The 144,179-nt window shown below is 38.2% G+C and overlaps 4 protein-coding genes and 1 pseudogene across 6 annotated transcripts; 3 read left to right on the top strand and 2 right to left on the bottom strand.

Moving 5' to 3' along the window:
* Positions 1 to 40,582: 40,582 nt before the first annotated feature.
* Positions 40,583 to 74,107, bottom strand: MMUT (methylmalonyl-CoA mutase). The gene is made up of 13 exons (XM_045843417.1): positions 73,966 to 74,107; positions 70,288 to 70,712; positions 68,927 to 69,294; positions 64,691 to 64,848; positions 62,487 to 62,658; positions 60,903 to 61,151; positions 57,869 to 57,980; positions 56,000 to 56,115; positions 53,896 to 54,011; positions 52,163 to 52,294; positions 50,904 to 51,051; positions 45,891 to 46,058; positions 40,583 to 41,214 (listed from the first exon to the last, which is right to left on the bottom strand). The coding sequence occupies exons 2-13, from the start codon at positions 70,670 to 70,672 to the stop codon at positions 41,086 to 41,088; spliced, it is 2,253 nt and encodes a 750-aa protein (XP_045699373.1). The 5' UTR covers positions 70,673 to 70,712; positions 73,966 to 74,107; the 3' UTR covers positions 40,583 to 41,085.
* Positions 74,108 to 74,162: 55 nt separating this feature from the next.
* CENPQ (centromere protein Q) lies at positions 74,163 to 92,744 on the top strand. Of its 3 annotated transcripts, XM_045844015.1 has the most exons (10): positions 74,163 to 74,292; positions 74,556 to 74,655; positions 78,368 to 78,510; positions 79,459 to 79,513; positions 80,552 to 80,678; positions 81,267 to 81,335; positions 84,356 to 84,485; positions 90,427 to 90,546; positions 90,688 to 90,765; positions 91,809 to 92,744. In XM_045844015.1, exons 3-10 carry the CDS (start codon positions 78,409 to 78,411, stop codon positions 91,938 to 91,940), a joined length of 813 nt encoding a protein of 270 aa, XP_045699971.1. In that variant the 5' UTR covers positions 74,163 to 74,292; positions 74,556 to 74,655; positions 78,368 to 78,408; the 3' UTR covers positions 91,941 to 92,744. The 3 variants fall into 3 exon arrangements, with proteins under 3 accessions (XP_045699971.1, XP_045699973.1, XP_045699972.1); XM_045844017.1 differs by lacking the exon at positions 74,556 to 74,655 and having other exon boundaries at positions 74,231 to 74,292; XM_045844016.1 differs by lacking the exons at positions 74,163 to 74,292; positions 74,556 to 74,655 and adding an exon at positions 74,689 to 74,880.
* A 5,468-nt stretch (positions 92,745 to 98,212) lies between these two features.
* LOC123821451 lies at positions 98,213 to 98,933 on the bottom strand (annotated as a pseudogene).
* Positions 98,934 to 104,127: 5,194 nt separating this feature from the next.
* GLYATL3 (glycine-N-acyltransferase like 3) lies at positions 104,128 to 118,081 on the top strand. Its single transcript, XM_045844018.1, has 5 exons — positions 104,128 to 104,238; positions 108,105 to 108,212; positions 108,971 to 109,097; positions 113,090 to 113,229; positions 116,478 to 118,081. Exons 1-5 carry the CDS (start codon positions 104,161 to 104,163, stop codon positions 116,934 to 116,936), a joined length of 912 nt encoding a protein of 303 aa, XP_045699974.1. The 5' UTR covers positions 104,128 to 104,160; the 3' UTR covers positions 116,937 to 118,081.
* Positions 118,082 to 133,304: 15,223 nt separating this feature from the next.
* CUNH6orf141 (chromosome unknown C6orf141 homolog) lies at positions 133,305 to 139,933 on the top strand. The gene is made up of 2 exons (XM_045843709.1): positions 133,305 to 134,847; positions 138,846 to 139,933. The coding sequence occupies exon 1, from the start codon at positions 133,904 to 133,906 to the stop codon at positions 134,477 to 134,479; it is 576 nt and encodes a 191-aa protein (XP_045699665.1). The 5' UTR covers positions 133,305 to 133,903; the 3' UTR covers positions 134,480 to 134,847; positions 138,846 to 139,933.
* Positions 139,934 to 144,179: the final 4,246 nt, after the last annotated feature.

The following is a 144,179-nucleotide window of genomic DNA, read 5'->3' as shown; positions in this document are numbered from 1 at the left end:
CTAATTATTATCTGCTAATTTTTTAGGTGTCACTCAAATACCATCTTTTAACAATAGAATTCTCTAGCCAACCCAATCATATTCTTTCAGAAAAATCATATTCCATGATATGATTCATTCATCCTATAATTCATTTCCCTGATTATAATTATATTTTCATTTGGAAAATTAAGTATTTTATATCCATACCCTCAAATAAACTGTGAAGTCCATGAGATCAGGGACCATATTTATTTGGCTCACCAATACATGTCTAACACCAAAGATAATGCCAGGTATATGGTAGATACTAAATATATATATATATGTTTTATTTATATATAAAATACAAATAAATCATGAAGAATTTATTGTTTAGCTGCTATCATATGAAAACTTATGATAAATCTGATTTTTTTATCCTCACCAAGGACATGTTTATTGATTTTAGAGAGGAGAAGGAAGGGAGAGAGAGAAAGAGAGGGAGAGAAACATCAATTTGCTGCCTCTCATACACGCCCTCACTGGGAACTGAAACCGAAACCTAGGTATGTGACCTGACTGGAAATTGAACCCATGACTTTTCGGTTTATGAGACAATGCTCCAACCAACTGAGACATACTGGCCAGGGCAGGATAAATCTAATTTTAAAAGACACATGAAACAAATGAGAAGAAAATAAGATTTGGGGGAGGGGGAGAAGGATAGAAAGCCTAAAATTTCAACTACTTTGAAATTTCAACTACTTTGAAATTTCATGGGCTTTGTTAATCTAACCTTTACAGATATTTAAAGTTATCTCTGTGTATAGAGACTTGTCATTAATTTATTCATTCATTTATTCATTAATACTCATTTGTTAAGCTTTCAGTCTTTTCATACAATCATCCAAGCAGTCTTAAAATCATGGAAGTGTTCCCATTTAGTTCATCATCAGCTGCATAAACAGAAAAAAAAATCCTCTTTTTTCTCCTCCACTTTCAAAATTGTGCATTCCAGTTCTTATGAGACTCATTTACATTCTCATCTTATTGGGTTTTCCCACTAATAGCTCTACTCAATCCAAAAGGTGTTTTATTCAGCACATCTCTGATTTTATTTGCCCAGTTTTATCCTTTCTAAAGCTGTTTACTCCAAGAGTTTATTTATCTATTTTCAAACTGACTTTTTATTGCTATTTTCCTGGCCTCGGGCTTATTTGAGGATTAAGAAGTTTCTGTCAATAGATAATAGTTAAATTCTTACCTATTTTCCTGGTCAGTCAGGGGAAATGTGGTACCATTTTATAACTGCTACATCTCATGTCACTCAGGTCAGTGCATGAACTTAGGCAAGATCACTAGATTCTTCTGAGGCAGAATCCCCCCCTATGCCCACCTCCCAAGAAGAGCTCACCCATATGTCTGGAATGTTGAATAGCTCTACTTATTAAAGAGGATGTGGCCCAAGGGTCCTATTTTCAGAAAATCAGTTTGTGCCCAGTGTTCTGAGTTTTCCTGCTCTTTTAATTCTTTAGGAACATGGTAAATGGTAAATTCTCATTTTCTATTACTTTGTTTGTAGATTCTTTGCCAATAGTAATCTTTTGTCTTACAATTGCTGAACTGATTATGTAGGTATCTCATACTTCCAAAGCTCTTTATGATTTGTAAAATCCTTTAACTTCTGACTTGTGTCATAACCTTTCACCTCTGATTTAGTTTGATAGTTCAATTACATAAAGCAATCATGTGATGGAGAACTCCTAGATTTAAGCCCTATACCAACTCTCCAGAGATTTTTACAATAATGAGACACAGTCTCTTCACTTGCAAACTCTTAGAAACTTGAGACTGATCATTTGAAACAAAGAGAAACTGTTATCAAAACACAAGACACTTCAACAGTATAAGGAAGCAAAACTCTGATATTGATATTCAGTGCCAAAGGTGATTAAGAAGGATAGGTTTATATTTGACTGGAATTAATAGTAAATGCTAACCAAATGAATGTGACTATCTTGACTTTTAGCTCTAGCCCCAGCTATTTTTTTTAATTATATTTGTGATTGTTGAACTTAATTCTTGCCCAATATTCTGCTTCCACTTGAATGCACTCACTAGCTTGGGCCATGACATCAATTTTTAATATCTCCCTTTTATATCTAAATCCCAAATTTCTTACTTTGCTCTTAATGCTTGATGTGTGATGTGCAGAATAATACAGCACAAGAATACAGAGCTGGTAACATTTTTCCAGGAAATAATCATTTCTTTATCAACACAAAATATAATACAAAATATGATAGATTAAAAAACAATTTGACCAAATTATCCTAATTGAAATTTATAGAATGCTACAACTAATAAATGTAGAAGATACACATTTTGAAGTACTCATGAAATATTCACCAAGCTATGAAGTGGGCTTTTCTTAAAAAATCAATAAATGTCAAAGAATTAAATTCATTCCATAATATCTCTCTAACCACAATAAATTTAAATTAGATGTTAATAATCAAATGATTAATATAATTTGAAATTATGACTAATGGATCAAATAAAATAGTCACAATGGAAACTTCAAAATAACTCAAAATAAGTGATAATGAAACACACAACATATCAAATTTTGTAGGATGCAGGTAGAGAAGTGCTTAGAAGACAATTGATAGTCTTAAAATGCTTATATTAGAAAAGAAATATAATTACAAAATCATCATATAACCTTTCATCTTATGAATGTGGAAAAAAGAGCAAATTAACACAAAGTTGAAGGAAGAAATTTTTTTTAAATGAATGAAGGAAAACAAATAGAGGGAGCATTCCTCAACATAATAAAGGCCATATATGAGAGACCTACAGCCAACATCATACTCAATTGGCAAAAACTACAATCTTTTCCACTAAGATCAGAAACAAGACAAGGTTGTCCACTTTCACCACTTCTATTCAACATAGTATTGGAAGTTTTAGCTACAGTGATCAGACAAGACAAGGAAATAAAAGGCATCCAAATCATAAAGGAGGAAACAAAACTGTCATTGTTTGCAGATGACATGATAGTGTATGTAGAAAATCCTATAGGCTCTGCCAAAAAACTGCTTGACCTAATAAATGAATTTGGCAAAACAGCAGGATACAAAGTCAATATCCAGAAATCAAAGGCATTTTTGTATACCAACAATGAAAAAGCAGAAGCAGAAATCAAGAAAAAAATCCCATTTGATATAGCAGAAAGAAAAATAAAATACCGAGGAATAAACCTAACCAAGGAAGTAAAAGACCATTATGCAGAAAACTACACAACAATGAAGAAAGAAATCAAGGAAGACACAAACAAATGGAAACATATACTGTGTTCATGGATCAGAAGAATTAACATCATCAAAATGTCCATACTACCCAAAGCAATTTACACATTCAATGCAATACCTACTAAAGTACCAATGGCATATTTCACAGACATAGAACAAACACTTCAAAAATGTATATGGAACCATAAACAACCCTGAATAGCTGCTGCAATTTTGAGAAAGAAGAGTAAAGTAGGAGGGATCACAATACCTGATACCAAACTGTATTACAAGGCCACTGTAATCAAAACAGCCTGGTACTGGCATAAGAACAAACACACAGACCAATGGAACAGAACACAGAGCCCAGAAATAAACCCAAGTCTCTGTGGTCAATTAATATTTGACAAAGGGGACAGCAGCATAAAATGGAGTAAAAATAGCCTCTTCAACAAATGGTGTTGGGAGAAATGGGCAGCTATGTGCAAAAAAATGAAACTAGAGCACCAACTTACACCATACACAAAAATAAATTCAAGATGGATAAAAGATTTAAGTATAAGTCATGATACCATTAAAGTCCTAGAGGAGAACATAGGCAGGAAAATCTCAAATATTTCATGCAGCAACATTTTCACTGATATGTCCCCTAGAGAAAGGGACATAAAGGAAAGAATAAAGAAATGGGATCTCATCAAAATAAAAAGCTTCTGCATGGCTAAAGAAAACAGTATTAAAGTAAAAAGAGAACCAACCATATGAGAAAACATATTCACCAATAATACCTCAGACATGGGTTTAATCTTCAAAATATATAAAGAATTTACACAACTCCATTCTAAGAAGACAAGCAACTCAATTAAAAAATGGGCAAAGGACTTAAACAGACACTTCTCCAAGGAGGACATACAGAGGATCCAGAGACACATGAAAAGATGCTCAGTATCGCTAGCTATCAGAAAGATGCAAATTAAAACCACAATGAGATACCACTTCACACCAGTCAGAATGGCCATCATAAACAAAGCAACAAACAGCAAGTGTTGGAGAGGTTGTGGAGAAAAGGGGAGCCTAGTGCACTGTTGGTGGGATTGCAGACTGGTGCAACCACTATGGAAAACAGTATGGAATTTCCTCAGAAAATTCAAAATGGATCTGCCTTTTGACCTAGCAATTCCACTGCTAAGGTTATATCTTAAGAACTCTGAAACACCAATTCAAAAGAACCTACGCATCCCAATGTTCATAGCAGCACAATTAACAATAGCCAAGTGCTGGAAGCAACCTAGGTGCCCATCAGTAAATGAGTGGGTCAAAAAACTATGGTACATTTACACAATGGAATTCTATGCAGCAGAGAGAAAGAAGGAGCTCCTACCCTTTGCAACAACATGGATGGAACTGGAAAACATTATGTTAAGTGAAAGGGTGGTGAAAGACAAATACCATATCATCTCACCTTTAACAGGAACCTAAACAACAAAACAAACAAACAAGCAAAATATAGCCAAAGACACTGAAATAGAGAACAGGCTGACAGTGACCAGAGGGGAGAGGGGAGGGAATTTCAGGGGAAAAGGGGAAGGGTTTACAGGAACAAGTATAAAGGACACATGGACAAAAACTAGGGAGGGGTGGAAATGGGAAGGAGGTGGGGAGGGCTGGGGGGTGGCCTGGGATGGGAGTAAAAGACAGAAAACTGTACTTGAACAACAATTAAAATAAAATTTTTTTAAAAAAGAAAAGAAAACAAATAATAAAGAAAAAAGTTAATGAAACTAAATTTGGTTCTCTAAAAAGATCATAAAATGTGTGGCCCCTCTGGCTTGAAATAAGAAAAAAGAAAACATGACTTATTATGAATGAAAGAAGAAACACTACACATACATATATATCCTACAAACTTAAAAAATAACAAGAAATTATTATCAAAAGTGTATACCAAATTTAACAAATTACCAATAGAGTTTATTTGTTAAAGGACCCAAGTTAATTAAATTTTACAAGAGAAAAAAGAAGCCCTGTCTGGTGTGGTCCAGTGGATTGAGTGCCGGCCTATGAACCAAAGGGTCACCAGTTCGATTTCCCAGGCAGGGCACATGCCTGGGTTGCAGGACAGGTCTCCAGTAGGAGGTGCACAAGAGGCAACCATACACTCATGTTTTTCTCCCTCTCTTTCTCACTCCCTTCCCCTCTTTCTCAAATTAAATAAATAAATAAATTAAAAGAAAAAGAAAAAAGAGAAAAATTCTAACAATCCTGTATCTGTTAAAGAAATTGAATATGTAAATAAAAACCTTTCCACAGAAATGATTTCAGTCCTGATTCTTCACTAGTAAATTCTGTATCTAATATTTAAGAAAAAATAATTTCAATCCTAAACAAGTGCTTACAAAAAATAGAAATGAAAAATACTTACAAACTCATTTTGTGAAGCCAGAATAATCCTCATGTTAACACTTAAAATGGATATTACAAGAAAAAAAATGAACAGTAACATCCCTCCTAACAAAATATTTGTAGTAAACTCCAGCAATGTTTATTTCAATAATGACTAAATAAGGTTAGGTTAATCCCAAGAAGAGAGAGTTGGTTTAACATTTGAAAATGTGAATCTATGCAAATCACCATATTAGCAGAACAAAGGATAAGAATACTACCTTTGTCTCAATAAATGTAAAAAAAAGTCTTCAAAAAGTTACAAAGGAAAGATTCCTCAATCTGGTAAAAAAAAAAAATCCTCAAATAACTGAGAGTTAATGTCAACTAAATGTAGAAATACTGAAATAATTCTCCCTAGAATCAGAGATAAGACAAGCATGTCTATTTTCATCAATTTATTCAAGATGTTGGAGATTAAATTGACATTTTTTTATGATTCTAGCTTTTGGTGTACTATCTGACAATAACAAATCTTTCCTTAATGTGTGGTCATAGTTTATTTGTGGGCTTTCTCCTACAAGTTTGCTACTTTAGGATATTACATTTAGGTTTATGATCCATTTAGGGTAATTTTTTATGTGGTATATGATATGGATTGAGTTTTGATTTTTGTTTGTTGTGTTTTTGTCTTATTTATTTTGAGGTTCTTTTTAAAGATTTATTTATTTGTTTGTTTGTTTATTGATTGATTGATTTTTAGAGAGAGGGGAAGGGAAGGAGAAAGATAGGGAGAGAAACATAGATTGGTTGCCAGGACTGAACCTGCAACTCAGGCATGTGCCCTGACCAGGAATCAAACTGGCAACCTTTTGCTTTATGGAACAATACCCAACCAACTGAGCCACACTGGTGAGGGCTATTTTGGTGGGTTCATTTTTACACACAATATCCAATGGTTCCAGCATCATTTGTTTAAAAGGTTATTCTTTCTCAATTGAATTGTCTTGACACTTCTGTCAACAATTAATTGGCCCTATATGAATAATTGTATTTCTGGATTCTTTGTCTTGTGTTATTAATGTATGAGCAAGATAGGAGATTTTGGTAAGACCATTGATTTATTAAATTGTTTTTGTTAAAACCACACTCTATTGAATACTGTAACATTATATAAAGCCTTGAAATGAAGAAACATGAGTCTTTCCAGTGTTTTTCACCAAAAAATTTGTTTTCAGTACTTTAGGCCCTATGCTTCTGATAATAAGTGTTATAGTCAGCTTAAAGATTTCTTGTAGCAATCCTTCTGGGATGTTTATTTCCAATTAGTATGTGTTTACTCTCTTTTTTCTTTTATTTCTTTTTTCTTTTTCTTTTTTTTCCTTATTGGATTGACTAAGACCTCCAACACAATATTGAATAAAAGTGGTAAAAGTAGATATCCTTGTCTTGTTCCCAATCCTAAGGAAAATTATTTCAATATTTCTATATAGAATACAACATTAGCTGTACATTTTTTGTAGACTTCTTTTATCAGATTGAGTAATCTCCTTCTTCTTTAGTTGAGGTATCATTAAATTCAAGCACAAGGCTTGACTTTCTGCTTAAAGATAATACTAATGGCACGATTTTACAGATAATACTAATGGCATAATTTTAATTATTCCACAAAACCTGTGGGACTGCATTCGCACTATGGTTTTTGTTGATGAGCTGCAACAGAGGGCCTCTCCAGTGATTCGTCAGTTCTTCCACTGCTGCTGAGTCTCCTCTGACTGCTGTTTTATTCATGCACCACTGTGATGCATTGCTGCCAGATGAAAGAGGGTGTCAAAGGGAAGAAACAAGGCTCTGTCCCTAAAAACTGCCTGGACCTTCATTTAAAAAAATCAGGAAACTGGCCCTAATAAAACATTATAGAAGATCTAAATTGGACAGCCTCTATATCACCTAGAGCACCTCCCCACAACAGAAATCTCTTCTACAACTTATTTAGGAGCTAGTTACCCAGTTCTCACCTGAATATATCAGCAAAGGAGAAAATACTTGCTAAAGATATGCATTATTCTCTCCATATATTTTAAATAATTGCTTATTGTATATTTTATATTTTATTCATTGTTTTATCTGTGTGAGAATCAAAGAGACTTCAGTGACTTTCTTTGTTTGCTATCTGGTCTTCAGTGGCCTTTAGAGTTATATGCTATACAATAGAATATTCTCTTTGACATTGAAAACTTTGGGTTGTCAATCAGCACTTTCAACCAAAATATATTGGACTCCCCTGAGTAAAAGGCACAGTCAAGAGAAACAGAAGAAAAAAAGATCAAAGGATTAGATCCTGGCTTTCAAAGAATCTCCTATTCCAAGCACTGACAGGCTTAGAACAAGACAATGGCATTAACAAGATAAGGACAAGCAAAGAGAATCCCAGGAGAGAAGAAACAGACAGAAACAGACCAGGAAAGACCCTCTTCCATCTCCCACTACTAGGGAGGTGGAAAGAATGGTTGCATTTGCTAATAAAAATAAAAGTGATATGATAATAAGGTTACTTAAGGAAAAAGGGACAATTTGAAGCAAATTTATTGATTACTTGAACAGCTCTGTAAAATAACTAGAAAAAAATTAGAAAATAAGCTATTCAAATTCAGTGTCTGAAGTATCCCTGTTAATCAAAGTCAGGAAAAGGAATTATCTACCTTTATCCTTAAATCCCCCTTTCCCCAAGCTCCTTCTTTCCTTCCTTTTTTCCTTCCTTTTTTCCTTCTCCCTTCCTTCCCTCTTCCCTTCCTTCCTTCCCTCCTTCCTTCCTTCCTTCTTCCTTCCTTTCTGTGATAAGAACCCTTGGTAGAAGATCCACTAACTTAAACACAGTCTTTATTGTTAACCTTAGGCTCCATGTTGTACAGCAGATCTGTAGAATGTATTCATCTTGCACAACTGATAGTTTATATCCATTGAACAACAACCCAGGTCTTATGAATAAACTTAGCACCTCATATCTTGCTAACATGTTTCCTATCTATTACGTCTAGCAGACCTTAAGCTCACCAGCAAGGGGAGAAAAGCCCTAATGGAAAGGACAGCCCTAATCCTTTGTCCCCACTGACTCCATCTGCTCCAAGCTTGAAAGAGAAGCAATCCCTGAAGCATCTAGAAAAGCAGCATTGGGAACACACAGCTCCACAAAGACCTTTACACTTCATACCATCTCTCCAGCTCACTCTGCATGGGAATCAGAGTGACTGTATTGAAAGTAGATACATGAGGTGGGAAACTGGGGTGGCCAAAATATATGTATATAAATGATGTTTGGATACTTAATGTACCCAAAAGATAGGAAAATATTTTCTTTACAAGAATCTAAATTATGTCTCTCAGGATATGTTTACATTATTAATTTTCTCTGTAAAAAACGTTTTGCATAGACTATGAAAAAGAGAACTCCAGGCCTGCTTCTGTCTGAGTTAGTTTAGAATATAAGTCAGTGGAGTCAGTTCAAGGGCAATTTTTAAGTAGTGGCTTAAAGAGGTCACATCTTCTTTTCACTTTGTTCTGTCTTAAGTGCTTTAGTATAAAGGAGAGTAGGGAAGTGGTGAAATAAAGAATAATCTTGTCCAATACTTAGGTTTTTTATGGCAAAGGTCTAACAACACAGCAGAAGTTAAAAGTAACATTTAGAATTCTGGGAACCAAACTGGATGGTATGATGGTGCCATAATGCTCCATAGCCAAACACTGGCGAGAATTACTTCTGTAGAGAGAATAGTGACTTCCCCTGGGGTGTCTCAAAAAGAGAAACAAAAACACTAAAGTTGAGGATGAGAATATCTAAAATTCAGGGTATTAAATACCCAAAACAGAGGTGCTTAAAAACTGTGGCTCTGACCCTGGCTGGTGTGGCTCAGTGGACCAAGTGCAGACCCGGGAACCAAAAGGTCGCCAGTTCAAGTCCAGGTAAGGGCACATGCCTGGGTTGTTGGCCAGGTCCTTGGCTGGGGGAGTGTGAGAGGCAACCAATAGCACATCAATGTTTCTCTCCCTCCTTTCCCCTCTCTCTGAAAATACATAGGTTAAAATCTTTAAAAAAACAAAACTGTGACTCTGGAAAGCAAGTCATGGTCCATTGTTGAAAGTAAGAGTAAGGTTACAAAGTGCATTATTTAATGGGAGCCCTTTTATTTATAAATATATGATATAGAGATAAGGACATAATATATAAATACAGCACACAGGAGAAATATAGCTGAAAATAAATACCATAAGATGTCAACAGTGCTTAGAATAGAGTATGATTTTCTTTTGCCTCTACCTGATAATTAAGGCTAGTCTGCTGAACCTTCCATGTACATAAAGCCTTGCACCGTGTGTACATCTCCCTAACACCCTCAGCATCATACTAGTCAGGGCTGCTCATCTCTTTTCTTGAGTAAACAGAGCAACCTAAAGTCAGAAACAAGGTACTAGACCATCCTGCATGACGTGGGCCCAGCTCCCACTCTGAGATGCACAGGACCCATGCCCACAGATAGGTTCTCCTGTGGGGAATCAGGCCTGCAATGTACCTAGGCCTCTATGAGTCTTGCTTTTTGCTAAAACTCCCTCGCCCTGGATTGAGGACATTTAATGCAAAGCAACTTCCTAAAAACCATGCTAAACCTTCCAAGGATGAGTATAACCAGTCCAACTACTTTTGCCTTTTCATTTGCAAATAGCCCTCTTCTGTGATGTGATTAGTAGCATTGGCTCCTTTGTTTTCTGTAAAAGGTAACCACCTAAAGTGAATCTGTACATAGTAAATGAGGACCATCTTGTAATGGGTGGAGAAACCCAATAAAGGCCTGTCATGGTGGAGGCCGAGACTTTTGCTCCCCTTGAGAGAAAAGCCATGCTGTCCCAAGCCACTGGACTCAGTAGTCTGTGTGAATGTCTCATTTCATCCATAATGACACAGACACTGTGAGCCAGTGTCTGCATCAAACAGGATCTTGTATTTCTGGATACCCAGTTCCAAAAAAAAGAAAAGAGATACAATTAATGTATATGTACTTACCAAACTTAATTATTATAACAAGTCTGTGATCTTTATCATCCCCAGTTTTACAAATGAGAAACTGAAGCTTAGAGATGTTAACATAGCTAATGATCTTCGGTTAAGAAGGGCTAGCACTAAGATTCAGGGGCATTACTGTGTCACACTGCACTAATGTTGGTGTCAAAAATTCAATGTCAAATGGAAGGGAGGAAGGAAGAGGGACAAGCCATGTAGACTTGAGAAAAGTTTAAAGCTATAATGTACATCAAATAAACAGAATATAGAATAAAATATATAACAAGCAATTATTTTTAATATGGACAGAAAATATGCCTGCCACAAGCAAGCATGTTCCCCCTCATTGATACACGCTGGTGAGAGTTGAGTAACTTGCTCTTGAGAAAGTTGCAGAATAGATTTCTGTCCTGGGGAAGATGTTCTTAGGTGATATCAGGGCCTGTCCAACTTTGTTTCCTATCCCATTTTATCAGGGCCAGTCTCCAGATTTCCTCATAAAGGCCATGTAATTTTTAGGGACAGAGCCTCATTTCTTCCCTTTGACACCCTCTTTCATCTGGCAGCAATGCATCACAGTGGTGCATGAATAAAACAGCAGTCAGAGGAGACTCAGCAGTGGTGGAAGAACTGATGAATCACTGGAGAGGCCCTCTGTTGCAGCGCATCAACAAAAACCATGGTGCTAATACAGTCCCACAGGCTTTGTGGAATTTTTTAATAATTAAAAGTCATGCCATTAGTAATACCTATGGGGCATTATGCTTGACATTTATGATATCTTTAATTAAAGAAGGTATACCCATAGGTAAATGCTGGGGCATACTAAGAAAGTAGAACAGGCTCAGGTTATCCAAAATGTGGGTGAAGTAATTGATTTATTCTCTGGGATTTACATTTAGAATAAGTTGGATAAAACCAGTTACCAAGTACCTCAAGAATGTGGGTATGAATTAGAGAGATCTAACAAATATTGCAATTTAGAGCTACTGATTGTCTAAGTACATAGTCATCTTTGCCTTGACTTTGAGTTGTCCTAAGATATGAAGGTTGGAATGAAAAGTGAGAGACTCCAAGATGTTCATTCTTGGAATATTTTTCAGGCATATGGCTAAAGAAAACTGTTCCATTCAAAGAATGAAACTTGTTCTTTTTTCCAACCCTGGAGTCACATGGGCAATAATATTAGAAATGCTACTTATACCTGGCTGGTGTGGCTCAGTGGATTGAGGGCCTGCGAAGGGTTGCTGGTTCAATTCCCAGTCAGGGCACATGCCTGAGTTGCAGGCCAGGTCCCCAGCAGAGGGCATGTGAGAGACAACCACACATTGATGTTTCTCTTCCTCTCTTTCTCCTTCCCTTCCCCTCTCTCTAAAAATAAATAAATAAAATCTTTTTTAAAAAAAGCAGAAATACTACTTATAGTATTTAACAAGGAGATACACCAATATGTGATGACAGTAAGTTTTGGCATTCCAGAGTAAAACAAAGATCTTAGATTGTCATAACATAAATCTATAAAAACTAGCATTACTTTTCACCTGTTTTATTTTTTACCTATTCTCCCACTTCTTACCTAGATTGTTAAAGCCTTTAATCCTACAAGTAGCACAAAACAAATATGTCTGACAAAATTTAACAGTTATCAGGTTCAAAAAGTTCTGCCAACATAAGGCAGAGAGGTGTTTTTCTCCTGAGAAGTCTTTTGGAAAACAGTAAAAAGGATTGATTAAACTGGTATTCCAGGCACTCCATATGAATAAATAGATCTGATCACAGGGAACTTGTCATTGATGGAGAGTGAAGACCCATAAATAGCTAAGTTTTATACCCATAAATAAACTTTGAAGTAGGTATACTGAGGGAAACACACAGGCTGTTATAGGTCCACTGGAAACTCACCCCTAACTCAGGCCACTGGGGATACGGAAGGGCTGCCCAAATACCAACTTGAGCTGAGATCAAGATGTGTAAGTGTTACGCAGGCAGAAGGGCAGGGGCCGAGTGAAGTGGAGTAGGGAAGGACGTGCCAGGCAGAAGTGGTAACATGGAGAAGAGCAAAATGGAGAGAAAGTATGATGGGGAACCATGAATAGCTCTAAGTTCCCAGACTGTAAGTTATAATGCAGAGATTGAAGTGATACAGAGCTATAGAGTTAGTCAAGGAACAGATCATAGGTGAGAATATTTGCACATAAAAGAGTTTTTCCTTGGAGAGTTACTGAAAGATTTAAAGCAATCAAGAGGTATTTTCAAACAAATTTCAAATGGATCCCTTTGGTAGTCACATGGAGAATGTATGTACAAGCTAAGAGTTGCAGGTTGAGTGGGAAACTTTGGGAAGGAGGAATTTGTTTAAAGAAATGCAAAAAGAAGAACCCACAAGGGAGGTAATGGGAATAGGCAGAGAAGTAGCAAGAAAAACTGCAGATAGTTGTTATGACCGTCAAAGAAGTAGAATGTTGTTTTGAAAAGTCAAGAAGATCAATAGTAGCAAAGGAAACATAGCAACCCCAGAAGGCAATCACTGAAAAATGTCCAGTGGAATTCTAATCAGGAAACCAGTAACACCTTTAATAAGAGCAGTTCACTTGAGCAGGAAGGGCAGCAGCAGAGTGTCGTGGGTTAGGGTGCAAATGAAAGGAGAGGAAGAACTGGAGATAGAGGGTGAATAAGATTTGGGGAAGTTTACGTCAGAAGGGAAGGACTGCAGGAGGACAGAGAGTGTGTCTATCAGCAAAGGCATGAATACAGGCCAAGTGAAGCAAGCCAGAAGAGGGAAAAGTTGAAGATACAGAAAAGAGAAGAGATGACATGAAAGGTCATGCCCCAGGGGGAAGTATGAGAAGATGAGATCTTAAAAGACAGAAGAGGTGACACAAATAAAAGGATTGCCCTGATGTCAAAGATCACCTTGGTTTGTCTGTGTTGTTTAACTTTATAAAACAAAATAGAGGCTGGCATGAGAAAATGTTAACAGTTTCAAAGAGCATCAGCCTCTTACCACTAACGTCGCATACCTTTATCTGAAAAGTCTGAATATGCACCTTCTCTAGGGAAATGTACTCACCGAGTTCAGTACAAATACATGCCCTTGGCCACCAGACCTTTGTGAACACTTGAACCCCTGTGCAGTCAGTCATCTCCTGCATGAAGGCTCCACACTGTCAGCAAGGCTGTGACAAAGGGCATGTCAGGCGTTCCCTCCTCAAGGGCACTGTTAGAGAGAACAGTCTGTTCTTGTTGAATTAGCATTCATTTTCTCAAAGCTGTTACTCTCAAGTCATAGTATTTTTTAATTGCTTGAGATGAAAAAACACTTCATTTGGTGAGTTTTGTAAAAGGACCACTCTTTCTAGTATGTTCTGTTAATGGAAGATTTTGCTCCTTGTATATATCTTATTCATTTTGTGTTTAGATATGAATATTTTCTTCATTAACAGAAAACACTGATGAGTAATATCCAATTGATCATAACGGTGAAAGGGTGGTGTCACTATTAAAATCAAGTCTTTCCAACTGGTAGACCCATATATCATGTCACACTCATCCCTCAGCATTTTGAAAAAAGGACTGCATCCTTAGCTCTCTGCACTTCCACCAGACACCTCACACCTTCGCTCAGTTCCAGGATAAGGCTAGCCACAAACACACACCATGGATACACAGAACACAAATGGCTCTAAATTACATATGATGAAATGGGCCATTTCTACATTTAAACATTCTTGCCACAGACGTCCCAACCTCCCACTGCTCTACCTGGAGCAGCGCTGTGGACTCTGACTGCTGATCCTCCTTAGGAAGACAATTAGACACCACCCCACTCTGCAGTGGCCCAGGGTCATCTTCAGAGACACTGGGGAGGCTGAAGATCATTGGATCTTGGATTCTTCCCTCCTAAGAAGTCTAGTAATAAGCAATGTTCACATATCCTTTTCCTGCCCCAATACCACAACTTTGGGGAGATCTATAGGCTCATTTGAGGTCTTTTTTTCTGGGTTACAAGCACTGTACTAAAGGATTTACATTCAGTTCTCACAACAGAACTATGATGTATTTGTCGTTAGTCACATTCTGCAGAGAAATAAAACAAGAAGATTTAAATTTTTACCCAAGCATCTGTAACTAGTTAGAGGCAATGGAGATCCAAGGCATCCAAATGACCAGCCAGTTAAAGGCAGAGCCAGACATAAAACCAGAGTTCCTGACTCACAGAACAGTGCCGCTACCATCAGCTACAACAGGCTCAAGTATCCAATCCCTTGACAGACTTACAAATGTAAAATCTCCAAAGAGCATTCTTGGCATTGATTAAAACCGGTGTTTTTAATACTGACAATGAGCTCTCTTTCTTCTCTGGAGACTGAACGATCAAACACCGAGGGTGTCTGATGGACCTGAGCAATTACGTCCAACACTGCACTCCCCCCCAACTCTCTTGCTGATAAATAAACACCATGCCTACCTGCTGGAAATACGTATCTTTTCCCTTGTTCAGGCTTCACTTCAAAATATTTTCAGTCACCTCAGGAATACTAACACATCTAACCTGGAAAATACAAATGCCTCAGCAGCTTTGAGTGTTTCTTATGGTGACTTCCTTCCCAGACTCCTCAGTGTGTGTTTTCTCATAGGATCAGTGCTGCACCAGTATCAGCTGTTGCTCTTCTGTCTTCTCAGGACCTGCCTGTCTCCACAGCAAGTCTTTTGCTATTAACCCTTGTCCTGAGTCCAGTTCTCTGGTTTCATCTCTCTCTCTCTCTCTCTCTCTCTCTCTCTCTCTCTCTCTCTCTCTCTCTCTCTCTCTCTCTCTTTCTCTCTCTCTCTGTTTCTATTTCTCTATCTTCTGGCATAGGAACCAAATTGGCCTCTTCTTTCCTCCTCCCACAGGCAAGGGGAGGTGATGCACAAAGCACATGAGGTGTCAGAGTTTCAAATACACTCAGCCCGTCTCGACAGCAATGTGTGCCACACACACCAGGCTTTCTTTTCACTTACAGTGACTTCTTTAAATCCTGTCCAGTGAGGTTTATTGATTTCAGAGAGAGAAGAAGGGAGAGAGAGAGAGGAGAGAAATATCGATGTGAGAGATAGACATGGATCAGTTAGTTGCCTTCGGTACACACTATGACCAGGGATCAAACCCTGCAACTTAGATATATGCCCTGACCAGGAATCGAACCCACAGCCTCTTGGCATACCGGCTCAGTTGGTTGGTGCACTCCAAGCATCTGAGCCACACAGCCAGGGCACTTATAGTAACTTCTATAGTGATTTTTTTTTCTCATTTTCCCCATAATTCATCTTTCTGTTATGGCTGAATTTGGAGTCTATAACATTTAGGTATTTTTTAGGTGCAAACAAATAAATTAATGCATACAGCTAAATATATAATTCAGTCTGAGGTCAGTTAAATTCCTATATCCCTAATATCGTCACTACTCTAGACTATTGTTAAATTCTTATGTAAAGTTTGTATCTAATAGTGATGAGACATCTTTCCATTTTATAGCCAATACTTTAAAACTTGTTAAAGGCAGGCATATCTGGCCTAGAAAGAAATGAGATTCAGCAACTCTTTTGTACATGTGTTTCTGGATTGCACTGCCTCATTGGTCAAACTAATACTTCTGGGGAGACGGGACATTGTATCCAGAGCACTTAAATGTTGGCTCATGGTCAGTCTTCCCACTCTCGCTCCTGGCACCATAAAATTCCTCACCCAAAGGAATGAGCAAATCATAAGGTGATTTCCCTCTGAATATTTCAATTGCTTATCAAAATCAAAACATGCTATTTGCTCACCTCAGCCTGTTCACATCTCATCTGAGCTCACCAGCTTCAATTCAGGAAGGAGCTCTCCCTGAGACCAAATCAGTGTGAGGTGCGCCCTCATCACCAGCAGGTGTCTCCAGATAACACATGCATCTGAATCCAGTATTGAAGAAGCACATATTTCCTGCTCAACTTATCAAAGGGCATATGACACAACACCTGTAATTCCATGCAGATAAATCTCAAGTCCAAGAGGCATTGAAGACCCTGCCCAATTACAAGGGAGACAAAATGGTGTGGTAGAAGGGAAGTATGTTTCTACATCAGACAAACGTGAGTCTTCTGAATACTACATCTGCCTTTTGCATGCTGGGCTGGGAAAGTTTTCAACTTCTGTCAGCATCAATGTCATCACCTGTAGAAAGGCGATGACTAAAGCACACCTCTTACAGTGACCGTCAGCATTAAATAAGGTAAAAAGTAAAATGGATCAGCTAGATGCTGACTGCTGATTCCCTTACAGTCCCCTCATTTGGGTACTTGCTGTCCTCAACATCAATGGTGACATCATGCTGTACTTTTGATCTGATATGACGAAAATGACACTTTACTTCTGCAGTGTTCCTCCCAAAAAACATATAACCCCAGGACCATAATGAGAAAAATATCGGACAAGTCCCATTTGAGGGACATTCTTCAGTAGTCCTCCAAAGTGTCAAGCATATCAAAAATAGGGACAGTGAGAAACTGCCACAGTCCCGAGGAGCCAGAGGAGACCTGATGATGATTGTAGTGTGCCACCCCGGTGGGACCCCAGAAAAGAAAAAAGGCATTCAGTAAAAAGTAATGAAATATGAACAAATATAGATTTTAGTTAATAATTCTGTATCCATATGGGTTCATCAGGAGTAACAAATGTACCTTAGAAGGTGATTAATAATAGAAAAACTATGGGAAAACTTTGTTTTATCCTTCCAGACTTTTCTATAAATCTAAAACTACTCTAAAACTAAAAAAAAGTTAGGTGACTCATCAGTCTAGTAGGTTGTGCATACCTCATACAGTTAAAAAATTATTTACTTACAGGAACAAGTATAAAGGACACATGGAAAAAAATTAGGGGCAGGTGGAAATGGAAGGGAGGCAGGAGGGTTGGGTGGGTGGGCTGGGATCGGAGTAAAAGATAGAAAATTGTACTGCAACAACAATTAAAATAAAATTAAAAAAATATTTAAAAGGTAAATATGAAGAAAACACCTGTAATTTTGAAACAGGATGTTAAACAATTTCTCTGAAGTAAGCTCTCTCCTTCTTCCTTTCTCTCTCCTCCTCCAAATTTAATTGCTAAGACTGTTGCCCCTTAGAAGCCATAAGGCTCAGATGAGTGTTTCCTGAGGTCCATTGAGAAGGATCCACAAAGAAAGATCATGCCAAGTTCATGCACAAGAAGAAACATGGTATCCATTAGGGAGAAGCAATTCCCAGCAAAGTTGTAAATAGCTACCATACCATGTGCTGGGTACTGCTCTAGGTACCACATACATTATCTTTGTATATTTGTTCTCATAGTAACAGTATTGCTATAGATACTCATATCACTTTGCAGAGGAGGCTTGGTTGATCGTGCATGATCCCACAGCTCACAGGAACCAGAGTTCGATTCCACACTCCAAATCCCCTGGCCTTAATTGCTGCACACACTGCCCTCCAAGGCCACAGTAACATGATCAGCTTGTCTTTGGGGACCTCCCTCTCCCATTTTGTGTACATCCTTCTCTCCAGGTGTCCAGTAATCTCCCTTGCACACTAAGCCATCCAAGCTATGCCTCTTCCTTTCTCCAGAAAGAAAAATGATAGCAAGATAGTGTGAAAGAGTGTGAGGGAAATGAGAAGGGAGAGAGAGAGCTAAGATTTGTTGAGCAGCTGCTATCCACCAAGACACTTAGTAGGTACTTCACTCACTTTACATACTTAACCCCTCATGATATCCTCGTAAAACATAATTTCCATTTTTAGGCTCATGGTTACTCAGTGCTCTCACCTCAGCTGTCGTAAGGGGGAGAGTTCTTCCTTTTCAACACCTCCACAATATTCCATTACGCACAGCTCACCGCTCACCCCATCTGTGCTTGCCTCCCCTGTAGCCTTCCCATACTTGCTAGCTGCCTACTTCATCTTGTTCTACTCTCCCTGGTTTTTATATCCCACTGGCCAAAGTTCAAGTGCCCATGTGCCAAGGAGGTTTTACTTGCCTCCTTCTGTGTTCTCCTCTCCTCCAGGCTTTAGCAAGCACTGTTCGCTCTGCCCTTCCTGACTTTGTTCAGCTGACTCCTCCTCTCTATCGGAGCTTTGCTTTCTGGTCCATTTGAAGGACAGGCCTTTCCCACCAGCCCAGACTAGATAGAGCCACCTCATCGCCCTATTTAAAGCAGCCTGTTTTCCTTAGCTGGGGTAGACACATGCATTGTAACTATGCATGCAGCAATGGTCTTACTCACTTCATTTCTGTCCCTGATCTGGACTGCAAGCACCATGAAGAAGTAGACTATGATCGTTTTTTTCACATGTGCATAGCACAGTGCCTGGCACATATGGCTCAACAAATACTTATTAAATATAGTTTTTAAGTTAATAAAGAGGTATAATAATAAAAGTTTTTCCTTCCTGAAATATTACTTTACTTTTTTCAAAGAATATGTTACTATGTATGTGCCTTATATGAAAGTTACTTATGCATGTGCATTATTTTCTTAACTAGATATTAAGCTATAAAGTGGAAGAGTTCTGTGATTTTCCAATGTAACCTCTATTTCACACACACACATACCACAAGAAAACCCTATGTGGTAGATGCCAAATGCAGATAAGTGAGGGAAAGTAAGCTTTTTAAGTTAAGTGGAGAAGAGCTGACTGTGGTTTCACATGCCCTCTTCTCCAGCACTGTTTGAACTGTGAAAGAGCATTACTGAAGAGTTATGCCTGAAACCCACAAATGGCTCCAAATGGTGTATTAGAATCACTGATGATAAACTAGTAGGGTTTCACAGAGTTCAGACACCATCTTTCACTTTTTTCAAATCCCATTCCATAAATAGGTTCCTATTGGCCTAAAAGCAAATGTGGCTCTGTTTGCAAAAGGGAGGGAGGAGGGGGGACTGGATGAAAGACCGGGAAGGTATCAGCCAAAGAACATACCCACATGACCCATGGACACGGACAACTGTGGGGGTGGGGGCTACGTGGGGGTGGGCAAAGGGGGCGGGGGAAATGGGGACAAGTGTAGTAGTGTCAACAATAAAAATAAAGTAAAAAAACCTGCAAATGACCTCTAAAGCATTTCACAGTCTCCCACCTCCCTACTCTTCACTGCAGAATGAGACGAAGCCCACAGACCCCTCCACTTGTCCCCAGGGGATGTGTCTTGATCAGCATCTCCCAGCTGCCAAAAGCAGTGTCTGGCTCAGTCACAGCTCCTTTCCCTGTTCCATCTCGATGATGAAACCTTTGTCCGATGCCCCTCCAGCAAGGTTCAGAAGCATTTCCTCTGTCAAATAAACAATTATCCTATCATTTTAAGCTAATTTCCAAGGAAAAAAAAACCATCAGGATTTAATTTAAAATGTAAGAGCATGGTCATCTCGCATTCCTCTGTAATCAGAGAATGAGCTCATTCCCTCTGAATAGCACCCTGGGAGCCGGGCTGGATGTTAAGTAACATCATGCTGTCACCAAAGGATTAATGTGTCCAATTATCAGCGATGTCTTGCCCTCGGTAGAGTTAAACTGAAGGGACAGTGCCAGGGCTGGTGGTTTTGTAACCTCAACTGCAGAGTGAATTCTGCTCAGCACAGTATGAATGTCCTGCTTTTCCCCTAGTGTGCTGGGGATCTTGGAGCTGAAGATAAGCACAGGGCTTAAGATAGTCAATTCACAAGCATTCATTAGGCAGCTCGATGGGTGATTTCTCACTGTGTAGGAAGAGCTCAGGTCTGGTGCTTCCCTCTCTGACTCATCTCCCAGTCCCATGCCAGGGTTGCTGGGTCTCCACACTTGCTTTGCCAGTACCCTTAGGTCTGTGTGTTGAGAGGGGAAGGATGGTGTGAAGGGGAAGAATTAATACAGAAGCATGCAAACTGAGTGGGAATAAAAGAGGACCACTGACATTCCTGAGATGGGATGTTAATCTGTTCACCCAGAAGCTGGCAATGGCTTTGAGAATTAAAGTAGAGAGAAAGACTCTTTAGTACTTGAAATATATTCATTTTACCAAATATCACCTTCCATTCTACTGCTGGCATCTGCAATTTATTATTTTTCTTTTTTTAAATTGTATTGTTCCATTACCATTTATCCCCCTTATACTCCCCTCCACCCAGCAATCACCACAGTGTTGTCCATGTCCATGAGTCCTCTTTCCTTTTTGCTCCATCTCACCACCCCTTAACCCAGCCCCCAGAGTTATCGGCCTCCTCTCTGTCTCCGAGTCTGTCTCTGTTTTGCCTGTCAGTTCGGTTTGTTCGTTAGATTCCACAGATGAGTGAGATCGTATGGCATCTGCACTTTAGACAAGATGCCTCCCCTATGCCTGCATTGTCAGCCCAGCGGCACTGAAGACACTACACATCAAAATGAAAATGTAAAACAGGGCATGATTCATTTACCTCGTGAAATAAAATAGACCTGCCCTTTCACATGTGCTTATAAATATGAACACAAATACATAACACAAAATAATGACTTCCAAAATGTGCATGTTTATATGGAGTGTCATAATGAACGTTGTCGACTTTCGAATATCTAGTGTGTAAACATGTTTCTATTTGAGGGCTCTCTCAAAGTAGACATGGGGTTCCAACTCTTACAACCTAAAAAAAAAGGAGAGAGAGATCATCTTTCCAAGCTTTTTGGCAGCCGGGGTGTGTCTGTCAGATGTAGTATCAGTCAACAGATATCCTGATTGAGAATTTGAGTCTTTGAAACTTGAGAGACTAATGCAAAAAATATTAAAGAGAAAATTAAAACCTCAGTAAAATACTAGCAAACAGAATCTACAAAACAAATAAAAAGAATTATAAACCAAGTATGTTAGCATCTGAAAATCAATGTGATACACCATATCAGTAGAATAAAGACCCCAAACCACATGATCATCTCAATAGATGTAGAAGACATTTCACAAAACTCAATACCCCTTCATGATAAAAACACTCGACAAACTAGAATGAAAAGAAACTTTCTCAAGCCAAAAAGAAATAGCACCAATGGAAAAACGAAACTAATATCATATTCATGGTGAAAGACTTAGTGCTTTTACCCTAAGAGCAGGAAAAAGATGAATATGTCCACTCTTGCCACTTTTTTTCAACAATGTATTGGAGGTTCCAATCAGGGCAATTAGGCAAGCAAATGGAATAAAAATAAACCAGATTGCAAAAGAATAAGTACAACTTTCTCCATTTTCAGATAACATGATCCTACAGATAGCAAATCCTAAGGAATCCACTAAAATATAATAAATGCATTCATCAGATTTGCAAGGTACAAGATTAAATACGAAAACCAACTGCATTTCTAGCAATGAACAGTGACATTAAGAAAACAAAGTATTGATAATAGCATCATAAAAATAAAACATTTAAGAATAAATTTAACGTGAGTGTAAAATGTAGCCTCTAAAAGCGGTAAAACATCGTTGAAAGGAATCAAAGAATTAGTGTTTGCTCAGAGCAGCTGTGGGAAGTTGAGAACTAAGCCATAGCAGAGTGTCTGAGGATGAAAATGCTGGTGGTAATAAGGACCGATGTCCTGGAGCCTGGCTTCCCATAATAATGGAGCGAGAGACATTACCAGCAAACCCTGTGTAGGATAGAATTCTGGCCATGTCACAGCTCCAGATTTTGGTCTACTCACTAAGTCTGTTTCCTCAGCCCTCCCTTAAACTCAGAGATCTATGTAGTGTCCTCTCAGTAAATTCCATTTAGTCAGAATTGGTTTCTATTTTTTGTAAGCAAGAACCCTACCTGGGGCATGTATTACTGCTTAGCTTCCCTTCAATTATAATGATTTTGGTTTAAAAAGGAAAATTTCTTTTAACTCTGATAGTACATTTTTTAGAACTTTCTAAGCACCATTGTTTCCCAATGTTTAATTTATTTCCTCGATAATCTTCTAACTTAATAATGTAGCACTAATTGTATTTTTATATGTGAGAAAACTAGGACAGGGTAGCCTGCTGATGGAAATCCAGATCAGCTGAGCACAGATCCTAGGCAATTTCTACTATACTAAGCTGCTTCCTTGATTTTCTGTCCTCAAAACACAGAAAGCAGGTTAGCTTGACTCTGCCTACTGAGGAAGGGCCTGAGGTCAAGTAGATACCACTCCAAACAATATTAAAAGCTCAACAGTTACTCCTGAATTACTTATACCAAGTTAATAGAATAGGAAGCAGTCATTAACAGTTCTGTTTTCCAAAAGCATTTAATTACAAAGTACATAATATTAGCTGGAAATTTTAGGATAAACAGAAACAAATGTAATCATGTTATGTGTATATCTGTCTTGTATGTGTGTGTATCAGACACACATAAATATTCTGTAAATCGTTAATCATTAACAGCAGAAAGATAAGGAGGGAAAAATCGTATAAATTTCCAGGAGAAATAGGGGTAGTAAGAGACAGGCAGTTATAGAAATAATAAGTAGCTCTCATCTTGGCCACGAAGGAAAAGACAGGGCCCATGGAAATCCTACCGTACATACTCACCAAAAGCCTATTGCATTCTGAAGTGCCTGAGAAAAAAAACATTTTTCCTTTCTGTGTCAGAGATTCCTATCATTTTCTTTTAGTTGAATTAATTGGGGTGACATTGGTTCACAAAACCATGCCAGTTTCAAGTGTACAACTCAACAAAATATGGTCTGTAAATTGCACCGTGCACCCATGGCCCAAAGCAAAGTCCTTCTGCATCCCCGCTTACCCCCTCTTTGCTCACCTGCACCTACCTCCACCCGCCTTTCCCTCTGGTTTTCTTTCCCAAATATCCAAATAGTACTGCCAAATCTTCCTGAGTGCTGTCCTCTCCTGGACATTTCTGGTATTACAACTACTCCAACTCAAGCACACTTAACACTGAGGCAGCTTTTCATTGTTGGAAGATGAACCGAAATGACAGGGGTGCCAGAGAGGCTAACAGTGCTTGGGACCCACTGCCAACAATCTCCCCTTGATGTCAGTCTTGCCATTATCCAAATCCAAGTTCACAATGGGAGGGCATTCTTAAGAGCTCTCTCCCCACCCAACCCCAAGGCACTGGAGATTTCTCAACTGCGGACACGTTTCTGAGTCAGGCAGTTTTGGCAGACTGGGATTCCATCACAAATGTGTATGTTATAACCTGCGTTCCCTGGTTCCACACCCTTCTACTCACACCTATGTCTTCCCTCTGCCTAACTGAACAGTATGACTCACTTTAGTAATTATGGGTCTCCACACCAGACAATAAAACTACTGAATTTGGCAGCAATATTAATTACGAGAGAGGGAAAGCTGGGCCCTTGGACATCTGAAGTTCCATCTGTCACTTAGGGGAGCTTTCAATGTTAGAGGCTCTGTTCTAATATCTGAAAGGAAGCTCTAGAGGTTCCTGCTGTGATTGAAAACAGAGCCTTCATTTGGGGCAGTTCCTGTGGACAATCACAACAATACTAAGCAATTTCAAGGGTCATAAAGCTGTTGTAGCCACTAATGACCAGCTAGGTCCCCTGCCATCAATGCGGCTAGCCCAATACAATCACTTGATAAGGGCATTTGTCAGTCATTGAAGCAATATTTTCTCTTCATGCTGAGAGTTGAGCCCTGGCTAGGATACAATTAGAAAGCAAAACTTTAACAATGAAGACTATTCAACTGGTAAAAGGTCCTTAATGCAATTTATATTATGGTTGTGGCCTGATTTTAAAAATTTTTTACATGAATTATTTTAAGTGACACGGGTATTCAATAATAGCCTTGGGATTTTCTAAGGACAGTTCCCTTAGAAAGCATATAGTCCAAGTATTTCTGAGCATGTGTGCTGTGAGTCTTTCCAATTTTAAATTATTGTGTAGCCCTAAATCTGATACACTAACTACAGGAATGAGAAAGAATGGAAGAAAGAAGCAGAGAAGAACTGAGCAGTCACCACAACAGAGCAAGTGCTGGGACATCTAAGCAAGAGGATGTGAAGCTTAGCGTTTCCAGTCTGTGGAGCCACAGTCGGGAGCACTGTGTTAGATCAGGTTTCGTTTGCACTGAATCTTTGTATCTTGTCAATAGCGTGTCTGCTTTCAATTTAAGTTTAGTTATTTTAGGCCATGGGCCTTGTGGAATCCTGCTAATGACCTGGTCATATAATCTGAACAATCGGTCTATATTTTCCTGGGTTCAGTTTCTTTGCTTTTGCAAGGAGTCTAAGAACATGAGTACCCACTTCACACAAATATGCAATGAAGATAAATATAATTGTAATCAAACAGCAAATATTTAATAACCTAACTTGATCTTGACACTGTGAAAGATACAATAGAATTATGTATAGTGTAGGGCAAAAGTAGGTTTACAGTTGTTCATATGGAAAATAATATGATAATTCATAAATAATAATACAAGCATAAACTCTCTTTCAAGTATTCACAACTGCAAACCTACTTTTGCCCTGCACTGTATTAGAATTCACTGGGTGCAGGGAACATATTCTATGCAGCTAAAACTGGCTTAATTGATAAGACAGTTATTCTCCCCCATAACAAAGTTCTGGAGGCGAGGCCGTTCCAGGGTCTATGTAGTCACTCAACAATAGGATCAGAGACCATGTTCCTTACAGCTTTCTATTCTGCCACTGTTAGGTTCCCAGCTCTCATTTTTGGCTCTTCTCATTTGGGTGGCAAGACAGCCATCATAGCTCCCAGCAAACACAGCAAGGCACAAAGCAGGGAATTTTATTTTCATGCATTTTTTTTAAATCAGGTACTTAAATATTTCCAGAAACCATAGAATCTGCTTCCACTCCAGTCTCAGTGGCTAGAATTGGGCTCACTGTCCAAGTCCTAGCTACCAGAGATGAGGCCAAATGAGTATTTAGGCACTTTTAAGTATATTTTATTGTTATGCTATCACAGTTGTCCCATTTTTTTCTCTCCTTTATTCCTCTCCACCCCACAAGCCCCCCCACCCGCATTCCTCCCTCCTTAGTTCATGTCCATGGTTGTACATATAAGTTCTTTGGCTACTCCATTTCCTATACTACTCTTAACTTCCCCTGTCTATTTTGTGCCTACCAGTTATGCTTCTTATTCCCTGTACCTTTTCCCCCATTCTCCCCCTGTCCTCTCCCTGCTGATAACCCTCCATGTGATCTCCATTTCTGTGATTCTGTTCCTGTTCTAGTTGTTTGCTTAGTTCATTTTTGTTTGTTTTTAGGTTCAGTTGTTGATGTGAGTTTGTTGTCATTTTATTGTTCATAGTTTTGATCTTCCTCTTTTTCTTAGACAAGTCCCTTTAACATTTCTTATAATAAGGGTTTGGTGATGATGAACTCCTTGAACTTGTCCTTATCTGGGAAGCACTTGATCTGCACTTCCACTCTAAATGAGAGCTTTGCTGGATAGAGTAATCTTGGATGTACGTCCTTGCCTTTCATGACTTCAAATATTTCTTTCCAGCCCCTTCTTGCCTGTAAGATTTCTTTTGAGAAATCAGCTGACAGCCTTATGGGAACTCCTTTGTAGGAAACTGTCTCCTTATCTCTTGCTACTTTTAAAATTCTCTCCTTATCTTTAATCTTGGGTAATGTCATTATGATGTGCCTTGGTGTGTGCCTCCTTAGGTCCAACTTCTTTGGGACTCTCCAAGCTTCCTGGACTTCCTGGAAGTCTATTTCCTTCACCAGATTGGGGAAGTTCTCCTTCATTATTTGTTCAAATAAGTTTTCAATTTCTTGCTCTTCCTCTTCTCCTTCTGGCACCCCTATAATTCAGTGTTGGAACATTTAAAGTTGTCCCAAAGTTTCCTAAGCCTCTCCTCATTTTTTTTGAATTCTTGTTTCTTTATTCTGTTCTGGCTGAATGTTTATTTCTTTCTTCTGCTCCAAATCATTGATTAGAGTCCTGATTTCCTTCCCTTCACTGTTGGTTCCCTGTATATTTTTATTTCATTTTTCCCTCTATTTTGTGACCATACTCAACCATTTTCTGTAAGCATCCTGATTACCAGTGTTTTGAACTCTGCAGCTGATAAGTTGGCTATCTCCTCATTGCTTAGTTCTGTTTTTGGAGTTTTGATCTGTTCTTTCATTTGGTCCATATTTCCTTGTCTCAGTGTACCTGTTATGTTTTAAGGGAAAAAGCCTTAGGTATTTGCCAGGGTGGGGCAACCAACATCCCTGTGTTGTGGTGATGTATGTGGGAAGGGGTCATAAAGGGAACAATGCCACTTATTCGGCTCTTGGCAGGCTTTCAGTCACTTTTCCTGCTACTCACAAGCAAATTGGGCTCTTCCGGTGCTGATTCCCAGGCAGGTGGATTTGTTTGCATGCTAGGACCCTACTGGTCTCTCCAATGAACTGTCCTGTGAGGCTGGAAGTTTCTCATGCCACCACAACCCCCACAGGTTTTTATAGTCAGAGGTTTTGAGGCTTTCTTTTCCTGAGCTGGAACAGTGGGTTGCTCAGTCTGTCTCGAACATAAATGTGGGACCATCTGATCCTCTAGCTGCTGCCTTGGCATGCATATTTGCTGCCCCAGCTGCGCGTCTCCACCCCTCCCACCGGTCTGGATGAATGTTTCTTCATTAACTCCTCGGTTGTCGGATTTCCATACAGTTCAATTTTCTGGCAGTTCTGGTTAATTTTGTTTTTAAATTTGTTTTTGTCCTTCTTTTGGTTGTGCAAGGAGGCAAAGCATATCTACCTATGCCTTCATCGTGGCTGAAAGTCCTATTAGGCAAGTTTTAGTCAAGAAAGTATGAGGAACTTGTAGGGTAAAGAGAGCTGGTACTTGAGCAAACAACGCAATCTGTCTCACAGTGTAAGGTACATTTCACACACAAAAAGCTTCCAATTGACTATGAATAACATCACTTTGTATGGCAACTGAGTTCGCAAAGCACTCTCTAATGAATTACTTCACTTAATCTTCACATTACCTTGCAAATAGATTAAATCACTCCATATTTTGAATGAAGAAAGTGAATCTCAGTATGGAAAAAGACTAGTAATGATGTACAAATTAAGCCTTCTTCAACTTCCTAAGTCCAGTAGTATACAAACTTAAAAGTCATGGACATCAGGTAGAACTGAAATGGAGACTTTAAGGCCAGAAGCTGAGTCAGGGAAGCTAGGTACTACACAGCCAGATCACTACCAAAAACTAACTCATGGTCTAGGGAAACAGGAAATGAGTGAACAAGAAAAAAATCACCATATTTTTCCATGTACAATGGGCTCCCATATATTGTGTTCACCCACAGTTTTAGCCCAAGCTTGCAGGAAAAAAAATCTTTTGTTTTAATTTTTAATTTAACTTTTATTTATTTATATTTGGAAATAAAACTGATTATTGTATTCCAGGGTATTATTTTGCATATAAATATCATTATTGGTTTCTAGCGTTACACTTTCAATGCGAAGCATAAATAAAAGAATTAAAGATATTATATAGATATGGAATTATTACTACCCCTGTATAGTGGGCATCCTTATTTTTCCCTCAAAAATTTGAGCAAAAAAGTGCAAATTATACATGGCAAGATACAGTAGCAGCCAATAAATGAGTAAATACTAAGACAAGGGCAGCTGAGGATTTTAATTCCACAGTATTTATTGGGTACCTACTTACTGTGTTTAGACTTTGGAGAAAATCAATGAGAATCAAACTTAGTCTCTACCTTCTAAGAGCAGAGTCATATAATACCAATTACTAAGTGCTCTAGCAGAATACAAAGTTCAATATTCCATGAATACATGGGGAAAGACCAAGCATGTAGACAGACTGTAGGAAGGAGGCAGCATCTTCCCTTCACCTTGAAGAGAGGATGGCGAACAAGAACAATGTGGGGAGGCAAGAAATTAGCAGAGATATAATAATAGAGACCGGAGTGTAAGGAAGAGTAAAACAGGGACGCTAACAGAACAGGTAGAATGCTTGGCTAGGGAGGACTTGACGGATGAGAGAGGACGAAGAATGGCATCTAGTGAGTGTCATCGAAAACATCAGTTAGTAATTTTCTTGAAATTAAGAAACCTTTGGCTGAGGGGAGCGATTGCATGGCACAAAACATGCAAAAGAGGCAGCCAAACAGGAATGGGGCATGTAAACATGCCTGGCTCTGTGGCCCCTGACAGTGGACACCCAGGAGTTGGACTCTGCTGGGCTGCAGGCTACTCTGCACCTCAGGACCTGTCAATCTGCCTAAACCACGTGCCTCTTGCCTTGCATTTACCTTCCGAAAGATGCCTCTGACTATAGAGCTCTGCTGTCCCCTATGAAATAAAAGCTCCAGAACAAGCCCCAAACATCATGAGTAAATCATCTTGGTGTTTTGGGAAATTCTTGACTAAATATCAGGAACACTAGACTCTCTTATTTTTGTCAGTCTTGCTGCTTTATTGATTGTCTCAATACAGCAGAAAATGAAAGTGGCAGAACTCCAAAAGACAAATAGCCAACCAAAGTGTGTTTCCAAAACAATCCCTCTTTTGTTTCCAATTCAAGGTAACATTAAGGAATAATTATGTTTTGCTTGCATTGTTTTTGGCGGGGCCTTCATAAGTGAGGTTTCTCTTGTACTTCAGAGTTCTGGGCAGCGGAAACTCTGTCTTAGGAGAGGTGGACACAGATAAAGCCGTCTGCGGGAATGCTCCAGGGACTTTACCTGGTTACTGCTCACCTGGAGCAAGGCCACCTCACTCGCTCTTTTATGACCAAGATGAATGACCAAGCTGGCATAATATTACAGCTATTCCCTTCAAATCTTGAGCACTGAGAGGAGGCTTCTATTACTTAATAGAGCAATAAGTATTAATGCTAAAAAGTGTTGAACCAATAATCCCAGTTCTGGGAGTCAATTTGAAATAAACATGAAGATAGGTACACGCAGTGAAGCAACCCAAATGTTCATCAGTAAAAAGGTTGTTCTATAACCACAGTTCTGAATGCCATGGAGAATTTAAAAGAATGAGATAGATCTATTTGTACTAACACAACACATATTAAATTTTTATAAAATGCAATTTAAAGAACCATACATGCAGAATTGTGTCAATTATGTAAAATCATATATAAATTATTCAAATATAATGTTTAATAGTGAGTATAGCTGAAGACTGGGGAAAAAATGATTTTTTCACATTTTTGGTAAACATTTCCCTATTGAAACCCTAGAGAAGGGTTTCGTGTCTGTACATAAGCAGTGACATGGCAGGACTGACCCAGAGGGCCATGTCCAGGAGTCGCTTATCTGAAAACGGGTAGGGCAGCCTGAACGGGAACACTAGGGAGAGATGGAAGACAGCTAATGGAGAATTTCCTAGGATAAATAGAAGACACAGGTGAGTTCTGGCCCCAGGGCAGAGCAGAGACTGTCGACAATTTATTCTGTCCTACACTGTCAGCTCAGTACAGGCAGCTGAGGGCTTAATCACTGCTCACCACAACTTGCCTGTGAAACTTTCAGAAAGTTACTTCTAAGTGTCAGTTTTCTCATCAGCTAGAAAAGGAGAGTGGAGAGGATCAACTATGGGAAATGTCACAATCCTTGGGAAAGTTGAACATGAGGGAGCTGTGCTTGTCCATCCATTTCAGGTCCGTGGCTCCATCTGCCGCTGTAGCCCCATCCACAGCAACCTGAGTGAGCAACTAGATTTTTCCTGTATTGTAAGGATACTCAGAGTGTCCCGGGCCTTCTGCACTGTTGTTTCAGTCAATTCCTTGTGTCTTCTGGACTATCCCCCTGTTGGAGGAGGTTGTTAAGAGAACGTGACCACCAGTTAACCCCGGAACCCAGTTTAGGCAATCAGAGGCTCCCCACCTCACCCCCTGTCCTTGGAATGTACTTTCTGCCCACTGTCCCACAGCCGGAGTTGTTTCAAGGGCTCAGCCTTCAGAGAGTGAGATGTTGTTGAGACCACTGAATGGTATATGTGCCTGAACCCAGTTAAGGCCTCTATATAAATGTTTAAGATTCTAGTGGGCAGGTCTGCAGATCTAACTTGTCTCGTGGCTGCCCAAGAAAAGCCTAGTATGTAAGTTCCCTTACCATTACAACTGCCACCTACCAATCAGAACTGGCCTGCCTCTTTCTTTCATCTCTCCCTGCCCTCCATGTACGGGGGCCAATTCCAGATTTCACCTGAAAAGTTTCCAAGATTTCAAACCAACATTTTCTAGCCTTCAGATAAATAAAGCAAACTAGATTTGTGGCCACATAAACTATGCTGTACACATGGCATTTCAGCAGATATTGCAAGGAACAGCCCTCCAGGCATCATCTAGTATCATCTCAGGCAACACTGATTGCCCATCACATGTAAAGGTGAAAATTCCCGAAGTGTGTGCGGCTGATGGAGAATAGAAGCAGCCTCCTCAGCAGCTAATAAAAGACCATCTGGAGACACCCTTCAACACTGACGTTACATTTTGTTTTTTTAATGCACTAGAGATTGCATGGGAAATTAAGTTTTCTGAAAGCTAGCAAAGTGGCATGTCTGTTGCCTTTCCTTGGGACTTTGTCATTTATATTTATGATATTGTTTTTAAACTGACAAGGTGACTCAAATCAAATCCATTTGCAGAACTTATTTTGAATGTGCTGCTATATATTTCTATGTCACAAATCCACACCTTAGAAACAGACTAAATAAATATCATACCTTATGTACTAGTGTCCTCTGATACCTGTAGTAGTCAAGGTAAAATAGACAATCATTTTTTTTACTTTATTTTAACTGAACGAAAAATTTTGTTCACTGTCTGGTTGGGTAACCCACACATTTTTCCCTCTCCCTTGGGGAAGTAAAACTAATATTCTTCAGTGTTTACTGTGACACACAATTCAAATTAAAAAAAAAACCATTCAAGGAGGGAATTAAAGTATAAGAAATCTGAGACTTCGCAGGACAAATAGATAACTTGCCCAGCACCCAACATCTGGTAAAGGGACAAAACAGAACTAGACCCTGGGTCAGTCTCATGTCCAAGTGCTGGCTCTTTCTACAGTTCACTGGGATTGAGATGAGACGCTACGTCCTTCATGCACAACCATGAAAGCCTAGAGTGGAAGCCTGATCAGGTGGACAGAAAGCAGGAAAGGGAAATGTATTTCCGAAGCTTCCACAAGCTTCAGAATCTTAGAAATAGAAAGCCTTATGGGTATAGAAAGCCACTATATAGAAATAGAAAGCCACTATTAGGTTGCTTCTGCATCACGTGCACATCTTCACTACCATTTATAGGACCCACAGCAAAGATATAGATTGAAAATGTCTCCTTTTAGCCCTGCATGCCTGCTTACATGCACACACACACAAATACACAACTATTAAATACTCACATTAATGTATTTAATGGAAACAGAGACTTTGACAGCAGAAATATGTCTCTACAGAGGAGCATATACATGCAGCATTCCTTAGCTTGCTATTTTCTGTCCACTCTTGGTTCCCTATGGAGAGCACAGTTCCCATCGACATTATCTTCAGGAGGTGTCCACAACACATGTGTTGGGCTATTTTTGCTCTTGAACTGAATCTGGGCTCTGTGAAGCCACACTAGGGCAATGAAAGCATAATTGCCCTAATTGCTCCAGCATGAGCTACACACAGATGATTAAAAAAAACCTTTGCTGCTGATTTTACATTGTTCAGAAAAATCCCATTTTTCTGTGCCATAATCTTTCAATCTTTCCTTCTCCTCTGCCCCTTCCCCTACTTCTATTATTTGTCTTCTATTTACCAATTGTTACATATCCTTTTCACACCCTTAGCTCTTTTATAATCTCTCCCAGATTAAAATGCATGTGTGTAAAAAGAGCAGTGAGGATTGTCAATGCCTCTCTGTTATTTGCAGTTTACTCGCAGTTCTAACTGGAATTAAAGATGCTGTCTACTCGCTTCTCCAAGGAGGACATACAGAAGATCCAAAGACACATGAAACAATGTTCAATATCGCTAGCTATCAGAGAGATGCAAATTAAAACCACAATGAGATACCACTTCATACCAGTCAGAATGGCCATCATAAACAAAGCAACAAACAACAAGTGTTGGAGAGGTTGTGGAGAAAAGGGAACCCTAGTGCACTGTTGGTGGGACTGCAGACTGGTACAACCACTATGGAAAGCAGTATGGAACTTCCTCAGAAAACTAAAAATGGATCTGCCTTCTGACCCTGCAATTCCACTGCTGGGACTCTATCCTAAGAACACTGAAACACCAATACAAAAGAACCTTTGCACCCCGATGTTCATAGCAGCACAATTTACAATAGCTAGATGCTGGAAGCAACCTAGGTGCCCATCAGTAAATGAATGGATCAAAAAACTATGGTACATTTACACAATGGAATTCTATGCAGCAGAGAGAAAGGAGCTCCTACCCTTTGCAACAGCATGGATGGAGCTGGAAAGCATTATGCTAAGCGAAACAAACCAGGCAGTGAAAGACAAATACCATATGATCTCACCTTTAACAGGAACCTAAACAACAAAACAAAGAAACAAGCAAAATACAACCAAAGACACTGAAATGGGGGACAGACTGACAGTAACCAGAGAGGAGAGAAGAGGGAATTTCTTCAGGGGAGAATGGGAAGGGTTTACAGGAACAAATTTAAAGGACACATGGACAAAAGCTGGGGGGGGGGTGGTAATGGGAGGGAAGTGGGGAGGGTTGGGTGGGTGGGCTGGAATAGGAGTAAAAGGGAGAAAACTCTACTTGAACAACAATTAAAATAAAATAAATTTAAAAAAAGATGCTGTCTACTGTTAAGAGAATTTCCAGCCCCACCATATATGCAAGAAAGTATATTTGGGACAGAATCTTTGAAATCATATGTGTGGATTATTTTCCTCTTGATCTACAAATCTGTTGTCTACATGAATAGAGACATTGATGAGTCAGAAAATTTGACTGAATAAAATGCCACATCCTCATAAAAATGATGGAGGAAAGACATTTCATAGAACCATTTTTAGTCCACTGAAGAGTGATTCATACCCACCAATTGGCTAACAATTAGATGTTTAAAGAACCTTAGCTGGATTCCTAGCAAATGGAAGTCTAGAATTATCTCAAATGCCTTCTATAATAAGGTCTGGTATTTTGGAGAACAGAAAGGTCACTTTGACTCTTGAAACAAACAAACAAAAAATCCCTTTCTGCTCCTGCTTCTTTGCTTGATGATCGTAATAAATTCTCTAATCCTCTAGCCCCCTAGGTTTGGGGAGAAAAGCCTCTTTGTTTGGGTAAGCCAAAATAGCAAGTGATTGACTTCTCTCACCTGAAAAGGCAGTGAACACAGCTTGTCTTAGATTTTCAGCCTATTTCAGACACCATCTCTGAGCCATTTTATGAATGATTGCTGCCAATTCAAGTACAGCAGGTCCTTAAATAACACTCGTTCACTCAATCTTGTTTCATTATAAGTTGACGAGGGGAAAAAATCAGTTCCTGGCCATGGCCACTGCTCATGTGGAGTTTCCACACTCTCCCTGTGTCTTTTCTCCAGGTAGTCCGATTTCCTCCCACATTCCACAGATGTGCACATTAGGTGAAGTGGCGTGTCCCATTTGTCCCAGCTGATTGAAAGTGAGGCCAGCAGGGTGCGTGAGCGGCCCTGTGGTGGAAGGGCGTCCTGTCCAGGGTGCCCAGCCTTGCACCCTGAGCTGCCGGGATGGGCTCCGCCACCCACGGCTCTGAACTGGAATAGCAGGTTGAAAAATACTTACCTTGTTTTTATTAACCTTTCTTAAATGGGTGTATATCATACATTTATTTCAATGTTTAATATTAGATGTGTTTAGGGTCTTCATTTAGAAGTTTGATGATGTTTTAGTAACCAGAAATACAACACAAGAACTTAACTGTAGTTTATATCAATTAACCTGTGCTAAAATTGGTTTCATTATACACTGTTTTGCTTAAAGGTGCAGTTTCCAAGAATTTTTTAACAATGTTAAATGACATCTTACTGTATATGAAAGGCACATACCTAAAAATTTTGTTTTTCCCCCAAACAATGGAATGATTTTCCACTAATCCATTAACAGATTCCTATGTAACCAATAATATACTTAGTACAATGACCCTGGGTTTGAGTGTGGGGTTTGCAATGGGTTGAAAGGGGTCTATTCTGAGCTACACTGCATTTTTGGTAAGCAATCATAAAGCTGGCCATTGGCCACAATTTGAGGAATCCCTCCCTAATTTCAGAAGTTTAGGCCAAACTTAGGGGAAAAAAAAGGAAATGGCAAAATTTCTCTGTGTCCCTGCCTCATTGGCATTCAAGGAAGCTACTACCTATCACAAAGGCCTTAGTTATGGGAAGCACATGAAGGGGAAAAAAGTCTTATAGCTCAGAGTATTTTTAAAGGTGATAATAGAGAATTATTTTTCTACTTCTATAATAAACAGATATCTCCTAGTTGAAATCAATGAGCTACCTGGAGAAAATCAACTGTAAAAAGAATTCACATGAAGATGTTAATAAATTATAAAATCCATATTCCACATTTCAAGCTTATCATGAATTCCATGCTCAAACTCATCCACTGCTCCCATTTTCCTGATGCTATTGGCTGATGCCTCTGTTACAAATACTCGTACCTCTGCCCACTTACACTCCCTCATCGTATTAGGCCCCAGGTGTTGGCTCCTCTTTGTACCTGTCATGTCTCCCACAGGAGAAAATCAGCAACCCCGTGTGTTCCCACAGCACTATGTGGAGACCTCCTTTACAACACGTCACAGTCTTCTTAGGAATTCATCTTCTGCAAACTGGCTACCAGCTCCTTGAGAAGAACCATGTTGTATGCATGTATTGTTTTTATTTCCATAGCACAAAATATAATAATAATTGTGATAGAAAACATGTACTGGTCTTGTTCTGTATGTTGCACAGTTCAAGGCAGGTTCCATGCATTGTACCAGTTAATCCTTAAAACCAACATTTTATGCAGGCTTTATCTTCTTATGCAGGCTTTATGCAGGCCCTTCTTTGGGATGCAGAACCACAGCACAGAGCAAACAGAGCCGTGACTACAGAGGCAGCCGCTCTCCAGGCTGTGCCATGGACAGCCTGTGCAGTTACCAATGGCCTCTCAGCTACGGCTTTTAAAATAAATTTAAATGTTCCATTTGACATTAGGCTTTTAGCAGACATACTTGCGATTTTAAAGAATATTTTTACAGGTCTTGATGCCTTAAACCAAAAAAACATGTTGGGGCAAAAAAGGCCATCTGCCTAGAATCCTTCAAAACTTACTGTCTTTCTAGACAGTATGCATTTATTCTGACAGAAAATTGTCATTAAAATTGGTCTGATGACCATGCGGTCTAATGAGAATGACAACACTAAAGGAGAAAATAGGACAGATCGAGGTCTTGCTAAAGACAATCTAGAAAACAGCAGAATGTCATCGCTGTTCCTCTACTCTTCTACTCCCCTAACAAAGCCCCAGTCTAAGCGTTCCAGTCACAGGAAGAACTGAAGAACTGAAGAACTGAATAAGAGAAAGTCTTTTTTGTATAGACATATGTAATGCTTATGGGCCATGTGAAGCTTTGCTAAAACAATAAAAATCTTGTATGTTTTTTACAAAAGTAATAGCATATTAGAATTTAACAAATGATATTCAGCCAATAAAAACATAACATCATTTCATGGCATTTATCTAAATTAATATTTTGTCCATGTCCTTAGAATCAAATTATTAGAATCAGCCTAAAAGCAGTTATTAAATTCTGCATGTCTTTTTTATTTTTATTTACTTTTATCCTCACCCAAGGATATTTTCTCATTGCTCTTAAGAAGGGAGGGAAGGGAATTGGAGAGAAACACTGATGTGAGAGAGAAGCATCAATGAGAGAGAGAAGCGTTGACTGGTTGCCTCCTGTATGCGCCAGGATGGGGGATCGAACGTGCAACTTAAGTATGTGCCCTGACTGGGAATCAAACCTGCAAACCTTCAGTCACAGGACAATACTCCAACCAGCTGAGCCATGCAAGCCAGGCTGCATTTCTCTTTTTTTAAAAAGGACTTCAGGGGAATATGTGTATCCTGTTACGTGTAAATTACTTTTATCACGCCTGACTTCATGGTGAATGGAAGAGAAGGTCACTGTAGCAGTAAGAGGTTTGAATGCAGAGGGAGGAAATAGGCCATGAAGAATTACTAAGAAAATGAGTCAATTTGAATTATGGATGAATTTACTGAATAATATTCAATAATAATATCATATCCAAGGTCATATTCTAGCTTCATTGCTAATGAACTAAGCATTTGAACACAAACACAGTTCAGCTCACAGTGATCAACACTGAGCTTCGCTGACTACAGATCATCATCACAAAGGATGACTTTAGGTGCATTTAAGCAGATTCTTAAAGAGATGAGCTTTTTCTGAGAGTGTTTATAGCACCTATGAGTCTCCAGGATGGGCATCTTTTCAAATAGTTTCAAGGGTATGGAATAATCCTGGACTTAGGGAGACACCTACAGGTAAAATAGAAAAAACTAAAAAGAATCTGAGAACCAGAAACACTTAGCATTGTTTAATCAGGAAAATCAAAATGATTTTCCTTCAAAGGTATTTTTAAATGCTCAGAGTATTTTTCACAATGTAAACCCAAATTAGACAGTACCTTAATAATAAACATGTAGATATGATTATATAGATTTTTTAAATTTTATCTATCACCTTTAGCCTACTTATAAAATCAAACTTTGTATAATGGCCTAAAGGATGGTCCACTATTCTTTTAAAAAGAGGCAGAAATGCCCTGGATGGTGTGGTTCAGTGGACTGAGTACCAGCCTGTGAAGCAAGGGGTTGCTTGTTCAATTCCCAGTCAGGGCATATGCCTGGGTTGTGGACCTGAATTGTGGGCCAGGTCCCCAACTGGGGACATGCAAGAGGCAACTGATTGATGTATCTCTGGCACATCAATGTTTCTCTCCCTCTTTCTCCCTCCCTTCCCCTCTCTCTAAAAATAAAATATTTCTTTACAAAGAGGCAGAATTAACCTATTAGTAGAAATATTAGATTTTTTAAGGCTTTCTGAGTAGTGTGAAGTGGGTAGGAATGTAAAGGTGCTAGAGGAGGGTGATGGTAACACAGGGCATGATCAGGTCTGTGGTTAGTTCTTCACCTCCTCATCTCTCCTGTCCATCACATGCATCCCCCTCCCTGAAGTGGGAATCAGAAGGAGACTCATTACTATATCTCTCCTACTTCCGTGTAGTTTTTGCTCAGAAAGGGTGCCTCATTAAACTTCTCCTCCCCTTCCTATACTGCTATTATATTTGCATATCACTTAAATTTCCAATAAGTTTCAGGGAAAGGATATTGATGTCTTCAGAGAACCCTAAAGATATCATTCCAGTGTACTTCCAAAGCCAGAAAAGTTTCCAAAACTCCAGTACTGTCAAAAGATCATTGGAAAACAAATCCCATAACTTTAACTTCTCCTGCTTTTGACTTTATTCCTGTGTATCCAGTCATAAAATCACTGCACACCCAAAAAGGTCCAGAGGCTGCTGCTGCCACCGAGGCCAAGACAGCCAGGAGCCTCGCTGCCCTCCTCAGGATGCCTGGGCCAAGGAGCCAGTGCTGGTCACGTCCTTCACCACTGGGGCCTCGCTCTAGTTCTGCCCCGTTCAGTTCCCACACCAAGCATGCCACCGTGATCAACCAGCTCACACCCTACAACTACCCAGGGCCCGTCTCAGATGATGGGAACATGCCTGACGTGCCCAGCCACCCCCAGAACCCCCAGCGTCCAAGCTTGGAGTGGTTGAGAAAACACCACCTTCACTGACCGGGAGGCGGTCCCCTCCCCAGTGCCCCCAATAAAAATGTGAAAACTGAAAGAAAAAAAGCCCACAAAAGAACCACCAAAATAGGCAAGGGAACATAGCAGGTTCCACACAGCAAATACCTAAAAATCAAGAGCCCTTTTTCTGTTCAAGATTAAATCTGGATTCTGTCAATTCAATCTTCCAAAATAAGATCATATCCTCTCCACCTCAGCCATCTCTCAGCAGCACCTAAGCAGGTAAGTGTAATATTATACTTAGAATTTCTCTATTGCATTACTGTAAGTCTCACAACTCTTGTCTCATCTTGTCCCCATTAAAAGGCATCTTTGACACAGCTACTGTGCTAAAAACACAAATCTTACCGGATTATTTCTGTGGTTAAGACCCTTGTAGGATTCTGTCTTTATCTACAGGTTAAAGTCCAAATCCCTTAACTGTACAAGCCTCTATATGTGATCTGGTCCATCTACCTTCCCAGTGTTATGCCTTGCCATTCATTCATTTTAAATAATAATAGCAATAGTAACAATATTAGCAATTAATACTTACAAAACATGTACCTGGTCAGGACTGTCCTAAATACTTTTTATTGTGGTCAAATATACGTAATACTTACCTTATTAACCATTTTTAAGGGAACAGTTCTGTGCTTTAAGTACATTTACCTTGCTGTACAACCATCACCACCATCCACCTTGGAACTTTTTCTCTTCGCCAACTGAATCTCCACACCCACTGAACACTAATTCCTCCTTCCTTCCTCTCCCCAGGCCATGGCAGCCACCATCCTACTTTCTGTCTCTATAAATATGACTATTCTAGGTACCGTGTGTAACTGAAATCTTATTTGTCCTTTTGTGACTGGCTTATTTCACTTGAATGTCTTCAAGGTTCATCTTTGATGTTGTTGCATGTGCCAAATAAGGAAGAATTTCCTTCTTTAGTAAGACTGAACAGTATTCATATTGTAAGTATATACATTTTATTTATCCATTCATCTGTCAATAGACCCTATGCTGCTGTGGAAATAGATGTATAAATATCTGTTTGAGTTCAATTCTTTTGGATATATACCCCGAAGTAGAACTGCCAGGCCATTTGGTATTTTTTTTTTAATCTTATCATTTTCCACAGCAGCAGCAGCATTGTACATTCTTACCAGCAATGTACAAGGGCTCTGTGGTGGGTCATTTCATGTGTCAACCTGAGTGGTCACAGGGTATCTACATTAAATACCATTTCTGGGTGTGCCCATTAGGGTGTTTCTGGATGCAACTAGCACTTTGAATTAGTGGACTTAGTAAAGCAGATTGCCCATCCCAGTGTGGGCAGGCATGATCCAATCTGCTGAGGACCTGACTAGAACAAAGGCAGAGGAAGGAGGAATTCACCCCCTTTTTTCCAGCCTCACTGGGATTTATACCACAGTCTCCTTTCGTTCTCAGGCCTTCCAACTTAGACTGAACTATATCACTGCCTTTTCCAGGGACATATGCCGTAGCCCTTCTTCACTCCCAGCTTACATTGTCACTCTGGGGGAAGCCATATTCACAACCAAAGCACTTTCAGCTAAGGGGCTATTCAGAAGTGTCCACTCTCCTGGATCTGCAGCCAAGCCCAGCACTAACAAGGTCACACATTCATGCCCATGCAGAAAGTAGAGTTAGACCAGAAAAAGTATCCTGCTGTTTCCCTCCTGTTCCAACCTTTGGGTCCAATTTAATACTCTTACCAAAGTAATCCTGATAGAATTTGGCTGAGAACCATAACCACAACATATTTCTCTACATTAATACCCTCCCTTTATTTTTCCAAGATAGATGTAATTATTTTATTCATATGTGGATGTTACTTTCTGGTGCTCAAGTCAATATAATGCTAAAATGAAAATGGGACTACACAGATTTTTTTAAGGTATAATTTAATTTTTAAAATAAAAAGTAAATACATTTACAAGCAGTATTTCAAAAAAATCATGTTTCTGAAAATAATACCTTTGTCTAGAGTTTCTGGTATTGAGCATGTGTTATTGAGTTTTTGAGGACAATTTTTTTTTTAATTTTAACATGATGACTTTTTATTTCAGTTTTAAAAATACATAAAACAATCTGTCCCTCAAAACATGATGTTGATTTTAGGTTTTCTTATTGATTTTTTAAAATTTTACCATGAAGACTTTTTTTTTAAGATTTTATTTATTTATTTTTAGAGAGGGAAGGGAGGGAGATAGAGAGAGAGAGAGAAACATCAATGTGTGGTTGCTGGGGGTCATGGTCTGCAACCCAGGCATGTACCCTGGCTGGGAATCGAACCTGCGACACTTTGGTTCACAGCCCGCGCTCAATCCACTGAGCTACGCCAGCCAGGGCTCCATGAAGACTTTTTATTCCTGTATTCACTCACTTATAGCATGACAATATCTTGTAAGTCAGGTATTTTAACATAAAGCTTTTATGACAGCATGTAGCAAGTGCTAAATTAAACTGAAAATATCTTCTTTGATCACCACTGAAAGAATATTTAGGAAAAAGCTAAAACAAAAACAGGATGTTACATAGCTTGCTGCTTCTTTTCCAAACACTTCTCAATATCATCAAGTACTTGAACAGCAGCCTTTGGAATTCGAGTCCCAGGACCAAACACATTGGAAACACCAACTTCAAACAGAAATTCATAATCCTGTTGAAAGAATTAGTTTAATTAATAGACACAACACTATTTTTAATTTCAAGAAAATGAAAGAAAAGAACAATACTTGCTTCTCTTTCTTCTTTGCCCCCAGTGCCCCAAACTTTCTCAACTGGTACACTATTGGCATTGGCACTGAAAAATTCTTCCTTGACTGAAATTGCTAAGAGCCACCAGCACCACCCTTACACTCTGAGTCATTAAAAGACAAAACACATTCTGCCCATTTTCCAAACACCCCAGTGTGCTATTCATGGTGAGAGCTATATCCCCCACAGCTTGAGAACATCTGAGCCCTAATCCAAAATTGTCTCTCATCTAAATTCTCCCTATGTATCATTATTTGTGTTAAATTTAGTATCATAGCTTTGAGTTTACAAGGCTATTTACTTTCTCCAAGGTGTTTTATCTACAGCTAGTTAATAGTCGTACTTTGAAGTTGGCTTCATGATGGAGTTAGATTTTTTATAAATGAAGATTAGCTCATTTCTTTTAAATTCCCTGTTGTTGGTGCTGCTGCTTATTAGTTTATTTTAAACATAGTCCAAGTTTGAGTGAAAATATTCCCAGGACACAAATACACGTCCAGGCTTTAGGCTGTTTCAATGTTGGAATATGTATAGCTATGATAGCGAGTTTAGGACATGCTTTAAAGCCCTGATCCTCAATCACTAGGCAGTTACATATGCCAGGACATTCTGGTTTGTGCTTACTGTTGCAGCAGCTTTTTTCTTTTCTCATGAGCTTTTTCTTTTATTGAGGTGTAAGTGACACATAACATTATATCAGTTTCAGGTACATAACATAATGGTATTTGTATATACTGCAAAATGATCACCACAATGTGTCCAGCTAACATCCATCACTACACAGAGTTACAGAATCATGTGTTGAGAACTTTTAAGATTCATTCTCTTCGTAACCTCTTAGTAACAAATATGCAACACAGTATTATTAGCTATAGTTGCCATGCCACACATTATATCTGCATATATAACCACACTTATTCATTTATTTTGACTTATTTATTTTATAACTGGAAGCTTCTTGTACCTTTTGACCCCCTTCACCCATTTCACCCACCGTCCACCTCTGGCAATCACTAGTCTGTTCTTCCACATATAAGTGAGATGACATTGTATTTGTCTTTCTCTGTCTGAGTTACTTCACTTAGCAGAATACCCTCAAGTGTTGTCACAAATAGCAAGATTTCATTCTTTTTATAGCTGAATAATACTCCATTGTATGTACACCATTTTCATGGAGGTGCATGTTTTCATTTTCTTCAGATAAATGCCCAGAAGTGGAATTACTAGATCATATGGTAACCCTATTTTTTTATTATTTTTGAGGAACTTCCATACTGATTCCATAGTGGCTGTACCAATATACATTCCCACCAAAGTGTATAAGAGCTCCCTTTTCTCCACATCCTTGCCGGTGCTTATTATTTCTTGTCTTTTTCACAACAGTCATTCTAACAGGTGTGAGGTGATATCTCATGATTTTGATTTGCATTTAATTGATGATTAGTGATGCTGAGTGTCTTTTCAGGCACCTATTGGCCATTTGCATGTTTTCTTTGGAAATATGTCTATTCAAATACTCTAGCCATTTTTAATCAGACTCTTTGGTTTTTGCAGTGACCTTTTTAATAGCACCCATTTTTATTCTCAAAAGTGATCATATTTGGGTGATAAATTACATCATAATGCTAATTATCCCCCAACTATTTCTTTTCTATTTCTATTATTTCCTTATAATACTCTCGTAATACTATAATTCTGCAATGGCACTTAACGCATCCTATTGAACTTTTCTCCTTCTAGTCTATGAACTTCCAAGGACAGAGATAATGTCCACTCATCTTTACATCCTCAGCATATGGCACATAAGGGAGCTCAAAATATGTCATTGTTCTTGGGCAGGTGCTATAGATTTAAAAGTTCCTAAGAAAAATGGATAAAACATGTAATAACAATTATCTCTAAATTGAGGATGATCAAATTGATATGTTATCTTCTTCTGTTTTTCCTAATAATGCTGCATACCATTTGTTCTGACATCTGAGTTATGGATTTGGGATCGAGGACTCAACTAGGAGAGGCCTGTGAAATGTTGCAACTGGAGAAAGGGTTCTTGGCTTATCTAAGCCTTACATAAGCCTTGTCAAAGGTATTTTCATGAGAGGATAAAATGTTAGAAACAAGGGAATGTGTGTAATGGGTATGCCAGCGTTCTCTGTACTATCTGCATTTTGTACCTCATCCATTAGTTTGAAATTATTTCTAAATAAAAGGTCATTACTGTAAAATGTCCTCCACTGAGCTGGGCCAGGCCTGTCACATAGCCTGCCTAATGATGGAAGTAGGCACCATGGGGCTGCTAACCTTGCCTGAAATACAATACTTGGATGCTGCTGTCATTTAAAGGGTTAGAAGGTCCCGATGGTAGTTACAGATGCTAGTAAGGGCAAACCACATTTATTTAATCAGGCTGCAGAAACTATAAGCTGCACAATGGCAGTGGATGAATCTGTTTGACTATCATATATTAGTGCTATCTAATTTAAAATCTAAGTGTCTTTCAGTCAAATAATATTTTATATATTTACTGCCAACAAATAACAAGAAAAAGGCATGGATGCTGACTACTATAATTATATTATACAGGATATCCATATTAACACTCAAGTGTGTCATCACAGAAAATGGTCCTTAGGTTTCAAACTCATGGGGGAAAAAGCACAGTAAACACCTACAGATGTTCTAAGTGATTCAAATATCCAGAGGGTTAATAAAGTTTGTGTGAAATATATTTCTTGAAAATGGCAGCTTACTCATATAATAGGCCTGTTTTATTCTCAACTCGTATTTCAATTCCATTATTTTGTGCTGCCTAATTATTCTGGTTCTTAAATTTTAATATCATGCCCAAGAGCTTAGATATTATAGTCTCTAAAACTGCAATATAGATAGAAGTATTCCATTGATAGACAGCAATAAAGAATAAAAGCCCTTCATATTCCCAAGTAGTAAACTATATTTATGAAAAAAATAGGCAAGTATGCTAACAAAAGCAATTTTGTTGTTGACTATATCACCTATAAGTACTGTGTTGCCAGAAAGGACAAATAACATGGTTTGTTTACCAGCCCCACATTATTACCAATCTCATAACCTCATACATACGTATTTTCTCATTTCATAAGTATATAAGGTCACGCCCTGGCTGGCGTAGCTCAGTGGATTGAGTGCAGACTGGGAACCAAAGTGTCCCAGGTTTGACTCCCAGCCAGGGTACATGCCTGGGTTGCAGGCCATAACCCCCAGCAACCGCACATTGATGTTTCTCTCTCTCTCTCTGTCTATCTCCCTCCCTTCCCCTCTAAAAATAAACAAATAAAATCTTTAAAAAAAAATAAGTATCATTTTACATTCTGAGTTGTAATGGAGGAAAAAAAAAAAACTGTAAACCTGAACAAAAAAATCACATTTCAATGATAGATTCCTGTTCTAGTGGTGGGGCCTTTGTAGCATTTCTAAGTCACTTACTGCCCTGGCAGGGTAGCTCAGCTGGTTAGAGCACATCCTGATGCGCCAAGGTTGCAGGTTTAATCCTCAGTCAGGGCACATACAGGAATCACCCAATGAATGCAGGGATAGGTGGAACAACAGATCAGTGATTGTCTCTCTCTCTCTCTCTCAAAATCAATAAATAATTTAAAAAATTATAAATCATTTACTTAGAGCAATCTCATAATAGTTCTTCTATCTTAATATTTTTCCCATTCTCAGTAAAAAAAAAAAAAAGAACTTGATAATTAAAAACTGGATTATAAACAGGCCCAATTAATATCTTAACTAATTATTTTACTAATAGGTAAGGTAATATGGAAGGTGTCCCCCACCCCAATAGTAAATTAACTGACATCACTGATTATTACCAAGTATCCAATTCTCCTTTCCTAACCACTCCATATTTTTGTTCAAGAATTCATCTCTTCCCCATTCAGCCAATAATTTTCAGGACAGACTGATTCCATTTATATATGAAATATTATATTTTGGGCTCAAATAAAATTATACCCCAAGCGAATCAGCTTTAGTAAAAACAGGGTTTTATCAGACCATGTTACTGCTACAGCACTGATTTAGGGCTACATTTAGGGATGAGAACATGGAGGAAGTGGACAAGGTAGCTATTCCAAAACAACATAAGCAAACGCTGCTGACTAGCTAACTAAAGGACTCACCTAACTACCAGGACGAAGAGTGCTTACTGTATTTCTGGTTAATATATGCACAGTGTGTTTAGGATTCTTCTCTATTCCAGCTGTGAGATTTTACTACTTTATCCGGTTTACTGAATGTAAAGAAAGTAGATCTCTATTTGGGTTACTAGTTTACAAGGAGATAACTCCTCACAGAAGCTCTCTAAATTGTTAAATTATACATAATGAGTTATACATAGCTGGAATAGAAAACATCATTGCCCACTTTTGGACTTTGTAGAACTTAGTAAAATCACCAGAAAATAATTTAGCTCAAAATCTACAACAAATTTCTCTTCAGGAAAGGTGTACAGTAAATGAAAGAACTACATACAAGCTATTGTTACTCAGGATTCCCATAATAATACTGGGAAAATACAGGAGTTGAAAATACCTGTGGTGGTATCACCCCTCCACACATAACAAGAATATCTGGCCGTCCAAGAGCGGTGAGTTGTTTGATGAGCTCGGGAACAAGGGTTTTGTGACCAGCAGCGAGAGTGCTCACACCCACAGCGTGCACATCTGCGTCCACAGCCTGCTGGGCCACTTCAAGGGGAGTCTAAACAATTAGAAAGTAAAGAGACAAATCATCATTTATTCCAAAAAGTGTTTTAAGTGCTATCTACTTAATCTATATTCCAAGATTTTACCCACTAAAAATGTTGAAATAATATAATTTCATATTTCATCATTCTTAAGTCATAAATACTAACTCAGTCAACTGATGCAACAAATACCAATGCCATAATTACTTCTAGTGCTAGAATTTATCAGATTCAAGTTACACTAAAATATATTATCTCTTCGCTATAACTTTTTAAAAAATATATCTGTTGTCTTCATTATCAATATGCATTGAGTTGCTGTGCAGTACTAAGCAACCTGTTATAGTATCTACAAGGAAGTGAAAAATTAAATATAAAATGCAACGTTAAAAGTGAGTCTTAGATTTTCAAACAGAATGAGAAAGAGTGAAGCTCCAGGACCTGCTTGCCCCATGGAGACACCAAATTAATAGCAAAAATGTGGACCAAAATAATGTGGTAAGAACTCTAGTTTTAACCAGTTTAGGATACAAAATCATAAAGGGTACTTTCAAGTATTCATTTATATACCCACTTTCTGTAATGAGTCTGTGACACTGCTTTCATAATTTACACGTATTTAAACCTTTTCATATAAAAGATAACCTAAGAGTTTCTCACTGCAAATATAATGTAAACTGAGAAATTTGGGAAGGATAAGGCTATCTCAGAAACCACAGCACAATTATTAGTGCAAAACAATTACCAAAACCTGTGAATTTTCTAAGTTTGGCAAGATTTTAAGGCTCATAAGTTTAATGTGGAAACAAAAGATTCTACACCCTCAGTAATGGAGCCACATTCAGAAAGATCTCTAGGTAAGTCACACAGCATATAGATCAAATTTTGAATCTGTGAAAATATGTTAACATACAAAACTAAAACCTTTAAATAAAATGTACATACTACCCTGGCTGGCGTAGCTCAGTGGATTGAGCGCAGGCTGCGAACCTAAGTGTTGCAGATTCGATTCCCAGTCAGGGTACATGCCTGGGTTGCAGACCATGACCCCCAGCAACCACACATTGATGTTTCTCTCTCTCTCTCTTTTTCCCTCCCTACCCTCTCTAAAAATAAATAAATAAAATCTTAAAAAAAAAAAGAAAATGTACATACTATTGCCATTGATCTCTTAAAGATAAGAAATTTATTTAAGTATGATTTGTCATTCATATTATCCATGCCACCAAAATTTATCAGATTAAAAAATTCCATTTAAACAATTCAATTCCATGCTTTATGCTTATATAAATTAAACTATACTCTGCATTATCCAATGTTGAAAATTTTAAAACTTCACACCTAATTTTGATTGATTAAATCATTCATCAAAGAACTGCGGAATAGTACCTTCAACCACAGACCATTTTTTTAAATGACATATTATTCATGTTAATAAAATAGGTGGTACTAAAAGGCCAATTATATTTTTATAGAAGGGATTTAATTGGAAATAAACATATAGTTCTTCGAAAAATTCTTTTAGGTGCCAAAGGCTGAAGAATTTTTAAAAATTACTTTTACTTAATGGAACTAGACACCAACTTAAACCATACACAAAAATAAATTCAAGGTGGATAAAAGATTTAAATATAAGTCATAACACCATAAAAGCCCTAGAGGGGAATGTAGGCAGGAAAATTTCAGATATTTCACGCAGCAATATTTTCATGGATATGTCCCCTGGAGCAAGAGAGATAAAGAATAAACAAATGGGACTACATCAAATTAAAAAGCTTCTGCAAGGCTAAAGAAAACATCAGCAAAATGAAAAGGGAACCAACCATATGGGAAAATATATTTGCCAATGATACCTCAGACAAGGGTGTGATCTCCAAAATATATCAAGAACTTACACGACTCCACTCCAGGAAGACAATCCAATTAAAAAATGGGTAAAGGACCTGAACAGACACTTCTCCAAGGAGGACATACATAGGGCCCAGAGACATATGAAAGGATGCTCAGCATCACTAGCCATCAGAGAGATGCAAATTAAAACCACAATGAGATACCACTTCAAGCTGGTCAGGATAGCCATCATTAACAAATCAACAAACAACAAGTGATGGAGAGGATGTGGAGAAAAGGGAACTCTAGTACATTGTTGGTGCGAATGCAGACAGGTGCAGCATCTGTGGAAAACAGTATGGAACTTCCTCAAAAAACTAAAAATGGAACTGCCTTTCGACCCAGCAATTCCACTGCTGGGATTGTATCCTATGAATCCTGAAATACCAATCCAAAAGGACCTATGCATCCCCATGTTCATGGCAGCGTTATTTACAATAGCCAAATGCTGGAAACAGGACTTGTGCCCATCAGTAAAAGAGTGGGTCAAAAACTTGTGGTACATTTATACAATGGGATACTATGCAGCAGAAAGAAGGAACCCCTACCCTTCGAGACAGCATGGGTGGAACTAGAGAGCATTATGCTAAGTGAGGTAAGCCAGATGGTGAAAGACAAAAACTATATGATCTCACCTATAAATGGAACCTAATCAATGAAACAAACAAGCAAGCAAAACAGAACCACAGTCATGGAAATAAAGAACAAACTAACACTAACCAGAGGGGAGTTGGGAGAGAGATAATAGGGAAAGAAAAGGAAAGGTCAACCCAAGGAACATGTATGAAGGACCCATGGACAAGGACAAAAGGGGGGAGGATTGAATGTGGGGAGGAGGGTAGGCAGGGGAGAGCAATGTAATTGAACATGTGGGGACCACTGTAATTGAACAACAATAAAAAGTTTTTAATAAAAAAATAAAAATAAATGACACTTTTAACATTAAAATAAATAAAATTACTTTTATTTAAAGCAATATTTTGTAAAAACTACTAAAATTGGAAATGCTCTGTATTTGTTCCCTATTTAAAAAAACAAAAAACTAAAGTAAAATGGTAGAACATAATTTTAAAAATAGAAAAGTATTCACCTTAAAGAAAGCAAGCTAAATATATAAAAATATATATAAAATCTAAAATATATTTGAGATTCTTAATAAAACCAACCTTAAAAGTATAAGATTCTAAACACATTTATAATCTTAACTACCAACCACAGTAGAAAGACATTATCTCCAGAAATTTGGGCTCTTTACAGTAACATCTTCTAGACTCTCTAAAGTATCATTTAGAAATTCAAAAGGGGAAAACTCATATAGGAGATTCTACAAAGACTGGGCCCCTTCAAAGGTTTACTTCATTACTGGTAAAAATTCAGTGAGTACTCTTTTAGTCTCATCTAAGTTGTCATATCTGTATTATACAACAGTAGTACTTCCCTCTCCTTGAAAAGCTGCTTCTTCAGCTTTTATCCTACTACTCATCTCATTTCCTTTCACTCCTTTGCTGCTACCTTCTCTTCTTTAATGTTCAAGTTTTCTCATATTGTTTTATATAATCTGTATGGAAAATTACATCCATGTTCACGGTTTTAAATAACATTTATACAGTGATAAATCTTAAAATCTTGTCTATCACTGAGGCCTCTCTGCTATGCTCCAGGCGTGTATATCCAACTTACACAGTCATCTTCATGTGAATGGTCTTCAGCTGGTTCTCTTAAGCCTGTCTGCCTGCCTGTCTGTAAATAGACCCTTCATTAAATTTTCTTCAAAATCCTAGCTGACTTTTTGTTTGTGTGAAGATGCTGATACTGCCTTGGTTAAGGCCTGTACTGTCCCTCACTCAGATTACTGACCATCTCACTGGACTCCTTGAATCTAGTCACAGCTCCTCTCAATCCATGTCAGGAAGTGATTTTACTACAAGTCAGCTTTCTCAAGTATACAGCTGATTGTGACACTCTACCCAAACACATTTGGGATAAAGTTCAAACTACTTAGAATGGCATACAAGGGCATTCATCATCATCTACACACCATCCAAAGCACTGTATTCTACTTTGACTGAACCTCTTGCAGTTACCTGAAGGCATCACACTCTGCACCTCTGCTCAAGCCAACCCTTCTTCTTAGCATGCCCTTCCCTGGTTTGTTCTCCAGGCTTCTGACAGGCACAATTCAAACATAAGGTCCTGAGATTCTTGGACAAGTTCCTTGCCCTAACTTTAGTACAGTAATTATTACTATGCTGTGATTGTTGGTGAGTCTGTTACAAGCCTGTAATCTTCCTGAAGACAAAAAAAAAAATTGTAGCTTATAGAACTCAGAACCTAGCACCTGACAGATGATCGATAAACATGTGGTAGATAAAGCTTTTAATATAAAAGTTATTACAATTTACCCTTCAACCAAAGATTTTTTTTGAGTGCACAATTCATCCTCATCATTCTACAAAGAATTTCAGCTTTGTTTACTTCCAAGAAATTATTTTCCTGCTAGATCTAATATTCTGTGATCAAGTAAAATACTGCTGGAGAGTAAAAAAAGAGAAAATCTAATTATGAATCAATTTCACTCTTATCCTTGATTTCCCTTTCAGAACACTTTCTACCAATCCAATGTGGGCTATCTTTCCCACAAAATATTAGTCACACCTTAATAAGCAGTGCAATGAGATATTTGAAAGTAATCTTCACAGTTTCAGAAGCTTAATAAAAGTTATAGTTTGGAACTGACAATGATTTTTACAAAGTCTGATTAACCAGTACATTAGAATGAGTTATAATTTATTCTTATTTCTGTCCTAATTATTACATTATATGCATTCAAAAAGAAATTAGGAAATTTTCTGAACTCAAATTCTTCTTTTACAACTTTAAAACATCACCATGCTCTATTATGTTTTTGATTTTTTCTAAATGTGATTTATGACACACTTTTTGAAATTCCCCCCAACAATTTTAAGTACCTGAAAAAGAGGACCAATGTCCACATCAAAACCAAGATCAGCAAATCCTGTAGCTATAACTTTTGCTCCTCTGTCATGTCCATCCTGCCCCATTTTTGCCACAAGAAGACGAGGTCTACGACCTTCACGTTCCATGAATTTATGAACCCTAAGCAATATTTTAAAATACAACAGTTATATATTAATTGTCCAAAGATAGGATATAAAAACTATAACTTATTCACGCTAATCTTTCAAGCTTATTTAAAAACACCTAATTTGTTTACTCAGATTTTGTTAATACCTCCATTTTACACTGAAAACTCCATGAAAGCCTGAATGTTTACCATCTCCCCCTTGGAAGAAGGTTAGAAAGATGGCACAGCCTGTGCAGCCGTAACACTGAGAGCATCACAGTGCAGCAAGATGAGAAAATGACTACTTTTCAGTTTTAAGCCAGTCTCCAAAGTACATGGAGATACTTAAATATAAACTAAAAATAGCTTTCAGAGTCATTTATACCTAGATGTGACTCACTAGCTGTTTTGACCTGTCCATATACCTCCCTCTACATGTATGAACTCCTTCAAGTGGACTTCAATGTGGGATCTAATAATGACATTAATCAAAATACTTACTTAAATAAGTAAATTGACAGTCCACATGAAAAAGCACTATATTTATTTCTGACAAAAGAAAAAATACTCCATTTTGATGACTTTCACCTTGGCTGTTTTGGTATTTATCTCATATATAAGTAGTCATATAAACATTTTACGGGGAAGTTTATTACAAAGTTTGAGAAAACCAATCATCAGGAAACTACCTCTTATACTTGTGATGCATGATCAATTTATATTAATGTATTTTTCCAAATCATGTTTGTGTCATTACTGCCAGTTCCATGAAGGCTGGTTTCAATTAATGTATATAGATGGCAACCAAATAATTACTTTCAAATAGGAAAATTATGATTTTACATATTTTGAGCAATTAAGCAATGGAAATAAACTTAATATGAAAATAAAGAATGAAATTTAAGTACCTGGAGGATATAAAGCAATATCAATGTCAGTTAAACATCTGTTTGAAATGAGAAAATACTAAAGAGGACTATAGTGAAAGTTAAAAATATTATTTTAATAAAACTACAGACTAACAGGAAAGCCAAATTAAATATTTTCCAAGGGGTATGTGAAAAAATTAAACCCACAATAGATTCTTGGGGATTGTGTTAACTGAAAAGGTGATATGCTGCTTTAAGAAATCTCACATATTACCTCTTGATAGCAAATGATATCTCTTTACTTTCCCCAAATTCCTGGCGATAGGCTCCGCTCACCATACGATCATTAGCTTTATGTTCACCAAATACTTTCTTCATGGCATCCGTAATTTCTCCAACTGTACATCTAAAACATCATTGGGAAGTAAAAATATTTAGTTACCTCAATATTCAACATAATGAGACATGTTTTATTACCTAAGTAAAAAACAGGGTGTCAAAAATCTAAAGAATTTTTTAAAAAAAGGAAAAAAAATCTAAAGAATTTTTTTGCTGCATCATGAAAGTATCTTTCTTCAGACTACTCATAAAAAAATGATTTTGGATGCCTTTACATATAGTAAATTCTTTTTCAACATTTGTCAACAAAAAATAAAAAATGACTGGACTAAAAACTATAGATAGATAGGCATCTAAAGGTTACTGAGTAACTCACCACAGCAATATAAATGTGCAAAGAGTAAGATATACCTTGATGTTTTTTAATAAAAAGTCTATCTTTTAGCATATACCATCCATTTGTTTATGAATTCATTCTACATGTCCTGAGTACCTAATTCAGGCCAACCACTGCTAAGTGCTAGAAACAGATTGATATGTAAGACTGAAAAAAATAAATGAAAGTACCTCTTCTGTTCTTATAGAGCTTAACATCTAGTCAGAAGATACAGATAGTACACTAGGTAAATGAATAATATAATAATTTCATGTGGTAACAAGTACTACAAAGACACTAAAATAGGCAAAATGGAATGGGTTGGCTGGGAAAGCAATTTTAAGGGTACTGAAAATATGAAGATATGATTTTTGAACTAGGCCCTAAATGATGAGAAAGAGAGAACACAGGGGAAGAGTATTTGAAAAACGAAACACTACATGCCTAGGTTCTAAGAAGCAGAAAAACATGTTTGGTATTCTAAAAATAGAAAGACATTGAAGACACAGCACAGGGAAGGAAGTAGGATAAGACAAGGTCATAGAGGCAGGCAAGAGTCACATCCAGCATGACCTTGCAGGCCATGGGAAGATTAAGTAATAATTTAAAAGTAATGGTAGTCCACTGGAGGGATTTTAAGCAGAGAAATCATCTTCTCTTAAGAAATTAAAACTGAGAAAAACAAAAACCCAACCCACATATTATTTACTCTATCCCTTAAGTACTTAAAACATGTCTTTAAAAAGTTCATTATCTTACACAATAATAATAAAAGCAAGAATAATTTATTTGGTGACATTATCACATATTGGGAGAAGAGCTTCTGTGAGTCATTCGCTTTTCTCCATGTCCTGTGAGGCAAAGCCCTGACTGCCCTTGACTCTGGACCACCTTTTCAATGGTGTCTCTGTAGCGAATAGCCTTGGAAGACAGACACATTGTCTACCTCTGGACCCAGGGCAAGTTCTTATTGTCCAACATATTAATGTCTCCATATACATGAAAGTACATCAAACTTCAACTTGCAAATCAGTGATATGGATTCATTACAATAGTGTCAAATGTCCTGAATCACAGGGAAATACACAAGTATTAATACTCTCCATTCAAAACATATGAATGTTTTAAATGCACAAATGTTTAAGAAAAATAACAATTAACTTTATTTTGGTCTCCAACATTTTCTTTTAGGTTCACATGGTTTATGGGTTCAACCTTTTGTTTTAGTGCACTCTGAAAAGCTAACTAGTCAACTTTTACTGTTTAGAAATCTCCAAAGTTATTATCATCACCTTGCACGAGCTGCATCCACTGCAAGAGCCAGGATATTCCCATCTCCACTGGCAGCACATTCAGTCAGTGCAGCAAGACACCGTTCAGCCAAAGCAGGATCCCTGCTACATTTGACCTTATCAAAAAGGTCAAGGAAAGGGAGGATTTACATGAATAGATCAGAAAATCAGACCCTGATATACATCATACAGAAATTGTTTCATAATCCTAACCTCAAAAGCCAAAGAAAAATAATAAAGAGAATAGTATGTATCCTAGGACTGATATTCCTTTTATTTATTTACTCACTCAACAAACATTTAAGGACTTCCAAAAATAATACCAAATTCTGTATAACCCTGACAAATCAGAAACAAGCACGGAAATAACAAATAACAGTGCTGACCCTTCCAAGTAGTACAAGCTATTTAGGCTTTTCTAATTTATCAAGATACTGAAAACAAGTGGCTCTTTTACATGAGGAATTTCAAAGGCACTAAAGGTTAATAGTGACAAAGAAGAAAAAAAGAACAGCTTACAACTTAAAGAATCGTTTACTTACATTTTGTTTCCCTGAGCTAATTAACAATATATCAGTAATAATATGTATATACATTGGGTTTTTCTTTTTTCATATTTAAAAATAATCCCAGCCAGACAAAGAGAGAGAGAGACCATGAGAAATACTGTGATAAAGAACGACAATGAAAAGCATGGTCAAAAACTTTTTTCTTCAGGTCCTACATACACTATGCTCTGTCAACACCTGTCTAATCAAAGTTACCTAAAATCCTATTTTTCACAGGTTTTCATCACCTGTAAGAGTCTAAAACATTATACTACTCAGTATGTCGCTAAAATTATTTAGTCTCTATAAGCAGAGGTGCCAGAAAATTTATGTTAAAGGTAAGGAAAAAACAAACTCCATTATTAAATTTCTCTTTCTTGCCCAAAATAAGATCTATCATTTATTGTAAATGGAACCCCTCAAGCTTGAGGGTATAGAGTCAGTAAAAGCCTCAGGTATAACAGAAGAGAAAAAGGGTTTCCCCAATGTAATAAGTATTGAGACTTTTGTAATTGGTGGAAATAAAATGCTACATCCTAAAAGGGTCTTTTAAAAATGACAATGTAAGAAAGAAGTCATTATCTTCTGATGAAAGGTGAAAGAGGAAATACCATTAAACACCTACCATTCCCTCTTAAAATTAAAAAAAAAAAGATGGTAGTTATACATTCAATTTAACTGAACAAAATCTGATAGATTCTTAAAGGACGTATGAACTGAGAGGTAGAAAAAGTTTTATACTAAACAATCACAGGGTAAGTGAACAGAGAAAAGTCATTAAGGAATTTCAAGCACCTGCCTTAGAAACAGCAGTAATTACAACAGCCAGAGATTAAGAGACCAAGGTATGTATTTCTATACAACAGAAATATATAGGTTACAACAGTAAAAATTAATATTAATATTAATTAATATTAATTAATAATATTAATTAATTAATATTAATATGTTTTATCTAGTTTACTATTGCATATACTTTGGATCATCTCAGTGAGAAAGTAGGAATAAAAGGATAGAAAGTGCTTTAGTTTCAATTAAAATAAATATAGTTCCTTATAAACAGTAGCTTACTAAAAAGCACTACTAAATACATTTTAATTTTTTAAAAAAGACAGAGTAAATGATTCGGAATAGTATCAGGAACCATGGTCCAGTGGAAACAAATTACAGTGAGGTACAAACACTGACTGTGAACTTTACTTTGTTTTTAACTTAGAGTGAGTTACATAATGATCTGTGCCCTAGTTCTAATCTGTAAATGATAAGAGGTATTACTATGGTGTGATTTTTAATACTAACATATAAGTTTCTCAGAGGCAGATATCATGATTTAAAACATGAATTTTTGGTGTCAACAGACTTAGATTTGAATCCTGCCTGTTCAGTTATTTATCCAAGTTTCTCAACCTCCCTTATCTTCAGTTTCCCTTACCTTTAAACTGTTGGGAAATAATACCCACCTCATGAGGTTGTTGCAAGGCTTAAACAGGACAATGTAAGGGCTTAGCCAGTGTCCAGAACACTGAAAGCACTCAAAACATGATAGCTATTATTACCTTCTTAAGTTTTTCAATCTGCTTGTTACGCACTGAAGTATTATCAATTGCCAAAACATCCACAGGTTCTTCTTTCTCCAGCTGGTACTTATTTACTCCAACAATTACTTCAGAACCTGTTAATTTCCCAGAGGAAAATAATTTGTAGATTCTACTCACAAATGCATGCCTCACAGTAATAATCTGATCATCACGTATTTCCTATATAAGTTTAATATTTTTTAATTTTTTAAAAGATTTTATTTATTTATTTTAGAGAGGGAAGGGAGGGAGAAAGAGAGAGAAACATCAATGTGCAGTTGCTGGGGGCTGTGGCCTGCAACCCAGGCATGTGCCCTGACTGGGAAAAGCATCGAACCTGCGATGCTTTGGTTCACAGCCCGTGCTCAATCCACTGAGCTACACCAGCCAGGGCATATTTTTTAATTTTTTTAAATTGATTTTAGAGAGAAAGGGAGGGAAGGAGGGAGGGGGAGAGAGAGACATTGATTTGTTGCTTCACTTATTTATTCATTCACTGGTTGATTCTTGCATGTGTCCTGAACAGGAATCAAACCCACAACCTTGGTGTATGGAGATGGTACTCTAACCAACCAAGCTACCCAGCCAGGGCCCCTTAGCAGTTTAATATTTTTAAGTAGTCTTCATAACTCATAATGAAACTTTAATACAGATCAGCAAATCCCAATACAGGATGCAAGTGGGAGGAGAAAGAACAGGTATATGTCAGAAACTCTGTAAAGGACAGTTTCTATTATTCTCCCAAGTGATATGCTTTCCCGAGTTTCTGATAAACCCTCTTCTAACACTTTTACAAAATCAAAGCAGTGATAGTAGCTACTATTTAAAATTTATAAGGTAGAGAATTAACACGCAATAGGTTTTCTAATATTTTCTTGAATTCTCTTATGGCTAATTGCATTAAAACAAAATATATTTTTAATCAATAAATAATAACCTAGAATTAAGAAGACACTTCTTTAACATGATAAAGAATATATTTTCATCCTGGTGGTGTGGCTCAGTGGACTGAGTGCCAGCTTGCAAACCCAAAGGTCACCAGTTCAGTTCTGAGGCAGGGCACATGCCTGGGCTGTGGGCCAAGTCCCCAGTTGGGGGCTTGCAAGAAGCAACCAATTGAGGTATTTCTCACACATTGATGTTTCTCTCCCTCTCTCTCTAGAGGTTCCTTCCCCCTCTCTCTAAAAATAAATATATAAAATCTTGTAAAAAAAGAAGAATATATTTTGCCTCAAACTCCCAGATTATTAGTCTGTCAAAAGATATCCTGCCACCCCTACCCAAGGTTATATCCCTTATTTCCTTCGTTGAACTCATCACAATCTATAATTATTTTTTATTTACTTGTTAATTTTCTCTCTCTCTTAATAAAATGTAAACTCTATGGGTGCAGACCATGCCTGTCCTATTTACAGTTTTATGCCCAGAAACAGCACAGTATCACAAATACTTAAGACTAAAAAAGTGCTGACTGACTGTGAATGACTGAATGAATGACTGAGTGAATGAAAGCTCCGATGCACAGGACGATGACCAATAATCACGTCGCCTCCCAAATGCTGGAGATACCCACCCACACACATGTACATGCACACAACAGGCATACCTCCAGTCACACTCTGTATACTTTGTCCATGTGCTTATCCATGTGCATCCATGCATGCAAAAATACTAACACTGAGATAGACAGATAGATGGATAGATGGATTTAGATGAGGAATACTATACCCAAGTTTTCATTTTTCTATTCCTTTTGTTTTATTAACTATATATGTTATTTTCAAAGAGAAATTAGTATTTCTCTTTACATACTGGATTTCGCATATGAACTTTTCTACTTTCTCTTACCAGAATCTATTCTAGCTTGTCTTCGGGCAGCACATTCTTCAATTCGAAGTTTAGGTATTCCCTCCGCCACAGCTTTGGCCATTCCACCCATTTCTTCAATTTCATTAATGAGCTAACAAGAAAAACAGATTAATAAAGTGAAAAGAGAATATAAAAATATTTTTATAAACTATTCAAATTTATGTTATATAATTACTAATATTAAATTATTTTAGTAAGCCCTGGCTGGTGTGGCTCAGTGGACTGAGTGCCAGCTTACGAACCAGAAGGTCGCTGGTTTGATTCCCAGTCAGGGCACATGCCTGGGTTGTGGGCCAGGTCCCCAGTGGGAGGCACACAAGATGGAACCACACATTGATGTTTCTCTAACTCTCCCTCCCCCCTCTCTCTAAAAGTAAATAAATAAAATCTCTTTAAAAATTATTTTAGTGATAAATTTAATGATTCATAAAAAAAGAATTAAGGTAACATCAAGAGCATGAATCAGAAATTCTTCAGAGTTAATAATGCTGTGTATTTATATTTGAAAATTGCTGAGAGAATAGATCTTAAAAGATCTCACATAAAAAAAATATGTAACCCTGTGTAATGATGTACATTAAACTTCTCTGGTAATCACTTCACAATATATACATATATCGAATCATTGTGTTGTACACCTAAAACTTAAACAATGTTATATGTCAAATATATCTCAATTAAAAAAAAAGAAACACTGTGTTTAAAGTTGCTTAGAAATCAATAGAAAAACTAACAAGTATATTCTGGAAAAATAAAAGTTCTCACTCAGGTCTTGGAAGAACTAAAACAACATAAGTTCTTTAATCTTTATTTTTAATTACATAAAGTTTTCATAGTTATTTAAATATAGACTCTTTAAAATGCAATTTTACTTTTGGTTTGAGCAGCAGAGTAATGACATAACTTCATCCTCACTGACACCAGGAACCACCTACCTTCCATCACAGCCTCATACATAAATGCAATGATGGAAAATGGGTGGTGGAACAGTCAGCACAGGACTTAGCAGAAAGGAGCAAGGTCAAACATGCTTTCTTCTGAAGAAGTCAAGAAAGAGGAATTTGTAATGGATTCAACAGAATCCAAATGTAAGACAAGCTAAAAAATGGGGGACTACTGGACAATTTGCAACTATCTGCTCCCATTCTGTCAGGAGAAGCAGTTTGAGTGCAGAAAATGAACTAGAGATACAATGCACTATCAAACATCAAGGACACAGAGAGGCTAGGGTAAGATAACTAAAATAAAAACCTGCACTCTCAATAATAAGACTAAAGACAAAAGGCACACAAAGGAAACACAATACAGGACATCAAAGAAAACCAAAAAAAGGGAGATTCTGCATTAATGGAACAAAATACTATGAGGGACAAAAAGTAAAATTAGAAAATAAAAATAAGCTCTTGGAAATCATTTAAGTAGAAAGGTAAAGTGGACAACTCTCCAAGAAAACAGAACAAAATTTAAACATGGATTATAGAACAAATAAGAACATCAGATTATCACCTAAAAGGGTCTTTACCTGTTGATTAGGAGTTCTAGAAAGAGAAATTACAGAAATATGGCAGGGAGAAAATAATCAAAAAAATAAAATAATACAAGGCAATCTCCCAGAGCTAAAAGAACATGAAAAAGAGGGCAAGATGAAAAAGGCTCACCAAAGGTCTAGTACAATGGAGGAACTATACACACACCAAGGTACAATGACACAAACTTTCAGAAACAAAGATGTTGAATGAGAATGGCATTAGATTTCCAAATGGAAATATTGGAAGCCAGAGTAAAAAACTAAAAAAAAAATAAAAAATTAAAAAATAATCAATGTTTATAAATTTGCTTACCAATTCTCAAATGAAAATAATTTGAACATAATCAGAACATGAATCAAGTACGAGAGTAGAATACATTTTCAAACATCCAAACTTTCAAACAATTCATCTCCCATGCACCATTTTTAAGAGTTTACTATGAGATGTGATTTAATAACAAGGGACAGATCAACACAGATGGACACGAGACTCAGCAAACAGATTTAACACAGCAGGGATGAAAGGTATGCCCAGGATGATGGCAAAGGAAAGTGAAATAACAGCAATGGTCCAGGGAGAAACCAGTCTAAAACAAATAGGAACATTAGAGGACTGCAGGAAAAACTGATATGGAGATATAATTGTATTGGTAGTGTGGGACAAGGGAAAAAACAGTATGAGTCAGCTAAAATACTAAAGTACCAGAGTAGCAAAATAATACATAATGTCTAAAACTGATGGAATTAAACACTATATACACATACAGCTGACCCATGAACAATGTGGGGATTAGGGATGCCAATCCCATTCAGTTGAAAAATCCGTGTATAACTTTCGACTCCCCCAAAACTTAATTATAGTCATCCCTTGGTATCCATGGGGCAGGCATCATTCCAGGACTCCCCACAGACACCAAAGTACTCAGATATTCAAGTCCCTTATATAAGATGGCATAGAACAATGCATACAGTCAACCCTCTGCATCAGAGTCCCAACCACCAATGCAAAACCAGAAATATGGAGGGTATAATTATTTTTAAATATATACTGCATATTTATTTTTAAAAATCCATGTTTGAATGGACCTGTGTGGTTCAAACCCATGTTGTTAAGAGTCTACTGTAATTCTAAAATACAGAGATAAAGTCAAATAACAAAAGATATACAGTAACTAACTCAAGGAAGCAGAAAAAAAGCAAGCGGAAGACAAAAGACCAATGCTTTTTTTGCTGTTATAAGCCTTTCAAAACTAGGTGTCTTTTTAATTCTTTGAATAAAATACTTTAATACAAATACACATGTACTTTTAAATTAAGTTTCAGTTCAAATACTAGAAAGTCAAATCTAAAATTCCCCTTTCCCATCAAATATTTTATTAATCTTGATATAAATCTATAAGTGATTTAACTTATAAATCAAAACATCTATAAATCTTTACAAACCTGTAAAGCTTGAAAGCAAAGTTTCAAAGAGAAGAAACTGACCTTCAGAGCAGCATCATAGACATCATTCGTGAGAGATTCCATCATATATGAACCTCCCCAAGGATCAGCCACTTTGGGAATCCCAGATTCTTCCTGAATGATGATTTGTGTGTTTCTAGCAATTCGAGCACTTTTCACAGTCGGCAGACCCAAGGCTTCATCAAACGAATTTGTGTGTAAAGACTGAGTCCCTCCAAAGACTGCTGCCATTGCTTCTATTGTGGTACGAATAATGTTATTGTAAGGATCCTAAAATATTTGATTTAAAAAAAAGTTTATATATATATATATGGGCTATAAAAGATGATATGATTAAGCAGTGGCTATTGCCTGCTTTTCTGTCACTATCTACATTAGGTTTCAGAATATCAAACAAATTTACATGAGTTAGTAAATAATCCAGACTTAGAATCAAAGTGTCTAGTCTGTGCTTAGGCATTAAATATTGCCTTTTATAATCCCTGAAATATTAAATATTTTTGTTTTTACTTTTGTATTCCTTACTCTTCTGTAACTGTATCATAAACATATACTTTGTCTACTTAGATTATAACATCTTTCACCTTATAATTCACTATCTCCTAATTATTTTGTATACTTGCAGTATCTATCACAAGATATACACAAAACAGGCACTCAATACATGATTTATTATGTTCTTAACTGTGATTTGGCCAAGTAATCAGACCTTTCTGAACTTCAATTTCCTTAGCTGTAAAAATGAGGAGGTTAAGAAAAAAACAATTATTAAAGTCCCTTCAACTCTAAATTTGTATTTCTCCATTTATAAGTACATAAAGTTATATTTAATATGGAGCATATTAGTTATATTCAGTTTAATATGTATAAAAGAAATCTAACTTTTACATTATAAACTATTTTAAAATATCAAAATAATTTAATATATAAAAAGAATGCATGTAAAAAAGATCACCATAAAAATTTTAATAGAATGAAATTAAAATAAATTACCCAAATGATGACAGTTTTTAAATGGTCTGTTTGCATGCATGCTTATTTAAACATATAACTATAATAAAAATACATGTAATCAAATTTAATTAGTTTTATGTTATGAATTTAACTCTTAAAGTTACTTAAGACAATAGTTATTAAATTATGATTTGTACTTGTTTCTCATCACATTTTTTTCCCTTTTAAAAGTAAAAAACAGCATTCATTAAGATTTAAATGATTTTATATTGTTAACCACTAGAGGGAGACAATTTTATTTATTACGTGTAAAAACAAGTATAGCCCTGGCTGGCATAGCTCAGTGGATTGAGTGCGGGCTGCAAACCAAAGCATCGCAGGTTCAATTCCCAGTCAGGGCACATGCCTGGGTTGCAGGCCACGGCCCCCAGCAACCACACATTGATGTTTCTCTCTCTCTCCCTTTCTCCCTCCCTTCCCGCTCTAAAAATAAATAAAATCTAAAAAAAAAGTATAAATTATCCTTCAGAATAATTATGATTTTCAAATATTACCATATAGGTTCTTAAGTGTATTTCCTGACTATGTCATGCTGCTTACAAGAAAATATATAACTTTGTTAAAATTGTACACTTTAAATTATATACATACCTGCTCAGTAAGTGACCATCCTGATGTCTGACAATGTGCTCTTAGAAGAAGGGATTTAGAGTTTTTGGGCTGAAAGAACTTCTCTATTAAGTGAGCCCAGAGTCTTCTCCCAGCTCTCATTTTTGCTATTTCCATATAGAAGTTCATCCCAATTCCCCAGAAGAAAGATAACCTAGAATAGTAATGTTAAGTCCAGAATTTGGTTGTAGTTAACAATATAAAATGAAAAATAAAACTGATTGTGTCACACACTAAAAATAATGTCAGATTTTAATTTCAAACAACTTAATTTAAATTCAGATCAAACATATATACTTCAGTAAGCTTAAACCTAATATACAAAAGAACAGTTTTAAGCCTATAGAAGAAATAACTATAATTATTTGCTTCAGGTAAGAATTAATTTACTCTGCCCTGGCTGCTGTGGCTCAGTGGACTGAGCTCCAATCTACAAACCAAAAGGCAGCTGGTTCACTTCCCAGTCAGGGCACATGCCTGGGTTGTGGGCCAGATCCCCAGTTGGGGGCATGCAAGAGGTAACCAATCAATGTATCTCTAGAACGTTGATGTTTCTCTCCCTCTCTTTTTCCCTCCCTTCCACTCTCTCTAAAAATAAATAAATAAAATCTTTAAAAAAAAGAGAATTTACTTTATAATTGCTTTTTTCTAGAAAAAGGGTCCTCTTGTATTCTTAAAAGAATTTTCTTTCATTTTTTTATGTTTTTTTAAATAATACCCAAAGGCAGGGATCACCTACAAAGGGAATGAAAGCACAAATTTGCTACAAATAGCAATTAAATTAAGGGTTTTTTTTTTAAAGAATGGCTGTGTATTTGCCAAGGCATATATTTTTCCAATAGTTCCCAATCCACTACTCCCTTTTACTTTATATCCTATACACTTTAGGTTACTTGCCTGAGTCTAAAGGCACAAAGGTTGTGAATCCCTATCTAAAACAAGGTGAGCCCTAAGTAAAGAAACTAAAACATAATAAAAATTCTTGTTATACACTTGGAAGTTCTTAAAACAGCAGTTCTCAAATATTTTGATCTCAGGCTCCTTTTCACTCTTAAAAATTACTAAACTTTTTTATTTGGATATCTCATTTTACATATTAATTCACTTAGAAATAATAAATGTACAATATGTTAACATAAGTAACACTTTTATAAAAAATAAACGTTTTCTAAAACAAAAACATTATAATAAGAGTAACTGTTTTACAATCTTGCAAATTTCTTTAAAGTGTGGCTTAAGGAAGGTAGCTAGAGTTACAATATCTGCTTCTGCATTCAATGTTACATTGTATATCTTGTAGTCTCTGAAAAATATCACTGCAGACTCCTGAGAGAATGCAAGTGAACACGGCAAAGTCTTAATATACGTATGAAAACCGTTTTGACGTTTAAGACCCAGGAAAGGGTCTTAGTGACTCTCAGGAGTCCTTGGCCCACACATTTGAGAACTGCCATCATGATAAGTACACAACAATCCCTGCAATAAGGAATATTCACCAGTCTATAAGCTCTCCGGGGATGGAAACACATTTTCTCATGCTCTATTCCTAGTGCTTGACCCAAAGCAAAGCTTAGCAAGTTACAGTTCATCAGATTGATTTTGACCTCCAAATTAAAATACTTCATGAACTTCATTTTAAGTTTTTTCACACAACTTTATTAATAAGCTGTTTGAAACAAAAATATTTTGAATAGCACTGTGCATTCCAAAACATTTATAAGTGCAACACATGAAAAAATAAAATGTAACAGGTGAGCTCTATATTTTAAAACAAAAATATGTAAATGTTTTTATAATATGCAATGTGTAAATATATAATTTTGTAATATGTAAATATTTTAAACAAATATATGCAAAAAACAAAAGCAAATCTGTCTTAAACATTATGTTTACATTATAATATTATCTGTCAAAATGTGCCCGTTATTAGTGTTCTCTATCAGTGGACAAGACTCCTCTTATTTACCAAGAAGTACAGTCAAATTTAATTCTAATTTTTAATTATAAACATTAAATTCAATAAGTATGGGGTTATTTCCTCATTAACTCTCACATAAACATAATAGTACCTAGTATAACACTAACATATACAAATTCATTTTATCAGTATATTTTGCTGTATGATCATAATATGGTCCTATGCATTTTCTTAATGTTGAGGCAATCTCCGATTTTAATTTACTCACCTTGGGGCAAATTCATCAATTGTCAGGCCAGCCTGGAGTCCGGTTCTACAGTACTCCAATCCATCTGCTATAGTATAGGCCAGTTCCAGAATGGCATCAGCTCCTGCTTCCTGCATATGGTATCCACTAATTGAAATTGAATTAAATTTTGGCATGTACTACATAACAAAAAAAAAAAGACAACAGTAAATAAAAACATAAAAAGGTTCTACTATTTTCTAAAAAGCAACATTTTTTAAAAATGAGGTTCGGCCCTGGCAGTTTGGCTGAACTGGATGGGGCGTCATCCTGCAAACCAAAAAGTTGCAGGTTCAATTCCCAGTCAGGGCACATGCCTGGGTTGCAGGTTCAGTCTCAGGCAGGGTGCCTGGGAGACAACTAATGGATGTTTCTCTTCCTCTACCGACCCTCCCTTCTCCTCTCACTAAAAAAATAATAAATATATAAATAAATAAATTAAAATGATGTTTGACTCAGGTATACTAAGTAGTTTATAACACTAACTAAAAATATTTAATGCTTACTTTGTTATACTTTCCAATTAAAATGGCCAATCCAATCAACCATTACAAGGACTGTACCCGCTCTATTTTTCCAGTGAAAAGGAAACCAACCAACCTTTAATACCAAAAGTTTAAACTTCAGAATTAGCTGGCTGAGGTCAAGAATGTAACCTTTATCCCAAAAACTGAATAAAGACACCTTTAATTTAAAACCAATGACTTTGACCTCATAAGAGGTCCAAACACCTCATAACTTTGGGGTAATCTGCCAAAGATATATAAATTCAATTATTTACTTATTATTATCTTACTTGAATGAAGTCATTGAACATGAATAAGTACACAATGCAGGAAAAAATAGGAAAATGATTCAATCCTAAGTACTACACAAGGTCTGTCTGGAAAAAGTCCAGCCATTGTTAATATAACAAGAACACTTTGCACAACACTAACATAACCTGGCAGCCAAGGAGAGTGGTCTGGAATGCCCAAGTTAGAACAATGATGATTCCACTGTACTAGTCAATGGGGACAGTAGACGCCATTGAGGGAACATGTGCACTGTGTGGTCATCACATTCAAAATGACTGAGCGAGTACAGCAAGGAATCTGCATCAAATTTTGCTTTAAGCTTGAACATTCATCCATGGAAACTGCTTGGGTGATTCAGAAGGCTGCAGCTGTGGACAACTGGTAATTGGCAGCTTTATCAACAATGTGCCTGCTCATGCATCACATCTCATATAAAGGTTTTGGTGAAACATCAAATCACCCAGGTGACTCAGTACCCCGAGAGCCCAGATTTGGTGACCTGCAACTTCTGACTTTCCCCAAAACTAAAGTCACATTTGAAAGAGAAGAGATTTCAGACTGTCAATGAGCTTCAGGAAAATACAATGGGAAAGTTGATGGCAACTGGAAGAACTGTATGAAGTCCTAAGGTGCCTACTTTGAAAAGGACTGAGACATCATTGTCCTGTGGACAATATTTCTTGTATCTTGTATCTTCTTCAATAAATGTCTATTTTTCATATTACATGGCTGGATACTTTATGGACAGACCTCATATATTGAAACAAAACAGGACAAAATGAACGGCTAAAAACCAAAGATTTCAGTTTGATTTACTGGGATACTTAATGCTAAGCATACCTCAAACTGATTCTTTCTATCAAAATCACTAAGAAAACAGTATTTCCAATTCCCCAAAATGTCATTTTAGGTAGGGTACATATTCTGAAGAGCCAAAAATCATTATCCTTCCCAAGAATTAACCAAACACAAAGTAATAAAAACTAAGGATGGGAATTGACTGTGGGAGCAGGGGGTGGGCTGAGCAGAGGAGGGCAAAGGGGGAAAAAGGGACAACTGTAACAGAGTAACAATAAAATATTTTTAAAATAATAATAACAACTCAAGGACAGAAATTCAATGCAGTGATTAAGAACATGGGCTCTGCAATCAGAGAGGCTCAGATTCTAGCTGTCATTTGACCAGCCATGAGACTGACTGTAGGCAAGTTTCTCAACCTTTGTTCCTGGATTTCCTAAAGTATAAAATACAGATAATAATTATACCTTCTTCATGGAATTGTAGGAGTAAATACAATGATTCATCTAAACCACCTAGTATCATGTTAGTACACGGCAAGCACTCAAAAAATATCAGTTGTTCTAACACATGGTATGGTTTATCTGTATTTTACTTTGCAAATATGTATAACTAACCAAAAACTTTTTTAAATGTTCCATCACAAAAACAATAAGGAGATCAAAGTACATGGAATTGAGATACTACTTGAGTATATCTGGAGTTGACAAATAAGCAATGAAACAGGTGCTTCTCTATCAAGAGGAGTTTCGTAGCAAAATTTCCTTAATAAAAAAAATACTGGAATATTGAGATATTATTCAGCCTTAAAAAGGAAGACTATTCTGACACATGCTACAACATGATCCACCTTGAGGACATGATCCTAAGTGAAATAAGCCAGTCATAAAAAGACAAATACTATATGATTCCATTAAATGAGGTTCTTAAAGTTTTCAAATTCATAGGAACAGAAAGTAGAATGGTGGCTGTGGGAGAAGGTGGGGAAGGAGGAGAGAATGGGAAGTTGTTATTTAATAGGTACAGAGTTTCAATTCTGCAAGGTTAAGAGTTCTGGAGACAAATGGTGGCGATGGTCACACAACAACGTGAATGTACTTAATGCCACTAACTATACACTTAAAAAGACTAAGATGGTAAATTTTATGTTATGTATATTTGCCACAACTAAAAATTGAGTTTGCAGTTTACAAAGAACTTTAATATAGCATTTGAAACTGGCATTTTTATCGCTTATATAAAGGACTATATAAAGCAATTTTGAACCTGTAGATGACTTTAGGATCTTTTACAAAGTGAAATGTCCAAGTATGTGACAGCATAGACCGCTACATTCTCCACTCTCCCATAACACCTAAACCGTAAATCCAGTGTGCCAATGCACCAGGACTACATTTCCAATCTTCTCTCACTGCTGGGTGTGGCCATTGAGATATACAAGTAGAAGTTTGGTTTCTTCCTTCTGGAATCACCTTTTATCAAAGGTCCCTCTCTTCACATAAAAACACATGGCCCACCTACTTCCTTAACCATGAGCTTGCACACTAACAATAAAGGAAAAGCCAGATGAAAGGAGACTGGAACCCTGATGACTGTGGTGGTTCCTGATAGCCTACCTCACAACGTCTTTCACAGGAAAGAGAACTGCCTCCCATTTACTTTAAGCTCTGCTATTTGTGTACTGTGTTCGTCATATGCTGCTAAACGCCACCTTTCTGGCCATACATTCTTAAAATTGAAAAGGTAATAGAAATGTACATTTCTATTCAATACATTTCATATGGGCAGATGGAATCTATGAAAAAAATGAAACTGCAAAGTGTAAAAGCTAAATATCAAAAGAGGAGAGTATGCAATGCTTGCAAGAGTTCTGAGAGAACAGCATTATAAAAGGTTAGAAAGATAAAGGCTTGATGGTAGAGGAGAGATTTGCCCTTTGCTGTGCAACAATGGTCTAACTTTAAGATTGGTAAGAAGAAGAGCACTGCCATCAGGAAGCAAAGTGTGAATGATGGGAGCAAATATACATGAATTATTAAGAGGAAATGAAGAAACTGGGTTTCCTGTGGAGGGACTGCCGTTAATATAAGAACACTACAAGACCCTTCTTTTCCCACCATTCTGATTGGGAAAGATGAACCTAATTCGGGGTGAAATATTAGGAACCTCATTGTGGTTGCAGATTTAAGTGATATCTTGTAATCCAATTTTTAACAGAAATAAAGCTTATATTTTGGTCCCTATCAGTCTGAAACCAGTGTCTAATCACAATCAAATCTGAGCTCTGGAGGAAAATGAAGAAGTGTAAATTATGAGCCCTCTTCAATTATAACAATTATCAGACAACAAAAATTTTAACAATAAAGAAAATACAATAAATGTCTAGCATCCAGATTCCTGCAGGTACTGACAAACCATGCAATGAATACATTAAAGACAAAAACAAAAAACAAAACCCTAACAACATACACACACAAAAACAAAACAAAACAACCCATACCAGACTTAATACTACAACTATTACTCAGACTCAGCTACCAAATTCAAATTAGGTTACGGTATTTTATAAAAATTCCTACAGTTAAAGAACTACTGCAAAGCCTATAATAACCACAAAGGATACCTTTGCTGTATATTGGAAGATGTCAGCAATAATTTTCATGGATGGTTGTGGAGGAAAAATATAAGTATTTCTGACCATAAACTCCTTTAGTATATCATTTTGGATTGTACCAGTAAGTTTCTCTTTAGGTACACCTTGCTCTTCTCCAGTTACTATAAAATTTGCAAGGACTGGAATAACTGCTCCATTCATGGTCATGGAAACTGACATTTTTTCTAAAGGAATTCCATCAAAAAGAATGTTGGTATCTTCCACAGTGTCAATTGCAACTCCAGCCATTCCAACATCACCACGAACTCGAGGGTTGTCTGAATCATAGCCACGATGTGTTGCCAGATCAAAAGCAACTGATAATCCCTGTTGACCAGCTAAATATATAAAGAAAAAAATAATGTAGGATTAAAGAGTATGGCATATAAAATAAACTGATTTGCCTATCGCTACTGTTGATTAATCTTATCATATTTTTATAAAATTTTTATGCTCATAAATGACAAAGTTAAGTAGATATTTTATTTCCTAAGATAGTCAGTTGTTTCCCACATGCTAAACTGTACAAACTGAAGTTTCAGACTTCACTATAAGAATGAAAGAAACAAAAGATCTCACTAATCCCATGTCCATCTGAGGATTTTTTTTTAACAATTTTTGATAGAAATAGTTTTACGATTCATGTAAAGATCTGGCTGTTCATATAAAGTTAACAATATTTAGTATTTGTGTGCTCACTTATTTTTGCTTTTATTTAATATGGTCATTATAAGATGTCTTGGCTATTCAAATTTTCTGGGAAAATTATGTGAAAAACTAAAATATTCTACACTAAATGTAAGTTCAGTCCTCCATAGCGCCAATACAAATATCCTCAAGTTTATCATACAAACAATGTAATTTTATTGTAGATCAGAAAGAAGAAATAGTAAATAAGATTTTCAAAAAATTAATGCTGGATAGCACTGAATATGTTTGCACCACATTATTATTTGTTTATTGCTTTCTTTAGGCATCACTTAAACCATTTTCTCCTCTAACTCCTGACCTAAAATAATGTTTAATAAAAGATTTCAAAGGCAAAGTCAATGTCTCTTGTCTTCTTACAGCTTCACTTCACCAAATTACATCGAAACAATGTGCATACAACTGTTGTTTGCTTTCAAGAATTTAATGTTTTGTTCTGGCTCACCTATCTTTTGACCATGGAAGTTGAAAACCATTCGTTTTTTTCAGAGTTATATTCTAAACTACAAAATTATAAAACAAGTATTATCTTTATAAAGATTAACCAGCTTCCCCTCAAAAAAAACCAAGACTAGAAAGTCTATATCTGATCATAAATACTGCATCTCACATTAAAATCTCACCCTTAATATTGTCCTTATAGAACTTATTGCTCTCTTCAACGGTACTAAAGCCAGCATACTGGCGGATGGTCCAGGGCCTAAAAGTGTACATGGTGGGATATGGTCCACGTGTGAACGGCTTCATTCCTGGAAGCTCTTCAGGTAAGTCCTTGGTGTCCCTGCTAGAATATAAGGGCTTTACAGAAATCCCTTCTGGGGTGCGCCATATTAGGTCTTCTGGATTTTTGCCTTTCAGCTGCTTTTTAGCCAGGGCAGCCCATCCTGGGTGAAGCGGTTGTTGCTGGTGCAGAAGTCGCTGACATAAAAGCCTGGAGCCTGATGACTCTTTTAGTTGCTTCAGGTGATGAGGTGAAAGCAGAAAGAGCCGACTCTTAGCCCTCAACATGATGGAGCATGGAAAACACCCAACACAAACAAAAACTGACCTAGGAAAAAAGCACAGGATGCGTTTCTTTACAAGAGAGGCAAAATGGGAGCATTTGGTGAGAAAAGAGAAGGAAGAGGATATATTAGTATTATTTCATCTCTTCTCTTTTTCTGCTTCCTATACCTGATATTTATAATTTTGGCCCCTCTTCTCTAGACTTACTATAATTCTAGTCCTCCACCTCAATAGCCTCTTAGATGGTTTTACTGCCCAATCTGAGCCCCCTCTAAGCCATTCTATACACTAACACCAATGCAAACCTGATGTCACACTTCTCTTAAGATTTTTCAAAGGCTCTGCATCATATAGAGGATATAGCATATAGCCTTTTAATTGAGTTTTTTTCATTCTGCAAGTTGTCACGTAACACTGACTTTATGACAGACATTGTTTTGGCTGCTGGATAACAGCACGATAAGGAAGACAAACAGGCACGTAAAGCCCACCATGACCTGCTTACTTCTCAGACTCACCATCCTCTGTACTTTTTGTGTTCAATAAATACTGGATTACCTGCAGTCCCCTTCATATTCCAAAGTTCTGTGACTTGCTCTTGCTCTTCCACCTGCCAACAATGTTCTTCTTTGGCTAATTCAGCTAAGGCTTCATCTCAAACATGCAGGGTTTTCTATGTGCCCAGCACTACTCTAAGAACTTTATATATAAAGTAGCAATTTTAATTTTCACAACACCTCATTTATAGACAAGGAAACTGAGACACAAAAAAGTCACCATTTGAACCTAGGCAATCCCATTTCAAAGTCCTTGAATTTAAGTTACAGCCTCTCTTTGAATCCACAAGCTCGGCTAAATGGCCTCTTCAGTAATCTAAAGAACTCTGTGTCCCTATTTATACATCTGTCATCTCCCATATGACAATGTATTAGAACACTATTTTTATGTTCATATAAAATACATTTATTTATGTAAGATATATTTGATATTCATATAAAAACATATATCATATATACATCTCTATATACAGGAGTGGGCAAAAATAGGTTTACAGTCGTGAGGACAAGAAGTTTATTCTTGTATTATTATTTATTATTGTATTATTTTCCATACGAACTGTAAACATACTTTTTCCCACTCTTTTATATCTGTGTATATATGTCTTCTCTGCTAATCTATATACTGCTGTGACATCAGATCTATATATATTTCCTATAACTAGCACCAGTCTTACACTAGGTGTCTAAGTCCAACTAAGTCCAATTTCATCATTTTACATATGTAGAAATTAAGGTTCAGAGAAATAAATAAAATGACTTGATGAAAATCCCACACAGCAAAGCAGTAATCTATTCACCTGAATTACTACTCGTTAGAACTTAGCATTTTAAAAGATTTTGAGATGTAAATTTTAATATACTCATCATGCCATATTGTTTTATAGTGGATAGGTCAAGAAGTAATGTGAACCTTAATTTCTATTTTCCATACCATTTCTTATCTATCGATTTAGTAAAACTTAAAAGAAAATAAGAATACTCAACTTTTGTTAGGGGGTTGTGAAACAAAAGACATAAACCACTGGTTGGAGTATTAACTGCTTTAACTACTTTGGAAAACAAGTTGCCAGTATGTACAAGAAGTCTCAGAAATGATTACGCTATTCCACTGAGGAACATCACTCCTGGGAAACTTACTACATGAAATACATGTTCCCTATAGTTGTAATAAAACTAAGAAACATCATTGAAAATGTAGAATGAGTAAGTAAATTATAGCATAGGTATTAAAATGTATTTTAAAAATTGGCAAAACTAATCTTTGATATTAGAAGTCAGGAGAATAGTTACTTATGATGGCTAGTACAGAAAGGGAGTAAGAGAGGAGCTTCTGGGGTGGTCATGATCTGAATGCTGATTATATAGACGCATTTAATTTGTGGGAATTAGTCATACTGTATAATTACTTTATGTGCACTTACATGTAAGTATATTATACATAAGTCAAAATTTTAAATATGTTATACAGTTCCTTTAAAAAGGAGATGGGCTAAAAAAATATTAAGTGAGAGAATCAGGATATAAAAATTGTAAATACCATATGTTCAACTGGGTAAAAATGCATAGAATAAAGTCTAATTGAAATATAAAAACAGTTCCCACTATTTTTTAAGAGCTATTATGCATTTTATTCCATTAAATACATAGGGTCCTTGTCATCCATCTTCTTGCAAGCCATATACTACATGTTCTAGCTTCAAAGGCAAGCAAGAAAATAATTAAGTTATAACTGAACCACTAGGGTAGTGGTAGACATAAAAGGTAATTTGAAAACTGTCTGAGACTAGATTATAGACAGGAAATATCATATTATTTCACACAAAATATTCATGGGGCTTTCCTAAACCTGGACAAATGACTGGGAAAAGCCCCACCTAAGTGACTCCCTGAAAATCACACAGCAAATTGGTACAGGATGGAAAAAGACATCATTTTTTAGATAAGAACAGAACTATTGCTGATAGTAACAGAATTAAATTTTCTTAGAAGATCCATCAAGAGAGACGTCAAACATTCAAAGAAGCAACATGTAAAAGCAAATAACTTTCAAGTGTTGGCTGTTTTCATGTAGGTCCACATTAATACTTCAAGAACCAGCCACCTCTAATGTTCAGCCAACATACAACAATAGCATGCAAATTAAATTAAGTGTCAGAATAAATAAATCATTAAACATATTAGGAGAAAATCATCAAGTGATCTAAAACTTTACACACATACACTATCCACGGTTCCGGCTTCTGAGAGAGACGGCTCTCTTTCTAGATAGAACAAGCTAGTAACTTAACAATTTTATGCCAATTTAGACCTTTCTTATTCCACCTCTCACCGTTACCTCCACCTGTATACGGAAAGTCACTTTGAGTGCCACCACCTCTTACAAAAACAAAAACCTCACAGTAACAAGTGGAACCAAGGCACGCTTCTGGAATCGTACAAGAAGTGATCTCTGCCCAGAAGAACCTCTAGGTGGATGGGTGACCAGGAAAAATGGCGACATGGACCCCAGGCGTTAAAAACACCTTTCATGAAAGTGAGAGGTCGGTGGAGAATCTAAACCTAAGGATAAAGGCAGAGGAGAAAGGGATACCGTCACAGTAGGAAGGTAAAAAAGGAGAATGGTGGGAGGGTGGAAAGAACAGAGCCTTAGAGGACAGGGGTAAGGGGGAGAGGGGAGCCAGAAGAATGAAGGGATTTTTAAAGAATGATGTGCCCCAAGACAACAACCGTACTCACTGCCCGGCTTGTCTCGGACTTCAGCTTTGGGAGAGCGCCTCTGACCCCTGAGCGCCCCGGGCCCCGCTAGTCCGAGCTGGGCCCCGCAAGGAGCAAGCGCAGGAGCCAGCGGGAGTCGGGGGGCGTAGTCGACAACGCCCTCCTCCCAGCCAATCGCACCGCGCTCTCGTGGGCGCGCTGCTGATGACGTCAGGGTTGTGACTAGCCACCAGCCGCCCAGCAAGCGTTTCCTGTTTCTACAAGCCCACTTCCGGGTCTCTGGGACTTTCGATTGTTTGGGCGCGAATTCCTCCGAGCGGTTAATCAATGAAACGGGGAGAGTCGTTGGTGAGTAGTGAAAGCGCTTACCCCGCAAGTCGGTCCAGGTTGGGGAGTGAGTTTTGTGACCAATACGTTTGTGGCAAACTCCGCGGTTTGCATTTGAGAAGCGTGAGGTTTTTCCAAAGGGAGGGAAACCCGAATTGGTCTGCCCAGCGCGCCAACGGGTGGATTAATTTGATTCGCGAGATAGGAGGGAAGCCAGGCAGGTTCTCCTCGCCTTTCCCTGAATCTTCCTCACCCCTGTCCTCCTTTCTTCATCTCCCCCGCAGCCAGTCGTGGGACAAAGTGCAGCCTTAGAGATTAGCGTCTTTGGGCTGGAGGTTGCTGCGGCCCGCGGCGTCGCCCTCCATTGGCGTCACTGGTCAAGAGGTAAACATTGTTTGTGTTTTGCTACACGTCGTGTTCACCTCTTCTGCCCACACAGAGATTTAGATGGAGATACTTGGTTTCCACGAGTTTCAGCTGGTGAGGAAACGAGACAACTTAGAAGCCTCCCTATGTCCTATCCAGTAATGAATAAATTCTTTACTGCAGTGTAAAGTCTGTCCGCGAACTACCGTTCCAGTTATTTTCTGTCCCGTCCTCCCACGCAAGGTAAAAGTCTCGCTGGACTGTTCCTGTACCACCATCAGACTTTTGCTGTTTTCTTTCGAATACTTCATTATCTTTTTGGCTCAGTATTTAAAACGTAATGCAAATATTAATTTTTCTCTGAATACTGTATATTCTCTCACACGCCATTCTGAGAGGGCCATTCACTGGTTTGTGTAACATCTGTCACATTATGTAAGACTGCATGTAATAATTGTTTTTATGTCTGCCTGTGTCCACTACAACTAAGCTATGGTTTCCTGTGGATCTAAAATTTCTATTTTTTTTTTGTATGAGCTATGTCCCACATATTGTTCTAGGCATTTTATGTATTGTGTACAAAATTTTAACTTTACAAAAGCCTTTGGTGTTGGTACTTTTATTAACTCATTTTACCAATGGGGAAAGGGAACAGATTTTTTTTTGCCAAGACTATACAGGTCGCTAAATGGCAGAGCCAAGACTTGGAACCTGTGCTATTTATCCTCACACCTGGCTCACTCTTGGTGGTGATTCCCGGCCTGGGGTGGTTTCACTGCCAGAGACATTTCATAATGTCTGGAGGCAATTTTGGTCGCCACACTGGAGAAGGTGCTGCTTAAGTCTAGGGAATGGAGGTCAGGGACACTGCTAAACGCCCTGCAGTGCACGGGACAGCCCCCACAACAAAGAATTATCCCATCCCAAATGTTAATAGTGCCAAGGTTGAGAAACGTTTTGCATTGTGGTTCATTGCTTCAAGTAAGTATCCGTGAGAACAGTGCTTCTCAAATTGTCTATGAGAAAGGGCCATTTAAAAATTTTTAACTAGTCACAACTGACACTGTTGTAAATTACAATTAAAAATTAATTACTAGTCAAACCAATAGAATGTGTAATACCATAAATGAAGACTGTAAACTTTGAGTACTATGATGTGTCAGTGTAGGTTCATAGCTTGTAGCAAATGTGCCACTCAGGTGTGGGATGTTGATTGTGGGGAAGGGTTGTAGTGGGAGGTACAGGGGTATATTGGAACTCCCTGTACTTTCTGCTCAATATTGCTGTAAACCTAAGAATGTTCTAAAAAAGAAAGCCTATATTTTCGGGAAAAAAATAATTACTACAAAAATGAGATATAAAAAGAAAGATCACAGCCAATTATTCTATGATCAGTTTCAATATGCACAAAATTGTTGCAAATTGCTATAAAAGTTTCTAAATGAATACTGTAAGTGCCAGCTGAAAGTAAGAGACCAGTGGAGCCCACAGACTTTTAGAGAGCAATGAAGTAGAGTGGTTAGGAGGCTTTGAGAAGCAGGTGGCTCATGATCAGAGAGACTGGGCAGAGACACAAGAGAGCAGCTCCGCTAGAGGGTAAAGTGTGCGCCTTACTCAAAGTGTGTCCAGGAAATCATAAATCTAGCCAGCCAGGGGGATGCAAATGGAGTAGCAGGAGAGAAGTATGGAAAGCTAGACAGGGATAGATTGTTAAGGACTTTAAACAGCATGGTAAAGAATGTAGATGTTATTAGACAGGTGTTGGAGAAAGATTTTATTTTTTAAAAAAATCACTTATTTGGTTCCAAAATTTGAGATTGGAAGAAACTTGGTAGGACTGACTCATATCTTTTCCACACAGTGTCAGATGCAGCATGTTGGCTCAGGTACATGCACCAGGCTGGCAAGTTGGTGCTAGCTGTTGGTTGGGAGTTCCACTGGGGCTTTTGCTTCAAGCTCCAGTTCCTCTCCATGTTGGCCTTCCTCATAGCATGGTAGATAGGTTCCAAGAGTAAATATTCCAAGCAAGACAGAGTTGCAGCTGCCCGTCTCTTAGCATTTAGGCCAATAAACTGGTACAGAATCATTTCCACCATATTCTCCTCAGACAGTTGCAGTGTCTGCCAAGATTTAAGATAAGGGACCATAGACTTCATATTTCAATAATAGAAGTGAAAGGAGTTTGTACCATTTGTAAGCTGCCAAATAAAGTGAGGACTTTAAGGGCCAAATAAATTGTGGCTCTTGTTTGCTTCCCCACCTGGATACTCTTTTTCAGTCAACAACCTGAACTGCTATCTATGACAACCCCTCCAGGAGAGATCCATAAGGGAAACACCCTATGAATTGGTTTGCAAGTAGGTGGAATACAAGGACATGAATGTCACCTTGACAGAATTAGGCATTTCAGGAATGGGACTTAGCAGACTGGCTGCAGAGTAAGGTACCACATTTTTCAAGAGCAGGGTAAAGCATATTTGAGGTTCTGCTTTTTGTAACTGATCTCACATGTAGTTCCCAAGTGTGATCTTTCAACTGTTTCTTTCCCACTGTTGTCAGTCTTACTGGGGGTGGGAGGGAGCTTGAAACTTCCTTTTAAAATTGGAGGGAATAGATTTATCCAGAGTGCCCCTTTTATTATGTGTCTAAATTTACATATATAAACTATATTAATGTAATTAACTCTGAATTTTTAGAAAAAGAATGGTGATTGATTTATATATCTAGCTGTATATACCTAAAAATATATACATATAATGTATATACCACACATTGTGTGTGTGTGTGTGTGTGTGTGTGTGTGTGTGTGTGTATCCATGTATACTGTACCTAATTTCTGGCTACTTACTCCTTAAGGCCTAATGCAAGAAAAAATACCCTATTCTTCTGTTCCTTTTAGCAGAAATGAGTTTGGTGATAAAGGACTATTAAATAGAGAAAAGGAATGATTCTAAATTTTGTCATTAGCACCCCCAGCACCACTTCTGTGCCTGGTTTTTAATCTGTGGGTTTGGGAGGGGGCAGTAGACAGAGGACTCAGTATACTTCTGTGCTCTTGTTGAAATGCACAAAACCCAGAGAGAGTTCTATAGCTGAAATTTTTTTAATATATTTTTTTAAGATTTCATTTATTTATATTTTTTAGAGAGGGAAGGGAGGGAGAAAGAGAGAAACATCAATGTGCGGTTGCTGGGGGCCATGGTCTACAACCCAGGCATGTGTCCTGACTGGGAATCGAACCTGCGATGCTTTGATTTATAACTGAAATTTTTTTTATGAGTGAATTTACTACATAAATCTGAATAAGATAGGTTCATGGTATCATTTTAAAAAGTATCTCCTCCTATCTTTGGCATACATTGAATGATAAATCCATTAGGCTTCAACCAAGGAGACCTGAGTAATATCTGTGAGATAATAGATATCAGAATTATCTGTGACCTGAGTAAGACAATTCAACACTTTATATATTCTTTTTCTTGCATGTAAACATGGAGATATGTAATTGTTTGGGAGAGATGCAAAAGCATTTTTAAATGATTTTAAAAGCCATACAAATGGAAAATGTCTAGGAATGAAATTGAATTAGATATCCTTACTTTAATAAGAACCAATGTTATTGTTTTTAAAATATGCTTAAAAAGCCAATTTGGAACATTTATAGGTAGTCTTTTGAACAGAATACTATGCAAATCTTAAGCATTTTTCTATGTCCTTTTTATCTTTACAGATTTTTTGAAGCACTCTTACAATTGTTCTATTTAGATCAAGATGTCTAGCAAAGCACACACTCCCAAGAAAAGATCTCAACAGTTAAAAAGAAATCCAAAAAGAAAAACTGGTGGTGAGGAAGTGGAGTTACCAAAGAAAGAGGTGATGAAAATATCTAGTTTATCATCCAGAACTCTTTTTTTAAAAGATTTGTATTTATTTGTTTATTTTAGAGAGGGAGGAGGGAGAAAAAGAAGGAGAGAAACATCAGTGTGTGTGTCAGTTGCCTCTTACATGCCCCCAACCAGGGACCTGGCCTGCAACCCAGGCGTGTGCCCCAATTGTGAATCAAATCGGCAGCCTTTCAGTCTGCAGGACGACACCCAATCCGCTGAGCCACACCAGTCAGGGCTCATCCAGAACTCTATTAAAAATATCATTCATTCTCTACAAAGGAGTATCTGAGGACTGAAGGTCACTTTTACTGCAAGTTATAGTACTTCTTATTGTTATATGGTAACTGTTACAGCATAATTTGTAAAAGTTCCCAGATAGAAATTATTTACTTCAATTCTGAAGGTATTGATCCAAGAATTCTTTGAGAAGGAGCGGATCCTGGGCATTGGTAAGGTCTTTAAATGAGAAGACTGGAAATAGAGTGTACTAACTATGGCATTCATATGTTAAAAGACAAGGGTATTTGGCAGTTGGTAGAGACTTTTATTACAACCAAGAAAAATTAGTTTGGTAGGAATTAGCTTTTTCCTACCATAATTTTACCCATCTCTTCTAAAAGCCTCTGTTTGTTTTACAGGTACAGTATATAACACTATTCACTGGTAAAATGAGTAATAATTTCTTTAAAACATTGTTTGATACAGTCTGAAGTCCTATTATACATTAGCACCATTGTCCAGGAATTGCTTTAGTGTATTTTTGCCTGTGACAAGTATAACCTTTTTCTGTAAAAGTGGCAATATGCTTTCTTTCTATGTAACCAGAAGTTATATGAATTTCCTTCAATATACATGACCACTCTATTACCAAAGTAATAGCTTTTTATGTAATGTTTAATTCTCTCTTTGTATGTGTACATGTTTTTCCCTCTAGGTTAGAAACACAGTGAAAAAAAATAAAAATCATCCAAAGCGTCTGTGTTCTGAAGGTATTTCTTTTCTGTATCTTATTTAGACTGTCTTTCTCAAGCTACCTATACTCATGAAAAAATTATCAGCATCTTGTTCATGAGTTCTGCAAAAGTAAAAGATGGTAGTAAATAGCAGTATTCTCATTTTTGCAAGAATATGTTTTACTGGTTAGTCAGTTATTTTGGTTAACTGAAATTTTATTTACCATACCTAGCAAAATATTGTGTAGGGTTATAAAATTGATAGAAACTAGGAAAAACGTGTACCACAATTGGAATTATTACTGATCTGTGATACATAGAAACACATCCTGATTTCTCTTCAAGACAAATATCCTTCTGTTCTGCTAGCACTGTATAGATTAATTTGGAATAACTATCTAATTTTATTCACAGTAAATTATTTTAAAGTATTCATCTTTACTTAAATTTCACCTTTTCCTAGAAGAATTCCCTACCTTTTTTCACCCAAGACCTCATTACATCATCTGGTTTTATACTTCCATAGAGCACAGTACTTTTGCTTTTATAATGCTTTGCATCTATAATTATTTAACCTCCCTTCTTCCCAAACAAGTCTCCTGTGAGCCAATAGTATAATTCCACTTTTTATCCCTTGTAAGTAGAACAATTAACAGTCTACTAAACATTGACTATGGTTTGGTTAATCTCTTTTGTTCCAGTTGCCATCCAACATTTAGTAGAACAGTTTTCTAGCCTTAACAAACTCTTTAATTAAGGCCATTTCTGAGACCCATACTCTTATGTTGACTCCTAGTCATTGTAGCTTGGCTCTTCATTTAAAATAGTCTTGGGTTTGTATCTATAGTATCAGTTAATATTATTTTAGTTAAGATAACAGTAGATAGCATATTCATATTCAATACCTGGCATGTTATGGCTGTGCATAAAAAAAGGAAATTAAACAATTTATAAACCTTTATAATATTTTGGTTCTCATGATTCCATTAGCTCATTTATATAAATTTATACTTCAGTCACTTTTTAAGTAGAAACATGTAACCTTCTAGATTGACCAGTCTCTTCTTTCACCAGAAACAAGACAGTCAGAGCAAACTAGTCTAAAACAGGTAAAGATAGCACTCAGCAGGAGAAAAACCTGGCAACCTCTTTCAAAGAATAGCAGAAAGCATCTGCAAACTATGATGGAGACAGTAATAATGTGAGTATGAAATTTCTCCATTTAACATTTAATTTCTACTTATATATTCCATAGACAGTCTTCTTTTAAATGTTATCTATTTTATGGTGGTAGGGGATTTTTCTCTTGCAGATGAAGATATATTTGTTTTCTTTCAATGGCATTAACCTTAGTAAAAAAAGTCTTTGTTAATTTCAGAAACTCAGAATTCCATCAGGGAAATAAAAATGAAGTCTGTGTGGCCCGACCTGTAAACTTTAACACGTTCTATAAATAGGAGCCACTTAAAGAAGAAGTTGAGTTTAAATTGACCCTTTATATGTAACTTACCATGCCAGAGGAGATTCAATACAAAGGAAATCAGGATTCTGCCATCAAGGAACTGAAATACATCAGAAGAGTCAGACATATAAATCAAATATAACATATAATATGATAAAAAGAACTTTTATTATACCTCTGCTTAAAATGTATATAGAAGGAAAAGTGATTGATTCAGTCTGGCTAGGAAGGAGAGGCACTTGAAAGAAATCAAAGAGAAAAACTAAACAGATTTTATTAGTTGTGTTACAGACTAACATTTATTCAATCCTTTTTTTTCTTTTCTAGAGCAATTTTGAGCAACAAAGGTAGAGAAAATGAACAAATTCAATATCATCTTAACTGCCTGAAGAAAAGGTAAGATAATTATGCAATAGAAAATGATTAAAACATATTTAGCAAAAATCTGATCTGCCTCTATGTTGCTAGAACAGACATCTGTGGCATATAAAAGTTTTTCATTTGGGATTTTTGTTGTCGTTTTAAAAAGAGGAACAATTTGGGGATGTATATTCTGTCCTAAACTGCTGCTATATGTAAGTCTGAGTTCTTTAAGAGAATGTGTTTTTTTTTAAATATTTCATTTATTTATTTTTAGAGAAGGGAGAAGAGAGAGATAGAGAGGGAGAGAAACATCAATGTGTGGTTGCCTCTCATGTGCCCCCTACTGGGGACCTGGCAGCATATGCCCTGACTGAGAATCGAACCAGCAACCCTTTGGTTCACAGGCTGGCGCACAATCCACTGAGCCACACCAGATGGGGCTCGTTAAGAGAATTTTTAATAAAGAATCTGAAAATTACAAAATGCCTGCTTCCGTAATTCACATTTCTGTATTGGGACTTGAAAATCATTTTGTCAACTTGAACTCCCTTTAATTTCGTTTTGAACAATTTGAAGTTAAGAGTTCACCACTCTTATTTATCCTATAAAATATTTGTCCTATTGCTGTGTTTTTTCTTAACTTTATATCATATTACTTTATTTGCACAAGCAGCAAGAGTCCCTTTCCAGGTTATTACTGTTTTTCATCTTGTGGCAAGTTACAAATAAAGATTTCTTTTCATGTGTTGTTAAAAAGTCACACCAGCCCTCACCAGTGTGGCTCTCAGTTGAATGGAGATCATCCCACAATCAGTTTCTGGTCAGGGTACATGCCTGGGTTGCAGGCAGGTCCCCAGTTGGGGCATGTGGGAGAGGCAACCGATTGATGTCAGTGTTTCTCTCCTTCTCTTTCTCTTTCCCTTACCCTCTCTGTAAAGATAAGTAAAATCTTAAAAAAAAATTTTTTCACAGTAATAGCTTTTGTCCTAATTTAAATTATTAATGATTCAGACAAAACTGTTGCGCTCTTTGCTGCTATTTAAACATTCCTCTATTTTGCTTTTTGTTAATTGTACTTTTAGCAGTGCACCTTTCTGAAACCTGAAAACAACAGCCATTTAAAATAACAATTTTAAAAAATTGTTTTTAAAGTCATACCACTGTCAATGCTTTTCAGTGACTACGTTTTTCTAGTATTTTGTACATTTTCGTAGAGGAATGTTCTGTGTCTTACTGGTATGCCTGGAAATGTTTGTGATCTAGTACTTTATTCTTGGGAAGACTAAGCACAAATTCTGCTTACTTGAATTGTAATTTCTGAAGGATAGCAGCAAAGTAAAAGCTGGGATTGGGTGGAAGTTCATGAAGAGAGGTAGAAGACGTTAAAGAAAGACTACTAGAAATGGGCTTGTAAATGGCTTATAGGAATAACAGCCTAATGTTGAAGAAGGAATGCACTAAAAAAGCTAGTAAGATAATGTATAATAAAGGTGTCGCTATTTGTAGTCTTTTTAATATAGGACAAATAATCACGTTTGGTGTGTAAACGAGGATATAACAGTGCATAGTAGCGCTGTTCACTGATCACCCTGGGTCATCAGAAAAGATTAAATTCTATCCAACAGGTAGGCTGTCGCTTCATCATGTAGCAGCCATGGAGACATACGGTTCAAGACTGCCTGTTTTCTCTTCACTTCTGCTTTCACATCTCACTCCCCTTCATTCCCAAAATAACAATACTCAAATACCTTCCCTTTTACTGACGTAGCCATGTATACAGCCTTAGCAAAGTGATTTCAGTTGGTTAGCCCTTACAGTTTCTAGAGGAACATATTTTGGGAAAGTTGTCTGTAGAAACAGTATTATAAATGGTGATTAGGTGTTGTTGCTGTAGCAGGGTGTATTTATGTTATACCTTTAGTTTTATTAGATCTTAAGAGAATCCTGGAAATCTGACCACTATTTAGAACACTTGGAACAGTGGATAACCCTTCCACAGAATTGACTTAATAAACTTTTATAAAAAAACTGTTCATCATTGGAAACTTTATTTTAGTTAAGAAATCAAAAGCTTATCTCTCTCGGGAAGATTTATGCAGACAGGTTTTTATGCTTAAATGTGATGTCCTAATGATGATTTTCTGGATAACTGAAGCTTATCCTAACAGCTTAATGAAACTTATGATTGGTGGGGCTTATATTGCCTACTTTTTTTTTATAAAAATTAATCATTTGAATAAGATCCAGAAAGATGTGTTGGGTTCCACTGTTCAAATTAGGTAATACAACAAAGCACTCCAAAATGTTTCTATTAAGTAGAAGCAACCAAATTTAGATTTAACTATTATGGAATTCAAGAATTAAATTGTGGGAAGTATATTACTCACTACTAGAAGTGAGGGTAGTGATACATCAGTTTCTATTGATGCTGTAATCAACCTAATTCATAGGAAGATTTTTTAACTTTAATATTGAATACTATTCATATTGATAGTACCTCAGAACAGAGCACTTTAATCTTAGCATTTTATTTGTCCTAAAGTGTATGGGGCTCTGTTTTCTTTAATGTCATCAAATTAGATTAATTAATGAAGTCCTGGTCATGTTCTCTAAAACAACTGAGATTTGGAATTCAGGCTCGTAGCTAAGATTTACAGAGTGGTGCTCATCTCTTACCCAGTAATTCACAATAGGTGGTAGGCTTATGAGCTAAAATAAAATAGTCTAGGAAACATTTAGCAAACACAAGGAAATTTTTATTTTGAAATGCATGTAATTGTTAAATGTGTAAAATAGAAAATTTTCCTTTATGAAGCAGCCTAAATGCCCCCATGATTTGAAGTAAATCATAATGAAATGAAAGGTTAAATGATGATTTTTCAGGTCTTTTTGGGGAGACTTACTGCTAGGGTCAGCCACTGTTAATAAAAGATTATAGCCCTTGGGAATATGCGGGCAAAAAAGGTGACAACAGTATTTCAAAACAAAATAAAAATAATACTAATGGTACTCAGAGTGTAAACTAATAATTGTGTTTTTATTCCATCCCTAAGATTGCTTCAACTGTGTGAAACCCTAAAAGTCCCTTCCCAAAAGCTGAAAGATCTAACTAATGTGTCAAGTCTACTGCAAATGGAAAAGGTGCATCACAGAGCTAATGAGGAAGGTCTGGCATCATTGCAGGTATGGGATTTCAACAGTGAGTCCATAATTAGGGGGAAGGGGAAGAGACCAAAAAGTTCCTAAAATTATTATGATACTCTGCTAGTAATAAGTACTAGATCTTGTATTGGGTTTTTTTATTAAACTCTTTTTTTTTTAATCTAAGCAAAACTTGGGGCCTCTAAAGTTATAAATATTTCTAATGTTTTAGTGATTAGGTATCTTTTATTTTTAAAACTTTAAAACTGAACTATTGTAGTATTTTTCATTATTATACTGTAGGAACTCATCACTAAATTCTATTTGAAAACAGTTTTTCCATCCTGTATGTGGTACTTTCTTTTCAGGAACACAATCATCATCATTACTGTTATCATTATAGCAAACATGTAATGAGGGCTTTCATTGTTCTAGGCACTGTTCTAACCACTTACAGCCCTTAATCCTCACAATGACCTAAGGAGGTCTGTGCTGTATTATCCTCATTCTACAAATGCAAAAAAGAGACATATTAACATTTATAGCTGAACCTTAAACAAACTACTTAAAGTTGTAATGCATACCTAGTCAGTCTGACATCAGACAGAGCATGATTCCTAAAGATTATCCTTAGGAGTTAACGGTAATAACATCAGCTGTCATCATTAACTTCAGCCTTTTAATTAGTGGATACTTGAACAGTTAAGAAAAGCATCTTATCAGGAGATCACTTCATAAATTATATAAATATCTAACCACTATGCAGTACACATGAAACAAATATAAAATAATGTCAACTGTTATTTTTAAAAAGTGCAGATAAACCAAAGAGGGAGAAAGAGAAGCAACCTTAAGGAGTTTATTAAATAATTATAAAAACTAAAACAAATAGATTGGACTATATATATATCCCTTAGTAATTTCCGAGTTTGTCAGTGTGGTGCTTAGCTCTTTGTTAGACCTAGCAATTCAATAAATACAAAGTTCAAATTCACAGATAATTCCAGCTTTTTCACATATTCAATAATTTAGGTGATGCTGAAGAATTTGTTTCTAAGCAACAAATCTACAAATACTATAAATTAATAGGATGGTATTTTTTAGTGATTGCCTGGCTTTCTTCATAAGGTGAGATTATGTGTAATTTTCCCCCAATGTTACTGTTTTTCAAGAATGTATTTTCAGTACTAGCACTAGTTCTAACAGTTGGATGACATTAGTATGGGTTTGTTTGTTTGTTTGTTTGTTTTAATTTCAGCTTTTCTTTTTTTCAGATTTTACTTATTTTTTAGAGAGAGGTAAGGGAGAGAGATAGAGAGGGGGAAAAACATCCATGTGTGAGAGAAACATCAATTGGTTGCCTCTTGCACTCCCCGAACTGGGGACCAAACCTGCAACCTAGGCATGTGCCCTGCCCAGGAGTCAGACCCCTAACCTTTTGTTTTGCAGGACAGTGCTCAACCAACTGAGCCATGCCAGTCAGGGCCTAATTTCAGCTTTATTGAGGAATAATTGAAAAATAAAATTATAAGATATTTAAAATGTGCGTCATGATGACTTTATATATGTATGGATTGTATGTGACAGGATTCCTCCATCTAGTTAATTAACACATCCATTATCTTACATATATATTTTGGGGAGGGATGTGGGTAAACTGTTTAAGTTCTACTCTTAGCAGATTTCAGCTACACAATATGATGTTATCAGTTATAATCACCATGTTTTCCATTAAATCATTAGACCTTATTATTACTAAAAGCTTGTGTCCTTTTAACATACCTTCCCTATTTCCTTTACCAACACTTCCCCCAGCCTTTGGCAGTCACTCTCCTACTGTTTCTGTGAGTTTGATGTTTGTTTTTTCTTTTTAATTTAATCTTTATTGTATTTTTTTTATATTACCTTTTTGACCCCTTATATCCCCCTCCTCCCAGCAGTTGCTACACTATTGTCCATGAGTCCTTTTTCATTTTTGCTCAATCACTCCACCCCCTAACATTCCTCCTTCACCTAGCTGTCATCCTGCTCTCCACCTATGAGTCTGTCCCCATTTTCCTTGTTTGTTCAGTTTGTTCATTAGATTCCGCATATGAGTGAAATCATATGGTATTTGTCTTTCTCCGACTGGCTTATTTCACTTAGTGTAATGTTCTCCAGGTCTATCCATTCTGTCGCAAAGGGTAAACTTCTTCTTTCATATGGCCTAGTAGTATTCCATTGTGTAAATGTCCCACAGTTGTTTTATCCACTCATCCACTGATGGACACTTGGGCTGCTTCCATATCTTGGCAATTGTAAATAACACTGCAGCGAACATGGGGGTGCTTGTGTTCTTTCAAATTAGTGTTTTGGGTTCCTTTGGATAGATTCCCAGAAGTGGGATCACTGGGTCAAAAGGCAGATCCATTTTTAATATTTTGAGGTATGTATACTGCTTTCCACAGTGGCTGCACCAGTTTGCATTCCCACCACTGGTGTAAAAGGGTTCCCCTTTCTCCACATCCTCACCAGCACTTGTTGTTTGTCAATTTATTGATGATGGCCATTCTGACAGGTGTGAGACAATATCATTGTGGTTTTAATTTGCATGTATCTGATAATTAGTGACATTGAGCATCTTTCCATGTCTCTATTGGCCATCTGTATGTCCTCTTTGGAGACATGTCTTTTCAGGTCCTTGGCTCATTTTTTAATTGGGTTGTTTGTTTTTTGGTGTTGAATTTTTTAAGTATTTTGTAAATTTTAGATATTAATCCCTTATCAGTTGTATCAGCAAATATGTTCTCCCATTCTTTGGGTTGTCTTTTTATTTTGTTGATGGTTTCCTTTGCTGTGCAAAACTTTTTAGTTTGATAGTCCCATTTGTTTTGTTTTCTCTTTTGTTTCCCTTGACTCAGGAGATATAGCCAATAAAAATTGCAACAAGCAATGTCCAAGATTTTGCTGCCTATGTTTTCTTCTAGGATTTTTATGCTTTTGGGTCTAACATTTAAGGTTATTTTAAAAGGTCTTAAAGTATGATAATGGTAAATGTTACTATTAATGGTTAGTATTTCCATAAATCACTTGAAAATTATAAGAGATATAAATGATAATGTGATTTTTATAATACTAGGAGACATTTGTTTACAACTAAAATTAGACCTCCATGTACCAAAAGCTTAAATACAAATGGAAAAAAACTTTTTTCCTATACCCAACACTTAAGATGCCAAATGTGTGACTTCTCCATACCAATCAGTCCTCCAATTCTCTGTGGACACTAGCTGGGTGCCCTGCATTTTCATTCCATTCTAGCACTATCTGGCGTTGGCACTGACCCCACAGGTTAAGGGCTGAGTCCCACAAGACTGCCCTCCCACGTCAGATCCCAGGTCCCAGTTGCATGCCCAAGCCTCCTGTACTTCTCACCAACCAAGTATATGAATTGGGGGTCCCTATGACCCCCCTCCTTAGGTTCAACAACTTGCTAGAATAGCTCATAGAACTTAAGGAAGCACTTGACTTACTATTACCAGTTTATTTTAAAGGACTCAACTCAGAAACAGCCAAAAAGAAGGGGTGCAGAGCTTCCATGTCTCTTCTAGCCCATTATCCTCCCAGCACCTTGAGGTGATCACCATCCTGGAAGTTCTCTGAGCCCCATTATTGAGAGTTTTATGCAAGCCTCATCTAGTTGGCATGTTGATTGTTAACTAAATCTCCAGCTCCCTTGCCCTACTCAGAGATGAAGGAGTATGGCTGAAAGTCTCAGTTCTCCAATCACAGGTTGTTTGTTCCAATAACCAGCCTTCATCCTCTGTGAGTCATTCATTATCATAAACGCAGGTAAGGTTGAAAAGGACTTAGGAATAACAAAAGATGCTCCTCTCACCCCAATCACTCAGAAAATTACAAGGGTTTTGGAAGCTCTGTGCCAAGAACTAGGACAAAAACAAATGCTATAACTAAATGTGCTCTTACTACTGCCCCCATTACTTAGGAAGCTACAAGGGTTTTAGAAGCTCTGTGCCAAGAACCAGGGACAAGACCAAATATATATTTCTTACATCATAGCAGTTTGTGCTTTGCTCTATAGTCAGTACTCAATGGAAGCATTGTTGGTATTGTGAGCATAAGAGGTCTTCATTGGCATAAGAGTGTGTCTGAATGAGGAGTTTGTAGAATTGTATTTATTCGTTTTCTCCTATGTGTATTACTTAGAACCACTACTTTTTTTTACTGCAGCCTAGAGTTATTGTTGGTTGGTGTTGACTTTCCAAAACCTGGAAAGAACTCACACAGACATGGGGAATACAAGCAATTTCCACACAGGTTGGCCCCAGCAGGGAATTGATTTCTTTTCCTTGTCAACATTATAACAAAATGAAGTTGAATGAAAAAACACTATTTGAGGACCAGCTGTACTGAAAAATGAAGTTACAGAATTCAGGAAATAATTAGAAATAAAAGAAAAAGCCTTTGGATATGCAGACTAAATTAGAAGGAGTACTAAAGCAAAGAAACACAACAGGTAATGCTTACAATAAGTAGAAGGTAAAATAAGAAAATTTTAAGAATCAAAAAAGAAAGATTGTTTTTTAAAGTTTTCTAGAAAAAAGTGGTAAATACAAAAGTTTGGCAAAGAATATGCAACATGGGTATGGTAGGAATACCCAAAGAAATAACCAAAGCAATGGAACAAAATTAACTTTTAATAATTTTTAGTCTTTATTATTAACTCTTCATTCAGTGCTCTTATTCATTCCTTTCTATATGAGTTGATGGAGGACCCCAGGAAGATATGTCTAAATGTTAGCTCCTGGAATGTGGCCTTATTTGGAAAGGGAATCTCCCAGATGTGATCTCAACATGAGATCATCCTGGATTATTTGGGGCAAGACCTAAACCCAGTGACAAGTGTCCTTCAAGAGATTGAAGTGTCTTTGTAAGAGACACTGACACGAAGGAAAAGGCCACGTGCAAACGTGCCGAAATTGCAGTGGTGCCGCTATAAGGAGTGCTGGCAGCCTCAGCAGCTGGACGAGGCAAGAAAGGAATCTCTCCTAGAGCCTTCAGAGGGCGCACCGCCCTGCCGACACCATGATTTGGATTTGGGACATCTGTCCTCCAGAATTGTGAGGGAATAAATTTCTGTTGTTTTAAGCCACCAAGTTGGTTGTAATTTGTTACAGCAGACATGGAAACTAATACGTGTAGTTTACATCATAGTTGTATTTGATAGAGGTCTCCTAATCCAACAACCAATTCATAGGAAATTAGGACTGAGGTGTAAGTTAAAGTAGTACAGCCACTTTGGAAGATAGCTTGGCACAAAACTAAACATTTTGCCATGTGACCCAGGAGCATACTGCATGTGGATCTTTGCAGCAATATCATTTATGGTTGCCAAAATTTAGGGGAAAAACAAGATGTAGTTGAAGGATAAATAAACTGTGGCACCTCTAAACAATGGAGTATTATTAAGCATTAAAAAGAGAGGTGCTTTCAAGCCCTGAAAAGACATGGAGTTAAGTTAAATAAGCCAATCTGAGAAGGCTATATCTGTGCGATCGCAACTATATGACGTTCTGGACAAGGCAAAACTGTGGAGACAATAAAAGGATCAGTGATTGTCAGGGGTGTGCGATGGGGTAAAGATGAACAGGCAGAACACAGAGTATTTTCAGACCATCAGTCCATGGGCTGTGCTGGATTTACATGGGTCTTCCAGAATCTCTGATGCTAGCAGCTTTGGTAAGTTTCTGAGGACACGTTCTTGTACATGGGCTATATCTTTTTGTTTCCTTGTAATACACTATTGCCTTGGTAAATTAGTTTCTAGGAAGTCTGTTTTTTAAAAGAAAAAATATATTTACCAGTTTCTTCTAGCAGTTTTTAATATAGAAGATGTTTTTTAAAATATGTATATTAATATCTTTTTTAGTTTTATTTAATAAAACATTTTATTTGAATTATTAACTTTCTCTTTCTGACTCAGGAAGAAATAGATAAAATAGTAGAGACCACAGAGTCAGTGACTGGGAACATTCAGAGCCTAAAGGACAAAATTCAAGTTCTGACAAGTGAGGTGGAAGAAGAGGAGGAGAAGGTAAAACAGGTAACTGTGTAATAATGTATTGCTAGACCCTGGATGTAATTTTTAATGCTTACATTTTACCAAGACAACTTTCATTACGTGTAATAAACTGAGAGAAATTAGTCTTTTGAAATAATCTGTAGCTTTCTTTTTCTACTTTAGATGTTTCACATAGATAGTAACAGGGTACTCTCCCTTCCAGAACTTTCTCAGAAGAGTCTCAAAGCGCCCATACTTCAGGTAAGAACCAGTTTACTATATTGACTATCACTAGTTATGAATTAGATATTTTAAAATATTATATATCCTGTTTAAAAAAACAAATGGAATTCATGACATAAATATTCATTTCTCATTTCACACTAAAGTTTGAACATCTTTGTCAATTTATGTAGATGTATCTCATTCTTATCAGTAGCTGTATAGAATTCCATTGTGTGGATGTACCATTATATACTTTGTGAATTACTGATGGAAATAAATAAGTTTTGCAAGTGCAGATAATGCTGAGTATACTCTTGTACATCTATTTTTGCACATTTGTCTGGTCATATAACTATAGGACAGATTCTGGCAGTAAATTCTGACAGTTGCTTTTGTTTATGCTTCTAACAGTGGCATATAACTCTTCATAAAATAATATTATGTCTTATTTGTAATAGATTATACACACTGGTAACTTGTCTATTCACAGGACCCTAGTAGCTATCATAGTGTACATGTTTATAGTGGTAGGAAGTTTTTACATTTTCTCAAAAAATAATTTGAAATTTCCCTATCTATAACTCACTTAGGGGGTAAGTAGCAGAAATGGACAGAGGGAAAACAGAATAATACAGATTTGGAAGAAAAGCAACAGTGAGTTGATAGTTATTACAGTTGAGTGATAGGTACATGAGATTTATTATATCATTCTCTAAATAACATACATTTGATATTTTTCATAATATTAAAAACCAATTATATGGGTGAAGGTGGCTAAAAGGCACAAACTTCCAGTTGTAAGATAAATAAGTCATAGGGATGTAACATACAGTATGGTAATTAGTTAATAATAACATTGTATTTTTGAAAGTTGCTAAAAAAGTAAATCTTAAGAGATATCATCATGTAAAAAAATTGTAACTGTGTGGTAATGGCTGTTAACTAGATTTATTGTGGTGCATTTCACAATATATACAAATATTGAGTCATTATGCAATATACCTAAAACTAACATAACGTTATATGTCAACTATGTCTCAAAAAAATTTTTTTTAACTAATCATACATTGTACCCACAGAAAGAAATTTTGGCACAAATTCCCAACCAGAACGCTCTTCTGAAGGACTTGGATGTTCTCCATAATTCATCTCAAACAAAGAACATGTTAGCTTTCATTGAAGAATCCTATAAGAGACTAGATGCCTCTTAAAGAATGTTTTTTAGATTATTTCCACATTGATTTAATCTTTAAAACTTGTAAAACTGTTAACCTATAATGATATTTCAGAGGCTAAGGCTTCTTTGGGATTTATTATTTCCTAATATGGAGTTTGTAATTAGCCTCTGTAGATCCACCATTAGCATCTAATGTAGCCCTGAAAACTGTTTTTAGCAGTTGCCACGTCTAGGAACTCATATTTATGTTTCTGTATTTCAGTTATTTACCTGAAACCATAGAATAAGAACAGTCACAATCTAATGATTTATAATGGCCAAATAGAGCTCATTTATGGATTAGTGCAGAGGAAATTTGATACTGTGACTTGTTATAGTACCTAGTTCACAGAACTCTGTTTGCTATCATTATTATTCTTTAGCTGATGACTTGCACTTTCTGTCTGGTTTTCTGGAACTTGAGAAATCCCCAAATGCCTTTTTGTTTTTACATAACTCTCTAGACTTTGTGGTGTAATTAAGATTTGCCAAGTGTCTTTAACTTTGGAGGTAGCAGGAACATTTTATTTCTTAGGTTGGTTTAGTGAATAAATGCTAAATACTTATTATCCCCTGTCATCAAAATCATACTTTTATTTTATAAAATTACTCAAAAGAAACATTTATTCCTTTAAACAAAAACCAAACCAAGGAAATTTCCTAAACCTTTCCTCATTGTGATATGTATATACATGTAAATGAATGATCACTAAAATATATCAAAAATCATTTCTAACCAACTACCATATATTATCTGGATTGCTTTTATCTATTTGTAAAATAAAATAAATGTAATCATTTTCTGTCTAACCTAGAATTATTTGTCAGTTAATTCAGGTGGTGCAGAATCCATAATTCTGTTAATATCCCCCAGGCAGAGACCACCAGGAGCACAGCTTTCATTAAACAAATTTCAGTTTAATGCTCATTGAAGTGAGGGAGACCACACGCCATAGGAAACCTTGGGCAGCTCAGTAAAAGGGTCAAAAGCAATTTCCTCTTAGGAAGTAATGGTCAAAGAGGCCATTAATGGATTTTAGAGCGAAAGAAAGTCTTCAGTATAGGAAACGTGTACTGTAGCATGGACTGCCATGCTAGGCAAAGCAAGTAAAAGATTTTACAAAATATTTTAAAACTTAAAAATCTTTACTTGGAAACGTACAGCTTCATGGTTTTAAAGTGACTATAAAGTCTGCTGGTTCTCTCAGAACATCTGACAGATTATTGAACACCAACTAGAATTTTTACTTACATTGCTGCTGAGTGATAGTTCTTCATGCATCAACCGGTCATACTACTGTTCAGCTTTGAAAAGTACGTGATCTTTTGAGAGATCTATAGTATCTTCTGTCAGATAGGCAATTCAAAATATAAACAACATTTTCTTTAAAAGCTATATTTTGGTGCACTCTTTATGAATAATTTAACAGTTAATTGCAGGCCCAAATAAAATTAAAATTCTACTGCACACAGTCCCAGTAATTCAAATGGCCATCTTCCTGTGTAGCATTCACACCCATCTGACTTCTCACATGCATAGTCCACACCAACTGCAGTACAGCTCTCCAGTGAGGAGAGAGTAAGCACCAATGCCAGAAACTCCACATTCTAAAAATACTTTGGAATGGAAGAGAGAGAGATCAAAAATGTAGCATATGATAAACACCATTTCAAATAAACTGCAGAAAAACATTATTCAATAAATGGTCTTGAGAAAACTGCTAACCGTACCAGAGATGGGAAGAGGGCCAGCAGTTAATATTCCTGCTTTAAGCCAAAACAGATTCCAAATAAAGTTAAAATATAAAAATACAAATTATCAGTAACAAATAGATTAAATACAAGTAGTCAATTCTCAAAGATACATAAATGGCCAATAAGTATTTGAAAGATGCTCAACTTTAATCACTTAAATGCAAAATAAAATGTTTTCACCTATCTGGCTGAAAAATGCTAAAAGGGAAAGCTGCTGTACATATAGAATTGGTCTCCAATAATGCTGCTGAAGGAAAGAAGGTACACTGGTGTGATTTCTGTGTGTGGAGGGGCTCTGGAGAGGCAGCCTGAACACGTTGCAGAACCTTAATGTACTGTCAGTCATTTAAAATTCTTACTTTCTGGAGTCCTACAGAAATTTGAAATTTCAGAGAAAAGTAATAATGACTAATGGGGAAATCTCTCTGGTCTGCAAATTGTTACTGCACTTGAAAGAATCAAGCTAACTATTCAAGATAAATAATCTACACTAACTTTAGGCACATTATATTCTACTCTGGATTAAACATATCTTCACCAATGTAGCCTCATATAAAGTTATTTGAAAAGTTTTGTGTTGATTCTAATTGTACATTTTATTAAATATTCTTGGCAGTTAAAAAAATTAAAATCTTACTTTAACTGAGCCCTCCCATTTTCCCCAAATCTCAGATGGGTGTGTTTTACAAACAGGTTTTGTTTAAATATGACCCACACTAGAACCTAAAATTAAAGGATTTTCTTTCTTCTATTTGGTTGGATAGAATTTCCTGGCATTCTCTATTTACCAAAACTCAAAGCAGGTGCACCTGTCAAAATTAGTATTTGAATCATGCAGTTGGCTTAGTTTCCAAACATAAGCCTTCTAAATCGGCTCATGTTTCGTTCATTGTCAAGAAATACTCAGCTTTGAGGAAGAAATGGTGGGGGCAGGGAGAAAGCAAGCGAAAGCAGAGAGATTTAAATTTCCCACTTGGATTTTTATCATGTCAAAAGTGACTGGGCCTTTTTAATGTTACAACTAGCTTTCCTTGTAAAGAGCTGCCACTGAATGTAGTCCTTCGCTACTAAACCACCATAGAAATGCTTTCTGTTGGTTTCGGAGTTTGCTCTCATTCAAGTCCCTCTGCTGTTATCAAGGCTATGAAATTGAGGCAGCAGCCATATCTAAAGATTGGCTATAGTTATCAGACTTGGACAAAGAGGAAGGAAGGATGTTTTCCAAATTCAGTAAAACTACTACAGGCTACTTTTTAAAAATAAAGTTGTTCACTATTCATAGTTTTTATCTTGTTTTTCTCAGACAAGTCCCTTTAACGTTTGATATAATAAGAGCTTGGGGGTGATGAACTCCTTTAACTTGACCTCATCTGGGAAACACTTTATCTGCCCTTCCATTCTAAATGACAAGCTCCCAATTATCAACAGCTGAACCTAAAAACAAAAACAAGCTAAGTAAACAACTAGAACAGGAACAGAATCACAGAAATGGAGATCACATGGAGGATTTTCAGGGGGGGAGTGGAAGAGGGAGAGGGAGAAGAGGTACAGGGAATAAGTAGCATAAGTGGTAGGTAGAAAATAGGGGGAGGTTAAGGATAGCATGGGAAATGGAGAAGCCAAAGAACTTATATGTATGACCCATGGACATGAACTAAAGGGAGAATGAGGATGGGAGGAGGGTGCAGGGTGGAAGGGAATAAAGGGGAAATGGGACAACTGTAATAGTATAATTAGTAAAATACATTATTAAAAAAGAATTGCTATACCTTGCACTCTTTGTCCCTAAAAAAGAGATGCACTGCATTGGGTACCTCTGCATTTGGAGCCCATTGGTCACATTCCAAGGTGCTGTTCTGATCATTTACCAGGACCAGAAGGGCAGTGCGCTTTGAGGGTCTATCCAGGGCAAAAAAAAAAAAAAAAATTGTTCATATTTTAACTATTGGAAACAAATGTACCTTAGCCAATTTCACCGTTTCATACCCCAAGGAAGTCCTTAAAATGAATGTAGCTTTCAAATGGAACAACAGGACTATATAACAGTAACAGTAAAAATGCCTGACATTTACTGATGTGTGCTGTATGCCAGACACCATGCCAACGTATAACCCTCTTAACAACATCACGGGGATTAAACCCCATAGCAGTAACTATTGTTTTTTATTATTTTTTTAATCCTCACTGTGGGATATGTTTATTGATTTTAAAGAGAGAGGAAGAGAGAGAGAAATATTGATGTAAGAAAAACATCCATCAGTCTCCTCCTATACGCTCCCCAACCAGGAGTCAAACACACAACCTTGGTCAAGAGCCCTGACTAGAATCAAACCCGAAAACTTCTGGTATACAGGGCGATGCTCCAACCTACTGAGCATGCCGGCCAGGATACCACACTATTATCACCATCCTGCAGATGCAGCATCTGAGACACTGGAAGACTAAAACTGTCTCAGTATCCTCAAATAGTAAGTGATAGAACTAGGAGGCAAAAAAGAAGTTGTAGTTGACTTTTTAGGAATTTGTTGATAAGCTACAAATACAAGGGGCTACTGAGGCTGATGAGTAAATCCTTTTACAACAATATACAAATCTATTTTTCTAGGTATAATGGTAATACGTACTACATATCTGTTCATTTGGGTTCATAGAAGAAAATCTCTAAATTTACCTTATAGTAGTAACCTACTTCCCCTGCCCCCACTTATTTTTCCTTTAAACCTCAGCATTAAAAGTTCAATATAGCTAATGGACATATTTCACATTTAATTATCTTCAACTAATGTAGTTTTCCTAGAAAAGTACTATGGTTTGCCCCATTGGTTACTTTTCTTAATGGCAAAAAGCAACTATTTTGATTAGTTCATATGTTTTATAGAGAGCAAAGAACTTTGAAAAAAAGAACAGAAGATGCACCTGGGAAGAGAATGTAGCCTAAATCTGGGAAGACATTTATAAGTCTCTCTGGGTCCGTAAATAACTTGACTCCTACACTTAAGGTTTTCTGGTATGGTACTTCATATCCAAAACAGATTCTGTGCTACAAATAACTGCTTCTGTTCACTTTTTAAATCAATTTTCCTCAAATAATATTTAAACACTTGATTTATTTAGGTCCTTAGGACATGCCACAGGTATATGTTGCCCTCATTTACATTGTTAAAAAAAGCTATCAATATACCCAAATCAAAAACACTCTTATTTTGACATCCCATAGTTGTCATCTAATAGAAACTTTCCCATCACTTTCAACTACCAATTACCCACTATATTACTTTTTTGGGGGGAGAGGGACTGGTTCTTCATTTTAAAAAGACATTTGTCAATTTTCAGTATCAAAATAGTTGAATAGTGAAGAGTTGCACTATTGGTTTCTCTCTCGCTCCATCATCCCCCAAAGAGGCCATACCAAAGGGGAGGACGTTTGAAGCCGTGAAGCTACAGGATGCAAGCCTAACAGACCTCACAGACACCTCACCAACAAAAGAGGGTACTGGGTAAGGAAAAAAATCTTAAAGATCAGCACACTGATGGTGTTGCCAGTGTGCCCCAACCCCAAAGAAGCAAAGTTTCAAAATAATATAAAATTTAAAAACAGTTTTGTACCTAAATTATTCACGATTTCTCCAGCACTGAGGTGAAGCACAATGAAATGGCACTTTTAGACACAGCAGCTTCAGGCCCAGAAAATGGTGATGAGATGATTTCATATGGCTAAATCACTGGCAGAAACATAATTTTCTTTCTTTCAAGGAGACAAATAACTGGTCCCTTCAACATGACCCATTTTGTGAACCATTAAGAAGGGAGTAGAGATGGGACAAGGATTGGGTCTCAGAGAGATATTACCATTTTAATTCATTTGGTCACTTCTGATTAAAAAAAATGTCCAAAAATACCTTAAAGGTGAAACCTGAACATATTTTTTTTTTTTTTGCTAACTCTTCCTGGAATCACCTTTCCTGTTTGGCTGGTACTCTGCACAAAGCAGTGACCCCCCCATAGTGGAGTCTTTCTCTGGGCTCTGTGTGGCTCTCAGTAAGGCAAGCCTTTCTCTCCCTCCTCTATGGAGAGGGCAATATGGATGAAGTTGAAAAATTATCTTCTAAAAGTGAGAGGGATTCGACTGCTGCTTGAGAACTGTGGAATTATTTGGAATGTGTTACAAATGGTTGCTACAACAACAAAAAACGGTAATTACAAAATGTGCACATCACAACATGCTTTTAAAGACACTGCATTATGCTCACATTCCCTTAAATATTATTCCCAAAGGTGCTCAGCTTCTAGCCCAACCACAATCTCTGGGAGAGGCAGAGACAGTTTGGTGAAAAAGACACTGGGTGAGGATGGGGTGGGGGGCGGTGGAGGGAAGCAAAAGGAGAACCCAGCCTTCATGTTAAAGATGAGCCCTCAGTTTAAAGGTCAGCTTCTGGCAGGCTGACCTCAGGCAGAGTCAGGGTCAGAGGGAGGAGCAGCGGCAGGGCAGGACTGGGGCACTCTGCATCTCAATCAGGTCAAACCCTGCATCCTTTGTGTACAGAGGTGTTCTTTGGTGCATTCCAGTTTATATTCCAAGTCATCAATTGTTTTTTCCAGCTTGGCTACTGATTTCTCAGCAAACTCAGCACAAGTCTCTGCCTCCTTGAGTTTATCAGTAAGAATCTTTATCTCTTCCTCATATTTGTCTTCTTTTTGAGAGTACTTTTCTTCAGCAGCACTCACACCCTTCCAGGTCTGGTCCATCAGTCTGATCTGTTCATCCATCTCTCGGCAACGGGACTCTGCCAGCTCAGCTTGTTCCTCTGTGCGCTCCAAATCTCCTTCAATAATCACCAACTTATGAGCCACCTCTTCATACTTCCTATCTGACTCTTCTGCAAAGTGCTTAGCTTCTTTGAGTTGGATTTCCTGGAGTTCCATCTTTTCTTCATCTTTTAAACTCGGTTTTCAATAATCTTGATACCTCTCTCGCTTTCATCAGCAGCTTTCTCAGCTCCCTCCAGCTTTTGCAGAGCAGTGGCCAGATGCTCCTGAGAGTGGTCCAGCTCCTCTTCGACCAGCTGGATCCTACAGTTCAAGGAGGCCACCTTGGCCTCAGCCCGTTCCCCGCCCGTCTTTCTCCCTCCACATCCGGATGGAGGCACTCGGCCCTCTCCTCTGCATCATCGGCCTGTTGCTGCAGAACCTGGATCTTACGTTTCACCCCCTCGAGGGTGGTGATCCCAGCCATGGTGCCTGCCCAGCTCCTGGTCCCGCTCAGCTTCCTGCCTCCTCCGCTCAGTGCTCACCCACTATATTACTTAAAACCAGCATCTTCAAGTAAAGAATGCCCTAACCTACTCTGAGCGGTATGGCTCAGTTTGATGGGCCACAAAGCACAGCAAAAGGTCACTAGTTTGATTCTCGGTCAGGGCCAGGGCACATGTGTAGGTTGTGGCTTTGGTCCCCAGTCAGTGCTGTAGGAGGCAACTGATTGATATTTCTCTCTCACATTGAGGTTTCTCTCCCTCTTTCCCTTCCCATCTCTCTAAAAATAAATAAACAAACAAACAAATATCTTTTAACCCACCCCTTCATTTGAACTTGACTGTATGAGACACACAGCGGTAAACAGTATCCTCCCCTGTGACTACATTCATAGTGAAGCACGCTCCTTATGCCTTTGAGACATGTGCAGTTCACTGTCCGAAGATTCAGGTATTGTGCTGTGTGCTGTGATTCCCATGTAAGTGGTTACATGATGCTCGAGCTTGCCGAGGTTGGACAGAAGCAAGTAAATTCTGAATGCCTTCTCACTAAAAGAATAGGTAAAAAAAATTAAAATTCTCCAAAAATACTCTCCATTTTACAAGCATCCTCTTTAGACATTACCCTCTTTTGGAAATTCAGAGCAGCAAAACCATTCTCTTCAGAATAGATCAAAGTACATAAAGGGTCAGTATCTGTGTTATTTTATTGCACCCCATCTGCCTGGGTACCATTTCTTTTTATTCTCTTCCATGAGATCCTGACAGACAGATAGATTTGTGTCTAGAAAATGTTCATCTACAAATCAAGATTAGTATTCACTGCTATTTACACTATAAGACTAAATGTAACAGGAAGAAATGGAGTGAAAATCCTTGTGTGGTATTCGTGATACATTTCACCTGACATCAGAAACTCCTCCCTTTCTACAGGTATTTTACCCCTCCCTTCTCTTTCCACTAAGGACTAATTAAGGAAGTAGGCTTGAGAAATAAATTCACCATTTTGGAAGAAAGAGCCACTGCTTACACAGTGACAAGACCTCAGTTTCAGGCTAGACTCTCAAGAGCAGGTAAGCATTTCTTCATTAAAATAATAAATTTCAAATCATTGGTTATAATGCAAGAACAAATGGGGGAAGTAGAGAAGAGATGAAATTCAACATTGTATAGGAAGAATAAATTTAATTAGGTTCAGAAGAAAAGGTATTTTGTTTGGGGTTTTTTTGTGTGTTTTTGTTTTTTTACTCTTAAATTTTGATATGGAGAAAATAAGCTAAATAAAATAGAAAAGTTTTTGCATTATGATATGGGCACAAGCAGAGAAACATAAGACAGGAATCTTTCTAAGCAGAAAATCTGTCATCTGAAAAAATAATTACTAGCATTGGATTGTAGTGCTTAAAAAAATAAACTTTCTTTTCTCATTAAAAAAATCCACCATTGCATTGCAAGTGGTGTATTACACCATAAAAACAGAGACCTTCTGTTTTATTTATTTATAAGAAGAGTCTCTCAGGATACTATCATGCTTTCATTGTCTAGTTACTATTAATAAAATATTTTAGGTGCTTGCTGTGTGCTGATGGACACCTCCCCAAAGAAACTTCAGTTTCTAAAAAAGTTACATGAGCACGACAATTTTCCTTCACAAAGACTTCAGGTAGTGAGTGTGTTTGGCTAACGGATTTACAAACATTTACCTTCCAATTCTAGAACACAAATAATTACAAGAAATTTATCATTGAATGGTGAGGATATGATATTCTGGCTTTCTAATATAATACAATAATGTGTAAAAAATATTTTCCTCGCCCATGAGATTTCTGTATTCTGTTAGTGGTCTTTAAAAATTATGTCTCCATTTAATAAAAGAAAATCCTTATGAAAGTCATCACTGTTTGCTGAGAGGATTCCCCGGTGTTGTTGATTCATTCGAGTATCCTCTCTCTGTGTGAACCCCCAGGAGAAATATCCCTGAGTTTGATGTCCTCGATATATGTCACCCTGAGTCACTTGTGAGTTGAAATAACTGCTTAGCCTCAAAAGGTGTATTAAAGCCAGGAGGATTAAAGGCAAGGAGGATTTTGAATATTTAGAAGCTAGAGAAGTGGGCTTCATTTAGAGATGGCACAGTGAACAGTCCAGCAAACACTGCAGTGAAGCCCACAAGGACATGGGAAACGGAATCATGTAACTAACCATGGTCATGTCTCTTCGTGTTAGCTGCTAGAGAGCTTAGAGTGAAAAATGGGCTCTCACCTCCTGCAAGTAGTTCATTTCCATTATTCACGGTCCTTATACTGAATAAACTCACAGGAACAACACTGTCTTAGTGAATCTTGAACCATTGCTCCTGGGGAAAATATAGGCAGTTACTAAGTTCATACAAACCTCTGGCCACAGAATTGTTATTAGCAGATAAACACATAGCTTGTTGCATGTGTATCTCTGTTTAAGGACACATGATTTAATAAATATTGTTGATTTATTATCATTGAACTCACAGTCAAAAGTATTATAATGCATGCCTGAAGGAAGCTTATCTAATCCACATATCTTCTCCATAAGATACACTATAGCTTTTTTGTACAATTAGGAACACTAACCATTCCTTTAGCACTATGCTCAGGGGCACTTTAAACAGTAGAGTCACCAACAAAGAGCAAAAAAATACCAAAAAAATCCTTAGCACTAAATGGAATGTATAAAGGACTTCTTTACAGTATGAGAACTGGAACAAAAAGTCACCTTTTTCAACTTTAGCTGAAAATGTGGGCTAATGAGAGACTCAGATTTTTCACTGCCCTGCACATGACCACAAATGACTGCAAAAGCAGTGTTTCTACTGATTTAGGGGGATACAAATACGTTAGCAAGCAGATGAATTTACAAATATGGAATCTGCACATAAAGAGGACCAGCTGTGTGTAGGGACGTTCTCTATACACTCTGCCTGCTGACCTCATCCTTGCCTCCATGTTGCTTTCGCCCCTGCCTGAACTTTAATTTAAACTGAATTTTTCTTGATATATTTTACCTATGTTTATAAGTGGTTTTAGGTCCTTTGGGGAACAACCAGGCAATAAATAAACAAATCAACACGTACTCAGAATTCTTCCTCTTTGTACTAGCTACTGTGCTTAGTTTTGAGACATGAAAAGATCTCTAGATATTGGATTGGCCCAAAAGTTCATATTTTTTTCTATAAGATGGCTCTAGTAGCACTTTGTTGTCTTTAACTTCATTTGAAATGATATTGTTGCATTGTATTGTGACGGCTGCCATATCAACAAGCACTTTTTAAATACTTAGGAAAATTGGTGAATTTGGGAGTAGCCATTTTAGCAGTGAAGATAGAAGAAAATATGCAACATTTTCAGCATATTGTGCTTTATTACTTTAAGAAAGGTAAAAATGCAACTGGAATGAGAAAAAAGAAGACTTGTGCAGTGTATGGAGAAGGTACTGTGACTGACAGAACATGCCAAAAGTGGTTTGCAAAGTGTCATGCTGAGATTTCTCACTGGACAATGTTCCACAGTCAGGTAGACCAGTTGAAGTTGATAGCAATCAAATCGAGACATCAACTGAGAACAATCAATGTTCTACCACACAGGAGATAGCCAACATACTCAAAATATCCAAATCAATAAAGTTATTGGTGAAAATTAAATCTGTGTCTTTTATTTTATGGAAAAAAAAAACAGACTTTTTGGCCAACCTAATACATGATCAATTTCCCTTTGAAATACTTTTATTTCATTTTCTCCTAAAAGATATTGAATTAGAATAAATTAATGTGTTTGACATGAGGATCTACTAAGAAATTAAAGTTTTCTTGAGCAATGATTTGAGCGAGTGAAATTTTCAACAGATACAAGGGTGAAGGGATCATGGCTACACTGCACCTTTCTTTGTCCAACCTGAACTCTGAAAACTGGATCTTTTCAAAGTGTCTAATGCGGCCCAGACTCCGAGTACTAGGGTCCAGGAGCCTGATTTTCTGGTGCTGCCTTGATTCTTAGTTCTCTTCCGACTCCTACAAAGGATACAAACACCTCAGGGGGCCCACTCATTGAACTAGAGCCTATACGGCTTGGTCATCAGAAACATAATTTCAGACTCACATAAAATATACGATAAACTTTTACAGTGGATTTTAAGTAAATCGCAATCAAACACTGAGTATTATAGCCATACAGAAATTCCACACAGGGAAATTGAGTAGCTCTGTCTGGAAAATGTGTTGTTAAGGAGTAATCCACCACAATCCAAAAGCACCAGATTCTCGTGTCCAGCTGAGTTACCTTTGTCATCCTAGTGCCTGGCTGGGAAAATTAGGTGCAAAAGCTCTGCTACACTGAATATAGGGGGGAAAATGTGTTTTTTCTTTAATTTAGTCAAGACCTGATTGGAATGTTGGGGGCAGTGTTTTCTTGGGGAAAAAAGAGCAGAGGAGATGGAGCCCACTACTCCAGAAATATAATTGCATCAAAATGGATGAAGTTGCATACTATATGTAGGATTTTGTTGTTGTTCCTTAATTTTATCTGACTAAAATGAGCCTCAGGCTTTGCTCACACATGATTCTTCATCTTCAATGTATTAATAACGGCTTCTCTCCAAATTGTCCCTCATAACCACCCAATACCTAAACCACTTAAGTCTTTCATCTTTGCCCCACATTGTGAAGATTCTTACTCCGCACTTCATGTCAGCCATTCGGCAACTTAGAATGGCCCTTACTATGTGCCAAGCCCTGTGGGAGGTGCTGAGGAGACAGTGGAGCACAGAGCGGACATGGGCCCTTCCTTCATGCCTCTCACAGCCTAGTTCAGAAAGACTTCAGTCAAGGAAAACACAAATAAATGTACATTTACAACACTATTGGATCCTGCAGGAGGAGTTCAGAGTACAATGAGTGTGTCTAAGAGGAAGACCTAACCCAGTATAGACACTCAACGTCTTTCCAGGAGTAGGTCACTAGCACTTTCCACTTCTATGTGTTCTCTGATTTACCTGTCCCAGTGCTTCCCTATCTTCCTCCTCCTTCCCTCTTCAGAGGGAGCGATGGCATTCAGAATTACAGCCCATGAAAATAGGACTTCACAGGTTTTCCTACGTGAAATATTAACCGGCAATAGTTAAATATATATATATATCTTCAAGTTTCTAATTAGGTTTGGAATTGCTGGAGCTCTGGAAAAGATGTTGGTACTAAACTGTTCTACCAAATTACTGACCCTGGAAAAAATGCTGAAGAGTCACTTTCCTGAATCACTCAAGGTACTAAATTTAAAGATTTATTTCCTTATTCTATTAATCTATGAAAAGTACTGTCAGACTGGTGGCTGTTTCCAAGAGGTTTCTGATGATAAAAATCTAGGGCTCTTGTTAAACACACAGCTTTCTGGTCCCCACCTGCTGGAGACTGATTCAAGGGCCTGTGGGTGTGGCCCTGAGAATTACTTTCTTGACAGTTACTCTAGATGACTCCTAGGAAAATTTAGGTAATGCTGGATTAGATTATTTTTTAAGGTACATTTGAGATGTAAATGTTTTTAAGTGGCAGAAGAGTATGGACTGGTGGCATTGCTAGTAAGAACATGACCTATGTACATAATGGAACTGAAGTTCAGGGGTTGTTATCATTTTCTTATGTTTATTTCAAAATCTTTACTTTTGAAGTGTTTTCAGTGGCTTTGTTGATCTTCTAAAAGTTCACAAGGGCTTGCTGATAACTCAGGGTTACTGTGGATGACATCAGAGATTACAACTAAGTGTAAGATTGGAAATGTATATTTTTATTTTTTAAATATATTTTATTGATTATGCTATTACAGTTGTCCCATTTTCCCCTCTTTATTTCCCTCCATCCTGCATACCCCCTCCCACCTTCATTCCCCACCTTTAGTTCATGTCCATGGGTTGTACATATAAGTTCTTTGGCTTCTACATTTCCTACATTGTTCTTAACCTCCCCCTGTCTATTTTCTACCTACCACTTATGCTACTTATTCTCTGTATCTTCCCCCACACACTCACTCCCCTGTTGATAATGCTCCATGTGATCTCCATTTCTGTGATTCTGTTCTTGTTCTAGTTGTTTGCTTAGTTTTTTGCTTTTTGTTTTTTTAGGTTCAGTTGTTAATAGCTGTGAGTTTGTTGTCATTTTACTGTTCACATATCTTCATTCTGATCTAATTGGATGTTTATTTCTTCCTTTTGTTCCAAATTGTTGCTTTGAATCTTGGTTTCCTTCTTGTCACTGTTGGTTCCCTGAATATTTTGCTTTATTTCATTTTGAGTATCTCTCATTTGTTCTTTCAATTTTTTGACCAAGCTCAATGAGTTCTATGAGCATTTTGATTACCAGGGCTTTAAATTCTCCATCAGATAGGTTGCCAATCTCCTCATCGCTTAGTTCTGAGGTTTTGCTGTGTTCTTTGTCATTTGAGCCATATTTCTTTGTCTTGGGGCACCTGCTAAGTTGTAAAGGGTGGGGCCTTAGGTATTCACCCAAGCAGGGCAACCCTCTTTGCTGTGCTGCCAGTCTGGTTGTTCTGGTTGATTTTTTCTTAATTCCTTGTTTGTCGAAGTTCCATGCAGTTTGATTTTTCTGGCGTTTTTGGTTGTTTATTGATTTTAGATTGGTTTAACAACCAATCTAAACACCAACCTCCTTTTGGTTGTGTGAGGAAATGAAGGGTTTCTACCTACACCTCCATCTTGGCCAGAACTCTAGTAGGTTCTCTTGTCATCTAAACACATCTACCCATGAGTCTTCTCCTGGCCTCCCAGATCATGACAGGGTTCTGCATGTATAATTTTTTAAAGTATCTTTCATGCTATCTCATTTGACCTTCATAAAAACTAATAATAATACCTCTATAATATTAATACCTCTGAATAGGCAGATATTTATAATTTTATAGATGATGGTACTAAGTCAGTTTGCCATCTCTGTATGCTAGAGTCCAGATTTAAATCCAGGTTTTCAGTTTCCAGATTGAGTGTTTGTTGAAATGTTTGCCTCTCATAACACTAGGTGAAATAAGAATTAAAGAAATAAAACAAACATAAACACATGCCTTTTCAAATGATCTTTTCTTTAGTAGCTCCTTAGCTTAGTACTCCGCATTTCTCACTTTCCATACAGAGTCTCTTTATCCCTGGATCTCCTTATACTTCTGCAATTATTGCATTGTTGTATAATGCCTGGGTTTGGTTATCTAACAGTATTTTCAAAGTACTCCTTCAGTTAGACTCTGCCCTTTAGAAAATAAAAAAGCTAAAGAAATGATAGTTTTGTTGTTCACCTCCATTTTTTGGTGTTTAGGACTATGCATTTTATAATCTCACCTCAGTGATAAGGAAATTAAATACCTTTCCAAATTTTGTTCACAAGTTCTAACTGCTCATTTCTCAGTATCTTTACATTCTTTCCTCTAGCCACTTCCCATCTCCTTCCAACACTCACCTTTTGAATAAATAACTATTAGAATGGTTTGTTTGTCTTCAATCAATGCAAAATCTTTCAGTTGGTTCCAATCTGAATATTGAAAAGAGTTTTTTTCTTTTAACCCTTTTAAAACTTCCAATCATATTTAAGCTCCATTCTTGAATAAGGACATTTGGTTTCCTTGTGTGAAATCATTTTGATAAACTTATTACTCTGTAATATATATAAAATCAACATCCCTGACTTTTAATGATTAACAGAAAAAGCCATGTTAATCAACAATTAGCAGAACAAGTCAGTTAATTTTAATTCTTGGATTTTTACTAAGTGTGGTCCATGTTGGTGTCAGCCAGATTAAATAGGGGAAAATGCCTTTTTGAGAAGATTTGAGTAGGGTCCCAGATTGGATAAAACACAAAAGAGATAGAAAATGATCTAGACATTGAGGTGAGCAATTTGAATTAAATAATAAAGGAGATAAAATGTAGGTGCTGATGCCCTTATAATTTAAATGCTTTCACTGCAGTAAGACATATGCTAAAAGTGCACACAGCAGATTTAGAGAGCTCAGTGAATTTTCACAAAGTGATTACCTGTGTCACCTCCACTCCATGACAGAACATCACTTCAGAGGCTGTTCCCCAACCCCACGTTCCTTTCCAGCCACTAGCTTTCCCTGCTCCCCAAAGTAACCACCATCCTGACTTCCAAAGTCATAATTGCATTTTATGTGGTTTTGAATCACAGAAGCATCTTTCTGTATCCAGCTTATTTTGCTTAGCATTGTGTGCTGTTTTATAATCCAGAGTATGACTATGCCACAATTGATTTATTTTTCCACTTTTTATGGACATTTAGGTTGTTTCCAGTTTTTGTCTATAATGAAAATGCTGCTACAAACACTGGCCTACAGCTCAGCTCTCCTCATCCCACCACTTTTTCTGTCCTAGAGGTACACACGCAGTGTACAAAAGTTGTTTTGTAAGATAGACATCTTGAAATCTTAGTAGAGAAAAAATTTTATAGGCCACAGAAAGTTCTAATATTACTTTAGTATTTAGTCAAAAAGCATTTCACCGGCTATGGCAGGCTCCATGGATGTAATAATGAATGAGACATAGTTATCACCCTCAGAGGATACTCACAGAGTCTTGATATCATCAAATCTGCAATGCAGGTGTTTGGGATTCTCTGGGAGAGTGTTATTTCACCATCAGATGATGTTTAATTGTAATCCAGGGCTGAAAGAGTAGGCGAATTTCACAAGTTATTTTTAGATAGTATAATAAACTTCAAAACCAGCTGAGCATCAAAAATTATCTGGGGAACTTTTAAAAGATGTGTAAGCCCTAAATCCATACAAGAGATTCTGATTTATTCAACAATATTTATTGCTGACTTACGTGCCCAGCACCCACCTAGTAAGCCTACTGATTTAGTACTTCCTACTTGGTACTGTGGAAAACTAAATTAAAGACGAATGTTCCTAGGCTTTCACAGATTTTTTTTACCAGTTTTCATGTACACTGATGAAATAACAAAAGGGGAGATTGTATGTGTGTATTGGAAATAGGTGTACAATTTCCCCTGCGGTGGCCATAACTCTATGGTAGAACAAGAGGTGAAAGGGGAATACGCAACTGCAACAGCTGGTGATGCCATCGCTTGTCTCTCGGGTTCTTTGTCACAGGTGTATGGAGCAGTGATGAACATAAATCATGGGAATCCCTTTCAAAAGGAAGTGGTATTGGATTCATGGCCAGACTTCAAAGCTGTCATCACTCGGCGGCAGAAAGAGGTACAGTTTTGAAAGATAACTGCAAGTGCAAAAAAATAAGAGTTGGCACTAACTAGAAAGAAAAGAGTAGGTAAAGGGGATATTATAACCACCGTAGCCATACACTGTAGCTTACAAAGCTGCATATTTCATCATAAGAGTCTAATGTGACTGGCTCTGGAATATCAGACATATGAAAAACCTTTAGTCTAAATGAGCTCAATAAAGTGTATCTTTACTGTTTAATAATCTCTAGAAGCATAAAGCATACAAATTTGCACATACTAGTTTTTCAACTGTTTAATGATTCCTGATGATGGATGCCTTTGGCCATGAGTGTGAGTGTGGCGGAACTTTGAAAAAGACAGCATCTGCCCCATTCTGCCTCTGAGACCAAGGAGAGCCTCAAGTGATTGAAGGTGTGTTGCCCTGACCACATTAGGAAAGTTCTGAGAGTTCTATTTAATTCTTATAGGTAAGTCCATTGAATTGTACCCTTTCTATTTTTATAAATAAATAAAATCCTAGCAATATGTGAAATAAATGTCTTAAAATCTCCCTAATACTAGAAGAAATAATCAAGCAAAGACACCAAAATTTCTGTGCTTTCCCTCACTACCGTATATTAACCACACTGTCACTTAGTCATTGTTTATGGGTGTCTAATTTTGCTAATGGAAATCATCTAGACATGCACAGTTAATAGTATCTAAGCTAGCAAGGATTTTAGTTATCTAGAGGATATGTTTATGCTTTTATGATTGTGTCTTCTGACCTAGGCTGAGACAGATAACCTGGACCACTATACTAATGCTTACGCTGTGTTCTACAAGGACGTCAGAGCTTACCGACGGCTGTTGGAAGAACATGATGTTATCAACTGGGACCAAGTTTTTCAAATACAAGGTGAGGTCAAGTGCAAGACACAAGGTCATCATTAACTCCTTTCTGTCATACATATCAGATAGATATTACATATATTTTTATATGTATGAGATATGCACAAATACATATTTGTACATTTTATGTATTTACAATTTATGTATTACAATTTAATAAGAACACTTATTTTTATTCCTAATAGGCTTGGGTTTTGGAGTAGGTAGAGACCATTTAAATAGGGCTGATTTTAAGTGATTTTTTTACTGTTACTCTAATATGGACATCAGTGAGTATCAGCATATTTTTCTTATTACTCTTAACCCTTTGCTATTACACTCTTTTAAAAATAACTCTAATTCAAGTCTAAGTCAGTAGATACACTTTTCTTCTTTCTGAAGCAAATAATTCTAGAAAGAGATAATCAGCTAGCTGATCTCCATAGTATATCCTAAAATGATGTAATAAGGAAAGAACATATGTGAACTCCAAGGAGACAACCTCATGGCCACCAATGCCAGTGGAAGAACTTTAGGCCAAGCTAGAAGCAGATTAAGGGTTTCTGATACTGGGGTAGTTCAGATGGATAGTTTCAGCCTCTGTGTGCTGCTTACTCTTTCAACTTTTTATAACGTTTGGAGGCTTAATACAGCCAATGAAATTACTGTTTACGACCGTTCCAGTGAAATCAGTTTTTAATCTTTGACATGAAGACAGGAATCTGCATCTTAGAAATATAAAGTTTGGTAATTTTTTTTAGCCACAAACAGCTAAAGCCCTCTCAGAAGGAAACCTTGCATCCATCTACAATGACCAACTCATATTCATAACCTAAAGTCTTGGGATGTTGTATAAAATCCATTTGCAAATGCTCAGAAAGACCTGACAGAGGGCATTCTAAACTATCCCTCACCTTCACAGATACACCCCAGTTGTGCTGGCTAGAAGTGAGACAATTCAAAAAATTTTCTCAACTGGTATTATTTTAATGTGGAAACAAGTATACCTTTTCCTTGATGTGAAAAATTATGGCAGTAACTAGATGGTGCTATATGCGTGCCACCTATATCCGTCTTTATGGAGAGAACATCCCTGTAATTACCAATACTCTTTTTCCAAAAGGATAAGCTGACAGCCATGAGTCATTACAGTCATTTAAATGGACTTATTGACTGTCCCTGAAGGTGTGGTGGTGACAGATGTGAGTTAGTAGCGCCTACTATACCTGGAGCAGTAAAGGCCCTCACTGAGCATGTAAGTCAGGGCAGGCATTACCCATGGCTTCTGAGGTGGTCTCTTGACTATAGGCTTCTGTGGTAACGATTATTATCTGCTAAGAATATTGAATAAATTCTAAGGGGTCATCAAAATCTTTACTCTTCTTAATCAGAACACCTCAAAAAGTACTGTTTTCATGGCATTCTCAACTCCTTTCCAAAAGCCTATCTACTGCCATGTAAGTGTTCAATCTTTGGGACAAAAGTCTACTGGCTGCTGTATATGTTCCATCTTTTGCCGCAGCATAGGCTCTAGTCAGAGATACTAGCGGGGCTGCCTGGATCCACCAAGCACTGGGTAGTGGAGCTGCTTCAGTGCTGAGTGTCTAGAGCAACAGCACCCCCTGCACAGAAATGCCTTTGCCGTTTTTAATCTAAGAACCATCCATAAACAATATTAAATCAGGGTTAACCCATTAACCTACTCAGAGGAGCCAGCCCCCTTGTGTTTGCCACTCGAGAACAAGAAATGAAAAAGTATGCAGCTCGCCTGAAAGGCCAGGCTCTTCTGCTCACTGTTAGCCGCACAGACAGGACAGAGTTTGTCTGCTTGAGCACTAACCTGAAAGTTTCAGAAGCCTGCCAACTGCTAACCGTGGTCCAAAAATGTCCTGAATCTGGCTTATCCAATTAGCACTTCCTGCCCTTCTGAAGAGATAGGGTGGACAAAGGCAGAACAGTAAGTGGAAATTTCTTTCTTCTGTGAGAAAGAAAATGATTTGTTAAAGTGGTGACATATACAATGGACAGAAGAACATGTTCAACAACACTAGGGAGATAATCAGCAAAATCTGGACTATGAAAGCACTCCCCAGCAAACAGTGGGATTATTTATTTACTTATTTATCCTCCCCTGAGGATATGTTTATTGATTTTTTTTTAGAGAGAGAGAGAGAAACATCAGTGTAAAAGAGAACATGGATCAGTTGCCTCCCATACGCACCCCAACCAGGCATGGGACCTTTTGGTAAACGGGACTATGCTACAACTGGCCACTGGCCAGGGCACAGCTGGATTCTTCAACAAATAAACTGAAAGAATTTGTAAAAGTAGGGGGTGGAAATTAAAAGACAACCTGTAGATCAAAATATCTGCATGACAAAAAATAGGTAAAATCAAACTACAGTGTTTAAAGATGCGCACTTAGATAATAAAACCATAAAAAAACAAGAAAGTGATTATCATACAAATCATGACAGCAATTATCTCTGGAGGAGAGAGAAGGAACTGTGGTTGAGAGTGGTAAATAGAAGGTGGCTAATAAATTTCTACTTTGAGGCATTAGTAGTATATAGTTAAATATATAATAATTGATTAAGCTATGTATTTGTTTTATGCAGTTGTCTGTATCTGTTATATCTTATAATTTAAATGTTTTTAAAGAAATATTAATGTAACTTTTAGAAAGAATCGGTTCAGTCTAAGTGAGTTCAAACAGAATCTCTTTCTCCTACCATTCATACCTTAGGTTTACACTACCTATTTTTTTCCCTGTAGGTAGTCTTTTGAATTACTTAGGTCTAATTCAGTGTTATAATATGGGATGCTAGCCACAGCATCTATAATTATAATAGCATGGACTTGGAGATCTACTTATCTTTTCTTAGACTTAACCTCCTGCAGGAGAAGCCAAGGCTCAGATATCAGACTGAGTTCAACATGACTTTCCACTCGCGTATTCCTCAAGAGGAAGTGACTTACAGGGAGGAGGCAACAAGCCATTAGACATAGAAGGAAGAGGGAAAGTCAATTTCCAGAAGATTCAATCCGTCAGGACCCAGACTGGGAAGGAGAGAGCAGGTGGGGATTTGGAGAAGCAGAGCAAGTCAGATCTAAGCAAACAGAAGCTAACCTGCCCCACTGTAAGCTCTGTCAGAACAGACTGCCATTCCTGTGTCCCACTGTGGTGCAGTGCGCAGGACAGTACTTCATAACAAGGACTGAATAAAGATTTATCAATGAAACAGGACAGCTATGATAAGTGAGTGGGGCCCAGGTGAGTTAAGCTCAGGGTAAACAAGTATCACCAACACTAAGTTTACACCTTGGTATTTCTATAATGAGCATTAAGCCAAGAGACGGGACAAGAGTCCTTATGGCTGGTGTGGCTCAGTGGATTGAGTGCTGGCCTGTAAACCAAAGGGTCACCAGTTTGATTCCCAGTCAGAGCACATGCCTGGGTTGTGGCCAGGTCCCTGGTTGGGGGCATGTGAGAAGCAACCACACATTAATGTTTCTTTCCCTCTCTTTCTCCCTCCCTTCCCCTCTCTCTAAAAATAAATGAATAAAATCCTTTTGAAAAGAGAGACAGTCCTTAAAGACAGAATTCTATGCCGAATAAATCTAGCTCTTTTACTCTTCCAGCTGTATGGTAGAGTATAGACTTTTAGAGCTATAACATATCTCTTACCTAATCTTGAGAAGTCTTTTCTGAGAAGTCAGAAAAATCAAAATTCCCACAAGAAATTCCAAGGGTTCCAAAACCCTAAAGGATATTCCCATCCAAAAATTCCACAGGACATCATGATCTTGGCAGACAACATGGTGGGAATTTGAAAATCCCACAGTAAGTCTGAAAATCAGATAGAGAGTAGTTACACTAATTCACATGTAAATACACACTAGTTAGGGTGGCAAACTGGCGATATTAATGACAGTAAGTTTTAAACTCCTGAAACAAATTTCCTTTTTACGTTTTCCAATAAAATGCCCACAGGTTTCATTCTGTCTTCCCATGTACAGGGCTGCAGAGTGAGTTATATGATGTTACCAAAGCTGTTGCCAACTCAAAGCAGCTGAATGTGCAACTCACTTCCTTTAAGGCTGTTCGTTTTTCTCCTGTGTCAACTCTGCCAGACACCAGTCTCCTGTATGTAGATCTAGTTTATGTATTTGGGGTCGCACTTACTGCTATACAAGTACAAAGAGCGGTACCTGGAGTACTTAGTATCACTAAGGAATATTTAAGTACCTTGAATTTGGGCTATGGAGTCTGAATTTGAGTCTCCATGTTTGTCTCTGTGTGTAGATGTGTGTGTATTTACTCTTTTCCTTTCTGTTGTGTTTGTCTGCCCATAATTTCCTGCAAAATCAAATCGGTGTCTTTGTCCATAATAATAAATGAACTCAGGAGTCCTGTATTTTCACAGCATGCACAGAAAAATCATTCCTTGTTATCCTCCTTGCCAAATAATTCTAAATAACCTCTGTTGTCTAAGCCCAAGGTGGTTATTAGGGTCGTTTTGTTGTCTCGGAAAGGAAGGTATGTAACTGACTCCCGTGGAGCTCTTACAAGCCAGACACCAATGTCTTAAATATATTACCCTTTCTACAACCCTATGAAGTAGTGCCATTATCATTCCCTTTTTGAACAGTAGAAGTAACACACAGGAGTAAATTGTACAGCCAGGAAATAAGTCCCACAAAGTCTGACTCCAGAATTCAGTCCTTCAAAACATTTGTTGCTTCATGTCTGCGTTCTTTTCTTCTTACTTCGGAGTCCCTGTGCTGCCGTTTACTAATTAGCTTCCCCTCTGCTTAATCTTTCTGAGCCTCAATCAATTTCTTCTTCTTGAAAATTAATTTATAATATCTTCCTTACCTGTTTTTCGTAAGCAAATGAAACATGGTACCTGAAAAGTACCCACCTCGGTGAACATTACTTTTCTTCACTTCTGTGGAATTTGTTGAAAGAATTATTGAAGACTAAACCTAAAGAACAGTGGACACCTTAAGTTACATAAAGCAATGGGACTTTTTATTTTTTATTTTTTGTAACAAAGGTTTTTATTTTTTATTTTTTGTAGGTCAAACACCTACAAAAGGTTGGGAGAGGAGTACAATGAGCCTCCCCATCAGTACATGGGTCATCCTGCTTCATCCATACCCCTAACTACTCTTTCCACCCTTTGGCGTATTCTGAAGGAAATTTATCAGACATTATCCCATTATTCTTAAACATTCTAATATGTATCTCCAAAAGATAAGGATTCTTAAAAAATTGCTACTACCACTTCTGTGATGGGATCCCCAAGACCACCAAAGGCTCAGTGATTAGCTAGGAAGACTCACAGGATTCAGTACCTACAGTCACGCTGTGATTTATTCCAGTGACAGGATACAAATCAAAACCAGCAAAGGGAAAAGGTGCGCTGGTAAGGTCCAGCGGAAATCAGGCACAAGCTTCCCAGAGTCCTCTCCTAACGGAGTCCCGCAGGACAGCTTAATTCCCCTACAGTGAGTTGTGACAACATGTGTTAGGATTTTTTTGGAGGCACACCCGGCTTAGCATACACCAATTTCCTAGACTTCCAGAAGGAAAGTAGGTGTTCAGCATAAACAACATTGACTGTACAGATAGTTAGACACACTGAGCCACTCATATCCCTTCTGAGAACGGCAGGACCGTCCCCGCCGGCAGTCCCCCATTCAAACTCCCAGACACCATCCAAGGGCCAGCCTGGCAAGCAGGCTTTGGTAAAGATAGTGGCCTCAGGCCTGCTGTGTTCACTCTTTTCAGTACAACCCCTTAAAATTTTGTTAACATTTCTTAAAGTGAAACAACCAGTTAGTGGTCCCATTTCCCAAATTATCATAATATGTTAGCAGTTTGTTTTGAATAAATATTTAAATAAGGCTCATACATTACAACTTGCTAATATCTCTCTTAAGTTTCTTTCTTTTATATTTCTTACATTACTTTTTGTTAAAGAAACCAGGGTATTTGTCCTTTAGAATTTTAAAGTTTTCCAGTCTATTTACTGTCAGGTCTGAGATATTACTTTAAAATTTCTTCTCTCTCCAGTCAATCCTTTTAAAATCAGTTTTTAATTTGAATTGCTCCCTTCTGCATAGAAAGTTACACAATTTGCCTTTAACAAGGTCATTACCCACAGGTGTACACTCTTTATTTTGGGTACCTTGCCCTTCAGGTACAAGGTTGTAGTCTCTAGTGTAACTACTGAAACACTTGGCTTGCTTTAACAATGTTTCTCTTTTTTATTTTTCTTAAAAATTTTTACTGTATTTTTTGCATTAACATTTAGTCCCTTTATACCCTTCTCCCCACCACCACCCCCAACAAGCACCACACTGTTTTCAATGTCCATGAGTCCTTTTTCCTTTTGCCTTAGCGATGTTTTTATCTGCACTGAAATTTCTGCCTGAGGCTTCTTTGCCGTGTTTAAAGTTCATTTTCAAAAACTAAATTAAAAATTATATTAACCCAGTTATCACATGCATGCACACGCGCATCTGTGTGTGCGTTTTAACCCTGCTTAGTGATTAGGCAACTGTCCCAGTGCCAGAGCGCACAGGGTGCCTGGAATGCAGGCCAACACGGCAGAACCACTAATGAAAAGAAAACACAAGCTTGTGCTTTGTAAACAAGATCAGAGCCAAAACCATATTACCAGTCTCTTAGCAGTCACTGGCGATGGTCTTACCACATCAATGACTTCAAGAACTAAACCAGCACCATAGGCTTCAACCAAGTAACCCACTTGGGTTCTTAGAAACTGCACCAATTCTTGTCTTTTTCTTTATCTTAGTGCTGTGGGGTGTTAGACCTTCTTCAAAACCTTTTAGGGGAAGGTCTGGAAGAACTAGCATTTTTTGAGCATGTGCATATGACTGTAATGTTACGCAATTCATTCACTGGGCATGGATGCATGAAGACAGAAGGTCCATCCTAAAATCTCAGTCTCTCAAAATCTCTCTCTCTCTCTCTTTCTCTCACTCTCTCTCTCTCTCTCTCTTTCTCTCCCCACATACACACACACCCCTCTCTTTAACCAAGAAGAAGATTGAGGGCCCAGGAATCTGGTCTTTTCAAAGCTTCAAAGAAGGTGTCAATTGAATGAAGACTTAGAAGAAGTCTGAGCATTGTTTTACTTGCCTTAGTCTCTACTGAGGACAATAAGAAATGGGCATGAAATTAGGAAAGGCTTAAATTTGAAATAGGTATTTTGTCCTATCAGAAATGAAATCCAGAAAGCTTGTTTTGTAAATGGGGAGAGATGAAATCTAATTCATTGAAAATGTCTTCATGTCTCTCTGGGCCCTATCTCTGGGATGGTCTCTCAGTTTAAATATGGCTAAAAAGAGAGGTTGTTACTGACATGATCCTGAGCTCACATTTCTTCTCGTGTCATCTTCTTCTAGAATGAGTTCTCCCCCACGACTAACCCACCTGAGTGTTGCTGACGCTGACCTACTCAACCGGACGTGGTCGAGGGGCGGCAACGAACAGTGTCTCCGGTATATAGCCAACCTCATCTCCTGCTTCCCCAGTGTGTGTGTCCGCGATGACAAGGGAAACCCAGTTTCTTGGTCTCTCACAGACCAGTTTGCCACCATGTGCCATGGCTACACCCTGCCAGAGCACCGCAGAAAGGGCTACAGCAGGCTGGTGGCCCTCACACTGGCCCGGAAGCTGCAGAGCCGGGGATTCCCCTCTCAGGGCAATGTCCTCGATGACAACACGGCCTCCATCAGCCTCCTGAAGAGCGTCCATGCCGAGTTCTTGCCTTGTCGTTTCCATCGGCTCATTCTCACCCCTGTGGCTTTCTCTGGCCAAAGCCGCCTCTAGCCCAGTGAAATGCCAGGAGTTTTCTTCCTTTCCCTGAAGATACACATACTCCTTAACTGCCAATAAAGAGAGCATTAAAACTGGGATCAGGAGAATCTTAGTTGTTGAGAAGACCAGGAGAAAACAGACAGGATCAGTCTGAGAGGCCTTACCTCTCTCTGTCTCAGGTTTCCGCAGCAAATAACTGGGGGACAGGGATCTCTGTGGCTGTAACAGAGGGAATTAGCCTCCTTCAGGATCCTCTGCAGAACAAAGGTTCTGAAGCCCGCAGTTCTCAACATAGTGGCAGAAACGACAGCATGAGAACGAACCATGGGAGCATGTGGCTACAGCTTCATTACTGCTGCCTGGCCCTCTGCTCTGTCTCCTCACCACCACACCAGTTCCCTGCCACCGTCAGTAGCACCCACCTGCGCCCATGCTGCTGCCTGCCCAAGCTCAGCTCCTATCGCTTCTGACCCAACTTCTCTGCAGACACTCCTGTTTTTTTTGTCTTTAATTACTGACTCTTCACATCTGCCAGTGACTCTAGCCTATACTTCTTCCCTGGGAGTATTCAGATGCAGTGGTTCTCACCTTTTGCTGCATTTCAGAGTCACCAGCAGGGCCAGAGACTCGACACAGATGGCTGAGTCGCTCCCCCACAGTCCTTCTTCACTCAGTAAGTCTGGGGTAGGGCCTGAGAATTTGCGTTTCTAACAAATTCCCACTGCCTACTTGCCTTGGATGGAGGAATGAAGATAAGTGAGTTTTAAATGCTAGAAACAGATGATGTCAGCATAGGACTGGACCTTACCTACCACCTACTCCAGCCTACCTGTCTATAATTGGCTTTCTCATAGGACACTAAGACGCATAAACAGATGTGAATGTGGACATATAGATGATTGTATACACATACATATACTCACATATATAAGTAGCTTTCTTTCATATTTTCTACATGTATATAAACTCAGAATTTTGATAAGACAATAAACTTTAATTCTCACATTACATATGAAGAATTTGAGGCCCAAGGAAAATAAATGACTTCAAGATTACACAGGTAATCAGTGCTGGGGGCTGAGCCAGAATGTTGTCATTTGGATTTCAATCTTTTTTTGTTTTCACTAAATCATATTTATTTTGTGGAAATTTAAATGCTTAAATAATTAAATCAATGCATTCATCAGACATATATCCTTGTTTTTTTTTTTAAACTTTGGGTTCCAATTGTTTGTGTATATGTGTCTTCGAAGGACCGAGGTCAGCGACCTCAGGCTGTGTCCTTCCAGCTGCAGTGAAAGCAGGTGCCCACATAATGGGTGCCTCTGCCCGATCTGGGTGAAGTTGACTTAGCCATGTAGAAACTATGGGTTTCTTTTCCCACAGAGGTTCACAAAATCCCACCTACAAAAATAAGGGGAAATCCAAATTTTAGGTGTTTATTCTGAGAAAAGTAAAACTGGCTGAAGGAGAGCATCATTTTAATAACAAATAAGACTCTTTGGGAGTGAATATAGGCTTAGGTCACCATGAGCCACTGGTTACTGGGAAACCACTCCTTGGTGCTGGAGGGAAGAGCACCAAGTAACCGGAGTTCATAAAGCTCCTGGGAGAATCCGGTCTAGTTTCTGCCCCAAGGATGCTCATTATCTTTGGCATTAATTAAGCATGAGTTACTCCTGCCTACTATATGGCAATAATATTCTAGCCTTTTTTTCCTCCTAATAATAATATGCCTACCTTTTGTTTAACATTTAACTATGTGCTGATAACTTTGCCAAGTAGTAGAGATAAATAGCTTAATCCCTGCGAAAGAGAAGGTACTGTCTTATTGTGGAAATTCTGGCTCAGAGGTATTATGACTCACTGAAAGCTATGCAGGTTTTAAAGGTGGCCAAGTCATGAGCAGAACCGGGGTTTGTGAGACTCTCAAGCCTGCACTGTTAGTCATTAGGCTAATTGGCCTCTTAAGCAGCTTGGAACTCTTCGGTGGCAATTACTCCTTTATCTCATTGCTCTCTGGGTTTTTCACCTCTGCCAACCCCAGCAAGGTACTCCATGTTTTGAAAGATTTTTTTCCTACCAAATGGTACCTATAACTTTGTTTCTGTAGTCTTCCAGATAACTATGTTAGCTATAATTGCTCTGTTTCAACTGTTTATGACCCTTTTAAAGAATGCATAAAACAATTTCTGAATACGGAGAAGGGCAAGGAGAAGAAATAGACTCGAGGAGTAGGAAGGGGCTGTAGATCAACACAGGGTCTGATTCAATGCTGATTTAAGTAACTTCTTCAGTATAACATATAAATCGGTGAAGGGTTTTAAGCAACGTATTAATCAGTTTGGAAATCAATTCTGGAAGACTACTGCAATAGTCTAATCAAGAGATGATACAAGTTCAGCTTGGATCTGAATGCTGACAATGATGGTGACGAGAAGTGAGCCATTTACTAGAGCAACCAAGAGAAAAGGTGTCAGAACTTAGCGGCGGTAGGGTGTGATGAGAGAAATGTGGGAATGACCTTCAGGTTTCTATGTTGTGAAACCTGCGGCTGGTGGTAGTTTTCACTGAGACAGGAAGCACAGGAAGAGCGCCAGGTCTGGGGCCACTGAGGGCAGAGGAAATCCTTTGGTTTGGGGTTGCTGAGTTTTGAAATATACAAATAATAAGACCAAGTCGGATATTTGAGTGTCAGAGAAGGAGTTTGGTATAGAGATGTAAATTTAGGGTCACAGGCACATAGATGATAACAAAGCATGTGTGTATTTGGCTGAAACTGCCTAGGACTAGAACTCGAGTAGACAAGCTTTCAGGTGGAGTGAAGGGGAAGGCTCTGGAACAGGAGAAGGAGCAGCAGCGGGGAGACGAGAGGAAAGCGGGGAGGTGACTGTCACAAAAGAGGAAGGAGAAAAACTTCAAGATGGGCATGGTCAATAGTGTCAAATCACACTAAGAATCACACTAAGAGGCCAAGAATATATAAGAAATAAAACATTTCCATTGCACTATCAAATATTTTAAAGACATGTACCAAAAAGAATATACACGATCTGATTTTGTTTATATAAAGCTCAAAACCAGGCAAAACTAATCTACAGCCTGAGAAGTCATGAGGTAGCTGCCCTGCAGAAGGGCAGTGACTAGAAGAGAGCATGAGAAGTGGCTTCTGGTTTCTGGTCGTGTTCTCATTCTTGACCAGGGTGGGTTTTACACATGTGTTCATTTTGGGAAAGCTCATTCATTAAACTATACAATTATGATTTATGCACCTTTTGGTATGTGAGTTAAAGTGCAATATGAAATATCCATGAGCAGAAAACAGGCCTGGAGTCTGAAGTGGGGGAGATTGAATTTTGACCCAATGATTCCCAAATTGATCCTACTGGTATAAAAGCAAGTATATAAATTGTTTGTAAAGATTGAAAATGAACTAAATGTTTTAAATAACTCAGATTAAATACAGTTAAGCCATTCAATGAAACTCTATGGGACCCTAGAAAACCATGATTGCTGATATGAAAAACATGTGTGATAATACTAGCTGCAAAGAAACGCAAAGCAATTACTGAAAAGTTATGCACCATCCATTTAAAGCTCAACTGTGAAGAGGTAAATACTTTGTAGGCAGCCTAGTGGCTTTTACTAGGCAGACAGGAGACTCTGGGAAGAGATAGTAAGTACGGTATTTCATGCTGTGGTCACAGCTGGATGTGAGATGATGAAAGCAGTCGATACAATAAGCACGCTCAGCTCTGGGTGGGTTGTGGCCAGGTTTTGCAAGCGTCTGTGTATTTTAGCAAGAATGGCTATTCACTGTAAGACCCACCAAGGGGAAATATACCGGAACAACTGGGAATTCAACCTGCTCAAACTTTGGGAGCAAGATAAGGCAGTGCAATTTGGAGGGATATTTATACATCCTCTAAAACAGAATCTCATCTAGTATTACAAGTTTTGATTCTCTTCATTTTGCCTTTTTAACCACAAATTTGTTTGGAGATTTGAATTTTGAGAAAGAACAGGAAATCACTATGAATTAAATTTCCTTAAGTTGTCCATGACGATACCTAAAGTTTTGTATCCACTGTCCCTCACCTCAGTAACACTGGCGTCAAGCAAAATGAAAACTGAAAGTAAAACAGCAGATGGAATAGCAGAGCACTAACTGCAAATATTGTTTCTTCCTTCTAGCCTGGAACATTTGCATTAAAAATTATTTCAATGGGGATAATGAAAATAATAAAGGTATAAAATACAGAAGGAGGAGCTACACTTAACATACTAGTTCCCTTTTAACAAGTTTCTAATAGCCCAAGTTTCTCAGTCTCTGGTAGGAATCTTAGCCCCAACTATAACACCCAACTGCTATTAACACCCTTTGCTTTTTCTGATTTTGGCACTTACTACCCTGCAGAATGAGACAGAAGAGGGACTCGCTTCTCCCAGCAGCTCCTCTTCCTTTTACCGCCTCCTACCTCAGCAGTGCTGGTACCATGTGTATTCCCTGCCCTGTTCCAATTCTGTTCACTTGTTGAGTGAACTTTTTCTTTCTGGAGTGAACTTTTTTTCACTCCTGCCCTTGTGATTTAAAAAATCATGACCCCGGCAAGTGGGGCTCAGTTGGTTGGAGCTCAGCCCCTGTAAACGGAAGGTTGCTGGTCAGGGCACACACCTAGGTTGTGGGTCCAGCCCTGGTCTGGTCACATATCATCTCCAGGCTGGGCACATATGGGGGCAGCCAATCCATGTTTCTCTCCCGCCCTTCCTCTCTCCCTTCCTCCCTCTTTAAAAGCAATGATCCATTCCAGTCAGGCACACACCTACATTGAAGGTTCCATCCCCAGTTGGGGCTCATACAGGAGGCAACTAACCAATGTTTCTCTCTCACATTGATGTTTCTCCCACCCCTCCCTCCTGATTCCTCTCTCTCTAAAATCAATATATCCACAGGTGAGGGTTTTTAAATACACATGCACATGCACACACACACACATACAGATAATTACAAATAAGAATAGCTACCATCTAGGTATTCCTTACATTATGTGCAGCTTTCTCTTCCACTAACAGATGTTTTTCCAAGGCAAAACGTGCTCTAGGTTTTATACACTATTAGCAGGGAGGAGTTACAGTAAGACTATCAGACATTATCTAGTACCTGCAGTTATCACAGTGAACACCAGATGTCAGGTTTTACTTTTGTATTATTTCCCGAAGAGCAGGCACTTGGATTGTTTCTTGTTTCATCAGAATTTTTGTTACATTTTGCACTGTTTCTTTTCAGCAAATTCCTGAGCCTATACAATTTATTCTAGAGCCTTTGAGAAAAATAGATATGTAAAGATAGCATTACAAATTCTAAGGGGAAAAAAAACAGGGTAAAAGGAGACATTAACCCTACCAATATTAAAACATACTACAAGGACTACATCATTTAAAGTCGAGTCATGCTACATGATTACTCAAACAATGAGACAGAAAAAAGGTCCAGAATAACAACAATTTCCTAGGAAAGTTTAAAATGAAATCGAAGTGACATTTCAAATCCCTGGGGTAAAGATAGTATTTAAAATAAATAGCAATGAGACAACTGGGTAACAATTTGAAAAAAAAATAAAATTAGACTCATACCTCACACCTTATACTGGAATAACCTCCAAACTGATCCAAGATAGAAATACATACATACATACATACAAACTTTTTAAAAGAAAATATGTTATACAAATAATAGAAGAAAACAGTCTAGTTTCTTGATAACCTGGACACGGCAAATACATCTCTAAATTCAGAAAGTCCAAATTCAGAAGTAATAGAAGAAAAAAATTAAGTTTGATAAATAAATATGTTTGCATGTGTGTGATTTTGGACAAAATACGGTATCTAGAGTCAAAATACAAATAACAAAGTAGGAAAAACTATTTGCAACTTATATCACAAATAAATGGCTGTTTTCTATAACATATAAAAAGCCACAGGAACAACTGTAAAGGACACGTGGACAAAACCAAGGGGGCTGGAAGCAGGGGAGGGAGGTGGGGATGGCTGGGGTTGGGGGGGTGGTAAATGCAGACAACTGTACTTGAATAACAATAAAATAATTAAAAATAAAAAATAAAAATACCTAAAAATACCTAAACCCAGTAGAAAAATGGGCAAAAGACATGGTTAGTTCATGAAAAAAACAAAATGACCCTTAAATATATGAAAAGATGCTTAATTTCACTCAAAAGAAAAACTCCATTAAACTCTATGTGACACCATTTCCCACCTATCAGATTGGCAAACGTAGAAGTTTTCAGGACACAGGGTGATGAAGCTATAGAAAACAAACATGCTCACACACTGATAGTGTGAGTAGGAAATGTTACAATTCCAATGAGGGGAAATCTAATAAAATACATGTGCACTTATTCAAGCAATTATACTTTCAGGAATGTATCTTAAATATTCCTCCATAAATATAAAACAAATGTCTGCACAAGGCTATTCATTCTGATATTATTTGTAATAGCAAACACTGGGAAACAACCTAAATTCCCATCCTGAAGAATCTGCTTGAATGAATTGTGTTACATTCACACAATGGTAGACTTATCGTAAGTAGTAAGGAAGTTCTCTATGAGATAATTTGTAATAACTTCCATGATACAAAGTTCTTTTTTAAAGCTAGGTGACTGCAGGGTAGAGGAGAGTGAAGGGGGAAAAAGAGACAACTGTAATAGCATAATCAATAAAATATATTTTTAAAAAAGAAATATAACACACACACAAAGCTAGGTGACAAACCTTTCTTTGTAAGAGTGAGAAAAGTAGTATCTATCAACATAAATTTCTACTTTTGCAAACACAGGAAAATTAAACCAGAACTCAATTTCTTTTAAAATTTTTCATTTTTCAGTTACTGATGATACACAATATTATATTAGTTTCAGGTGTACAACATAGTGATTTAGACATTTATGTAACTTACAAAGTGATCACCCTGATAACTCTAGTACGCATCTGAAACCACAGAGTTATTAAAATATTATTGACTATATCCTCTATGACGTACTTTACATCTCTGTGACTGTCTGTATAGTTAGCGGCTTAATAATCCCTTCACCTTTTTCATCCATCCCACCAACCCCCTCCTATCAAGTGACCATTTGTATCTGAGTTTGTTTCTGTTTTGTTCATTTAGTTTGTCCTTTAGATTCCACATATGAGTGAAATAATATGGTTTTTGTCTTTCCCTGACTTATTTCATTTAACATAATATCCTTTAGGTCCATTCATGTTATCACAAATGGTAAGATTCATTTTTTTGGTGACTGAGTGTGTATGCCCCATACTATATCCCATTCATGTATCCATGGACACTTAGGTTCCTTCATATCTTGGCTCTTGGTGGGATTGTAAATTGGTGCAGCCACTATAGAAAACAGCATAGAAGTTCTTAAAAAAATTAAAAGTAGAACTACCATATGACCCAGCAATTCCACTTCTGCATATCTATCTGAAGAAATCCAAAGCACTAATTTGAAAAGATATATGCACCCCTATGTTCATTGCAGCATTATTTACAATAGCCAAGATATGAAAGAAACTAATTTTTAAGTGACCTTTGAGGAGTGGAGATAGAGATGGAGGTAAAACTTCTCTGAATATATCCAGTTTATATAATTTTGACTTTTAAACAATGTATGAACCTAGGGTTAAAAAGTAATATCTTGTCCCTCGCTTTGTTGACTGAAAAGACCTACAACTACCAGCACCCAATGATCATTTCTTTTTCTTTTTAGAGGTTTTATTTGTTTATTTTTAGAGAGAGAGGAAGGAAAGGAGTGGGAGAGAGAAGCATCGATTGATTGCCTGCAGTATGCACCCCCTCTCATACACACCCCATCCACAGACAGAACCTGCAACCTAAGCATGTGCCCTGAGTGGAAATCGAACCAGTGACCTTTCACTTTGTGGGATGATACCCAACCAACTGAGCCTCATTGGTCAGGGCCAATGAATATTTCTAATACTCAGCTCTTTGTCTCCCAATAACTTTCAAAGAAAATAGGACTTTAGGAGAAAGGGGTAATGCCAGGTCTGTGACAGGGAAAGAACATCTTGGGCCAGAAAGTAAGGAAAGGCTCTGAGACTAAATGTGGTCATGTCAAAAGGAGACAGAACTGGTGTAACAACCTCCTACCTCCCAAATTTGGTATCAGACATAACAGCATCAAAAATAACAATAATGCCAGGGGATCATAACACATGGAGTTGTTAAAAATACTTGAGCCCAGCCCTGGGTGGCATGGCTCAGTGGATTGAGCACCAGCCTGAAAACCAAAGGGTGCATGCCTGGGTTGAGGACTAGGTCCCCAGGAGGGGGTGCACCAGAGGTCACCACACATTGATGTTTCTCTCCCTCTTCCTCCCTCCCTTCCTCTCTCTATAAATAAATAAATAAACAAATAAATAAACAAATAAATAAATAAATAAAAATACTTGAGCCCACAATAATATGAAAGCAGGGGATAAGGTGGCAAGTAAAAATCTTTCTTTACAGAAGAATATGTACTAAGGAATGCTGAAGAAATAATAAAATTAGAAGATTGCTCTTTTGCCCTGGCTGGTGTGGCTCAGTGGATTGAACGCTGGCCTGTGAAACCAAAGGGTCGCTGGTTCAATTCCCTGTCAGGGCACACACCTAGGTGGTGGGCCAGGGTCTCATCTGGGGGTGAACAAGAGGCAACTGATTGATATTCCCCTCCCTCTCTTTCTACCTCACTTCTCCTCTCTCTGAAAATAAATAAATAAAAATCTTTAAAAAAATAAAAAAAAGAAAATCGCTCTTTTGCGATAGCCAATTTAACAGTCAATTCAGGCAAGGATTATTAACGGATGATAAAGTCAATGAATGAATGCTTGTTGGAAATAATTTTCATTCCATGGTTTACTTATTAACTGTAAAGAGTAGAATGCACCTTTATAGTGGAGATATCTAGTGGTCCCCATCTTAACCCAGTGACCGAACCTATAGCACGAGCAACAGTGGGACAACCCAGCACTCAGTGCCTCCCGACAGGGGCCAGCGAGGAGTGCACTATACCACCCGTGTAGAATTCTTGCCAAAAACTACTTAACCTGAATCTAATCTTAAGGAAACAATCAGAAAAATCCAAATTTGGAATATTCTATCAGAAAATTAGCCTGAACTCTTCAAAAAAATTCAATGTCATGGGGGAAAAAGCAGAGATGAGTGCTTCATTCTAGATTATAAGAGACTGAAGAGACTTAAGCAACTGCAAGTCGAGAACATTTATTGAATTCTGAATAGAGAAATAAAATCTAAAATACACATTTTGGGGACCATTTCAAATGGTTCCTAGTATATGTGTGTGGAGAGAGAGAGATCAAATAGGATAAAATATTACTATTAGCGAATCTAGGTGAAGGGGCCCTGGCTGGGTGGTCAGTTGCCTGAAGCATTGGCCATACAACAGAAGGTCGTGGGTTCAATCCTTGGTCAGGGCACATGCCTGCGTTGCGGGTGTGATCCCTGGTCTGGCCCATATTCGAGGCACCTGGCCGATGTCTCCCTCTGTCTCTGTCTCTCTCTCTCCCCCACCCCCGCACCCCCACCCCACCCTCCCCCGCCCCCTTCCTCTGTAAAATCAATGAAAAATATCCTCATGTGAGCATTAAACAAGAAAATACAGGTGAAGCAAACAGCAGCTATTTACTATACTCTTTTTCAACTATTTTTATGTCTGAATCAAATAAAACTATTGTACAGGCAGCTCAAACTGTGTACAAACGACCAACACGAGTCATTTAATATATTTTATATATATAAAATATTTTAGTTAAAATGTGATTTTGTCCTCGCTTTCCCTGCACTAAGGAGTTCTATTTTATCTTTTCATTGGTAACCTCATGACTAATAATTATTAATACATAGTGAAGTGTTATGTTTTACTCCATTTGAAAACTTTAAACCCAGAAATAGGAGACAATTTAAGTCAGCAACAGGTTATGAAACCCCGAGAGGCAAAGAATGCAGAAGTGGTCCCAAGGAGGAAAGAAAGAGAAAGCAGGGCTCCAATCTAGAAAAAAAAATACAAGATAAATACAGCAGAAATAGAAAATTGATTGATTCAACAATGGTGTCAGGCACTGTTCTAAGTATTGGGGATATAGCAGTGATAAGTTGTGTTGCAGTGAGCAAAATAAACAGGACTCTCCACCTTTATTTATTCTAGAGGAAACGGCACTTATCATGGGGTAGGCACTGCTCTAGGGACATTACAGATACGCACATTAACTCCACCCCAGCAACCTATGGGATGGGTGCTACTCTTACCTCACATCTCAGATGCGTCAACTAAGGGAAAGGGCCAGTATGCTGCCTGCACTCACACAGCTGGTATATGGCAGAAGCAGAAATCAAATCCAGGGAGTTTGGCTTCATCACTTACACTCTTAAATTCTGCACTATATCACATAAAGTAGGGTAGGAACCACAGAGAGAGAGAGAGAAGAGAGGAGAGAGGGAGAGAGGGGGGAGAGAGGGAGAGAGGGAGAGAGGAGAAAGGGAAAAGGCAAGAGACACAAAGCTTGCTCAGAGGAAAGGATAGTTATCAGGAGTATTAAACTAAAAAAAGAGCTAAATTCCATACATTTCTTAATGAATTTATAGCATTGAAATCAAGAAAATAATATAAGATTGTCCTTACTATAAAAGTTGAGAAAGAGGGGAATGTTGAGAGAAACAGTGGGGTTGTTAATGACCAGCTCAGCCTACTATACCATTTCGGCCAAGCCTTGCCCTTGAGGGGTGAATTATGAAGTATGTGTAAGAGATAAAGAAATTCATTACTAACAGTTCCTTTAAGATTCATGGACATTCCAGATCAACTGGTTTGCAAAGTCGCTAAACAAGAGACTCAGTATTTTCCACCCACTCTTTTTGGTTGATATAATGTACTAGCTATTTGGGACTGAAGTCTCTCTGGCTGTAAAGTATGATTGAGGATTGCCACACCTGCATATCCTTAACCTGCTCACATGTACATTGATTAAAATAAAAATGAATTGGGGAGAAAAACTGCCTTGCCCCTTAAAAGTTTTAAGTATAACCTAATCAAGATTGGGTATTAAATCAAGATCTTTATTTTACTAACCCAAGTAATTATTTTATTTAACATATTTAATAAATATTAATACACCCATGTTGAGTCAAAGATAAAATTATGTCTAAGATATAAGATATTACATGCTGCTGTTGAACTTTTGTTCATGCTCAAGATGGATATAGGGTAAAGAACAAGTTCTTTATTATCACTAAATGCTGACTCAATTACTAATGAGCCATTTCCTGTTTAATAAGTTGCTTACTCATACACAGTGAGAGAACTCTGGTCTTATATCCTAATCTCTGACAGGAAAGAATGATGATGAATATACTTTAAAGCTTTGAATAATGCAGACAGCTGGCACTGAATTACAATTTTTTAAAATATTTTATTTATTTATTTTTCAAGAGGGGGAAGTGAGGGAGAAAAGGAGGAAGAGAAACATCAATGTGTGGTTGCCTCATGCATGTCCCCCACTGGGAACCCTGCCCATAACCCAGGCATGGGTCCTAGGTTGGGAATCAAACTGATGACCCTTTGGTTCACAGGCCGGTATGCAAATCAACTGAACCACAGCAGCCAGTGCTGAATTACAGTTTTGAAACCTCACTTAAGCAGCTACTTCTCAGAGTGCTACATGAGTCATACATTGCAGTTTGGGAGTGGAAAAATAAATTTTTCTCCCACCTTTCTCTGATAGGAATAACAATCAAATTAACCTGAGGCAGATTAACAGGAGAAAATGTCCCAATTTATTACACCTCTACACATGGAGTACATAAGAATGAGGCCACAGGACACATAGGCAGTTGAAGCTTCTATGCCATTCTTAAGTAAGGAGAGGGAGGCAGGAGCCTAGGATTTCAAAGAGAAAGCAGGCAGTTCACAGGTAGACAAGAAAGTACAGACAAGTGATGAACAAATTCTTGCTGGTCCACCCAGAAACAATGGGCACAAAGAGGCATCCAACAAACGGGCCGAGTTTCTATATGCTAGTGAGTGCAAACATGGACAGCTCCCTTCCTTTGAGCAGGTATTGCTTTAGGCAGGCAAACTTCATACTGAGTCTTCTGTTTCTTAAAAATAAGTAGCTTAAAATAACTAATATCCCAAAATGCATATTTTGCAGTGGCAAATGCTGTTCCCCATCACAGTTAACTGGCAAACCTAGTATTCTTGTCTTTAAACCCAACATCATACAGCTTCCAACTGGAGTACCTACCCAAATCAATACACATAAATTTCCACTTATGCCATGAAGCTTTTTTAACTACACTAGCTCTCACCTCTTTTCTTCCCTTCAGTAGCTTTCTCTACTTTAACTTCTTTTTTACTAATTGTGGTACCTAATATATACATATATTATTCTTAACTTTTCTTTCCTAGTGTCATAGCCCTAAAGATAATCTACTTCAATGGTTCTCCTACTTGGTGGCCTGTTAGAATCATCTGAGAAGCAATTTATAAACTTGTCAGGGCCCCAAGCTACCTTCCAAGCCAACTGAATCAAAATCTCTTAGAATGGCCCTGGCGGGGTATTTGATCTTCAGTCAGGGCACATATAAGAGTCAGCCAGTGAATGCATAAGTAAGTGGAACAACAACTTGATGTTTTTCTCCCCTCCCTGCTTCTTTAAAAAAAAATCAATAAATGAAAAAAAATCTCTTAGAGTGGGCCAGATGATACTTTAAAAAAAATACTCTCCAGATGATTCCAATGCAATCAAGTTTGAAAAGTGATGAGGCAATTCAATCTCACTCAAATTAGAAAATTTGGCTGTTTCATGTCTATTAGTTTTGTCTCCCCAATGCGATTTTCAATTCCTAGAAACAGAAATTCTTGCATTTACTTATGACATTCTTACTATGTTAGCAAGAATAACAGTTGTTTGTGGGGAATGCATATCTAGCAAACAACAAATAAGCTCTATTATCTAGTGATCCATTAATCCTTTCAGGTGGGGTGGCTTCAAAAAAAATACTCCTGCATGCACCTTCCCCACTCCATGGACTGGTGTATTTGAATCAGTAGAGGGCTGAGTTTCACAAACAGCCACCCCTGAGAACCACCGCTGACCTATTTCCTGTAAAAATGATGTGTGCGTGACCACAACCCACCATGATGTGACAGGCTCACTCCTTTCTAAAGATGGAAAACATTATCTGAACAAATTTACTTACCAACATACATTTAGAGTAAGTGAGCCTAAGAGTAGCCTCAACAGAGCTGAAAGACAGTTCTGCTGCCATAGGCACAGTCTCTTAACCTGCCAATGTACCAAGGACCCTCTAAAATAGTGTCATGCTAACTTTCAAACCAGATACAGGAACACAAACTGTCACCAATGTGATGAATAGAAAAGTTCTTTATCAGTCCATTTTGCACGACTCTGCATTTCCTAAGTCTTAAAAGTGAAATCCTATTAATGTGTTAATTTATTTGATTAATGAATTGATTCAATAGATGTATTGATTTATTTCTTAATGCCAGAGTCACCTCAACTTGTGTGCAGCCAAATAACTACGAATCTATCCTGGCTTCAGTTTACCCCCTCACTTTCCACCCCACCCTCGCCCTGCCCCAGCATATATTCCCATTTTATTTCAGGGCATGGCATTGTATGCTTCCCAAATTAACTAACTTTAAATCCTAGCAGCCAGAGCAGCAGGAACACACCTGCACTAAAAATCAGGTTTGATGTATTTACTCTGCTTCAGGAAGTCAGAATGTACCCTTGAGAAATTATGGGGCATTTTATTAAGTGGAGTTGGGAGGGGCTTCTCATAGGATTTAGACTTAAATTAAATGATTCCAAGGAAGCAGGAGCTAGTGCTTGATTAGATCTTGTCAGGAAATGGGACAACTCAGAGAACCAGTGCCTTGGCATTTTTTAATCAAGGGAATTGAAGCAGGAAAAGATTAGCGGTATCACCGGCACAGCAGCCAGGGTCACTTAGCCAGAAGAGGGGGAGGCTTAATCTTTGTTATGGTTTTGTAGTGACCTTGTCTCTGGTCACAGAGTGCCCTTTACATGGACAATGTTTATGTTACGTGAGTGTTGAGTATGTGTAGTAGGTACCAACAAGGCCTGGCTGCCAGCAGGGCTGTTCTATCGTTGTCTTTTCACAAGTAAAAAACTGTTCGTGAGGCCAGCTTTTCAGGTCAACCACAAAATAAAACCAGAGGCATGCGAGTGAAGGGTAAATCTTCTAAAGGCAAAGGCACTAAAATAACAGAATGATAGTCTAGTAGAGAATTTACATTAAGGTCTGGACCTAACAGGAAAAGTGAGTGGGCCAGGTCCTAGGGAGGTTGCACTGCCAACGACAGGCTTCTTTTGATGCTGTCAGGGCACCATGTCTTCCTTGACTTTTCAGACCCCAGGGATATGAATTATTTTACTATCCCTCACTGGCCTGAAACTGTAATAGGCAATCCAGAGAGGAAGCAAACGGGGCCATGTTAGCACCATTTATCAGTCTTTCGGGCAGACACCACCATCCTGGAGGCAAGCTACCTGTTTCTCTGGTTCATATTCTTTCTAGACTTTGTCTCACTGAAGTTGAATTTATTTAGCATTTCCTCTTCATGTTCTTTCATGCATTTACACACAACTTCTTGACGTCTAGAAATTCAGATGCTATATGATGGGTGAATGTGTCTCATTTCTCAACAAACAGATGTTTCCCATCCTCCAATAGTGAAGTATTGCACAAGTGCAATAAATCTTGTGGTTTATATTAGACTTCCCTCAGAAAGCAGACCTCTTCATTGGAAACTCCCCAATATTCCTATAAGGAAAAAAAATAAAGTGTTCTTAGTGACATTTGAAAGCAGCAAAAAGGGCCTAGAGATTATCCGTGCAGATTTTGGTGATGTTTCTCATGATGTTGTCCAGGGACTACTAGCTTCAGGGTTACTGAGGGTCTTGATAAAAACTCCGTATTCCAAGCCCTGCCCCAAAGCCATAAGAACAGAACCTGAAAGTAGGCTAGGGCATTAATCTACAGGTGATTTTCATGTATATTAAAGTTAATTTATCGTCTCCTGTTTTTGGACAGAGAATTTGATGTACTACTACACGAAAAGAAGAAAACTTCAAGAGGACAAGCAACTTGCTTTGTTCCCCCAGACGTCCCCACCACCTAGAGGAGGGCAGGTGACATTTAGCACACACTCCATGATTACTGGTTATGTAAATAAATAGACAGGAAAGAACATGAAGTCATAGGCTTAAAACAGGAAGACAATTTTTTAATTTTAAAAAATTTTAAACTGATTTGAAAGAGAGGGGGAACAGTGATTTGTTGTTCCACTTATTTATGCATTCATGGGTTGATTCTGACATGTGCCCTGACCTGACGTGAAACCTACAACCCTGGTGTATTGGACGGAGGCTCTAACCAACTGAGCTACCCAGCCAGGTAGCTCAAAACAAGAAGGTAATTTATAATAGGAGCAAGCATTTAAACGTTAGAATTCTGGCTCCACTGTTCATCAGTCCTTGACCTTGGACAAATACTTAAGCCTCCCTGTTCTTCAAAGTTCTTAAGGAGACTACTACTTCCTTGGTTTGTTGTAAAGAACAAACAAGTTTAAGTATATAGAGTGCTTAGAACAGTCCTTGTCTGACACTCAAAAACTTCACTGAGTTGTGACTTAGCAGAAGCCAGCCCAAGGTCAGGCGTCTGACCAGCCGGACCTGACCCAAGTTTTCTCACTCCAACCGCATTTGCTGCTGCTGCTGTTCTACAACTTGGCAGACATCGGGAAAGTCCTGTCTTTCCAAATGTCGCTTTCGGCATTCTACTTGATCCCTCATACATGAGCATACATTTCTACTATTGCAGTCATTTTCATAAGCAGACAGGAAAACAGAGCATTTTCTAACAAAACAAGCACCTGTTGCCCTGAACGGACTGGAAATTACAAACTAAGCTCCCCTTTTCCTGTTAGCTGCCTTCCCCCATCCACCTCCCGCACAGGTTAGCGCGGCGGACGGAGGGCCTGGCAGCGAGTAGCCTCCAAAAGCCTGCGCAGAGATGCAAACACTCTTAACCCCGGGAGTCAAAGAGAAGGGGGACTGCGGGGAGGGGGGAGGGGGTTAAAAACGGCTAGAACACGAAACTTTAAATCCTAAAGTTCACTGGACATTTTGTGTTTGTTTTGTTTCCATTGGGTCTCATTGAGCTCCTGCTCCGGATAAACGCCGATGGTAACCCCCGCGGACGCGGGCGTGGCCGCCGCAGTCCAGAGGAGGAGGAAAGGGGCGAACAAAGCCCCTTTTTCTCGGGGCCTCCAGCCGTCCCCGAGTCCGGTCCTTCCCTCTGCATCGGTCATCTGGGGGCGCCGTGGGGGTGGGCTCGGAGTGGACACGCCAGCCTTTTTCTGAGGAATCGGATCAAGTAATGGAGAAGAGCAAGCTTCCTCCCGCCCTCCGTGCAGCCCACAGCCCTTTGTGGGGAATTCGAAGGTGCGCAGTCGGAGCGGGTCGTGCGCCCGGCTCCGGGGAAACTCGGAAAGTGCGAAGCCGGATCGAGTGGCGCAGAGTGAGAGGAAACGGAATCAGAAAAAACGACGCGGCGTCAGGGTCGAGGTCCCGGGCTCGGGGCGGGGGAGCGACCGGCGGCGTCCCACCCTTCGTCCTGCGGGGGCGGACCGCCCGCGGTGGGAGGCCGCAGGCGGGAGGCGCGCGCGCGGGGCGGGGTTCCGCCCCCCGGAGGCCGGGGGCCGGTCGGCCGCTGCCCCTGCTCGGCGGGCGGGGCGCCGGGGGCGCGCGGCCACACCTGGGGCTGCGCGTCCCGCGCTTTCCGGAGCGCGACTGGAGTTTGCTGCGGGAACCAGCGAAGGGACCGACGAATGAATGACCCCCCTACCAGCATGGGGGCCCCGGGTCTCCGCGGAGCCACGCACGGCGCGGGCTGCCCTCGCAGCCTGGGGCAAGCGGGGTCCGTTCCGCCCAAGGTGGGGCGCGGGCCCCGCCTGGCCGCGGGAGCCCCGAATCCCGGGGCAGGCGGACGCCCGGGCGGCGGCCACCAGGACTGCGGGGCCGGGCAGAATCTGGACTCCTTGTCCAGGGTAAGAGAGAAGGTGCTCTTTCTTCTTCACCCAGAGAGAGGGCTGGGGACTCACGTGGATCCTGCGCGGCTGGAGGCGGCCGGTGGGGAGGACGGTTCCCAGGCGGGCGGAGACGACCCGGACAGCCCTGCTCCTCGCTTACCACGGCAAAAGCGGGTTCCCGGCGGCCACACGGACCCTCCCGCCGGAGCCCCGCCGCCGGACACCGCAGCCACACCCAAATCCGTGCTTGTGCGGGTGGTGGATTATCAGGTGACACAAGAAGTCCTGTGCACCGCGTGGACGAAGGGCTGCCTGACCTCACGGACAGAGGAGCGCTCCATGACCATGGTCACGTTTCGCACCCACAAGGAGTGAGGCGGGTTGTGGGGGCACGGAACCCCGCGCCCTCGGCGCAGGGAGTCCACGCGGCCGAGAGACGATCTTCCCAGGGCCACAGGGACCTGATTTCCCAAGGAGATTAAACAGGAAGGAGGAGCCCCAGGAATGTTCTGGGCTGAGGGACAAACGGTAATCCTCAAGAAAAGAAAACGCTCTGCTGCAACCCCAACCTGCAATTAACCCACGGCAGGGACCTTTAGAGACTGCGCGGGTGCTCGGGGAGGCCGCCGACGGCACCCAGGGCACATCGAAGACAGAACTGGAAACAACGTATTACCTCGTCTGTGGCTTAAATACTGTGAGGGTCTGGAGACCTCCCGCATTTCACCAGAGGGGAAGAAAAGGTATTTTGAAATTAACAGAATGTGGGAGTTTTGAGATAAGAAAATCTGTTGTTAATTCTCCTTTTGCAATGCCTCTCGCTTGACCTCTTTCCTGTGTCCCCATTTGCTCTTTGAGACAAAAGCAGAAATGAAGTTTGAGGTCTGCTTTCTGCAAAGGGAATGGGGGGAGATGGGGAGAGGGGCTTGTTCTTTAAAAGCTGAAAAGTAAAGTAAAAATAAAAGGGAAGATTAAAACAGCAGCAAGTAAACTTTTTTTTACTTCCTTCTGTTGTGCACATACCACCCGCCCCCCCGCCCCGCCCGCCATTTAAGCGTTAGGAGGGGAAAGAGGAGCCAGGAAAAGTGGGGACGACAACCGGCTGAGCCCCGACAGTGAGATGCCATTGAAAAGGGCTTTACCCCAGAGGTCTACTTTAGTTCGGTAAAAATGCTGTTAATCTGAAAATTTTAAATATTTTAGTGTTAAAATACTGCAGATGAACCTAATCCACAAGTAGGAATGTGTAGGTTGCCTTAAAATGACTGTCTTATTGTTGCCCGCAGTTGTTTTATTAGTAAGACATGCAGTCGAAGCCTGTTGAAAAGACATCCCTCTTGATGCTGTTGGAAACTATTCCTTCTGGCGCCATGAAAGGAACTTTTTTTTTTTCTAAAACGTATTCCTCTATTTATTTAATACCACCTTTGTTAACCTGTTAGTAGTGTGGCCTGGTTCGGAAATCTGAGGAGCCAGGCACTCCTTCTGGAGATGGCCGAGGGGTGGTATTTGGTTACTGCAGGAATTAACCAGACAAGGGGGACTTTGGCTTATGAGGAGTAAGCTGTTCAACAGTGTCCCCTACCCCACTCCCTCCTCTTTGCCCCCCCCCCGCCGCCCCCCCCATTTCAGTTTAGAGCTTGAAATGCCTTCAAGTACACTCTGATCCACTTCTTGCCTCCTGGGAGGCAAGATAAGTAAACTATGTCCTTATTTTATAGATGAGCCAACCTTGGCCTAGAGGTCATGTGGCTTGTGTAGGTCACACAGCTAGTCCTACATCTGCTTAACAAACAGTACAGGTGGCTGTTTTCCAATAAAACTATTTGTGGACACTAAGATTTGAATTTCACATAATTTCCCAGTGTCATGAAATACTATTATTCTTATTTCTTTTCAGCTATTTAAGCGTGTAAAAGACATTCTTAGGACACAGTCCACAGGAAATGGGTTACTGGCCTGATCTGGCCAATGGGCCATAGTTTACTGAACCTTTTATGGTCAATCATAAAATTCAGACTACTGGTAAAACCAGTCAGGGTGCAAAATAGATTAGATATCGTCTCTAATATAAAACGGAGTTGCAGTCTGTTTGAAGGCAACACAGTTAGCCCAGTGACGACATTGAAATGAAGCCCCAGTACAAAGAGGGCTTTCACTCTTTGGCAAGTAGCAGAGTCCCAGGCCTGTGGTCAGTGCACACCCGCCAAAAACCAGACAGGAGACTGGACGTCCATGTTGATTTGTACTGAAATTGTACATATGATGTAAATGTAAACTAGCTTGCCCTGTTCCTTGTATCTAGGCTCCTAACCATCCTAAAAGCATAAACAATTACATATTTCAGTCACTCTAGATAAAACCAACTGCACCAAGTTAGACAAGGAGATGATCATCTCTTGTGTAACAAATAGGAATGGCCTTTCCAGGCACTTCTAGGGAGTCAAAGGATGCCAAGGGCATCCTGAGTTTCCTGACTTGTGTTTATGAGAAGTGCCACAGTCCCCGAGTCCTGCAAGGCCTGTGGGCTGAGGGGTATTGGCTATCGGTGCTCCGGCCCAGGAGACTGGCACTTGAGCTGATCTGTGTCCAAAACTGCTTGGTGGGTCAAAAAGATAATAAAGGCACCATAAATTAGACCTTTATTTTTCCCCAACAACCCTGCCTGACTCCCCTATGAGGTTAAGCTTCTTGGCAGATTTCACACCTCATGTAATAAATTTGGTTATGAGTCATATGCCCCACATGACAGAGTCCTGACTATAGTCAACAAGAAAATCCTCTTCGACGTGGATCAAAAATGGGGGCGTCATCTGGTTGCCTTCCCTGTGGAAGCAAACTCTAGAGTTCAGCTTCTTGAGTTTAAAACTGCTGCACCTCTTCTTGCTGTGACTTTGGGCAAGTGCTTGATCTTTAGGTGCCTCTGTGTCCTCATTTGTTAAATAATAAATGCTATCAATCTCATAGGATTATTTTTCCCTAGGATTAAGTTAAATGAAAAACAGAAGAAGGCTTGGCATAAAGTGAATGCTCGAAATTAGCTATTTTTTGAAAAAAAATGTTATTTGTTTATTTTCAGAGAGGGGAAGAGAGGGAGGAAGAGTTGAGAAACATCAATGTGTGGTTGCCTCTTATGCATTCCCTACTGGGGACCTGGCCTGCAACCCAGGCATGTGCCCTGGTTGGAAATTGAACTAGCGACCCTTTGGTTCGTAGGCTGGTGCTCAATACACTGAGCCACACCAGCCAGGGCTCAAAATTAGCTATTATCATTACCAGTGAAACCAGAAAAGCTGGTATTTGTGCTGCCTGTCACATACCAAACCCAGTAAGCAGAGACAGGGACTGAGTCTTCATGGGCACTTTATTCAGATGGCTGGTGATCTCAGAAGACGGCAGGTTTGTGCCCTAACAGACCATCTTCCATCTCCTTCCAAGCCAGCCTTTTTATAACAGAACGAGGTGCAGTGAGGGGTTTTGAAATTCAGGAACAATTAGATTAAAGAGCAGCATTCTCACCCTGGGGGTCAGCTGTCCCAGGGAGAAACATCTGTCTGGCTCCAGACGGCTCCAGCTGTGCCCCAGGAGGTCGGCTGTGTCTCAGGGGAGTGATTGATGGTACCTGTAGTTCCTGAAATAATAGCTTGAACATATGCCTTACCTACTAGGCTTATTACCTATTTACCTTAAACTAAAAAAGTTCCAACTTTTGAGTCCCCTATCATTAGTGTGATTATTTTTAGTTCACTTTCATCCTCACCAGGCTTGAGTCTCTTATTTAATTAAAAAAAAAATAGCTGAAGGCATACAGCCCCAGAAGTCCTGTGGCACTCAAGCCAGTGATTTTTATTCACTCTTTTCTCCATTGCTGAAAGAAGACTTATTCTTACCTATTCCCAACACTTAATGTATGAGTAAATACATTCCTTAAATTCCTGATAAATGACCTCCACATCTTGTAATAAAGATTGACCCTAAGGTTCAAAATCCTACCGTGCACCATGCTTGAGTCTCTGAGGGGGTGTCACACACTGCTTGTTGGTGCCTGTTGGTTGGTGGGAGCTTTGAATAGTTTCTTTTTAGGACCTGTCGGGTCAGTTTATTTTCCCTCTGGGATTTCAAATGTAATGCTCTGGTGGTTAGTTTGTCTTCCCTCTGAGATTTTAAATCTACCAGCTCTCTTTGTAACAGAAGAAAAGAATGAGCACAATGAGTTTTCATTGTATCTCTGTTCTTTTAAAATGTATTTATTCAAGTCAGCTTAACTCCCTTTGTTAGATAGGTCAAGGGTCTCAAGGTCTGACCAGCTCTTACTAAATGTAATTTTCCTAAAGAGCTGTAAATAGGACGAGCTTGACTGAAACCCACCTGATAAGTGTAACTAGCTGCAAAGAAGAAAACATACAGTCAATCAAACCGTGTATCTAGTGATGGCTAAGGCTCCCTTCCAAGGAGACAGGGCTTTGGATGTGAACCCCACCTCCTTTACTTGCTGCAAGTAAATAAAACCACCTAATGGCACCCATGCCTAATGCAAGCACCCCCGAAGTGAACCCCCACCCCATACTTTCATCCAAATATGTTGAGGTTATTTTTACCTCCTCTAAGAATTTAAGTACAAATTCTTTTTAAAGCACTTACCAACCTCCCCGTTAAATGCCTGCAATGCACTTACAGACTTTCTTTCAACAGAGGTCTCCCTGATATGAGAAGTTGAAGTACTATTGAATTTGCTTCACAGGTTTTCCTGATCCAAGCAGAACCCTGTCCTGTGAGGAGCCTAAGGATCTTCTCCCATTTGCAGTGTCCTGGGAATGAGTCCCAAGGGAGCCGTGGGCATCCTCAATCCTGAGGTGTCTCCGAGAGTGGCAGGGTCCTGGCTCTCTGCTCTCACCTCCGTCTCACCGGAAAATGTGGCCATCTAAAATTGCCTTAGGTGGATGAATCACACCAAGGACTTCCAGAAGCCACCCATCCCCTCAGGAGACCAAGAGACAAATATCACAGTCACATAAGCACCACGGGTCAGGCAAGTCAATGTCTTTCAAAATCTTGGTCCCCCAACTCCACCACTTTTGAGATTCATTACATATGACTTGCTGCTCTTATTCTTGTTGGTTCTCACCAGCACTTTGTGGCCTTTTGCTTAGAAAGAGAAAAGGCTTTTTATTAAAACAAAAAGTTATATTCACTGTAGAAAAGTTTGAGGAAATATTATTTTGCTAGGGAAAAGAAAAATGGAATAAAAGAAAACAAAAACCCATGAACCCACATCTCTTTTCATATTTGGTATGTTTCCAGTCTGGTTTTTTTTTCTTTCATTCTATTTTTATGTATGAATACATACACTTTTCTGAGCATAAACTAAGTGTAAAATTGGAGTATCATCTTTATATGAAACTAACATATGCTGATGCTACTCAAGGAGTAGTCTGCGGACCGGCAGCACAGACACCTTCAGGGAAGTTTCTGGAAAAGCAGAGGTCAGGCCCGGCCCAGACCTACTGAGTCAGAATCTGCAGCTGCAAGATCCCCAGGGGATTCACAGTCGAGTCTGAGAAGCTCTGACATAATTGCTGTATGTAGCCCTGTATCCTACTTTGTCACTTACAAAAACAAAAAAGTTTTTTACTGTTCGTAGATTCCCGCTTAATTGTTAACAATGCCATGGAAATGATACTTTGTGGAATTATGGAAACACTTAGAGATTACCAAAAAAGTCTAGTATATACTGATTAGTGACTTGGCAAAGAAAGATCTAAAAAGCTTTGTAATTTTTTAAAAAGCCTATGATTCTCATGTTTTTCCTAATAAAACATTGCTTGATTATTGGAGTTAAAACTAGAGTCATGTGTGGCAGCAGACAGAGATACATACGTTCTGAGAAATGTGTTTTTGCGTTGAAGGCGTTTTTGTGCAAACACTACAGAGTGCACTCACACAAACCTAGATGACACGACCTACTGCACACCGAGGCTGTATGCTACAGCCTATGGCTTCTGTGCCATAAACCTGCTCAGCACGGTATTGACTGAATATTGCAGGCAATTGTAACACAATGCTGGGTATTTGTATGTCTCAACATAGAAAAGGTACAATAAAGATGTGGTATAAGAGATAAGATTGTACACCTGTATAGGGCACTTACCGGGAATGGAGCCGGCAGAACTAGACTTTGCCCTGGGTGAGGCGGGGAGTGGTGAGTGAATATGAAAGCCTAGGACATCATTGGACACTGCTACAGGCTTCATAAACACTGCACACTTAGGCTGCACGAAATTTATAAAACAATACGAGTTTAAGCACAAGAGAAAATAATGCCATTAAGAAACGTGCTAAACACTAGATGTGTGATGAGGCTGCTCCCTGGATAACACAACATACCATTTTACAGCAAGCTTTTTTTTTTATTATAAAGTAGAAAGACAATGCTGTAAAATAATGTTAAAAGGTATGGTAAATACATAAATGAGTAACATGGTCATTTATTATTGTCAGGCATTATGTAGTGTGCATAATTGCATGGGCTGTACTTTTATATAATTGGCAATGCAAGAGGTTTGTTCACACAAGCATCACCCCGGACACATCAATAACACTTGGCAGTGTAACTCAGGATGGTTACCAAGTCACTAGACAAAAGGAATTTCTCTGCTCCAACAATAGTCTTATTGGATCTAAGATGGTGGTCCCTCTTCACCGAATACTTCTATGCAGCACATGACTGCATTTTGGAAATGTGGTTCTTTTATTACCTAAGAAAATGAAACAATCCTTAAACACCCCTTAAGGGAAGGAGGGCAGGAAGTCATTAATGAAAGCAGAATTGCAACAGTTCTAAGGGCGGACTGGTCAGGACTTGTCAGCCACTTATAATAAGTTGCTAGGATGTGAGGTGTGGGGTGGGGAGGTGGAGCCCGAATTTTAATCAACTGATTCAGATAAGAAAACAAAGGCTGTAAGTGGTGAACATGTGGACCTCTTTATAACTCCAGTCTGTACTTTGTTCATTAGTTAGGGCAAAGAACTTTGTAACGTCTCTGGGTGGAGAAAAGAAACAGTTCAATTTGCTTTAGAATTATAATCAGTCTTAGGCACCATGCAGTAAGTAGATAACAAAACATAAGATTTGGTTAACTTCAAAGCAAGAATTACTTTAAATTCTAACTCAGATTTCTAAGTATACGACGGAATGAGTGCTTTTAGGAGACTGCGGCCTTCACACACAAAAAAAAGGATACAAAAATATTCAGAGTTTGATATAGGAAGAGAGTCAGTCAGCATCACCTGTGCTTGGCGGGGAAAGCAGAGGCAGGCAGGGCGGTGGGAAAGCTGATTAGAGGTGACTGAAATGACCTTCACACCGTCCTCAGCTAGACTAAGCTTTAAACAGGTTTCTTCCTGTTGGCTCCGACCTGCCTTCTCTTAGAGCACTTACTTGGGAAAACTTGCAAATGTAAATTCTTTCTCTGCACTTTGAGATGTAAATCTTCCAGCCTCTTGGAACTTTTACAACCTGGAAGCTATCCCTTTGAAAGGTAATCAAGAACCTGACCCCACAGTCTCAGTGAGAGCTTGAGCCCAGCCTCATGAGCATCAGCCAGTAAACAGGTGGCCTACTGGCAGTGACCAGCCTCCCCTAAAGTCTCCCCAGTACTTTTCTACTAGCTCACCCCACAGCTTCGAAACCTTCCCACCTTTGGATTCAAAGGAGTTGAGTTCAATCTCTACCCCCTATTGCAATAATCTTGAACAAAGTCTACTATCCGTTTAAACTTTAGTGCAATTTTTCTTTGACAATAGCGAAAAAAGGAAGGCCCAATGTATGCTCTAACTGGACATTATTGATATGGCAAAGCTGGGGGTTGGCTGTCTAGAGGGGCCTCTAATGTAATTGGCTTAGGGGCTCTCCAGTGGGTCCTGAATTGGAAGGGTGCAAACCCATAGGGAAGCTGGCTGGCAGTCATTAACCAAGTCCCGATCTCTGTGGGCTGATTCAGAGCCTGCTGTTCGACTTCTAAGGGTAGTTGCTCCAGAGGTTGTCGGTTAGAGTTCTACAACATGATAAATAGCATCAATCTCGTAGGATTTTTCTCTAGGAGTAGTTAAAAATATAGTTTCCAACATACAATGACAATTCAAAATTACCAATATTGTTTTTAGTCTTTTATTTTTTTAAAAAAAGGAGCAGAAGACATACAAACTCAAGAAATCATCAAACCCCAAACTGGTGGTTTTTACTAAGATTCTTCTTTGTCTTTTTTTTTTTCACATATTATCATACATGGTCTGGACACTCTCAATCTATATATTAAATCATTAACCATAGGACTATTTAAAGACAGAGTTAGAAGCTAGAAGACCCAGTTACAAAAAAGAAATTTAGAGATAATTACATATTTATTTCTTAGAAGCATCCAGAATGCAGTATTGCAAGTAGTTTCTTATGGGGGTGAACTATGCTTTGTCATAATTCAGCCTGGACTATTGGAACCCAAAACGCCACACAACAGAGTACTGCCGCCTCACTGAGAGTGGGGTAAGAACTGCACAGAGTCCCCCTAAGCTCGGGGTATCGCTCAGTGATCACTGAACCACTGAGTGCGTACACCCAATCTGAAGGCTAGTTAGTTGGACACCCTACCACAGGCACAAAACCTGAGTGTTAAATCTAATTTGTGGGCCCACTGGATCATCTTTAGGCACATGTCCTACTTCCAAAAAATCTCATGAAGATTTATTTTGAAAGCCCACCAGGTCCATGGGAAAGTGGCTAAAATTGTATCCTGAATTCAACTTGGGAGAGGGATAGAGAGGTATAAGTGGCACCAGATAATTTTTACCAAAACGAGAACTTTAAGAGAAGATTCTGAACACAGTCAACTTCTGTAAGATTCTCTGACTACTGATGTCCATGCCCTAAGCCTGCCTATGGACTTCCCAGTGTAGCCTCAGTATTGACCCAGAGTCCTGAGGTTACAAGGTTCAGGCTATGCAGTCTTTTTGTCCCAACAGAACTGGATGGGAAAATGTGCACTTTGGAATAATATTACATTCCAAAGGCTGAGCAGAGAAGAGGAGATTCTGTGCCCTCTATTCAGAGGCATGCCAGGGACTAGGAAGTGGCAGGGAGTGAAAAATAAGCAGTACATCATCTGTAGAGATTTTAAAACAATGATACAGGTGGACTAAAGTCAATCTTCTTTTTCTCATTGCCACGTGCTTAGTAATAAACACTACTCTCAGGGAGAAAAAAAACATTGTTGATCTAAACCACAGGTGGGAAACACAAGGCCTGCAGATGGAATCTGGCCCTCCACCTTGTTTTATCCGGCCCAGCACCTTGTTTCTTCCTGGAGGCAGTGCTGAGCTCCTTGCCCCTTGTTAAGGAGTAGTTACATTTACACAGTCCTAAAATTACAGTTGGCCCTTTGAAGGCAACCAAGAGGCTGATGTGGCCCCTGGTGAAAATGAGTTTGACACCCCTGCTCTAAACTCTAAAAAATTTCTGTGATTACTGTTTGAACTTTAATAATACAGGTGTAAGCTTCAAATTAACACTTCTTTTTATTTTTTCTATATTGAAAATAATTTAAAGAACTCTCAGTATTGCCCCTTAATAACTCTCTCTCTTTCTCTCTCTCATGCACACACACACACACACACACACACACACACACACACACACACACACAGAATCAGCTACATGTATTTATGTTGAGAATCAATTCCTAAGGGTTCAGAATCTTTCAAACTCACTTGGCATGTACGTTGTGTCTCCAACCCATATATAGTCCCACATTTCAGGAGTAGATTCAATATAAACAGTACCACAGCCATCATAGTGATTAAGACAAAGAACTTGAGTTACTTCAATTCTGACATTATATGAGATTTTTGATGTATGCAACTTAACATAAGGAAACAGCAAAATGTAATACTTTTTGTTTGGTAAGTACAGATTTAGTTTACACATGAACTGCTTTACTGAATTTGGATAATATATTTAATGTGAAATTTATTTTTATTCATTATCTTAAAACTAAAGAATGAATCAAGGAAAAAACATGAGTGG

Source organism: Phyllostomus hastatus, unplaced genomic scaffold (assembly GCF_019186645.2).
Source record: "Phyllostomus hastatus isolate PE091 unplaced genomic scaffold, TTU_PhHast_1.1 phas_contig_40, whole genome shotgun sequence".
NCBI lineage: Eukaryota > Metazoa > Chordata > Mammalia > Chiroptera > Phyllostomidae > Phyllostomus > Phyllostomus hastatus.
Note: the sequence above shows the minus strand (reverse complement) of the source record. Positions and strands in the feature narration are given on the sequence as shown.

Excerpts from the sequence above, each read along its gene's own strand:
- GLYATL3 (XM_045844018.1), top strand. The coding sequence starts at position 104,161 with ATGTTGGTACTAAACTGTTCTACCAAATTACTGACCCTGGAAAAAATG. Across the intron at positions 108,213-108,970 it reads TCACTCGGCGGCAGAAAGAG|GCTGAGACAGATAACCTGGA; the intron begins GTACAGTTTTGA and ends CTTCTGACCTAG. Across the intron at positions 113,230-116,477 it reads GTCTCCTGTATGTAGATCTA|CTCACATTTCTTCTCGTGTC; the intron begins GTTTATGTATTT and ends CATGATCCTGAG.
- MMUT (XM_045843417.1), bottom strand. The coding sequence starts at position 70,672 with ATGTTGAGGGCTAAGAGTCGGCTCTTTCTGCTTTCACCTCATCACCTG. Across the intron at positions 64,849-68,926 it reads TCTTCCAATATACAGCAAAG|TACATGCCAAAATTTAATTC; the intron begins GTATCCTTTGTG and ends TTTGTTATGTAG. Across the intron at positions 51,052-52,162 it reads ATATCATTTGCTATCAAGAG|GGTTCATAAATTCATGGAAC; the intron begins GTAATATGTGAG and ends AATATTGCTTAG.
- CENPQ (XM_045844015.1), top strand. The coding sequence starts at position 78,409 with ATGTCTAGCAAAGCACACACTCCCAAGAAAAGATCTCAACAGTTAAAA. Across the intron at positions 79,514-80,551 it reads AAAGCGTCTGTGTTCTGAAG|AAACAAGACAGTCAGAGCAA; the intron begins GTATTTCTTTTC and ends TTCTTTCACCAG. Across the intron at positions 80,679-81,266 it reads ATGATGGAGACAGTAATAAT|AGCAATTTTGAGCAACAAAG; the intron begins GTGAGTATGAAA and ends TTTCTTTTCTAG.
- CUNH6orf141 (XM_045843709.1), top strand. The coding sequence starts at position 133,904 with ATGAATGACCCCCCTACCAGCATGGGGGCCCCGGGTCTCCGCGGAGCC.